At 43.5% G+C, this 144,179-nt stretch overlaps 2 protein-coding genes and 1 long non-coding RNA gene across 6 annotated transcripts; all 3 read left to right on the top strand.

Moving 5' to 3' along the window:
- Positions 1-44,921: 44,921 nt before the first annotated feature.
- FMR1 (fragile X messenger ribonucleoprotein 1) lies at positions 44,922-70,205 on the top strand. 4 transcript variants are annotated; one of them, XM_083596721.1, is made up of 16 exons: positions 44,922-45,776; positions 48,788-48,840; positions 51,674-51,767; positions 53,768-53,839; positions 54,489-54,637; positions 55,258-55,351; positions 55,446-55,562; positions 56,393-56,563; positions 56,677-56,755; positions 58,675-58,784; positions 61,358-61,420; positions 64,290-64,376; positions 65,112-65,307; positions 66,174-66,353; positions 67,246-67,328; positions 68,252-70,205. In XM_083596721.1, the coding sequence occupies exons 1-16, from the start codon at positions 45,726-45,728 to the stop codon at positions 68,411-68,413; spliced, it is 1,761 nt and encodes a 586-aa protein (XP_083452847.1). In that variant the 5' UTR covers positions 44,922-45,725; the 3' UTR covers positions 68,414-70,205. The 4 variants fall into 4 exon arrangements, with proteins under 4 accessions (XP_083452847.1, XP_083452849.1, XP_083452848.1 ...); XM_083596723.1 differs by having other exon boundaries at positions 44,959-45,776; positions 68,257-70,205; XM_083596722.1 differs by lacking the exon at positions 61,358-61,420 and having other exon boundaries at positions 45,052-45,776.
- A 7,684-nt stretch (positions 70,206-77,889) lies between these two features.
- Positions 77,890-95,561, top strand: FMR1NB (FMR1 neighbor). Its single transcript, XM_083595282.1, has 7 exons — positions 77,890-77,917; positions 78,397-78,445; positions 79,863-79,940; positions 82,724-82,837; positions 86,410-86,550; positions 92,292-92,385; positions 95,389-95,561. The coding sequence occupies exons 3-7, from the start codon at positions 79,874-79,876 to the stop codon at positions 95,540-95,542; spliced, it is 570 nt and encodes a 189-aa protein (XP_083451408.1). The 5' UTR covers positions 77,890-77,917; positions 78,397-78,445; positions 79,863-79,873; the 3' UTR covers positions 95,543-95,561.
- A 20,688-nt stretch (positions 95,562-116,249) lies between these two features.
- LOC310754648 lies at positions 116,250-119,918 on the top strand. Its single transcript, XR_014543937.1, has 3 exons — positions 116,250-116,716; positions 117,436-117,541; positions 118,789-119,918. It is a non-coding gene; the product is annotated as an uncharacterized lncRNA (long non-coding RNA).
- The last annotated feature ends 24,261 nt before the right edge of the window (positions 119,919-144,179 follow it).

A 144,179-nucleotide genomic window follows, 5' to 3' on the forward strand; every position in this document is an offset into this window, starting at 1 on the left:
TTAGAGCAGGGTGGGGGTCTTCTTCAATCTGAGGGCTTTGCCTCATTGCTTCATGTGCAACCTTCCAGCAGTGGGCATGGCCAGAGGCAAAACTGGACCAAGCAACAGGTATGCATCTTTTCTTTGTACAATGAGCTACAAATGAGCCATGCCAGTATTAGAAGTTTCTATGCACATGGAAGGCACACCTTCACCCTCCATCCAGGCAAGCAAGAGGTGTTAGCACAGTGCACGGAAGCATTCCAGCCAGGCAAAAGCCCTTAAGGAAGGCACAGAGCAAAGCCGGTGAGAGGAGAGTCCTGATGGCCAGTTAACAGAGGCCCAGAGCTCAGCATTTGGTGCCCTAAACCAGAGTTTCAGCACCTCTGCTCTAGAGCTTTGTATTGTTACATGCATTGTGGAGCATCGTGCATTGTTGGGTAACAAGAAGGGAGTGCCAAAGGACTCTGTGGACTACATAACCTCAGTTCTAAGATGCTACAACTGCAATTACAATTATAACTGGCCTTGACCTCACTGGGTAAATTCTGCTAGTACTCCCCCCCCACCCAACTCTAGTTTCAAAATTGTGATATAAAAAACCCCAAAAACATAGCAGTTATACCATGTAGTTTCTGTTGTACCTTAATTCACTCTGGAGATCCGTTCTTAACCTGAAACTGTTCTTAACCTGAGGTACCTCTTTAGCTAAAGGGGCCTCGCGCTGCTGCTGCGCCGCCACCGCACAATTTCTGTTCTCATCCTGAAGCAAAGTTCTTAACCCGAGGTACTATTTCTGGGTTAGCGGAGTCTGTAACCTGAAGTGTTTGTAACCTGAGGAGACAGTGGAGCAGATGTTATTCAGACTGGCTGGGGGCAACCCAGCCAGATGGGCAGGATATAAATAATAAATGCTGCTGCTGCTTCTTCTTCTTCTTCTTCTTCTTCTTCTTCTTCTTCTTCTTCTTCTTCTTCTTCTTCTTCTTCTTCGTTGTTGTCATTTTATTGGCCATGCTGCTTTGGGCAGCCAGGGTGAAGCTGTGGTTAGAGTGTTGGACTAGGACCAGGGAGACCAAGACTCTAATCCTCATGCATCCATGCAGAAATCTCAATTAAAGCATCCATGACAGATGGCCTTCCAACCTCTGCTTAAAAACCTCCAATGATGGAGAGTCCACCGCAGCCCCAAGGACTCTGTTCTACTGTTGAACTCTTCTACTACTGAACAACACTTACTGTCAGAAAGGTTTTCCTGTTCATCGGAATCTCCTTTCCTGTAACTTAAATCTGTTGGTTCGAGTCCTACCCTCCAGAGCAGGAGAAAACAAGCTTGCTCCATCTTCCAGGACTGGACACAGGAAATTAGGATATTGCTGAACATTTTTCAGGAGGACTTCTTTATAAAAATCAAAGTGATATGGACATGTGGAGAACTGAACTTAAGACTGGAAAAATGAGAAACTGAGAAACTGTCAGAAACTGAAACTGACAGGTTCACTTGTCCCTACCTTTGCCCCAGTGACATTCCGCCTCTTCAATCCTGTTTAAGCATCCTCCAAGATGCTCTAGATATTTCTGAATTCCAGATGCATTGTGCTGGGAATCCTCCTACCAGTACACTACATGCTTCTGATTTCCCCTGCTCCAGTAGTGAACCCACAGAACAATATCTGGAGGTGGGGGGGGGGAGGCGGCAGAATATTTTTGGAGCAGCATTCGAAGAGCCCTGTGTATTTGTCAGCTACAAGGTGAACTCTTAACTGTAAAAGACAGGTGAGCAGCTCTTGCAAGAGGAAGAAGAAAAGGAACTGAATAGTGATACACAAGGAAATGTAAAAAATAAACTGTTGTAAACGAAATCTGCCTTTTTTACCTTATAGGGTATCCAAGAACCTGTATGGAGTCCTTAAGTGGGTTCCCTATCAGTAGGAGAAAATAACAGAGGCCAACCAGAGAATACTGAGAAGCAAAGCAGCTAGTAAGCCTGCTCTTTATTAAAGTGTTGCAACAGGGTTCTCACTCACCACATGCAGGAGGGAGGAACCCAGAACAAAGGTGTGCAAGCCCTTATACAGTCATACCCTGGGTTAAATATGCTTCGAGTTGAGCACGTTCGAGTTGCACTCCTCAGCAACCTGGATGTAACGGAGCACGTTACTTCCAGGTTTCGCCACTTGCGCATGCGGAGACGCTCAAAATGACATCATGCGCATGCGCAGAAGCGGCAAAAAGCGACACGCGCATGCGCAGACGCGCCATCGCTAGTTACGTTTACCTCTAGATGCGAACAGGGCTCCAGAATGAATCCTGTTCGTATCTAGAGGTACCACTGTATATACTTTTGAAATTCCCACTCTGTAGCTCAAGACAACTCTCCAATAAATCATACATACATCAAAGAAGGGGCAGTCTACAGCAGAATCCTGTCTGGCAGGAAACCTGTTAATGGTCACTGACTGGATTACCTGGGCAGCCTGACCATTCTTTTGTGATGGTTAATACTTTAGTTTCTGAGTCCAGGTCACAGGCTTACCCTATTCAGACTCAAATGTGCCCTTAAGGCAGGATTTGTGAGCACAGAGACAATTGGGAGGCTTTTCCCATTTCCTTCCTCCTTGCAGAGAAGCATTTGAGGTCAATTTGGGAGAGTCAAAATGGTTTCAGGACTGCTCTCCTGTGGCCTATATATTTATGTATGTGTTTATGTGTTTATTTATGTATGTGTTTATTTATGAACATTTATTTTATAACTTAGACCTTATAATTCTTATAACAAAACTATGAACAAACGTTTAGAAGAGCCTAAAGAAACAGCTTTCCTGACAGAGATGTATAGTTAAAAGACTTCTGACAAAGTAAGAGGTTCTAGGCGAATAGGAAAATAATCGGATGCACTCTGCGTGTGAGTAAATCTGTATCACGCTGGCTTCAGATCATATCTATCTAACTCTATCTATCTATGTTTCTTTCTATTAGTTGGCACTGATACTGAAATTGGTCTGAATATGTGCAGGGGCAGCAGGAATGAACAACTCAATTGTCCCTGGAAAGCAGAGGGAAATGTTGGGTTCCGTTAGTGTACCTGGAGCATTGATGGAATTCATTGCTGCTCCAATCGGCAGCAGTGGGTTCATTGGGGTGAGGTCACCACCAACGCACGCACACTGTTAACATTAATAAAAAAATATACTAGAGTGGCAAATAGCATAAAAGCAGCAATAAAATTGTGTTCATAAAACATGTACAAAAGAGGTCACAAATCAGTAGATCAGATTTAATATGCCAGCAGCCCCACTTTCCAAAACAATACGTGAACCAAAGCACAGCCAGACTTCAAAATTCACACTTCCCCGAATCTTAAAATGCAGTTGCCCAGCCAAGAAATAGATACAATAAATGGATGCATTAGGATAAAGTGTGGATAGACATGCATATATTAGTGAAAACAACATGGGGAGAAATGCATAATATCATGGGAAATTGATTTGCAAAAGTTTGTTTGTTAGCCAAAATTTTCTACGAACATGTGTGTATTAGGAGATATTTGCACTAAAAGCTTATGAATTTTCGTGAGTGCTTTTTTAAATAAATAAATAAATAAATAAATAAATAAATGCAAACCACTGTGAAGATGTGAAGGATTTAAGATTGGAAAAACATAAAAATGAGAGCAACAGAATTTGAAAATTAGCCCATGGGCACAGTGGCGTAGCGTGGGGGGTGCAGGGGGGGCGGACCGCACCGGGCGCAACATCTGGGGTTAGGGCAAATCAATGGGTTAGGGGGCGCAAATCCACGGGTTAGGGGGCGTAAATTACTTGCCTTGCCCCGGGTGCTGACAACCCACGCTACGCCACTGCATGGGCATGTGCTTATTTATATGAAACATTTAAAACTCCCTTTCTCCAGTCGAGTCAGTCTTCCTCTGCTCGATGGACTCCTGTTGGAGGAAGGAAAACTTCTGACCCAATTTTGTACATTTCCAAACACATGTGTTGCTTTAGATGGGGGCGGGAGGAACTAGGGCACATGGTCGCCCAAATAAAGCACCTTTAAGTCTCATCAATCTCACTGAGAGAACGAAGCATGAATTTAACTCTCATTAAAATCTGCTAGACTAAACTACAAGAAGCTAGCATGACTTCCATTGTGCTGGTATAATGCATTAAGTATAACTGTGTAATGTACATTGACATGGAAAATAAATATATAATATGACTATATTGTGAATCATGGCTGGAAATTTCCATTGAAGCTGAAGAAGAGCCTAGCAGGTTAACCATTAGTGGGGCTGTATCATGGGACTGTATCTCTGGTGGTTTGGTCACATGAAAGAGATAGTATTACAGGTCTAAGGTAAAGGTAAAGGGACCCCTGACCATTAGGTCCTGTCATGGCCGACTCTGGGGTTGCGGCACTCATCTCGCTTTATTGGCGGAGGGAGCTGGCATACAGCTTCCGGGTCATGTGGCCAGCATGACTAAGCCGCTTCTGGCGAACCAGAGCAGCGCACAGAAACACCATTTACCTTCCCGCCAGAGTGGTACCTATTTATCTACTTGCACTTTGACGTGCTTTCAAACTGCTAGGTTGGCAGGAGCTGGGACCGAGCAACGGGAGCTCACCCCGTCGCAGGGATTGGAACCGCCGACCTTCTGATCAGCAAGTCCTAGGCTCTGTGGTTTAACCCAGAGCACCACCTGCGTCCCCATTACAGGTCTATACAGATGCTAATCTGTAGGCATCTACCTTGGGTGGGGTGCTCTTTTTGTTCCAAGCAGGGATTTGAACCGCTGACCTTCTGATCAGCAAGTCCTAGGCTCTGTGGTTTAACGCACAGCACCACCTGCATCCCCATTACAGGTCTATACAGATGCTAATCTGTAGGCATCTACCTTGGGTGGGGTGCTCTTTTTGTTCCAAGCTATTGAAGAGAATGCGAATCTCTGTCTCCAGCAAACAGCCTGAGGCTATTGGAGGCTGCAATGGAGAAGAGGTGGAGGTTTGATTTTTAGCTGCAATATATTTGTAATCAAAGTTATTAAACCTTATGCTGGTGTATGTTCCACTGGGTTGCTAGGCTAGGTGACTGAGCTGAACAGAATTTGGAATACCCCATTCCACCCATACCACAAATCTGGAACAACCCTTTTTCATGACTTATCCCAATCTCAGCTAAAATGGCCTTGTCTGAGTCAGGTTGAGGGACTTTAGCTGGTGTTCCAAACTTTCTCATCCCAGTAGCTGTTAAGTTTGGATTGTGCTGTAATTCTGCCTCGATTGTGTGGCCTGGACCCAATGTTGAATCTGCCTTCACTTTTCAATTATTTAAAACTTTAAACACAAGGACATCATTTAACTATTTCTCCTAATTGCTGAGTGTTTAAAATAATTGTTAACAGTACTTCATACATACTCCTGGGACAAGATGAGGGTTTTGTTGCCATTTTCTCAATGACATTCCAAAAGCAATTAAGAATTTATGCTGTCACTGTTTAAAATGATGTGGTTTTCATTAAAGATTCATGTCACAGGCAGAAAAGGGCAGAAAGACCAGCTCCCCAGTTCCTTCCCCAATACTGCGTACTGCCTTTATTACTGCTGACAACTTTTGAAGTGTTGGGATTAAATCTTACCCCGGCATACGACTTTCACAAACACACTTTAATACAAAGAGTTGTCAAAACTGTGCGCTTCCACTTGCAATTTGCTAGTGAAGAAAACATTAGGTGAATTGGGCCTTCAGATATTTTGGGTGACTATATCTTTGAACTGTTTTCTCATAGCATGAAAGTTAGGTCCTTGGTGAATCTCCTGGCTATAATATATACCGTTTCTTTCTGATACTTTCTCTGCGTTTGTGTGTGTTTTGTGAGAAGCAGTATGCCACTGAATTCCAGTGCTGAGAATCGCAAGTTGGGAGAGTTCTGTTGCACTCAGGTCCTACTTTTGGCCTTCACATAGGTTTCTGGCTGACCACTGTAAGAACATCAGAACATAAGAAGAGCCTGCTGGATCAGAACAATGGCCTATGTGATCTGGCATCCTGTTCTCACAGTGGCCAGCCAGATGCCCCAGTGGAAAACCTGCAAGCAGGATCTGAGCACAACAACACCCTCCCCACATTCTGTAGTTTCCAAGCAACTGATATTCCTAATAAACACATTTTATGTCCAGTTTTGCAAATGTCCACATTTTTGAAAGCCGTTTCTCCTCATACAATGCATATTTGTATGCTGTTTTCAATAATATCTTCATTTTTAAGCGGACTTTCCCCTGAAATGTGCATTTTTTTGTAAACATTGTTTGGATGGAGAACTGCATCACAAAATTCGGATAAGTGTGAATTTCGAAGGCTGTGCTTCAGTTTGTTTCTGAGGTTCAGAAAGTGCAAATTTGATCATTTGGCTTTAAGTCCATACTGAATAGAATTTCTCCTCCATCCCTAACAACTTAGTATTCTATCCAAGCAGTAAACTGAGATTGGTCTTAATTGTGGTTTGCTGAAAACACACCAACTTTGTAAACTGTGGCTTGAAGGTGACTTCTTGTTGCTTTCTTAAAAAACCCAAACTTAAATTCAATCACCATTTTGTCAGTTTTGGACAGCACAGAAAGCTATGATTAATCAAAAACAGAGCTGAGAGCTTCCAAACTTCGCTCACACCTGCCCTTAAGCGGGAGGAACAGTACATGAAGCTAGGTTCAGTAGGTTCATTTCCACAATTCCATGACATTAGATTATAAACTATGTTTTATACAACAAAAATATTATTTATAATTTTTTTGACTCCATTACGTTTGTATAGAAAGGGGCTATCTATGACAACATGCTCCTGGAGATTTAATAAAGAAAATTCTTCTTTGAAACATGTTTATGCAATATCCTACACTTAATTTTTTTTTTGGAGGAAAGTCCTAGGATGCGTAAATACCAATATGGCTGGAAAAATTAAAATTGTCGGATGATATTATTATTTTAATCTATATACCAACTATAAGGGGTTTGACAACGTGTCAACATAGATGGAATCTCCACACCATTCTTTCAAAAGACTTATATTGATTAAGATAATACCATGGCCCCCTTTGAATAATGGACAGAATGTTAGTATTTTCATTCTCCATTGCTGTCGGATCTCGTGATCCACTGTTTACATTCCTTTGTGACAGGAGTGTGGGAACGAAACTAGACCCTGTACTTCCGTCCTATGTGCTTTTGAATTTTTTTTCTCTTTGTTCATTGCTTTTGGACAGAGCAGACGTGTGAAGCTGCTGCTCACACTAGCCATGTTTGTTGTTTTGATTTGTAAATAAAGGAAGCTTTCGCGATGCCAATGCCTCCACAGCCTCGCTTCTTGCTGTTACTCTGCTGATGCATAGCGTGCACACAGCTCCACCGGAGGTGGGTTGCTGGACACCTGTGTGCGCTCCTGGACCATGCCGTGGCCAAGAGGGCTGTCACGTACACAGAAGACATGACCACTCTTGCAGCATACAAACGAATATGTAGTGATATTTGGAATCCACTTATAAAAAGTATGATGATTTGCTAATAATATTACATTTGTTGGAATATTTGTATTACTTACACACCCATATATCGTTTCACAATTTCAAGTATTTTATGTTTGTTTTTGTTTTCTTTCACATTGTTTCCTCACTGGAAACTTTCAATAAAATATACTTTTTTAAAAAAAAAAGACATCTGAAGGCAGCCAAAGTGGTCCTTTGTCGTTTTGTTTTTTTAAAAGAAGAATCTGCAATGAGTTCCAAATATTTTGTTGATATCTTGTGAAATTGCATTGTTGTGAATAAATCTTTGCTGACTGCTCCTTCAAAACAAAACAAAAACAGGACAGATACTTTCCTCTGTCAAATAACATTATAGTAAAGCAAGCACATTCTTCCACTCCATATTTAAACTATCATTCTCTGTGAAGATGAAGCACTGGAGTTGGGCCGTTCTCAGATCTGGGCCAGGCACTAAATTTTGTGAAAGGGTCATTTACAGTCACCTCAAAAAAGAATAAATTAGAGGCCGGAGTAAAATGAGACCTTAAAGAACCCAATACAGCATCTTAAAATAATGTAATATTCAAAAATATTTCTTTTTCTGCAATCTCTACTTGTGCTCAATAATCCAGAAAAGGCAATATAAAAAGAAACAAATGAAAGGCAATTTTAAAGCTAATTGTGCCAGGTACATCCAGCCCTTTGTCACCAGTATCTCCTAATTCTATATTTAACACGTAAAAGGTCTGGTGGTATTAAAAATGAACAATCTGACATCAACGTTTCCTCCCCATTTTTAACTTGGTTCTGCACGGAATAGCAGTTCCCAGAAAGCATTTATGGTTGAATTATGTCTCAGAACATTGGCAAAGAAAACTAGCTGGTGCCCCTGTAATCCAAAGATGGAGGGGGAAGATATCTAGAGCAGTAATGGAGCTGAGTAAGCTTTTTGAACTAAGATGGCAATCCTATGGCAAATTCCACCAGGGTGAACACTTTAGGATACGGTGGCTCCAGTGGCTAGTGGGGGGGGATCCTAGCCCCAGGGGCACAATTTTCAGGGGGCACAAATGAGGCGCCCCTATGCAGGGATCCCCTTTGTGCCTTGCCTGCCCCGCTCACTGAATGGCTGCATGGTCAGCGCCAGGGAGGTTCACCCACCAAGGGCTGCATTAGCTGGCCAGGCTCCCCTCTGCACAGGCAGGCAAGCAGCACAACATGGCCCTATGAACCCTCCATGCCCCATGCCTGCCCGGCATCAATGGAGATGCTGTGCTGGCATGGCAGGTTTCATCCTCCACGCCATGCCCCCGCCTCCACCCTGGATGTATGTGCCCTGGGTGCTAACAGACAACACAAGCATGCCATAGGAACATAACATGAAGTTGATAGGTTAGGCCAACTTCCCATCTAGTCCAGCTCCCTGTTCTCACAGTGGCTAATAATAATAATAATAATAAATTTTATTTATATCCCGCCCTCCCCAGCCGAAGCCGGGCTCAGGGCGGCTAACAACAATCAAATAATCAAACAATCAAATAAACCAACATTCTAAAAATATTTCATTATAAAAATTAATTAAAATCAAGTTGATGGCAACCATTAAGCAAAACTCTGTGCAGGTTGCCAGAGGAGGGAGTCAGGCTGCGCCCTGACCAAAGGCCTGGTGGAACAACTCTGTCTTGCAGGCCCTGCGGAAAGATGTCAGGTCCCGCAGGGCCCTAGTCTCTTGTGACAGAGCGTTCCACCAGATTGGAGCCGCAGCCGAGAAGGCCCTGGCTCTAGTTGAGGCCAGCCTAACCTCTCTGAGGCCTGGGACCTTCAGGATGTTTTTATTTGCAGACCGTAGGTTTCTTTGTGGGGCATACCAGGAGAGGCGGTCCCGTAGGTACGAGGGTCCTAGGCCGTATAGGGCTTTAAAGGTTAAAACCAGCACCTTAAACCTGATCCTGTACTCCACCGGGAGCCAGTGCAGCTGATATAGTACCGGATGAATGTGGTCTCGCAGCGAAGACCCCATAAGGAGTCTCGCCGCGGCATTCTGCACCCGCTGGAGTTTCTGGGTCAGTCTCAAGGGCAGCCCCACGTAGAGCGAGTTACAATAATCCAGTCTGAAGGTGACCGTCGCATGGATCACAGTGGCTAGGTCAGGGCGAGAGAGATGCCTGCAGAAAACTTGCCAGCAGGATTCAAGCACAAGAGCGCTTTGCCCTCCTATGAGTTCCAGCAACTGGTGTTCAAAGCATTGCTGCCTCCCACTGTGGAGGCAGAGAATAGCCAGCACAGCTAGTAGCCATTGACAGCACTTTCCTCCAAGACTTTGTCTAATCCTCTTCTAAAACCATTTAGCTTGGTGGCCATCACTGTAGGAAAGAGTTCCATAGTTTATCTATGCGCTGCATGAATAATTTTTTTTTTATTATCCGTCCTGAATCTTCCAGCATTCAGCTTCACTGGATGTCTATGTGTTCTATCCACTTTTTGCAGTGCACCAGCCAAGCAATGTGTTCAAATTCATGCAGCATACCGCATTTTTTGCTCTATTGGACGCACCGGACCACAGGACGCACCTAGTTTTTAGAGGGGGAAATCAAGGAAAAAAATATTACCCCCCCACAGCCCCAAACAGCAACGGACAGGCTGCGCACAGCCTGTCCGCTTCTCCCAGAGCTTCTCAGGGCTGCGGGGGAAGCCCGGGTTCCCCCCCCCCCAGCCCCAAGGAGCAAAGAAGCCAAGACAGCGAGTGGGATCCATAGCTGCGCAACCTCTCCAGCCAGGAGCTAAACCTCTCCAGCGCGGCTAAAGAAGACAAGGCAGTGAGCGCGATCCATCCCACTCGCTGCCCTGGCTTCCTCTTTAGCCTTGCGCAGATTGTGCCCACTGTCCACCGGGGCTGGACTAGATGACTCCTGGGGTTCCCTTCCAACCCTGCAATTCTATGACCTCGGAAGGTGTTGGGGGTCTCCACCACTGGAGGCTTTTAAGCAGCGGTTGGGGGACCATCTGCCTGGCGTTCTTTAGCTGTGATTCCTACATTGTGAGGGGGCTGGGCTAGATGACCCTCGGGTCGCCCTCCCAACTCTGTACAGTCCTACAGTTCTGCGGCAGGAGATCCAAGCCACTTCACACAATGCCCACTCCCAATTTTCATCGGAGAGACATGTGGCTTCAGTGTCTAGGTAGGTACCCCCCTACCTGCCACACTTCCCCCACCCCACTTAAGCTGAGGGAATTCCTGCCCAGAGAAGCTCCCAGGTGAGGCAAGGGTCTACCTCTGGTGGATCGCGCTGGCTGCCCTGGCTTCCTCTTTAGCCTTGTGCAGCCTCCCCCGCCCGGCTGGAGAGGTTGCGCAAGGTTTTTCTAGAGGAGGGAGAAGGGACTGACCGGCGGTGTCAGTCCCTTCTCCCTCCTGGGGAAAAGCCCGCAAGAGCCACGCGAAGCTTGTGTGGGGCTCTTGGGGGCTTTTCCTGCCTGCCTCCCCCCTGCATTCGCTCCATAGGATGCACAGACTTTTCCCCTTAGTTTTTAAGACGGAAAAAGTGCATCCTATGGTCCAAAAAGTACAGTATATTAGGGGAAAATGTGCATGAAACTACATATATGAGAGAAAATAATATATTAAAATGCATTATATTTGGGAAATTTTCTTCGGGGGGAAAAAAGGGAGCATACAAAAATATGAATATTAAGAAAAATTTGCATTTAAAAATGCTCATGAATATTCATGAGTGCTTTAAGAAAGAAATCCGCAAACTGACGTGGGACGGCATTAAGACTTCAAAAGAGAGAGAGAGAGAAACAGGAAGAAATGAAATTATCAAGTGGACCTGTCCCAATGCAATACCCATAATTACCAGTATTGTTCTTTCTTATTAGATCCAGATTTTATCACAAACCTCCTGACATTCTGCACATGTAGGGATGATTGCGGAGTGGGGAGTGGGGTCCGGAGGGAGCACACTCCCCACCCGCAGGCAGCCACAGTTGCCTGCACGTGTGACCTTGGGGTGCGGGGCACACACCCTCACAGACAAAGCCACAGCTGTCTGAACATCGTACTCTCTGTCTAACCTTTTGCGGTCTCAGTAGTCTGTGGTGCCCTGTCTGTAACCTTTGTCTCTGAGACCTTTTGTCTCCTTTGTCATACACTGTGCAAGGGGAAAATGACACGGTGGAAACAGGTGCCAAAATAACTTTGTACCACCCCACTATCTCGGGACCGGAAGATGTGTAAAGGTCACAGCCCAAAATGTATCTGCCTGGTTTGCATATTTGTGTCAATAAAAGGAGGCTCCACAGGGCTGGCCGGCAGCTTGCATGCAGCTCACCTGTGCGTAGCTCGCCTGCATTATCAACTCCTGCCTCATGTCCATCACTTCATGCACACTCAGTAAAATAAACATAAAATCCCAGAGCAGATCCAGAGCACCCCTGAAGTTGGTTTCCAACTTTTGTTTTACACGAGGACACAGAGGAAAAGAATACTGGAGCGCTCTCTCTCTCTCTCTATATATATATATATACACCGTATCTCAACAGCCGATTAATAATTCAAATAGATGCTGACCTATTCTGCCCCCACATCCCATCATTTATTTGTTTTCTTTGGGTTTATCAAAAGTGCCCATCAAGCATCTCTTGATGCACCTGTAAAAAAGATATGACTGCGTGGCAACATAAATCCACCTGACATAATGTCAAACCTGAAAAGTCCCCTTTGGGAAAATCCACCTTTTGAACTTGCTCCAGAAATAGAGCATGTGTGCCTTCTAGCAAGTACAACACAAAAAGAAAACCTAAAAAACCACAGACATTCATTATATTCTGGAACGGTCACTGCATTACAGCAAGCAAGCCAGGCCTGAAGAATCCCCCCCACCAAGTTAAAATGCCCACCAGTGGCTACATTATAGATTGTCACTTCAGTCACTGAAAGAGCCATAGCTCAGTGGTGGAGCAACTGCCCTGCATGCAGAAGATTCCCAGAGGTGGAATCTACACACATACAGTAGTACCTCGGGTTACATACCCTTCAGGTTACATACGCTTCAGGTTACAGACTCCGCTAACCCAGAAATATTACCTCGGGTTAAGAACTTTGCTTCAGGATGAGAACAGAAATCGTGCTCCGGCGGTGCGGCAGCAGCAGGAGGCCCCATTAGCTAAAGTGGTGCTTCAGGTTAAGAACAGTTTCAGGTTAAGAACAGACCTCCAGAACGAATTAAGTTCTTAATCTGAGGTACCACTGTATTAAAAAAAACACTATGAAAATGCTTTTTAAAAAAAAAGTTTTGAAAATTACAGTGGTACCTTGGGTTATAAACTTAATTCATTCTGGAGGTCCATTCTTAACCCAAAACCGCTCTTAACCTGAGGCGTGCTTTCACCAATGGGGCCTCCTGCTGCCTCCGCGCCACCAGTGCACAATTTCCATTCTCATCCTGTGGCAAAGTTCTCAGCCTGAGGTATTACTTCCAGGTTAGCGTAGTCTATAACCCGAAGTGTTTGTTACCTGAGGTACCACTGAATTTGGCATAGCTTACTGTCGCCATCCAGTGTCACATTTACATATTGCACTTTACAACGCATTTAAAAAGTTTTATTTGCAGCTGCATAGCTGAGTCCTGAGTTAGGCAGACCAATGGTCTGACTCAGTATAGAGCAGCTTTCTACGTTCCTGGCACCCTGAAATATACTCAGAGTCGCAAGTGATTTCATGCTCTTTATTCAGCTCATAGTGGTGAGGAGGAATGAATGAATGTCCCCTCAAAGTATCTGCTTTATATACATTATTTACACAATGGGCTGCACATGATTGGCTAATTCCGGAATTCTACTGTAAGCCAATCAGGTTGTGGATTCACTTCTATCTGGAGCATGATTGGGTGGTTCCTGCCAACCAATCATACTGCTGCATTGTTCTAGGACCAATCAGACTGCTGCATTCTGAATCCTATTGTTCTAGGACCAATCAGACTGCTGCCTTTTGGATCCTATTGTTCTAGGACCAATCAGACTGCTGCAGTTTGGATCCTATTCAACTCAGTACATAACACACCCTGAATTCAAGAGCTGAGGCAAAGCTCCATAGATGGAAGCAACTGTAGTCTGTCTTTTTGCAGCACCTCTAGAGGGTGCTGGAATGCAGCTAAGACTTCTTTCCTTTAAAAAACAACATGCCTTACCTACCTCATCAAAATGTAAGTCCACCCCCTACCTGAACATGCTGCGATCTTCACTGCAATCCTGTTGGTATTATTTATGTATTTATTTATTATTTAATTGCAGCATTTATTTGCTGCTTTTCAAGCTGACCTTGCAAAGCAGTTTACTTAAGATGGTTACAGCCATAAAAAAAATAAATTTAAATGTTACAATAGAACGGAAGAGACAACTTGTTTGTTTAAGAAACACTTGCTACTGTCTCTTCTCCCTTCCCCTCTTGGGGCTAGATGGTTCTGCAGAACCCCCTGTAGTGGCTACTGGATGAGAGAAGAGCCACTTCTGTGTGTGTGTGTGTGTGTGTGTGTGTGTGTGTGAACGCACACATGTATGCTATTTTCCACTAGCATGGTGATGGATGAATCATCCCCCCCAAAATCACGTGTTTATGGAGATTTCCCTCATTCCTTATGGAGACCTTCTCTAAAGCAGACTAGAGGTATACAACTGTGTTCCGAAACCCTCTGTAAGGTAATACCTTTATTAGGAACAAAGCATATGCCACAAAATAGTGAACAAGCTTTTAAATGCTCCAGAACATTTCAACAGGCTGGATGTTAAGCAAAGTGTGTGTGAGAGAAACTCCCCACCCCCACCCCCGTCTCTCCTATCAGACCCACTCAATTTCAGCATTGTCAACAACAATAAGTGCAGGATCTTACAGTTTCTAAGAAGCCTCTGAAGACTACCCAAGTGGACAGGTTCCTTACCCTCCAGGATTGTTCAGATCTTCCAAAGCTGCCTTGAATTTCACTCCAGGCAAAACCTGGTGAAAGCTCTAGCCCACTACCATCCACAGCTATTCTAAATTATGTATCTCTCTCTTCCTGGCCAGCTGTCTCAATACACTGCAAGAGTGCTTCATTTTTGGCTTGCTCATCTAACTGGTGATCTGCAAACAGATGTTCCGAGTGAAATGGGAAACCCGCTGCCTTTGACATGTATTATTCCCATGCCAGATGGCGGGCAAAGAATGACACTATCTGCTGAGAGAAGGGAATTGTGTTTGACATGTCCTTCATTTCGATGAGCAACATGGCACTGCTGGTCAAACTTATCATCCAGTCCATCAAATGCTACTTGACAGGCCTAGGCATCTGCTAGGATGGTGAGTGCCTGGGTATGTTTACATGACATAATAAGAAGTATGGCTATGTGGAGCAAGCATTATTTCAATTATTTGCCAGGTTACTGAAGAACTGAAGAAGGTCCCACTGGACCAGGCCAATGCCCTGTCTGGTACAGCATCCTGTCTCTGGGAATCCTGCAAGCAAGACCTTAGGGCAACAGTACACTCTCCACCTGCATTTTCCAGCAACTAGCATCCAGACATGATGGTGGAGGTGGAACATTGCCTCCATGGTCTGTGGAAGCAGAACATAGCCTCCATCATGATTAGCGGCCATTAATAGATTTATCTCCATGAATTTGTCAAACCCTCTTTTACAGCTGTCCTAGCTGGTGGTCATCATTGCCTCCTGTGGAAGAGAGTTCCCTGGTTTAAGGAGTACTTCTCTCTGTCCTGAATCTCTCAACATCAGGTTCGTTGGGTGTCCTACTGTTCTAAGAGATGGAGAAAACCTTTGCTCTATCCATGCTGTTCATAATTTTATAAACCACTATCTTACTTGCCTTTTCTCTAAACTAAAAGGGGGGGGGGGACTACACTTTGACTTGAAAAGGTCTAACTGAACAAAAGGAAACTTTGGGAATTGTCTCCATTTGGGGGAAAAAACAAAATTCCAACAAAATTCCTGGGAGAACTGCTTCTGCAGTAAATGTCAGTTTCTGAAAAAAGGGCCTGTATCCGCTGAGATACTCTGGCATGCAACATACTAAAAAAAGGGTGGTTGGGTGGGAATATTTATACATTTTGGAACTGCATGCAAAAGGACATCTGAAGCACAAGCCAGTTTTGAGGCTGGGGCAAGAGTGTTTCTGTTTGTTTGCATCAGGACACCTCCCCACTTTCAACCTCCCCATTTCTGAAGCATAATAGAGGGGAGAGAAAGGAGGAAATGGTGGGGCAAGGTTGCAGTTCTCTGCTGATCAGGTTTTACAATGTACTGCTCCATTTCTTTGCTTTCCACAGCATCCCTAAAAAAAAAAAGCAAGTAGAAAGATCATATCATAATGACAGACAGGGGCAATAATGGAAGGTGACCATCTCTCCAGGTAAAACCCACCAGCAGCCCTTCTCTACACCTTCCTTGAGAGTAGGGATGTCAGAGTATTCCAACAAATGCAGAAATGACCATGCTCACTTATTTGTCCCACTGGAACAGAGCAAGCTACCTTATACTGAGTCAGACTTTTGACCTATCTGAGTGTTGTTTATTCTGACTGGTAGCCATTCTCCAAAGTTTCAGACTATGAGTCTCTCCCAGCCAAGGGTTGAATCCCAGGGCTGTCAACACGCAAGGCAGATGCTCTACCACTAAGTTACGGCATACAGCTCCAGGTCTGGACTCTGGAATGGGAATCAGCAGATATGGTTGGTATTTGCTGTTGTTATATGTTGAATACATTCCACACATCCACACCCATTTGATTGTGTTTCCTTCGCATTTAAATGAATGGAGTGGAATAAGTACGTTATGTAATATTGCCACAGCAAACAGCAAGAAAAATAATGTAGTGTTTTGGGGGCAGAGGGTGAACTGCAGCGGAAGGGAGACATGCTGCATGTGACGACCACAGGGAGGAAAGGAAAGCGATGTCTTCTTATACCCCTACATAATATGGCTGAAATGTGCCCCTGGAACCCGAAAACTTGCATTTGTTGCTACACCCACTTTTGCCCTGATCTCCTTTTTGGAGGAAGAGTGATTAATAAATATTCTAAAAAAATTCCCCAGCAATTCCCGCCCCCCATGGTTAATTCCTCTGTTCCCCTCTCATCCTAGAAGAAACCTGGTGCTGTCAGTTAGCTAGCAAGTCAGAAAGCAGTCGCTGCAGGGCTGTAGTATTGTGAGAGACAGGCTGCAAGTCACCAGGGAGATTCCGGGCACATTGCATCTGGTTCACAAGTTGCTTTGTGAACAAACCACAGAAGTTTGCCTTTTTGTGAAAGAGAAGAGCCGGGGAAGGGAAGAGAAATAAGTTTTTCAACCAGAGTCCCCCCCCCCCTTTTTTTTTTTTGCTGGCATCACCTCTTAGGTGCTGACCAAGGGCAGTTGCCATAGGCTGGGCAGAAGCAAGCACAGTTTCAGAAATAACCTCCAGGAACTGGAGATTTGATTCACAATGTGCATTCGTTATTCCCCAAACTGCAAACTCAGGCACCTTCTGTTATCGTCCCAGAGCTATTGCTTTCTCTCACAGGAGAGCTCCACAAAAAGTTGAAGCGTTGGCATTTCTTAGCTTTGGGTCCTTATGTAAAAGAGTTGACGGGGATGCTCCAAGCATTTGGGGAAATGAAAGGTGGAGCTACAATCTGAGTATCTAGACACAGGAATGTAGGAGTTTGCCCTAAGAACTTAAAAAGAGCCCTGCTGGAGCAACCAATGGACCCTGTATTCCAGAATCCTGTTCTCAAAGTGGCCGCCCAGATCCCTCTGGGAAACCCACAAGCGGGACTTGAGCACAAAGGCACTGTTCTTTCTACAGTTTCCAGCAACTCGTATTCAAAAGCACTGCTGCCTCCAGCCATAGCTAGTAGCTTTTTCCGGTTCAGCATTGTATACCGTTGTCATAGCAATCTTCAGGTGTCTGTCTCAAACACAGTTTCCATGTGTGGGCAGTATAAGGTTTGCTTGCTTGAAATTAAACACAAAGAGAATGTTTTGTTTCAGAAAAAGAAGCGTGTGAGAAGGAAAGCGGAATGGACACAGCAGCTCCTATAGGAAATAAGGGAAAGGAGATTATCTGTCCTTGTTGTAAGCCTCTTTGATGAAGAAAATAATCACAAGGCTTAATATAAAGTGAGACAGCACCCCCTTATGGCTCAGTGAAGAAATGATAACAGATATTGCTGGGGGGGGGGGGCGGGTGGACCCAGTAGCAAGATATTGGATATGAGGATAATTATTTAGGTCTGATAATTTTAACATTCGATCTCTTTATGCACTTTCTTTTTGCAACAGCTAGAACTCTGAAAGTGCCTGAGTGAAATTGAATTGTTAGTGGTGGGGGTATTTTATAGTTTTAATTGATTTTTAAACATATTTGCAATTGTTCTTAAATGTTTAAAATTTTGGTTTTGATGCCCTAGGTTCCTTAGAGAGGAAGGGCAGGGTATAAATTTAATAAATGATGCAATAAATGAATGACTGAATAAAATAATGAAATAAACAATATGTAACAAAATAACAACAACAACACTACTTTCATTGTTTATACCGTGCCCATCTAACTGTGTTGCCCCACCCACTCAGGGCAGCTTATTAGATTTATTGTGCAAGCAAAGTTGTTTTGGGAACGGTGCTGTACTAAACTATTAAAAACACAGAACATTAATTTAGGCAAAGTTCAGATACCCAGCTAGTTCTCCACCTTATTGATTCCCTTATTGCAAACGTTAGTGCTGCAGTGAAAACATTGTGAAGTTTCAGTGCTGATTCATTCATTTATATACAAATGGCCTTGCATAGCCATTTTCAAACCCAGTGTTAAGCACCTAAGCTATGAATGAAGCAGACATATGTGAGTTCACAGTGCATGTGTTTCTTGATTATTGGAGGATGATGGGAAGAGCCATAATTCATAGGTAGAGATGCATCATGGGCCAGGAATCAGCTTCACCTGCTGACCTTGCTGTTTCTTGCTTCTTGTGATCTTGGACCCTTGGTTTTCTTGACCCCTGGGCCATCTGACTACGTGACCTGAGACACTCCTGACCTTAGGACTAAACCTTGTGTACGGACTCTGCTCCAGGCAGGTATCCCTTTGAGACTTGGTTGGTTGGCTGGCCTCTCCTGCTACTGAACTCTGCCGTGGCTGGGCAGCAAGAGACTATGGCAGGATGGGGGAGAAATTATTTTTAGTTTGTATTTAAAGGTGAGCCTGTTTAATTCAAATTTTCCAAAACAGCACCAAAACCATAGCACAACCATACTTCAAAGTCTGCATGTCTCCAAATTTCACAAAGCATTTCTCCAACCAAGTAACAGCTACAAAAATGCATGTATTAAAGTGTGCCTAAAGATGGTTATTTCTGTGAAAACATACAAAACTGTATTGCATTGTGGTAAAATTACTTGCAATGACATGTACATTATACAAAGTTGCATGCCATTTTCGGCTTCTGCATGCAATATTTGTGTTCTACAAACAGGAATGGGTTATTCTTTGGATATCTCTGTTTCTTATTTCTCTGGTCTTAAGTTCATTTATCCACATTTCCACATCAGCTTGGGATTTGGTTTTTGTTTGTTTGTTTAAACTCCTTGTGAAAATTCATCAGCATTTTAGTGTTTACTAAAATATACACATTTTTGCATTTGACATTGCTCATACAAAATAGGGACATTGTATTCTATTATTATTATTATTAGTTATATTTTTATCCCACCCATCTGACTGGGTTGCCCACTCTGGGCAGCTTCTAACATATATAAAAACATAATTAAACATTAAACATTAAGCTTCCCTATACAGGGCTGCCTTCAGATGTCTTTTAAAGGTTGTATAGTTACTTATCTCCTTGGCTCGGGGTTGCCTAACTCCATCCCCTCCAACATTTCTCTGATGAAAGTAGGGGTGTCCTAAGGAATAGCAGGGCATTCTGGAATCAAATCAGAAACTGGCTTCTGTAGATCCAGGGCTGTCCCTGTAAAAGACACTTGGAGAGTCTGATATGAGCCATGCATGCGATCCATGAGTGACCACTAACAGAGACTCCCCCAAAGACCCTAGTGATCTGGGAGGCCTATAAGGGATTAGGTGGTTCTTGGGGTATCCTGGCACCATGTTATGGAGAGCCTTGTGAATTAATACAAGAACCTTGAACCTGGCCGAGTAGCCTATGGCAGCCAGTGCCGGTTTTCGAGCACTGGAGTTATGAGCTGGCAATGCATGGATAGCTCAGTTGGTTACAGCATAGTGCTGATAATGTCAAGGTTGCAGGTTTGATCCTCTTGTGGGGCAGCTGCATATTCCTGCCTTGCAGAGGGTTGGACTAGAATCCTCTACAATTCCATGATTCTAATTGTCTGTCCCTATCAGCAGTCTAGCTGCAGCATTTTGCACAAAGCTGTAGCCTCTGGACCAGATCCAAGTGTAGCCCCACACACACGTCTGGCATACACTGCTTCAAGCCAAGCCAATAATCCAATAAATATCAGTTCAGTAAAGTACGGGGGGTGGGGGGCATTGGAACTGAGACTCTTATTGAGAAAAATGAGCATGAGCTTCAGCTCTAAAGAGAAATTCATGCTGATTTTGTTTCTTTTTACAAGTTTCTACCTTGGCAATAAAGACAGATGTCTACCATAATGCCATTAATGTTACTGCCATCTTTATTAGTATATTTTTACCACGGGAGACAAGATGTTATTCTTTCTAATCTCAAATATGATGTTTAATACGATCATTCCAGACACATCTCCTCTGGTAGTTATTTTATTACATTTGCTGCAGATGATGCAATACTCAATTATCTGCCTTGTTATTGCTACTACAGCCTTTGGTTTAGAAGCCAAAACCACCATTTACTGGAATAAGCTGATTTTATGAGTCATATAATCTGCAGCATGGCTTAAGAGATATTCATGACCATATCCCTTACTACCACAGCTCACTGGTGTAGCATGGAAAAAAGAGTCTTCCGGCCCTTTAAAAAAACGTGGCAGCATGGCATGTAAATAGTTCAGAAATGCATGAGTACCTTCCATGATTCAAAACCTACACATCTGTTTGCAGGCATGGTTGTTGTAGGTGGTGATCGGCATTCTAAATCACCATAATTCCCTTATCAGCTGCAGGTAACCTATATAGATCAGTATGTGATGCACAGCTACTGCTATGCTAAAAACAGCAATGGTAGCTTACAAATCTTGAACTGGTAAATGCATTTAAAGTACTTCCTGTTGTTCTTGAACTAGACCACTATTATTGCTTACATAGAAATCTGGAGGTTTGCACTGGATTTTCCAGTGTCCATAATGATTGGGGCTCTGTGGAGAGATTGAGCAACAGCAGCATGATGGCAGGAAGTTTCAGAATGCAAATCAACATTGGTAGAATCATGTCAACCATGATGTCAGGGATGGCCAGCAAGACCAGTTTACAAATGTATGCTTGCATCAATGGTTTGTTGTTGTTTGTTTACTGCTTTGTGTTCCAAATGGAAGCTTTGGAATAATCAGGCTCTATGGACGCGGGTGGCGCTGTGGTCTAAACCACAGAGCCTAGGGCTTGCCAATCAGAAGGTCGGCGGTTCAAATCCCTGCGACGGGGTGAGCTCCCGTTGCTCGGTCCCAGCTCCTGCCCACCTAGCAGTTCGAAAGCACATCAAAGTGCAAGTTGATAAATAGGTACTGCTCCGGCGGGAAGGTAAACGGCATTTCCGTGTGCTGCTCTGGTTCACCAGAAGTGGCTTAGTCATGCTGGCCACATGACCCAGAAGCTGTACGCTGGCTCCCTCGGCCAGTAAAGCGAGATGAGAGCCGCAACCCCAGAGTCGGCCATGACTGGACCTAAAGGTCAGGGGTCCCTTTACCTTTACCTTTACTATGGACCACCTGGGATGCGGGTGGCGCTGTGGGTTAAACCACAGAGCCTAGGACTTGCTGATCAGAAGGTCGGCGGTTCAAATCCCCGCGACAGGGTGAGCTCCCGTTGCTCGGTCCCTGCTCCTGCCAACCTAGCAGTTCGAAAGCACATCAAAGTGCAAGTAGATAAATAGGTACCGCTCTGGCGGGAAGGTAAATGGCGTTTCCGTGCGGTGCTCTGTTTTGCCAGAAGCGGCTTTGTCATGCTGGCCACATGACCCAGAAGCTGTCTGCCGACAAATGCTGGCTCCCTCGGCCTATAGAGTGAGAACAGCGCACAACCCCAGAGTCGGTCACGACTGGACCTAATGGTCAGGGGTACCTTTACCTTTACCTAAGGACCACCTAGCCCTTGACTTTTTATGTACACAGCTTAGAAACCACTTTGCTTTCAAGCCATGCTCAGTACATGTGCACTGCCTAGAGAACATAGGCTATGGGCCAATTTTAAAAGTACACTAAATAAATAGATGTAAGTTAGGGGGTGTGAAGGGACTGGAAGGGCTCTGACAGAGGAAAAGGGGCTGGAGACTGGCCCAAGAAAGGGGGTAGCAATTTATGGGGTTTTGCACCACCCGAGAAGCAGGAGCAAAGGCAGGGGGAAAAGGAAAGCTCAGAGCAGTCAGAGATGGAGGTGGGGGCACAGGACCTATTGGAAGCAAAAGAAGAGGCTTTCAGGCAAGGCGTGAGGCAGTCAAATCCATGCCATCCCTGCCGACTGTCTCCTAAAACCAGGAGGGGTTTGAAGAGGGAAAGGTAGTGGTAACTTCCATGCAGGAGAAGTCTCAGGTTGTGTTTGTGATTAGTCTGCTGGCAGGGGAGGCAAGCCACTGGGTGGTCCCCGTTCTCATTGCTCAGCATGCCCACCTGCTAAATTATTATGCTTTCATCACAGACATAAACAAGATGTTCCAAGAATCCCAGAGTCCAGCATACACTGGCTGCAGAGACTGAGACAAGGGAGAGATCCAGTAGTGATCTGCCACACCAACTTCTGTTTGTTGGCCCAAGACATGGGGTGGAATGATGTAGCGCTGATGGCTCAGTACCACTCAGACTGAAAAAGGAGATAATGGATGAGCTGATCTGGACCAGGCTGCCCAGCACCTTAGCATTTGATTCAATTGTGTGTGCAAATCGATGGGTGACGGGAGAGTTGCTGCCTGACTTGAAGGTCAGCTCCTAACAAGCCTGGTCCTCTGCACCTGACCTCCCCACTATAAGCCCAAGCCAGGTGGTGGTTTCGCATTTCCTAGAGGGTGGCACTCCAGGAACTCATCAAGAAACTCCCTGGACTTCATTGACAAGGCCCAAATTCAGCACTTCCTTTGCAGTATTAGATATATCTGCAAGTTGCCCTGACAGTACTTTACATTTAGTCTCCAAAGGATGCGATGCTGCTGACAAGTCTGATGCCAAGGCTGTTTGGATTTTATCCACGTATTCATCAGTTTCCCCCATCTCATCAGCTAGAGTACTAGAACCTCCTTGTGCCATGTCAGTGTCAGAGGCCTCTTCTGATAGCTCAGAGAAGCCCATGTCAATTTCAGCCCTCAGATCGTACTTTCCAATTCTGTTATTAGGTCCCCTCAAACATCACAGCATTATCCTTCTGAAGACAGCTTTAAGCACTGGAGAGCATTTATTAGCAGGAGACTTAATTTCAAGCCTCCATTAGGATTTCCAGCAAGCCACACCCCACCTTCTAATGAATTTTCATTAGCAAATCTGTGGAGGGCATGTGATTTGGACCCAGGGCTTCCAGCCTCCCATGTCACTATTGTTGACATGGCAGTTAAATTGAGCTGTCTCTTTACTAGAAGTCTTACACCACAGTTTCTTGCCTTCAGTGGTAAGTGATTTCATTTCCCTTAAGTGCTTCTTGTTCACTCTTCTGTTTTCCTCACCCACACTCTGTCAATACCTTTCACCATGTTTGATGTCAGCAAGACCTCCTGACCTTGCTAATGCTCTTCCTATTTCCAGGTGATGTGGTTCCTAATCAAGTGATGCTCTGCGATTGATTCTCAAGCCATTCCAACTCTGCCTGTGTGCTACAGATTCAATAAAGGATGGCTGCCTACAATCTTCCTGCTGCAGGACGGGCCCTCTTAAGTTTAAATGAAAAACTGTGTAAGGACTTCCTTTTTGATCCCTTAGACAGAGGAGAGCACCTGAAGATGCAGCTATGCTGAGTACAGCCAAAGATGACATGCAGTCACACTCTGGGACAGAGCTCTGGTAGCAACAGCTGCGCTCAGGTGGGAGCCCTTAAAGAGATGCTTTGGAGGACTGTAGGTGGAGTATATGGAGTGTTAGAGGATAGGTAGTACCTCTGTCGTGGAGCATGTTGCATGATAGGTTGTCCACCTTTGGTCCCCACCCTTCACTCAGCTCTCCCCTGTGGCTCCTAGAAGCTGTCAGCATGTGACAGCTGCCACATGCCGGGAATGGCTTCGACTGACTGGCTAAAGCAGGTGAGGATAGTTGATGAGTCTCAAACCCTTGGTGAGTTAGGGACTTCCCCTGTATGGAAAGACAGGCTATGGCGGATTGGTGTATTGTCAAACCAAATAAATGGCAGCCAACATTCCCACAAATATATCTGGAAGCTGTAGTTTGTTACAGGTGCAGAGAATTATTAGGAGACCATTACTCCCGTAATGAGTTACAATTCCTAGAGTGGTTAAGGAATTGATCTGTCTTTGAAGAAAATTCTAGGAATCGTACCCAATGGGGAGAACAGGGGTCTCATGACCACTCGAAAAGCCCTTAACAGACAACAGCTCCCATAATTACTTGGGAAAAGCTATGAATGTTGGAAGTGGTATCGTAATGCTCTAATGATGTGAATGTGGTCTGTGACTGAGAGCCATGGAACACTGACGGTGTTGGCTTGGGAGGTGGGAATGGAAGATCTGGTGAGAGGGAATGTATTATAGTACACTGAAGGTTAGCATTAGTGTTGAGGGATGTGTACCATGAGTTTAAGGAACTCCTCTCCACATAGTCACTTCTTCCACATCCCAGCTCTTAACAATAAAAAACTCAGCTTTAGAGGTTGGCAGACAACCTCAAACTTGTGCCCTTTAGCACCGTAAGAGGTCAGAAGGAAGTTGTCAGTTGGGAGGGGAAGGTCCTTCCCCACCCCACCCAATTTCCTCTCCCTGAAACCTTCCTTTCCATCTGCAAATGCCAAATACCACATGGATAGGCTCAACTGGTTAGAGCATGGTGCTGACAATACCAAGGTCACAGGTTTGATCCCGATCTGAGACAGCAGCATATTTCTGTATTGCAGGGGGTTGGACTAGATGATCCTCAGGGTCTCTTCCAACTCTACAGTTCTATGATTCTAAATACACCTGCTCTAGGCTGGCTGCAGCTCAGAACAGGTGTATTCAGTTCTCCTTCTTAGGCTCTGGGTTCCACTTTTCTTATTAGGAGCTGAAGTGTAGCTTATAAAAGCCCCGAGACACAGTTGATTTGCATGTGTTACTCAGGGAGAACCCCAGAGATGTTATGGGGTGGGGGGTAGAATTAGAGATCCATTCAATTATTTTCTCTCAACTATAATCAGCAGCTATTCGTTATGGAGATCATTCTAAATTACTGAAAATTGCGTTAGCTATTTTAGACTATAATAAAAGGATGTGGAGAAATATTAGCATTCTGAAGCCAAATTTATATTGACTCATCTTTCCGTTTTTCATTTTAATAATGTTCGTACCAACGAGAAAGTGTTAAAGAGACAGCTTGTCATGTGGTGCCATCTTGTGGCCAATCTCAGCTAATGCTGCAGCATGGCACAGAGGTGGTCCCATTTTTTATGTTCAAGCATGAGTGCTGGTGGTTTTGCAGACCAAATGGCACTACCCATGCACAAGAGGTATTGCAGAAGTGCCAAAAAATCTAGTTAAAACATACTGAGCTCCCAGCCCCTCCCAAATAGCCCAATGATGGAAGTTCATGCTCAGTGGCAACAGAGTGCTGGGTGGAAGAAGAAGAACAGAAAACTAGGTGTGAGAGGAATATTCTGTACTTCATGCCTGCCAGCACAATAGGTGTGCGCCACATGGAGAAGATTTGTTGCTGACCCCACTTGCCTTTTTGATTCCTGTTAGAAAGAGGGAAAGTCCACCAATGTGTGAGGCAAGAGCATAACATCGACATGGAAGGATGTCACTCTACAGCCTGCACAATACAGAAGGGTTACAAACATGATGCCCTCTACATGTTCTTGGACTACAACTCCCATCAGCTCCAACCAGCATGTTTAATGGTCAGGAACGATGGGAGTTGTAGCTGAACAATATCTAGAAGGAACCACTTTGGCTGTCCCTGCTGTAAGGATAATAATAATAATAACAACAACAACAACAACAACAACAACAACAACAACAACAACAACAACTTCTTATTTATACCCTGCCCATCTGGCTGGGCTTCCCCAGCCACTCTGGGCGGCTTCCAAAAAAATATTAAAATACTGTAATCAAGGTCAACACCAACACTTTGAATTGTGCTCAGAAACGTACTGGGAGCCAATGAAGATCTTTCAAGACCGGTGTTATATGGTCTCGGCGGCCGCTCCCAGTCACCAGTCTAGCTGCCGCATTCTGGATTAGTTGTAGTTTTTGGGTCACCTTCAAAGGTAGTCCCACGTAGAGCGCATTGCAGTAATCCAAGCGGGAGATAACCAGAGCATGCACCACTCTGGCGAGGCAGTCCGCAGGCAGATAGGGTCTCAGCCTACGTACCAGATGGAGCTGGTAAACAGCTGCCCTGGACACATCATTTTCTTCTGCTACACAGATCAATCCATCACAACACATATGCTTTGGAAGCCTCTGTTCTATACCCTATGGTTCTCAGTTTATTACTAGCTATTGACATCCATTTGTATAATGCTCCCAGGAATCTTGAATAATTCTGTTGGACATGAAAACAGGAGTGGAAATTCCTGCATGTTTGTTAGATGTTAAGAGGTACAATCATGCCAGCAAATACAAGTGGTGTTTGCTTATCATTGTTTAGTCCACAAACATTCTGTAAATACTGATGTCATTTACTGCATCATTTTTTGACATTTTCTTTCCACTGAAGTTACCTATTTAAATACCGAGGATTGGGAACAGCACCAGCTGTTATGAACCCAGATTGGGAAAGAAATTGCTGCCTTTCGGAATTTAGATAAGTCCCAGTAAGGGCATGACAAAACACAAAATGGCTGCCATATCCAAGACTGAACCACATTATGGTGTGGGATATCCCTCTTCAGCGATGTGCAAGGAGAAAACCTCTTTGCACCTTTTCTGTATTCGGAATAGAGAAGAGCATGGGTGGTAAATTCTGGAATCCAATGCAACGTGGGCCTGCTTAAGAGGGGTGCCCGGTGAAAGGGAAACTGAGCTGGTATAAATAGGAGTTGCCCAGTGTTATGGGTGGAGGGGGGCTGCCTTAATTTTGTGCTCACAGATAGCAGCAGCCTGACCTGAGTGCGGGTCCACACAGCCTGACAGGGCCATGGCACTCAGCAAGGGCTACGCTGCACAGTTTAAACAAGAATACATGCCATACATACATTTTCCCTGCCATAAAACAGCCAGAATTGGGACTTCAGCACCATTTCAGGCAAGGGATCTCACTTGACCCCATTTTACTTCATTAGAACTCAACTGCCTTATCAGGAACATCTTCATTTCATAGCTAGCCAATCACAGAGGAGATCCACCTTACACAACAGTGGAGTCTACAGAGGAAAATTATTATTAACAGGCTCTGCAAAGCATGGCATCTGCAAAATCTGAGCTAAAATCTCTGCACACCTCAGCTATTTGACTCCCTGTGGAAGTGGTAATGGAGGCCACAAGCCTTAAGTAAACTAAGGGAAAGTATCAATCAACAATATTGTCCAATATTGCCACAATATTAGCCTATGGGGAAACTTAGCAAATTCACTAAAAATCAGCCATTTAATCAATTCTCTTTCCTTCAGTGGTGCTTTGCTCCTCTTGGGAAGGGGAAGGGGAGGGAACAGGAACTATGATGTGGGTGGCTGTCAGTCCACCATGGTCCATATATGTGTGTGTGTAATTATTAAATGTTTTGTTTTACAATTTTGAATACTCATTTAAACATCCTTAAAGTATCAATGACTTCCCATCTTCTCTTTCCATGGTTCATTTTGCATACCATAAATCTCTGCATATTTTACATAAACTAAACCATTCAGTATTCCATTATTACATCCGGCAAACTTATTTACACTGTTGAATTTATCTTAATGCTGCCAGCGTTTTCAAGTGTACACAATTTCCCCCATATATTCAATAAACATCTTCCAATCTTCTTTAAACGTATGTTCTTCTTGTTCTCTTATTCTATGTGTTTTTTAAAAATATAATTTTTATTAGTTTTTGCACATATTTTCCAACATAACAACTCAATTTTTTGTGAGGGGGGGAAATTATTGCCTCACATTCATGGACACATATTCTCCTTCACCCACATGACACATGGGTATAACCTCAGGTAGTGTATGGGCAGTTTGCAAGGGTGCAAGAATGGGAGTGCTGTGAGTGGGTGTGCGGAGGACTGTCATAAGGGTTGGGAAACATTGTGTACAGCAGCACAAGAAGATAAAGAAGACGATTAGGGAAACGAATATAAATAGAATGCCTCTTGCTAATTTGTGGAGCCAAGAGGTTTGAGGCAGCCATGACCAAGGATCCCAGTCAGAAAGACCTTCTTGAGGGATCTTTCGAAGGGAATCAGCTAGGGTGTCTATGGAATCGAGGTGTCCGGTAATGTTGAGGGTCTGATCTGATACAAAAGAACAACACTAGGTCCCTATTAATTTTCATACGCCTCCTTGAGACGATAATAAATAGTCTAGAGAAAGATGATTTTGAATCATCATCTGACGCACCTTTGTGAGCTCAGTTAGGACGGAATATGTGGTATTCCGATTCCTTCATAAATTGTAAAAGGACATCGGTGAGTCTGAGGAGGTCTAAATGATTTAAGAAAGCTCCGTAAGCCAGGAGGAGGGCTCAAAACCACGTCTCCCCATTTGGTTTAGGTCGTGGGTGTGTCGTGGGTGTGGGGGATTGCCTGTTTCCCAAGCGGCCATCTGGTGGTGATAGGGTTACTCGAAACCTTGGATGAATGTGACTGAGGAAACAGGACCCCTGCATGTCAATTCTAATCCACGTATAGCCTCTCTGCCCACAGACCCAAAACAAGCCTCCCAGGGGTTTTTCTATGCCTCCTGTGCGGAAGGCGTTTATGAGATCTGGCAAGGGTGGCTCTTGTGTGAAGGGAGTCAGTACTGCAGTCAAGGTGGAGGTGAGGGAATGAGCGGGTGTGAAAGTGGTTGCGAACCAGTGTGGTTGAGTCCCTCAGGGTCGGTGCGAATGGTGACAGTACAGGTGCTGGATCCTATGTGGTCTCCAGTTCCCGAGAACTCCTTGCACACAGGTCCAATAGTCTGACCACTCAGGTAGATGTATTGGGCACTGGGTTTCAGGAAAGTAAGATTGAGCTGTAAAAGGTAAGTGGATCTGTATTGATCTAACGTGAAGGGTGTGCTTATGAAAGGCACCCCTTCTTCAATATGTGACAGAGTGTGGGCACAAATCCAGCACTGGGAAAGGTTGGTGGTTTGCACAACCTTCTGTAGAAGTTGTACTTATGCATTTCCTTGCCATGCTGATAGTCTGCGAGACTGGGGCGGAGGGGTTATCTCTGGGAGTTTGACATGTCTCGGGGCTGTTTCTATGGGGTGGAGAGGATCCTGAGATTTGAGGAGTTTTAAATCATTTGCTATACCTCCACACTGCTGCAGCCCCTCTGGATCCCACTCCAAAACCTTCCCTCCACCCACGGGATGTAACCAGCCCTCGAGGTATGCCTTTCCCACCCAGTCAGGGTTTGTGCACAAATCCCATACACAACAGAATCTCCGGACGCAGATACCTTGAATAATGGAGGTAGTTGTCAGGTCACTGCAATAAAATGTCCAGTGTTCATGGTACATGGAATCTGTGTAGCTTTCCCAGAGTCCCTTTCCGATTTTGGATGGTTCATATTGTCTGATAACTTTTCCCAATTGGGTTTGGATGTAAGTTCCATTACGACAGATCAGGGCATAAGATGGCATAAGAGGCGGTTCTGACAGTTAGTTCCCAGGCTTGGGTGTTCTTCAGTTGTGGTTGGAAAGCATGGGGGAGTAGAGTCTTGGTGCCTGGCAGACAGAAGTGGAAATCTCCGAGGGTGTTGAGGTCCTTGGTGTCAGCAAGGTAGAAGTGTTCAATAGGAGTGTCCCCACACTGGAGCCCTGGTGGAATACGGGTGGCAACTGGAACTAGGATAGAGATTAGATGCAGGGATGCCAGGCAGGCAGCTCTCAAGGAATGCATAGTGATTTACCTGAAAAAGAAAAAGACAGACAACACAAAAGGGAGGGGCGACAAGAGGGGGAGAGAGGGGGGTTTATCCTGAGTTGGAGTGGGGTTTTTTCTCCTTCCGGAACTGCATTCTGGTGGGAGGGTGGTAGGGGTCTTCTGGGTAGGATCGAGAAGTATCCTCGAGAGCCACTTTTCTTCAGGACTCTTCCCAGGTCCCTCTCCAGTTGCTAGGGGACTACGATTACCCTCTGCTGTCATCATTAGGGATGTTTTCATTGTCGGTTGCAGTCGTATCCGATGGTGGGTCAGGGTTTGTATCAAGGGAAGTTGGAGGATTGGACGTCTTGCAGAAAATGTAATGGATCCACGCATTCCTTTCTGACACCTTAATTGCAATGGGTATCGTAAGAAGAACCTGAAAGGGACCCTCCCATGGGGGTTCAAGAGTGTCCTTCCTGAAGGACTTGACAAGGACCCGATTGAAAAGCATAGGCATCTACATCCAGAGGAGCATTTTGACCTGCCTCAGCATACTGGTGCAGTTCTTTAAAATGCCTCTGCAGCTGTGTGACATAAGTAGTTAGCTCATTCTCTCCCACATCAAGTTCAGAAATTGGGAGTTGGGTAGTGTGAGTAGGGGATGGGCGCCCAAACAAAAGTTCATAAGGGGAAAGTATCAAGGATCCCCTTGGCTGACTCCTGATGTTGTGTAGCATAAGGGGAAGGACATTAATACACTTGAGTCCCGTTGCTGCACACATTTTCCCCAACTGATTTTTTATGAGTCCATTCATACATTCAGTTTGTCCTGAGGATGGGGAATGATATGGCGTGTGCAGTTGCCATTTGATACCGAATGCCCTAGCCACAGCCTGTATTACTTCTGCAGTAAAATGAGAATCATGATCGCTATCCAAGTGTCTAGGCACCCCATAGGTAAAGGACACATTAGGTCCAGTCGTGACCGACTCTGGGGTTGTGGCGCTCATCTCGCTCTATAGGCCAAGGGAGCCGGCGTACAGTTTCCGGGTCATGTGGCCAGCATGACTAAGCCGCTTCTGGCGAACCAAAGCAGCGCACGGAAACGCCGTTTACCTTCCCGCCGGAGCGGTACCTATTTATCTACTTGCACTTTGACGTGCTTTCGAACTGCTAGGTTGGCAGGAGCAGGGACCGAGCAAGGGGAGCTCACCCCGTCGTGGGGATTCGAACCGCCGACCTTCTGATCGGCAAGTCCTAGGCTCTGTGGTTTAATCCACAGCGCCACCCGCGTCCCAGGCACCCCATACCTTGGGATAATTTATTGCATTAGGATGCGTGTCACAGTTTGTGCAGTTGCATGTTTATAAGGGTACGCCTCCGGCCAAAAAGTCAGCTGATCTGTGATGACAAGTACATGTTTGTAACCCAAACATTTAGGCAGATCTGCAAAGTCCAGCTGTAGGCTCTCAAAGGGAAAGAAAGCCCATGGTCTGGAGCCAGGGGGTTTTCAGGGTTCCCTTTTTGGGTTGCAGCTGGCGCAAATAGTACAGTTCTTTGAAACAGCCTTGGCATATTGGTGAGCGCCTGGGGCATACCAGTGTCTGAGAAGGCTATCAGCCAGCCTATTTGCCCCCCAATGTGTGCATTGGTGTAGAACACATAAATGTTTGGGAACCCATGCCTTTGGCATTATGAGGCGGCCGTCGGGAAGGGTCCTAACCTGGCCATTTTTGTACCCCCCTAAGTCTTGCCATTTTTTAATTTCTTCAGCCTGGGCAGTGTTATACATTCGTGTGAAATCAATGTCTGAAGGGGCTACGATGGCTTGAAATTCATTCTGGGCTGCAGGGAGACTGCGGCTTGTTGAGCCGCTGAGTCGGCAAGGCAGTTTCTAACAGAAATAAAATCAGTTCCATTAGTGTGAGTGTTATGTACTGAGCTTAATAGGATCCAAACTGCAGCAGTCTGATTGGTCCTAGAACAATAGGATCCAAAATGCAGCAGTCTGATTGGTCCTAGAACAATAGGATTCAGAATGCAGCAGTCTGATTGGTTGGCAGGAACCACCCAATCATTCTCCAGATAGAATCCACAACCTGATTGGCTTACAGTAGAATTCCGGAATTAGCCAATCATGTGCAGCCTATTGTGTAAATAATGTATATAAAGCAGATACTTTGAGGGGACTCGCATTCATTTCTCCTCACCACTATGAGCTGAATAAAGAGCATGAAATCACTTTGCGACTCTGAGTATATTTCACTGGACGGCGGCCTACATGTGCGTTGTGGCCTGGGGTGTTCCCTGGTCCGGGGTTCAGGTTCTGGCTCATGTTCCAAGGATGCTGGCTGTGATGGGTCTGTTTGGTCTGGTGCAACCAGCTCGCTCAGTCATGGTTCTGGTTCCGGTGTCCTTTCGGCCTCACGGGTCCTCTCTGTATTTACTGATTCTGCCTCTCCTGCTGGCCCCTCCTGCTCTATGGGCCTCACTGCCCCAATGTTCCCTTGGGACTCCTCTGACCTGTCCTCCTCCTGGTTTTCTCCCGGGAATCGTCACCGTATCTGGTCGCAGTGGCGGCGCGAGCATTGCCCCCCATCCGTTAGCACCTCGTACGACACGGGACCAGTGACCCTGGTGACTGTGGCGGGTACCCATGCTGGGCCTGCCCCAAAATTCTTTGCGTACACTGGGTCCTGGGCCTCGAAGGTCCGGGGGTTCCTGCCTTCGCCCCCCCACTACCTCATCCTGAGCTCTATCAGGGTGAAGGCGGTCCAATCTGATTGCAAGGCGCCGACCCATTAGTAGTTCAGCGGGGCTCCAGCCAGTCGTTGAGCTGGGGGTGCTGTGCTGTGCTAGAAGGAATGTGGCAAGGCGGTACTCCCAATCCCCTTGCGTCATGCGGCGAAAGGTGTCCTTGGTGGTCTGCGCCATGCGTTCTGCTTGGCCATTGGTGGCAGGGTGGAATGGCGCCGAACGGATGTGACGGATGGCGTTCATCGCTGTGAAGGTTTGGAATTCTCCTGACGTAAATGCAGTCCCGTTGTCTGAGACGAGAGTGTCAGGGAGCCCGTGGGTTGCAAACAGTCTGCGTAGTACCCGGATGGCTGCGGACGTAGAAGTGGATGGTACCAGTGCGACTTCCAGCCATTTGGTGTAGGAGTCCACCACTATGAAGAATGTTTTCCCCTGAAAGGGGCCAGCGAAGTCCACATGCAGGCGTGACCATGGTGCTCGGGCGGACTCCCAGGACTGGACTGGTGCCCTTGGGGGATCTGGGCGGGATTCTTGGCAGGCCTGGCAGTGTTTGACCCAGGCCTCTATCTCTCCGTCGATCCCCGGCCACCACACATAACTCCTGGCCAGGGCCTTCATTCTTACTACCCCTGGGTGTGTCTTGTGTAGGGCTGTGAGGACCCTTTTGCGGAGGGGCTGGGGAACAACGACCCTGCTTCCCCATAACAGGCACCCCTTGTGGGCTGACAGTTCATGTTTGCGGGTTGTGTAGCCGGCAAATTCTGGCCCGGGGCTGCTGCTGGGCCATCCCCTCCACACCCAGTCCAGGACCCGGGAGATGACCCTATCTTTCTTGGAATGGTGTGCAACTTCTTGTGCCTGAATGGGGTGGTCGGGAAGCAGCTCCAGGCTCATAACCTCTTGTGCAGGTGCTGGGTCAGGGCCTATTTCCGGTAGTGGTAGCCTGCTGAGGGCGTCCACATGGCCCATTGCCTTCCCAGGGTGGTGAATCAGTGCATGCTGGTAGCTGGCAAGGAAAATTGACCACCTGAGGATGCGAGACAACACTTGGGGGGTCTGCTTTTCGGGGGCAAACAAGCCAAGCAATGGCTTGTGGTCAGTCACCATGGTGAAGGGCCGCCCGTAAAAGAAATCATGGAATTTTTTTACTCCCTTCACGATTGCCAGACCCTCCTTGTCGATTTGTGAGTAGTTCCGCTCGGTTGCGTTGAGTGTCTGGGAAAAGTATGCTACCGGTACCTCTCTTCCATCCGGAAGTTGGTGTCCCAGGACAGCGCCAATGCCATAGGGCGAGGCGTCGCATGCTAGCACCACCGGCAGCCTCTCGTCGAAGTGTGCCAAGACCGAGTTTGAGACAAGCAAGTCCTTGACTGTCTGGAATGCGGCCTTCTGGCTTCCGGAGGCGGCGCCAACGGCAATGGCGGTCTCCTTCTAGCTCGGAGGGAGAAGCTCCGCGGAAATCGGGTCTGTCCGCTACGGTGAAGCGGAGACCCTTGTGAAAATCACATGCAGGAGAAGCCTGTGACCGTGGGACTCGGCGGGCACCTGTGGCGCCCCACGGATTAGCGAAGGGACCCCGTAAGGGGCTCTGGAGCGCAACGGGAGCTTGGCGCAGTGCTGAGAGTCGATCGCTTTTTCCGTGGGGTGAAGCTGCACAGCTGTTGCCGGAGAGCGCTGACCTTTTTCCTGTGACAATTCGGCTGCTAAACAACTACCCGTGAGTAGGTGAAGTTTAAGAATTGGGACTTAAAGGAGAAAAAAAGGATTAATTCGGCACTGAAGCGGGAAGGTGTAAACAGGAAGTCCGCCTTTCCATTTTCAGTACACAGTTCAAAGCAAAGACTCTTTAAGCTAAAGACCTAGAGAGCGGTGTTATAAAAGCTCCAAATCCGAACATCAAAGTGAAAAAACTCCCCCCCCCAGGCTAGTGGAGGGGGGGGAGAGGGAAAAGTGACTTTTTTACTTCTGGAAAAATAGAGACAATTATCTAACTCCTGGGAACAGACTGCCAGGTCCACTAGAATTGTTGCACTGAGAGTCGCACTATTTATAGACAATGTAACTTTTTAATGGTTAACTCTGCAAAGGAGATACTTGTTGAAGGTCTTCTCTGGACTTGAAACTGTTGCTTGTTTTCTTGAGGGGGACTTAGGAAAGTTGGAAAAGATTTTTTATTGTAACTTTAATGACTGCTACAGTGTCCCCCTAGAGAAACATTGAAGCTGCACACCCAGCTGGGGGATTTTTCCATTCTGGACTTTGGGGATTTTCTACGGTAAGACTTGACCATGGGATCGACCTTGATTCATAGACAAAAGTGTGATGACTGATAGGACAACAAGATCGGGCAAGGCTAGAGTGCAGCAGCCCAGGACAGTTTCCCAGCAACGTAGATCATCTGTTCCCGGCCCTCCTGTGACACAGGGGGAAGATTTTGCACAAGCTGGGTCAAAAGGAATGGCTTCAGAAGGGGATTTTACTTCTGTGTTAAATAAAATTTATGAAAAATTGGAAGGCCTAAGCAAACAAGTTACGGAACAATCAACTAAAATAGACAGGAATACTGCCAGCATTAATAATCTGGGACAGAAGGTGAATTCCAATACAGTATGTATTGAAAAATTGCTGGAAGAATCTGCGTCTAATCGAAAAATAGCTGAGGAAGCAAAAGAAAAAGCAGTGGCTGTAGAGGAAGAAATAAAACCTATGCGCAAACAGATTGGGGACCATCAGTCACTTCTGTCTATGATTGAACTGAGGGAGAAACAGACCAATCTGAGGATCAGGGCAGTACCGGAATTTGAAAAAGATGAAATCTTGGAAAAAATAAAAGGAGAGAAGAAATTAAGAGCGAAACCAAAGTCGCAAGAGATTCTGAGAGAAATAAAGTTATATCAAGTACAATATATGAAAATATATGAAATATATGAAAATGATAAATCAGGAAGCAGATGAGACAAAAGACATTTGAATCGGCTAATAAATGCGGGAAACTGCTAGCTTGGCAGATGAAAAAAAGACAAAAATTAAACACTATCACAAATCTGGATGTGGAAGGAAAGAACATACAGAATCCATTGGAGATTAGAAAGTGCTTCCAGAGATATTTTAAACAACTATATACACAAGGGCCACAGAAAGAGACTGATTTAGACCAATTTTTAAGAACAAATGGATTACAAAAAATCTCTCAAGAAAATAAGATAATGTTGAATCACAAAATTACAGAACAGTAGGTAGAAGGTGCCATTCAGAACATGGAGTTGGGTAAATCTCCAGGGCCGGATGGTCTAACCTTCAGATACTATAGATCTTTGAAAGACTGGTTAATTCAGCCACTAAAGGAGATCTGTAATGAAATTTTGGAGGGGGAAAAGGTGCCAGAGTCGTGGAAGGAAGCTTATACTACACTTATACCGAAAACTGAGTCTGAAAAGACACAACTCAAGAACTACCGCCCCATATCCCTGCTTAATGTGGATTACAAAATTTTTGCTGATATCTTGGCTAATAGATTAAAAAAGGTATTAGTTGAAGAGATACATAAAGATCAAGCCGGCTTTCTCCCAGGTAGACATCTGTCTGACAATACGAGGAATATAATTAACATTTTGGAGAAGCTGCAAGTGAACATCAATACCAAAGCAGTTTTAATTTTTATAGATGCGGAAAAAGCTTTTGATAATATTTCTTGGAACTTTATGAAGAAAAATCTTCAGGGAATGGGGGTGGGCCAAGGGTTTGAAAATGGTATAAGTGCAATTTACTCAGAACAAAAGGCTAAGTTAATAGTCAATAATGTGATGACAGAGGAATTTAAGATAGAGAAAGGGACACGACAAGGCTGCCCAATTTCCCCATTGCTTTTTATTTCGGTTCTGGAGGTTTTGCTGAATATGATTAGAAGGGACCGTCTGATTAAAGGTATTCAGGTCGGAGCCAAACAATACAAATTGAAAGCTTTTGCAGATGACCTAGTTTTGACGTTACAGGAGCCAGAATCTAGTACGAAAAGAGTATTAGAATTGATTCAAGAATTTGGTCATGTGGCAGGATTTAAGCTGAACAAGTCAAAAACTAAAGTGCTTGAGAAAAATTTTACACCAATTGAGAAAGAGAGGTTTCAGAAGGAGACAGGTTTAACATTAGTTAAGAAAGTAAAATATTTGGGGGTTAATATGACTGCTAAGAATTTAAATTTATTTAAAGATAACTATGAGAAATGTTGGATAGAAGTGAAAAAAGATTTGGAAATATGGTCAAATTTGAAGCTTTCCTTGTTGGGTCGAATTGCAGCTATAAAGATGAATGTATTGCCAAAAATGTTATTTCTGTTTCAATCATTGCAAATTTTGGACAAGATGGACTGTTTCAAGAAGTGGCAGAGAGACATTTCCAGATTTGTCTGGCAGGGCAAGAAGCCTGGAATAAAATTTAAAATATTAACTGACGCAAAGGAAAGAGGTGGATTTGCCCTGCCAGACCTTAAACTTTACTATGAATCAGCAGCATTCTGCTGGTTGAAAGACTGGCTGCTTCTTGAGAACACAGACATTTTGGACCTAGAAGGTTTTAACAACGTTTTTGGATGGCATGCCTATTTGTGGTGCGACAAGGTTAAAGCACATAAAGCATTTAAAAACCATATTGTCAGGAAAGCATTGTTAAATGTCTGGATAAGATACAAAGATTTACTGGAAAATAAAACCCCAAGGTGGTTGTCACCAATGGAAGCGAAGGCTCAGAAAAAGCTCAATATGAGGCCAAATGGCCGAAATATTGGGAAATATTGGAACAAGAAGGAGACAAATTGAAATTGCAGAGTTTTGAGAAATTAAAAGATAAAGTGCGAGACTGGCTTCATTATTATCAAATAAGAGAGGCCTATAATTTGGATAAACAAAATTGGCTTCCAGGTGGAAAAATCAAAATTGGAAACAGAACTGTTAGATCCCAAAACTAAGATACTTTCAAGAATGTATAACTTGCTGTTAAAATGGAATACACAGGATGAAACGGTTAAATCTGCTATGATCAAATGGGCACAAGATATTGGTCATTATGTTTGCTGACTGGGAACAGTTGTGGACCACCGGTATGAAATTTACGGCATGTAATGCCTTAAGAGAGAATATTATGAAAATGATATACAGGTGGTACATGACACCAGTCAAGCTTGCAAAAATATATCATTTGCCCGATAATAAATGTTGGAAACGTAAAGAAAATGAAGGTACATTCTTTCACCGTTGGTGGACGTGCCCAAAGACTAAGGCTTTCTGGGAGATGATATATAATGAAATGAAAAAGGTATTTAAATATACCTTCCTGAAGAAACCAGAGGCCTTTCTCCTGGGCATAGTCGGCCAATTGGTGCCAAAGAAGGATAGAACTTTCTTTATGTATGCAACAACAGCAGCAAGAATACTTACTGCAAAGTATTGGAAGACACAAGAGTTACCCACCCTGGAAGAGTGGCAGATGAAGGTGATGGACTATATGGAATTGGCGGAAATGACTGGCAGAATTCGAGACCTGGGAGAAGAGTTGGTGGAAGAAGACTGGAAGAAATTTAAAGACTATCTGCAGAAACACTGTAAAATTAATGAATGTTAAAATGATGTTGGATTGAAAATAAGTTGCATTAGCAACAAAGTTAATAAGAATATGCAAAAATGAATTGATAATGGATGAAAATATAGAGTTATAATATGTTAAGATATAGAGTTAAGATAAATGAAAGAGGGTACGGATTTGCTGATTTGATTATTTAAATGGGAATACAAAAAGGGGAGGTGTGAGGAGGCCAAGGAAACAAGCTAATGAGTTTAAAGTTACAAAAAACGGATTTGTTTTTAATTCTTTTTTATCTATTTGTTTTTTGTATTTTGTATTTTTATTCTTCTTTTTTCTTTTTTATGTATTTTTGTATGTTCTCTTTTTCTTTCTATATGACTTTTTTCTATTTTGTAAACTTATGTTTTTGTAAAATCTCAATAAATATCTTATAAAAAAAAGGAATGCGGCCTCCTGGTGCTGGCCCCACACCCAAGGGGCCCGCTTGTCCAGGAGTCTGTGTAGGGGCTCCACTACCGCCGCCTTGTGGGGAAGGAAGGAATGGTAAAAGTTCAATAGTCCCAAGAAGGCCTGAAGTTCAGTCTTGCTCTTGGGCGCTGGGGCATCACAAATGGCCCGTACCTTGTCCCCAGTCGGGTGGACCCCTTCTGCGTCCACCATAAATCCCAGAAAGTCCACCTGAGGCACTCCTAGTAGACATTTTTCCCGCTTCACCTTGAGACCTGCCGTCTGGAAACGGTGCAGAACGGTGCGGAGGCGGTCCTCAAACTCCTCTGGTGTGGGCCCGGCAATCAACACATCATCGAAGAAGGGGGTGACGCCAGGAATCCCTTTAAGTAGAGAGTCCATTAGATTCTGGAATATGCCTGGTGCCACGCTGACACCGAATTGCAGCCGCTTTACCCTGAACGCTCCTCTGTGTGTCACAATCGTCTGTGCCTCTGCTGTGCCTCATCTACTGGCAGCTGTTGATATGCTTGGGCCAGATCCAGCTTGCCAAAAATTTTCGACCCAGCCAGGGTAGCAAGGACATGGCTGACCACTGGCACTGGGTATGCATGGGCCGTGAGGGCCTTGTTTATGGTACATTTGTAGTCTGCGCAGATGCGGACCGAACCATTAGGCTTTATGGGTGTAACGATTAGGGTTTCCCAGGGGGCATTAGGCACCGGCTCCAGCACTCCTTGCTCCACGAGCCGGTCCAATTCCTCGTCTATACGGGGTTTCAGGGTGAACGGGACCCGGCGGGCCTTGAGCCTGACCGGTCGTACTGCGGGGTCAAGCTGTAGAGCAATGGGGGGCCCGTATACTGTCCCAATTTCCCATCGAAAACCCCCGGAAATTCCTTGCATATGGCGTCCACGTCCACTTGTAAGCTAGTGTGGTTCACCCCGGTGACGGCTAGCCCCAGTGGTCCAAACCATGCCAATCCCAGTAAGCTAATGTAGGGGCCCTTGACCACAAGCAAGTCCAGTTGCCGCGTCCGCCCTCGGTATTGCACCCTGAAGGTCCCCACCCCCATTGTGGGGACCTTACATTTCTGGAAGTCCCGGAGGGTGAATGGGGCCGGCCTGAGTTTGGGACCGCCAGTAGGACACAGTTTCCTTAAGGTCCTTGCCGAGATTATGGATAGAGTTGAACCTGTGTCAAGCTCCATGCGGCATGGGGCCCCCTCTATCTGTACCTCTACATAAATTTTCTTTACGTTGGGGTGGGGCAACTGGTATACCTGGAAGTCCGTGAGCTCCATCGAGTTGCCTTGGTGCGTTGGGCCCCGGGACCTGGGGCTCTTGGATTGGTCATCTGATGCCTGGCGTCGGGTGGGCCGAGCTCGGCACACCCGGGTGATGTGTCCCCATTTTCTGCACTGCCTGAACTCTGCGTTGCGGAAACGGCAGATCCTCCTCTCGTGACTTTCCCCGCAGCTTGCGCAGTTCTCTCCTTCTTGTCAAAGCAGCTGTGGTCTGTGCGCTGCTTGGGTGCGCTGCTGTACTCAGTGCACCTCCTCCCTCTCAGATCCTGAGTCGTCGGTGAGGTCTTCATAGTGGACCCTCGGTTGGGACGGCAGGCTCAGCCGTGCCTCTTGCGTCGACCTCTTGGCAGCTTCCGTTGCCAGGGCCTCCTCCAGAGTGACCTGGAACGTTAGGTCCTTCTTAGTGTAGAGGCGTCGTTGCAGCTTCTCATCCTTCAGGCCACCGACGAGGCGGTCACGAAGCATGTTCTCCAGCTCTTAGAAGTTGCAGAACCAGGCGGCTTGGCAGAGAGAGGTCACAAACCCAGTTATGGTTTCCCCAGGGGCTTGCCGCTTTGCGTAGAAGGCATTTCGACGAGCCATCACTGAGGGCTGCAGCGAAAAGTGCCCCTTCAGCTGTTCCATTATTGTTTTGTATGGAACAGTAGCGACGTCTTCAGGCGCAAGGAGAGCCCGGGCGATTTCAAATGTCTCCTCTCCGCAGACGCTGAAGAATATTGCCCTCTTCTTGGTGTCTTCTTCATCGGTGACCCCTTTGGCTTCTAGGAGGAAGGTGAAATAGGAGGCGTACGCTTCCCAGTCTCCAGATGCTGGGTTGAACGGCGAGAAGCTGCTGTCGGTTGCCATTCTGAGTTCCTTGTGTCCCGGAGCTGAAGCCTGGATACACGATGCGAGGCAGCGGTGCGGCAGGTGGCGGTGCTGTGGTGCTGTGTGTGGCAGTCAGCTCAGCGGGATCCCACCTTCGTCGCCAGTGAAATATACTCAGAGTCGCAAAGTGATTTCATGCTCTTTATTCAGCTCATAGTGGTGAGGAGGAATGAATGCGAGTCCCCTCAAAGTATCTGCTTTATATACATTACTTACACAATGGGCTGCACATGATTGGCTAATTCCGGAATTCTACTGTAAGCCAATCAGGTTGTGGATTCGCTTCTATCTGGAGAATGATTGGGTGGTTCCTGCCAACCAATCATACTGCTGCATTGTTCTAGGACCAATCAGACTGCTGCATTCTGAATCCTATTGTTCTAGGACCAATCAGACTGCTGCATTTTGGATCCTATTGTTCTAGGTCCAATCAGACTGCTGCAGTTTGGATCCTATTCAACTCAGTACATAACACCGAGTCTTGAAATGAATCATGGAAATGGCTTTAGGGTGGTGTATTGCATCCATGAGTCGTTTCACAAGAGGGACCTGAGAGTTCTGGGTTCCTGCGGCTGTCAGAAATCCCCTTTGTTTCCATAATATCCCAGTGGCATGGACCAAACCAAAACAGTATTTGGAGTCTTTATATATATTAATGTGTTTCCCCTCACTCAGTTCACATGCTCTTATTAGGGCAATTAATTCAGCTGCTTGTGCACTGTACCTGGGATTTATGGGTGCTGCTTCCAACACATGCTTGTGGGTGACTACAGAATATCCTGTTTTGCGTACTCCTAAATTTGTTTTTGAATTCCCACCTGTGAATATGGTAGTCTAAGTCCTCCCAGGGTTTTTCATCCAATCTGACGGCTTGGGTACAGTAGTGATGGGGGCTGCCGTCTTCAGGAAGTGGAAGAAGGGTAGCGGGATTGAGGGTATTAACCCTTTTGATACGGACATTTGAGGGGGGCAGCAGGGCAGCTTCGTATTGGCTGAGTCTAACATTGCTGAACTGTTGGCAGCCGCGTACATTTAGCAAGGTGGCTACCGCATGAGGGACATTTAGGATGAGTTTTTGGTTCTGTACGATTTCTAGAGCTCTCTCCACCAATTCGGCTGCTGCTGCTATTGCTCTCAGACAGCCTACTGTCCCTTTTGCAACACTGTCTAGCTGGATACTATTATAGTAGAAACTGGTCTCTCCCATCCCTAGAAGGCTTGGGTTAGAACACCTGAAGCTACCCCTCTCTGTTCATGGACAAACAGGGAAAAGGAGAGGAGGTAGTCAGGGAGTCCCAGAGCGGGCACTGATCTCAGTTCACGTTTTATGGTCTCAAAGTTTGTGAGGCACTCTTTATTCCATCTAAGGTGTTCTGGTTCATCTTTATTTGTCATTTGTACTAGCGGTTTTGTTAGTTCACCATACATAGTGCTGGCTTTTACTTTTATACTGCAGTTGGGGTTTTATCCCCACTTTTCCAGGAAACACAATAAATAACCCACAGTAGACTCAATGTGGACAACTCCGAGGATTAGTACTGTGACACACCGCCGTTTGTCTGGCCTTGACTTACTAGGCTGGTACAGCTGTTGGCCTTCCTGGCTACTAAGCTAACAGTGCAGCCAGCGATCTCAAATCCCCCCTAGGTCATTAAATCATCCAGGAAGCCCACAGCAGCCTCCTGCCTCTTACAATCTAAACTCAGAGTTCCCTACTGGACACTTGCACAGTGCAGTGCACTCAGGAACAACAGAAAGGAAAGGAATCAGATGCCCTTGTGTTCTCTGGCTCATAGGTCATCTCTAACAAAGATCGCAATGGCAGAGGTGCATCTGCGCCTGAGCGTTATAGTTTGGAATTATAGTTTGGTTCAGAAGTAAGTGCACGACCTTTTCTGGACGCCCTCTGAGAGACTAGGTCGGCAAATAGAATTAAAGGGGAAGAGACACACAAACCCTCCTCTGGGCAACTCCGATGGATTCAGGTCTGTGATGAAAATTAGGTGATGGAAAAGGGAGGAAGTTTAGATTTTGAAGGAAAGGAAGAGTTAAAGAATTTTGGTTGCTGTGGTTTAGAGAATGCACCCCACTACCTGTGTTTCCTACTTCTACTCACTTCACAAGCGCACTGTCCCTCTTCCCTCAGAGAGCTTCTGATTTTGAAGACAGGAATGCCGAGGAGAGAAAAACCAGAAAGAAACCCCCCAAAAAACAGCTGGCTAGATCACCATTGCTTTTTCCTGGTTGGTCCCGCTGAGGATCCCAGTTAGAGCCGGGATTCAAGGTCTGCTGGGGAAAGAGGCTGTGTGCGCTTGGGCTCTTAGTCCTCGACACCCCAAAATCCCAGTAAAACCGATTCTCCTGGCTGGCTTGCCAAAAATGAAATAAATATTATTGCTTCCCCAAGGGGATCCTAGCCTCGTGAGGACCGGACCCTCGGAAGGGGCACAGTTGTGGAGGCTCTGTACCAGTCGGGAAATGACAGAGACCACACCAGGATTGGTGAAAAAGCAAAGTCTGATCTTTATTTTCAAAGAACAGAAGACTGTTGCAACAGGGTTCCCGCTCACATAACAAAAGGACGGAGTGAGAACCCTGAACAAAGAAACTGCCTTTACTTAAATACCTTTTCATTTCCATACAGATCAATGATACAGAAAATGACATAAATGGCGCAAAAAGAGGATTAACATAAGGTAAGTGGGGTGTTGTAAGATCTTGGGTGGTGTTAATGGAGATGTTGTCCACTTTGAGGTTGGGAACAAAAGGTGTTGGAGTGGTTTTTCCTCTTCAGCGGATCTTGACTAACAGTTCTGTTTTTGCTTCATTTTCAAGAAGGAAATCCAGAGTTTTGGGGTGATCGGTATGCAGATTAAATGGCTGGATATTTGGGAAACAGTTATCAGTGTTGGTGTGAAGTCCTGTTTCTGCATGATTATCAGTGCTGGTGTGAAGTTCCGCTCTGCATACTTTTATTAATTAAACTGATTTTATGTTGCATTTTGTGTGTATTCACTATGTCATTTGTAGATCCAGTAGGTGGCGCTGTGGTCCTTGAAGGTATTTTGACAGTTTGTGAACAGCAGAAAATTGTCAGATCAAGTATACTGCAATGGAAAGTCAGGCAAAATATAAAATATTTTGGCTACATTCTCCCAGTTACATTTTGCCATTCTAGTTACATCTGGTGTAAGAAAACACTTTTTTAGAAAGAAGCAAAAAGGTGATACATTTTATAAGTCAACAGTTGCATTCCTCAGCTACATTCTTTAGTGGCATTACAGCGATACATCCATACAGATGTGCAAGATACAAGCAAAAAGATACATTATTTTGTTAGCATAGAAATACGTAACACTGAGAGGTTCATTTATTAACTCCCCTCTCTGATCATGGCTTCTCTTATGACACATTGGAAGACTCAGGAGAGGCCCAATGGAAGTCCTTCTTTCCACAGCACACAGTTAACCTGTGGCGGTGATGGCCACCAACTAGGATGGCTTTCAAAGAGGATCCGTCAAATTCACGGAGGGTTAACATTGGCATAAGACTGCCAACGGCTACTAGCCACAATGGCAACCGGTGCTGGAAGCCAGGGCTCTTGCGCCTGAGTCCTGCTTTGTGGTAGGTCCCTGTGGGGATAGGATGGGGGACTAGATGGGCTATAGGCTCTTTTTGTGTATTTGTGAATGTCACACTTGGAAACAACACACACACACACACACACACACACACACAGTACAAAACCAAAGCCACATATATGGTTTTGACTGCGTGCTTATTTCAGTTATATATTCTGGTACTTTTCTTCCTCTGAAAACAAAATGCATTCCCTTCCTTCTATTATCCCACTGTTAAAAGAAACAGTCCAACAACAAAAACCCTCGCCTCACATTTCCTCCCTCAGCCCGCCATTAACGTTTCCACGCGCTTTTTGAAACCTAGGAGCGCCCTCCCGTTCGGCGCCGACTTCCACGATTTGAGGGGGCAGCTTTCTCTCCCTAACATTTCATTGGGCGGCGCTGCCGTCACTCTTTATAGAGTATATTATGAAAAGGCGGGATTGGCGGAGGAGGCGTCGGCGTCGCTAAGCAGCCGTTCCGCGCTCACGACACGCGCGCGCGCGCGCGCGCCCCCCTGCTTGGCCTCAGCCTCTCTTGACCCGCCATGTTCTTCTCGCTTTGTTGCGCGAGATCGCGCTCCATCCGCCCACCCGCCCCGCTGCCGTTGGCCGGCGCGTGAGGGAGCTCAGCCTCTCGGCGTTCGGAGGAGGTCTCGCGAGAGGGCGCGCGAGGTTAGCCCCGTACTCGCGAGCGCGAGAGCGCGCGCTCTGCCTCCGCGCAGGCGCAGTCGCGAGGCCTTTTAAACCCCTCTCCCCTGCTGCCGCCGCCCCCTACCCCCCCTCCGCCTCCGCCGCACGCACTAACTACTGCTGCCTCTCCCGCCGCCGCCTACTTGGGGCCCCGCCGCGTCACGTGACGGCGCCAGGTTTTTAATGTTTACATTCGAAGCGGGCGGCCCGCGGCGGCGCCCCTCCCCCGCTCCCCGCCTCATTCTCCTCAGTCGCCTCAGCAGCAGCAGCAGCTCCGGCTTCAGTCTCCTCGGAGGCGTCCTCCCCTCAGCGACCGTTTCGCTTTCATTTCCGGGCAGCAGCAGCGGCGGCGGCGGCGACTCTCGGCAGCCCCAGCCCCCAGCACCACGACAACGGCGGCGGCGGCGGCGACGGTGGTGGTGGCGAGCCGCGTCGAGGAGGAGGCGAAGGAGGAGGAGCAGCAGCAGCAGCAGCCGCTCGCCGGCCTAAGCCGCCGCCGCCTCTTGCTCCACGCGCCCGCCAGGGACACGGAGCCCGGAGGCCACAAGAAAGGAGGAGCAGGCGGCCGCGGCGCCGCCGGCTGCCTCAGCCGAGGAGGGCCTTCCAGCGCCGCCAGCCCAGCCTCCTGCCTGGCAGCAGACATGGAGGAGCTGGTGGTGGAGGTGCGCGGCTCCAACGGGGCCTTCTACAAGGTAACGGGCGGCGGAGGGACGGCCTGGCGGGGAAGCGGAGGTTTAATGGGGGGGGGCAGGCGCCCGCCTCGCGAAAGGGGCTCCGGGGTTGCAGGTAGGGACCTCCGGCGACCTGGTCACCTGCGCCCTCGCCCCACGGTCGCCCTTTGGCGATGGGCAACAGCCCCCTGTGGCTGAAGGGCTGCGGGGTTTTTTTTTGGGGGGGGAGCCCTGGCCCCTCTCAGTTTGGCGGCGGGGGTACGAGTTGAATAGGTTGAGTTGGGGTGGGTCCACCTTGCGCGTTCCTCTTGCCTTGGGCTGACCGGTGTCCTGTTGCCTTGGTGGGGGGGGGCGAGTTAATGGTTTGCTTTGTGTCTGTGCTTTAGTTATTATTATTATTACGCGTTTTGTGTTTCCACCTTGCATTACCATTCCTTAAGTTTGTACGCCGCCTTTTTGCGCTGCGAGCCGCCCCGCGGTCTGCAAAGGGAAGGTGGGCGTACGAATTTAAAGCATGATTTAAAAACGTGCATCGGACTCAACCGCTCCTTCTCCCGCAGCTCGGTCCTGCCGCGAGCCGGGCAGAGGCGCCCCAAATGGGAAGCGGCAAAGACCCCGAGCAAGAGAACGGGGCTCCCTCCTTGGGGCTTCCAGCAACTGGAATCTTTTACCGCCTCGCAGGCAGCGGGGAGGGTGTGTGCGCGCACTTTGTCCGTGGTTTTTGTCGTCGTCAATTGTACTTTTTAGTTGCTTTATTCAGCGCACGGCAACCCAAAACTGCAGACAGACAGACGACACACCCACCTGCCTGACATAGATAGGATAACTAATATGGAAAAAAGAAATGCATGAAAAACATCCCACCTGCTTCCAAATGGCCAATATTGGTGGTATATGCAGTTCATTTTGGGTGTCTGTATATTATATGCGTATGCTCATGGGGTCGTTTTGGTAAAGGGTAGGTGTCTGAGTTGGGCAGTAGTTAACCCAGCTGAGTTGGGGATACCTAGTTTTGATGAAGGGGGTTAAGGAGTTGAGAGGGTAGGAGGCTAGTGATGCCGTGGTTTCTTTCCCTGGGTGATTGAGGCATGCATCCCAGAAGCCTTAAAGGTGTATTTGGGGACCAGGTGGGGGAAAGTGTAGGTTTTGAGGAAGAGTTGCAGGAGACATTTAACTTGGATGAGGGGATTCTAGTAGGTGAAGTTGAAAGAGTGTGGCCATACATGATGAGATGCCCAGTCTTCGTTGCTCCAAGTGCACCAAAAATTTGTAAAAGTTCTTTAAAATTGAATCCTCATGAGCGCCTTTTTGCATAGTGTTAGCTAACACTATTCCTTGCTTCAGGTAGGTAGCCATGTTGGTCTGACACAGTTAAAATATATTAAAAAATTGTCCAATAGCACCTTAGAAACCAACTAAGTTTGTTCTTGGTTTAAGCTTTTGTGTATATTTCGACTAATTCTTGCACCTGTGGTTCAAACTTGCATTGGTCTTAGGTTGGCTTCTGCAACAAATTAATAGTTAACTTCAAACTGTTAATACATTTGTATCAGTTGGCTGAAGGTTCTTTTTATTTTTCCTTTCACAGAATATTCTCAACCAAATTATTCAGGCATCCTCTGCCCTGTTTCAGCCCTATTGAAATCAAAATCACAATTATTGTGATTCATCTGCTAGCATATTAGAGTATTAGACATATTCCATTTGATAGTGGAGAAATTGGCTTAATGGCAACATTCAGAACATGAAGTATCATTTATTGTGGATTTAATTCAAGTATCTGTAATTTCCAGAGGATTCAGTGGTATCAACTTCTGAACCTTAGTTTTCCTAAGAACAATACCTAGGGCATACCTAGTCCTCTAGGCATTGCAGTTGGTACAGAAATTGAACTAAAAATCCTAACTTGAGCAGCTAGGATCTGCCTAGATTCTTAGAAGACATTTGTGCTTAAAATAGTTCATCACTGTTAACTTTCACTTTTTATATAAACACTAGAAGGTAGCTCTTAATGCTTAACACTAGTAGATATTTGGGCATTGTTTCTTCCCTCTGTTCTTTTTGCAGCAACTTTGACCAAAAGACTTAATACTTAGCCTCTTAAATGACCACATGGTTTAAGGCTATAAAACCGATCAAACGGGCCAGACCTAACCAGTAGTTCAGGTGGAATTTTCTGTCTAAATGATGCAAAAGAAGCAAGAATGAACTTGGGAATTTGTTTCTGCAAAAGTTACCTGCTTGTTATTTCCAAACAAGACAGTTAATTTCAATGTATCAAGATAGTTGTGTCCAAACAAGACCAGTGGTAGTTATTAGTGGGGGTTTCTGATACTATTTCTTTCATTCCATTGAAATAGGTGTGTTTTTACTTTCTAAATGTACAGGTTTATTAATGCTGCTCTTCAGCTGCAATATGTACAGTTAAATTAATTTGAATCCAGCTACAATCAGCAAGTTACTTAAATAGAACTAAATAAAAGCATCTGCCTATAATACTATGGAAGCATGCAGTGGTTCTTAAAAGTTTTCTATTTCAGGACCGCTGTGGAGGGTTGCTTTTTCTGAATCGGTGGACTTGTGAAAAGATTCCAGATTAAAATTCAGAAGTTACATTTGTCCCCTCTGAGCCTAATCTTGCAATGCTAGTGCTCAAATAGTGGCAACTACTTATTCACTGTGTGTGTGATACCATACTTTCTAAACATTTGAGTAAAAATGTTCTGGGGTGACTGGATAGTAATTCTGCAACTTTAAATACTAACTTTAAACAAATTTTTTGCTGTAACATATTAATAATAACATTATGCATGCCATACATATATTTTGGTACCCTTTTGCATTTGTCATTTTTCTCTTCCATGCATGTAACGTCCATAAATTCTTAGCATAGCCAACCAACTGCTATATTGTGCCAGTTTGTTGCATTTAGAATAAGGATTCAGAGTTTCCATATTATACCATTAAGAATAATTTGTATTTAAATGATATCTTAATAGTAATACCTGTAAATTCTCACTTCTCTTTTGCAGGCTTTTGTGAAGGATGTGCATGAAGATTCAATAACAGTTGCATTTGAAAATAAGTACGTATGGTCCTGGTACTGACTTGAATAGTTTTAGGAGATGCACTTATCAATTTTATATAATCCAGAAATGTAGTGGCATTGAGGTAGTGGATAAACTTAAATAAGTTAATATTTTGATATTTCTCTTGCAGCCTTGCAACCAGTTTTCAAAACTCCCATTGTTCTAGGTGCATTGTTCGACAGGGAATTTCATTAGCATGAGCAGTTTCTGAGCTCTGGGCCAAATATTTCCGATTAAAACTGCAGAGTGGAAGGAAAGGAGGACCTTTTTCTGCCTCCTCACTTCCAGCTACTCTCTGAAGACTGGAGAAGAAACCTTCTTAAGTATATTAGGGGTGGGTGGTCAGGGGAAGGACTAGACCATGTGAAAAATGAAAATAATATTTCAGCTGCAATTCATTCATTTTCAGCTTTGTATTCTTGTTATTAAAAAGCACGCCTAGACATTCTATTCTTGCACCCATAACCTAGGTTTAAGGTGCCATTTAGCTCCTAGCTTTTATATCTCAGTTTCTAACACTGCTTGCAACTACTTCCAGAAGCGGTTGCCTGCCATTGCTGGCATTTTCTTTGGAACTCGAAGGCACTTGGTCAAATGTTTGGGGCAAATGCATGCTATTATTTCTCACAAGTATATCCTCACCATTAAACACATGGGAAAAAATGAGTTGCTGTACACTTAAATAGCTCCTCCCCTTTATACCCATAGCTGAAGAGTTCTGTGCATAGAGATGACTATGTAGGTTGGCACTGGGATATTTTTTCCATGTGGGGGAGCCGTTTCCCTAATGCTGTAGAATAGTTTATAACCTGAAGAATTGTTGAGAAGTTTTATATAAGGAGATGAATTAAAACAAACAGCATGTCTGATAAAGATTAATCCATTTCAGTATTTAACATTATTGAACACTAAAATTTGTTTTCTTGAATGATTAACACACTAATCCAGTTGTCTTTGGTGAACGAATTACATGTATAAATATTATTGTTTACACTGCTTAGATAGTTTTATGATTAAGTAGTCTTAATCTTAAGAAAATAATATCAATTGCAGGTTCAGTTGCTCCTTTGAAAGCTACCTTCAAATGCTAACCTTCTGCATTTCTTTCTTGCTCCAAGATACGAAACTGCATACCTGAACTCAGGAGTCATAGTTTATGGTTTTTCATGAACATTCCTTTCTTGGCTGATTGTCTCTTCCCTGCCAGGCTATGTAGGAAACAAGTCACAATCCATGGTTCAGACCTTAATGTTAAGCCAGGGATTGTGTTTTCCTTTCTCCATGCACTTGCATGTAGGGGACAAATATGCCAGAAAGAAGCAGTCAGGGTAAACCGTTAATTCTGGTTTACTGTGACTTACAAATGAGACCTGTGAAAATGTTCTGTCTTGACCTCTTGTATGACAAAGTGATAAACCCTAACCCAAGTGTGCTTTATTGAAATCAGTGAAATGTTCATGTGATGCATTTCACTCATGGCACTCATCTTTTGCTGCCAACTCACATTACTTTTGGTGATATGCTGCAATGCTTCTCTGTGATATCTCTTAAAAAGAGAGGTTAACTGTTTAACAGTCTAACACTTTGTTTCGTGTAACAATGCAAACCTGAAAGTCTTATGAGCACCTAAATCAGGACTTTTTTTTTTGGGCTAAGGGTTAAGTTACTGTGATTAATAATTGAAAATATAAATATTATGAAACCTGTCTTTTTCCCCCCTTTTTGATGTCTTGTTAGGGTTTGTGATTTTGTGTTGACTTAAAATAGTGCTTCAACTGTCAATATACTGTTCTAAGGTTGATTCTTCCTCCTTTGGAGTTAGTTCAAGAAGCTGTTGTGCTATGACTATTACTCCTATACAATGAAAGTGAGGATTGGAGAGAGCATTTATACAGTTTGGGGCATTTTAAATTGGAGGTGCACAACTCAAATTAATAATAATAATTGAGTTGTGCACCTCCAATATACACATTTGTGCACGAGCCTTCAAAACATTCTATAACATTAGGCATAATGCAAATAGAAAAGCATGTGTCTAGAAGTTCTTCCTCTGCCTCGGTTTCAAATGTTTTTCCAGCTCTTATCAGAGACTGATGAGAAATAAACTTCCTGATATCTTTGCCTGCCAATCTGCACCATGTAGGATCCCTCATTAAACTTTTTTCAGACATGTTTTTTGTTCCACCACTGTAACGACTTTTCAACAACCTTATTACAGTACTTCACTGTAACGACTTTTCAACAACCTTATTACAGTACTTCACTTTTTTTCTCAGCAACCCATAGCATGATATTTTCACTAATCTCAAAATTTAGATGAAGGAGAAGCTGTGCAGTCAAAATGATGCAACCATTATTCTATTTTTGATATTACTGAGTGCTTTAAACAAAGATTAGAAAATTAGTGTTTTACATTCTTGGTGGGGGACTACAAGCTGTCAGGAAATAAGTTACAGTTAGTCCATAGGCCTTCCTTCATGCTGGTTTGCCTTAAACTTTGTCAAATAAGTCAAAAGAAATTCATCTGTGGCAATGAGTAAAACAGCTTTTGGTTACACTTTTAAAAGGCTATTTTTTAATATTTCAGAATTACAAAGATAAAAATCCATCTCTTTCCCTCATTTAACACTCTTTCCAAGTTAGTTAGCTTATATAATCAGCTCATTGCAGACTCCTAATAATTTTGAATTTGTTCAGATTATTCCAGCTCACAGGGTTAGGGTCCAGGTAAGTAATCACTGGCCACTGTTCTTTATTGATGTTGTGTACTTTCTGCTTCACCTGTTTCAGTTACTATTTAATAGCCTTTGCTTTTATTTTGTATTTCAGTTGGCAGCCAGAGAGACAGATTCCTTTCCATGATGTCAGGTTTCCTCCACCTGTGGGTTACAATAAAGATATAAGTGAGAGTGATGAAGTTGAGGTAATAACTGTTTTAATTGAAGTTTTTAGGTCAGGGGAGAACATAGATAAAGTTGTAGGTTTTTTTAGAGGAGCATAATTGCAGTCTGTGTTAAAACTTCTTTAGGCTACTTTTTCAAGCAGTGTGCATCAGAAGCAATTCACACGCATTAAAAATCCATTTGAAAGAAACAATCACACAAAAGATCTAAACCAAAACAAACCGTACAGGCATAAGAAATCCAGGAAAACAGTAGATGTTAGTGTGTGGACACAAAGGTACATGCAATCAAAAATAGAACATTTTTCTGTTTACACTTAGATTTTCACATTGAGAATCTTACATTATTACTAGTTGAGAGCTGATGGTGTATGCAGGATGAATAATATTACATGCAGACTCCAGAAGTGTCAAAGAGATCATTTTTAGCAAAAAATGCAATTCTGCTGGCTAGGTCTTCAAAAGAACCCCAAAGTGCCATACTTTCATCATTCTGGGTTTAATTTTTAAATCACTTTTTTTAAAGAAAGATAGCTTGCCAGTTTGAGGTAATCTAGAAATAAGACTAAGTAGAAAAAGAAATATTAACAGAATAAATCTGATTATTTTCCACAACTTCACTAATTCAGTGGAAACAGGACTATAAACTATCTTTTCTATACCCATCAGAGATAATTTACTGTTGCATGTCTCTCCTTAATTGTAGCCTCAATCCCACATGCTACATGCATCGAGAGCTTCTCATAGAGATCTGTCTTAATCCAGCCTGATGCTGACTTGCACTTCAGCACAAACCCTGTGTTGGGCAATTAGTTCATGTCCAGCAGAGATTCTTTTGCATCTCAACTTGGAACATACAGCAACCTGTTACTCAGTCTCTAGCCCTTGGCTCTAATCGTCAAGCAGCTTGCAGGCATAGGATTTGAAGCAATGCTGCGGGTTTTCCAGAAAAATTTGAGGATTGAAAATTTTTCATTGACCCCAATTGATATAGTTCTAACTGATAGTGTGCTTATTTGCCTGGTTTTTATTAAACTAAAAGCATGCACTGTTTTACTTGATCTACAAATATTTCAGACCTTTTCCAATAACCCAAAATCATTTGAACTGCAGTGTTTGTTTAAAAGCTTTACTTGGAAATTCCTAACTGCACAATCCTCTACATGTCTCCTTAGGAGTTAGTTCAGCTGAGTAACAACAGGCTTACTTCTGGGTACTTGGTTACAGACTTTCAGCAATTACATATTTTCCCCATATGTTTAATGAATTTGTTGAGGGTAAGATTGTGCCCACTGGTGCTGTCCCATAATTTGCACGCATTCAGCTGTTTACACCATGCACAACTGGATTGCCTGGTACAAAATGTATATGCATATAGTTGTACAGAACCTGCTCAGAGCCATTCTCAACTTTCTCACACTGGCTGAGGCAAAGCCTGATGCTACAATCCAGTTCCACTTCCATGCATTCATTGAACATGTATGAAGAACCAAAGTATAACTGTGAAACTGCCCAAACTGACTCTTAATGCATTCAGTTTTGTTTTTTTGAAACACTGTATTTTTTAGAAATAGAAAACTTGCTATTGAAAGAGAGTAGAAAATATCCATTACAGATTCTTTCCCCACCACACTCGCCTTGGAAAAACTAGCTTCCAGATCACGCCCAGGTGAGGTGCAGGATGGCTTTGAATATGGCTAGACCATGTACATTTAATACAGCAGAATGGTTATGGTGCTGCAACTCAGTGGTATGTAGGGGGATATGAATAATAATCTTTTTTCAACTACTAATTTCCAGTATAGTGGGGAGCATTATTAGTGTGGTGTCCTGTTTTTCCCCTAGATCATAGAATTGTAGAGTTGGAAGGGTCCAAGAGGGTCATCTAGTTCAACCGCTGCAATGCAGGAATCATTTGCTCAATGTGAGACTTGAACCCATGACCCTGAGATTAGGAGTCATATTCTGTGACTGTGTCTACTGCATAATAATATGATATTCTACACTGTGATTTTGTTTAGGTTTATTCCAGGGCTAATGAAAAGGAACCATGTTGCTGGTGGCTGGCTAAAGTGAGAATGATAAAGGGTGAGGTAGGAATATATATATTTTAATATTCTGGCATTGACATGTTAAGTGTAGCTTTTGGATTTCAAGTTCTTGTGGGTCTCTTTTCAAGTACTTCCAGTTTATTGGAAATTTCCTCCTAGAACCCAAGTTTAAATATGTGTTGAAGGAACGCAGATGGCGCTGTGGTCTAAACCACCAAGCCTCTTGGACTTGCCAATCATAAGGTTGGCAATTCAAATCTGTGTGACAGAGTGAGCTCCCATTGCTTTTTCCCAGCTCCTGCCAACCTTGCAGTTTGAAAGCATACCATTGTGAGTAGATAAATGGGTACCACTGCGGCGGGAAGGTAAATGGTGTGTCTGTACGCTCTGGCACTCATCACGGTGTTGCGTTGCTCCAGAAGCAGTTTAGTCATGCTGGCCACGCGACCCAGGAAAGCTGTCTGTGGAAAAACGCAGACTCTCAGCCTGAAAGTGGAGATGAGTGCTGTACCCCGAAGTCAAATTTGACAGGACTTAACCATCCAGGGGTCCTTTACCTTTTACCTTAAATATATGTTAAAGCAAAAAAAGTAGTTTCTCTCAGACGTAGTGAGACCCCTTCGAAGTAGTTGTAGCACACATCACTTCTCAGTTAAACATTCTCTTAGACAATTTTGTTCTTTTGAATTAGTTTTATGTAATAGAATATGCAGCCTGTGATGCTACCTACAATGAAATTGTCACAATTGAGCGTCTACGATCTGTGAATCCCAACAAACCTGCAACAAAGGATACGTTTCATAAAATCAGACTTGATGTACCAGAAGATTTAAGGCAAATGTGAGTATAAAGATCTTTTATAAAGAGTTTTAATTCATTTTTTAAAGTTTGTAATACCATCTCATTATAGTTTTTGTTCTACTCCAATAACAACAAATGCTTGACTTTTACAAAGATGTTTACAAATACATTGCAGTTTAGATAGTTCTGAAAGGCATTGTGTACAGCAACATAACATTTAATTAAAATATTGTATTTATTGCAATATATACATGAATATGAATGATTAGGATCCCAAATCTCACCTGTCACTATTTAATTGCCTGTACATGTATGGGGCAGATAACCTAACTAATTGAAACTAAATGAAAATGTGTAAGTATAAATTTAACTACCGTTGGAGGCTTGTGAATTATTTCACTTTTAGTCACTTAAATATCATACATGACTCAGGTCTTTTTCCTAGGCTGTGGCATTTCATTGTTATATTGGCATTGTTGTGATAAGGGCAGGTCAGCTGAGAAACACAGTGGAGCTCTTGGGCAGCTCTTCTCTTACCTCACACTATGGTGCAGAGCATACTAGGTTATACTGTTCTTCATGCAATCCTGTGATTGCTTTACGATATGATGGTTCCATTAAATGAACATTCTGAATTTTTTAAGTACTTTGTGTTTTAGGTGTGCTAAGGAATCCGCACACAAGGACTTCAAGAAGGCAGTTGGGGCATTCTCAGTCACATATGATTCTGAAGCCCATCAGCTTATAATTTTGGTATGTGTTTCTGCTTTTGATGTATTCAAACTGTTTTACATTGGATGTGATACTGATCAAAGATCTCTTTTCCTCCTGTCCCCAAATTCTTTAGTCTATTGATGAGGTAACAACAAAACGCGCAAATATGCTCATTGATATGCACTTCCGAAGTCTTCGCACCAAGTTATCACTGATTATGAGAAACGAAGAAGCAAGCAAACAATTAGAGGTACTGTATCTGTTTGTATTTGAAAAAAACTGCACTGAAACTCCACTAAAGTTGTATATGCTCTACTGATACCTCTGTGGAGAGTTTCAGGTGGTATACACTTCCGGGTTTGCTGTGTTCGCAACCTGAAGTTTACATATCCAGAGGGATATGTAAGCAGAAGTATGACTGTGTTGGCCCACTGTCCCAAAGAGGTAGATAACACTTCAATATTTAATTCATTGCCAGCAGTAGCCCTTGAAATAGTCCACTGTAGTTTCCATTTTACAGGCTTGCCTACCAGTAACTATTGAGACCATATAATTTGAACCTAGCTGAACTTTTGGAATGGTGAATACCGTAGATTCCAGTGTATTAGGCGCCAATTTGAGGGGGTTGTTTTATACGCTTCGGCAGCTTCGCTGGGCAGCGGCAGTGGGTGGCGGGCTCCGTGCCGAAAGGAAGACACCCAGCAATGCTAAGCCGGCTTTGCTGAGCGGCTTCCTCCTGGCAAGGAGCCCACTGCTGTTTTGGAAGCTGCCGTCGCAGCAGCAGTGGGCGGTGCGCTCCGCTCCGCACCGGAGTGGAGCCCGCCACCCACGGCAGCCATACCCGGCGTATAAGACGACCCCCAACTTTTAAACCTCTTTTCCGGGGTTAAAAAGTCGTCTTATATGCCGGAATCTACGGTACTTTAAAATGCTAACAGATTTTCCACACGTAATTGCTTTGCTAGCTTAACTGATTGTATTTGGTACTTTTTAAGGCGTCTCAAAGAGAGCATGAGGAACTTTGCTGATTTTGCACTCCTCTAAAGTTTCATTTCTAACCAAGAATGCATCTTTTCACAGAGTTCAAGGCAGCTTGCTTCACGATTTCATGAACAATTCATTGTACGTGAAGATCTAATGGGTCTGGCCATTGGCACTCATGGTGCTAATATTCAACAAGCCAGGAAAGTACCAGGTGTGACAGCTATAGATCTTGATGAAGACACTTGTACATTTCATATTTATGGAGAGGTGAGTTGCATCTGTTTCTCTTTCTCTCTCACTCTCACTTACACATACAAACACAGCTCTGATTCTAAGACACTGCAGCTCTTTAACATCCATTTTATTTGTATTTCCTATAGGATCAAGATGCAGTAAAGAGGGCAAGAAGTTACCTTGAATTTGCTGAAGATGTCATCCAAGTCCCCAGAAACTTAGTAGGTATGTTGATTTGAACTATGATTTTGAAGCTGTTCGGAATCTAAGGCTCAAAGCAGGGAGTAGTTGAGTGCTGCTATACCAAAGAAGGATGTCAAAAATGCATTAACGTTTTCAAAAATGCCAAAGTTCTAGTGCTTTATTAAAGAAAAGTGCATGCTTATGAGCTTGTCAGGTTTCCTAGACTTTACAGAAACCGCAGCAAGGAGATGGCTTGTTCATATCCAAGCAAACATTCACACACTCTAGATACAAAGCAACATACACCACTTTGACCTGATTTCCCATCACTTCACCTGACCGAATGAGGGCATAGATGGCAAATACCCAAATCTCACAGATAGCTTCCCATTTCCGTTCTCAGAGCCCAGCAGCCAAACCTCACAGATAAGGATAACATCAAAGCTAGCCAATTAGTCGATTTCAAAGCAAGTGAATGTGAACATATATGAGCTCATGATTACATCAACTACCAATTAATTGTGGCATTTTCAGAAAAAGAAAAAGTTCATGAAAAGTTCACTGTTGGTTCAAAAGCTAAGTCAGTGCTCTTTTCCTTGGAAAGATCAGAAGACTATTTGAAACATGGCTATGCTATTCTTTAAGCTTCAGTTGTGATACATGTGTTGTGGTTTAACATCCTAACAATACACACCATAAAAAGTCCACACATAGCTTCTCAAAACCATGCATTAGACAGCTTTGAGTTAAAAGATGCTTTTCTGTATTAACACTGAGGGCATTTACCTGGCTTTTGGAATAGGCATTTCAAGTAATAGAACAAGTGATATATTTTATCTATTAATTGTGTCTCTTACTGGATCCAGCGTCTAGCAATTGATCACATGCACTAGAGCCAGGAGATGCCATCCTGCATATTACAAATATCTAGGAAGCCCATATGGATAACTTTTTGCTCCTCTTTTGTGCCTTTCCACTATCTGAGCATTCAAGTTCTCAAATTATGAATACTTGACTTGCTAACTAAAAAGCATAATATTTACTTTTCCTCATTGAGAGACATTATTTTGTCCACTGAATCAGCACTTGCTTGCTTAACATTCTGCACCCCAAAAGCTGGAAGAACCACTTTGTTTAATTGAAATAAGTGTTAACATATTTCAATTTGATTTCAGTTTCATAATTAATTAGTTTATTTATAAATGTTATAAGTTTATTTTGTTTATAAAAAATATATCATAGAAATAATAAAGCAGTTTACAATAATGACCATATCTAATAAAACACACCCAAAAATCCAAGACCCTCTGCCAACTGTTATGGAGAGATGTAGTCTTAATTATCCTATTTTTATATTCTTATAAGTTTAGAGTCAAACAGAAATCTGCCTCTTGCATTTAAGTAGGTATAATCCTGCAATGCATGAGGATCAAATAACTGCAAGTTATAGGGTTGTATGAAGACTAGTTACAGTAACCAGGTAGCATACTTGAATTTTAAGGAGATAAACTGATTAAAAATGGGGATATGCGATTGAAGTTACTGTTTTTAAAATTGTGGTTTTTTAAATTTTTCATTATGCTAATCATGATCTATAACATCTAGAGCACCTGATTTGGATTAGGATGAATGTACATTGCTGTTTTGTGATAATGTGGGGTTTTTTTGTTGAATTAGTCCAATTTTTTAAGCCATAGGCTAGGAGAAAAGCGTAAATACGATAATCAGTGGAGATGGAGCATGTGTGCGTGCATGGTTCTCAATCTCACAGGGAAGCTTCTATGTGCACTCAACCAAATTCACTTACAAGCCCCATGGAAGGGAGTGGTTGGTATGCAAACTTACTGTAGCAACACATGGTTGAAACTTTCAGATAGTTGCTGAAATATCTTTTGTGCTAATATTTCTATTTGTCTGATCAAAACCCTAAATTCTCCCTGTTGTGTATGTTTTTATAATAGGAAAAGTTATAGGGAAAAATGGAAAACTCATTCAAGAGATCGTGGATAAATCAGGTGTTGTAAGAGTGAGAATTGAGGCTGAAAATGATAAAAATATTCCACAGGAAGAGGTATGTGAAGTGAAATAAAGTGGACTTGGTTTATATGCTGTTTCATATTTAGCGAGGGTGGGGGGACAGATGCAATTTCCTAAGCACTGTCCATTTCTATTATAAAACTTATGCATATAGGTTCTAAGTTAACAACCCTGCCTAATTATGATTGATCTGTTTAAATAAACCTGTTTTAAGAATAATATTTCATTGTACAGTGGTACCTCTGGATGCGAACGGGATCCGTTCCAGAGCCCTGTTCACATCCTGAAGCAAATGCAAGCTGTGCATGCACGGGTCGCAATTCGCCGCTTCCACGCATGCACGTGACATCATTTTGAGTGTCTGCGCATGCACAAACGGCGAAACCCGGAAGTAACGCGCTCCGCTACTTCCGGGTCGCCACAGAGCGCAACCCGAAAATGCTTAACCTGAAGCTACTTCAACCCGAGGTATGACTGTACTTAAAAGTGCCATTAAAGGTAAAGGTAAAAGTACCCCTGCCCATACGGGCCAGTCGTGTCTGACTCTGGGGTTGCGCGCCCATCTCGCTTAAGAGGCCGGGGGCCAGCGATGTCTGAAGACACTTCCGGGTCACGTGGCCAGCGTGACAAGCTGCATCTGGCGAGCCAGTGCAGCACACGGAAACGCTGTTTACCTTCCCGCTAGTAAGCAGTCCCTATTTATCTACTTGCACCCGGGGGTGCTTTCAAACTGCTAGGTTGGCAGGCGCTGGGACCGAGCAACGGGAGCGCACCCCGCTGTGGGGATTCGAACCGCCGACCTGACGATCAGCAAGTCCTAGGCGCTGAAGTTTTACCCACAGCGCCACCCGCGTCCCTAAAAGTGCCATTAGTTATCCTTATTTTTAGCCTGGTGAAATAGGTCGCTATTTCCATTTTAGAAATTAAGACCTTGAATTAGGAGAGAGGGGAACTTTCCCCATGAATACACAGCAGGTCCATGGCAGAGGTGAAATTTAAACCAGGATGCAAGTCGCCGGAGTAGCTTATCTGATAACATTAGCTTGATATTGTTGAAAACTGAAGGTTTTCCTTTATTATGTTTGGATAATTCGTACCAGGGTGGATTTGATTTAAATCAAATTGATTTAATCAAATTGATTTAAATCATTTTTAATTATTTTATACAGAAAGACTCATTCTTGCTGGTATAATCTTAATATTTACAACCAGAGGAAGGTTTCATTTTTGGAATAATAAATTTTCAGAGTAGTTTTTACAGTTATATCAAAAATTACTGATTTGGTTATACTATTAGAAATACATAAGCAGATAATTATGAAATTGTTGTGAGGTTTAATAAGTAAACTGTTTATATTTGGACAACTTTTCTGCTGTACTTTATTGGAAGGAGAAAAATTATCATTTCCTTAATAACAATTTAAGCAATTTATTTAACTAAAGCAATAACATTGTAGCATATGTATCCATGTTTGTTAACTGGTGTGGTTAAATGTTTTTGTTTAAAAAACAACAACTTAGCTTTAGCACAGATGAAAAACTTAAAACAAATCCTCATTTCCTGATGCATAGCCTTTGGACTATAATGTAATTTAAACAGAAGACTATACTTAGAAAGATTTTTACTCCAGAAGCATTTTATATTTAAAAATCTGATTTAAATCAAAGAAATCCTATTTAAATACAAAAAATACAATTTTTTTAAAAATTAAAAAATCATTTATTTTTATCCACTGTGTCCTGTAGATTAATAACAAACCATTTCCCATGTATAAATTCTTGTGTAGTAAAATGTCACTATGCACATATAAGTCAGTATCATTAGACTTGTGTGAATCCCAAGGTTTTCAAAGGTATAATGAGGATTGCTCAATGGACATAAAAAATTAGTTGACTGAGGGGGGAGGGTATGAAATGGAGAACTGTGAAAGAGACTGGCTTAGAACCCAGGCATCTTAAAGGGTCATAATACAGACTTCCTTTTTTTAGGTTCTGAAAGAGCAACAGATTCATGTATGGGAACATCGAGAGTTGTATTTCCATTTCAGAATTTAAGTATATCTCACAGCTTAGGTTTTGGTGATGGTCTTTATATCCTGCTGTATCTTATGGGCTCAGAACTTTAATAGATTGAGTCCAAAGTTTGGTGGTGGTATTTAGCCAAAAAAATTGTATTGTAATTTTTTTGTACAGTTTTGTACAATTGTACAGTTATGTACAATTGTAAATTTTTTATTGTACAGTTAGTTCCAGTAGTATATTTGTCACTTGCCTTTGGTTTTTTTTATCAAACATATGTATTAATAAATATTTAAAACACAAATCTGTTGCATTGGCCCGTTGCATAATTTCTCTGGAACTATAAAGTGCTTGTATGGTGACCATGTCTCAAAAAGCAGAAAGTAACTACTGCAGAGAGATACTTGCACACTTAAGGTTCTACCAATGTATACTGTAAATTAGGCATATACCTATTTGCAGTTTTCAAATGCTTCTTTAAAAGGTGGGTTGCAGTGTTTATATCCTGTCAAGTTTTGAGTTGAAGGTTCTGTGTTAACTCCTATGTATTTAATGACATCACTAATACTTGCATTCCTTACACTGCAGGCGTTAGTTGTGTCATCAACTGTGGCAGGGAGAAAGCAAAAACCTGAACTCAAAACTTGGCAGGTAAGTAACATTGAACCTCCCCTCCCCTCATTTTTTCCCTCTTCTTTTGCAAGTTGATTTAACACTTAACATAAGTGATAACTGAAGGATCATCTTTTAACAGATAAATGTACATTTAACATGTAACAATGGAAGGGGAAGACATGGTTTGCTGGGGAGAGGATACTGTTGGAGAGGTGGGGGACCCAGATTTCTACTGGCAATCTGCTCCCAATCTCTTGCCCATTCTCTATTTTTAACACTCGATTGAGAGCCACCCAGAGTGGCTGGGGAAACTCAGTGAGATGGGCGGGGTATAAATAATAAATTATTATTATTATTATTATTATTATTATTATTATTATTATTATTATTATGTTCATGCCTATACCCTTGGAGGCGTAGGGGAATTAGAGGTGTCACTGAACTGTCTTTTTCCTCTTGGGAAGGCTGCAAATCCTTCTGGACTTTGCTCCCTAACTTTACAAAATGTAATGTGTCATTTAAGTGGGGCAACCACTCCCCTAGGACTATTGTGCCCTCTGATAGGCTGGTCCTGTTGATGAACACCAGGCCAGTACTTAACAAAATCTCAGCTCTGATTCTGGATAAGGGAACAGACCTGCCACATATTACCAGGACCTGAATGAATCAGCTGGTTAAAATCTAACTGACCCAGCTTTGCCCACCTAGGTACTCAGTGCATCACCAATCCAAATTAGATGGTCTGAAGGGGAGTCATTGTCCACAAGTGTAATTATGTTCAACATAATATTAATATAATAATTTATTATTTATGCCCCAGCCATTTGGCTGGGTTTCCCCAGCCACTCTGGGGCAGCACCCATCAGAATATTGAAAACCTGATAAAACATAAAATATTAAAAACTCCACTAAACAGGGTTGCCTTCAGATGTCTTCTAAAAGTAAAATAGTTGTTTATTTCCTTGACATCTGATGGGAGGATGTTCCACATGGAGGGCACCACTACTGAGAAGGCCCTCTGCCTGGTTCCCTGTAACTTCACATCTTGCAGTGAGGGAATCAACAGAACATGAAACCCCCTCTCTTCTTTCCTGGCCGATGTTGTACCTGGTGTTTGGTCAGAGAAATTGATTGGGGCTGCTATGGGTGTCCTGTCAACCTCAGAAGCCCACTGTTGAAATTCTGCAAGGCAATCTGAGGAGATAATTGCCTGCCTCCATGTGAAGCTAAGTGTTGCCATTGATAAAGTTTCTGAAGTGTTCAGCGTATCATCCTGTCCATTTTTATGGAATCTGTTGCAGTTACTCATGCCTGAAGATGTACACAAGATGTATGCAGCTTGCTATATGCTCTCTGCCCATGCTCATCTCATCTGGTTTGCATCTAAGAGTTGGGAACACTGTTTTTGGATTGTTTCATTCCTGTACAGGTTCTCTCCCACCTTGTGCTGGACGACTCTGCCTGGGTCCCTTTCATCATTCCCATTGCTATTTAATACCTATATGAAACTGTTGGGTGCATTCATTTGGAGGTTTGGGTCAAGGTGTCACCAGTATGCTGAAGATACCCAAACAGCTACTAAATTCTTACAACGTGTAGACACTGTGGATGGGCAGTTTCCAGGCCGAGCAATTGAGTTGTATACCTGCTCTGGATGGAGTTTTACTCTCTAAAGGAGCTGGTGCATAGTTTGACTCTGCTGCTCAACCAATTGCTACCTCTAGAAACCCAGCTGGCCTCATTGTCTTGGAGCGTTTATTACCAATTTCAGTTGGTGTGCTAACTTTGACGGTTCCTGGACAGGGATACCCTTGCCATGATGGTCCACGCAATGATAAACTCATGATTAGACACTTTCAGTGCTCTGCACATGGGGCTACTCTTATGCCTGGTTCAGAAGTTGCAACTTCAGATGCGTTCATGGCACACTCAGCATTGAGATCAGCATCTGCTGCCTACTTACTTGTGAGCCAAATTCAATGTTTTGTTGATTTTATCCTGGGATGAGGATATCTAGCAGACCACCTCCCACAGTACAGATCAAGCTAATTTGTAAGATCTTCTGAGGAAACACCACTGGTCAGTTCAGGACCAGCATGTTGTCACTTTAGGACAATTCAAAAGTGGGCCTTTTCAGTGATAGCACCCACTTTCTGGAATCCCCTTCCTCAAGTAATTCATGAGGAAGAGATAGTACTGACTGCCAAAGAATTATTTAAACCTTTGTTGGCTTACACCTTCCTCAACTGACTTGTTTTTTTCTTTTTCTTTTGTACACTGCTTGGCTTTAATTGAGATATACAGGTAGCTCACAACTGCTTGCATGTGAGATTTCAACTTTGCACAGTAGAAATAACACAGATTAAATACACGAAAGGCAGAGTGTTTTTTTTGTGCAGTTCCCCCACTCAGAAAGAGCTTTTAAGCTCTTCCTCGCTTGCGGGTTGGAGGGTAGGCCTATTCAATGCAACAGCTCCAGAAGTTCTAAAGCGTGGTTTTTTGTACATATGCACCATCTCCAGAATGTAACCCTCATGTAAGTTGTGAGTTATCTTTATTATGAATAAATATAATTTTATAGAATTGTATCCAAAGTTCTACTCAGAGAAGACCCATTGAAATTAATGGACATGACTAACCTAGGTCCATTAATTTCAGTGAATCTACTCTGAGTAGAACTTAGTTGGAAAGAACCCACAGTCTTTATGTAAACCACCTGGAGACTGATACTTTATTATTTGCTTGTAGTATTTTATGTTGCTTAACAAAATTCACATAGATTTTAAATGCCATCTGGAAAGTTATGAGTATCGATAGAGCTAGGAATGTTCATTCTTTTCCTAAAGAAATTGCAATTGCTATGGCTTTGCACCTGAAGATCTCTGATTCACCAATTTCTTTCTAGGGAATGGTTCCTTTTGTCTTTGTGGGAACCAAGGACAGCATTACGAATGCCACAGTTCTTTTGGATTATCACCTCAACTATTTAAAGGTAAGGAAAATGAACATACTTCGTGGGGAGTGGAAAAGTTAGCTTAGAACAGCAATGTCCAACAGGTCGATCGTGATCTACTGGTAGATCCCTGTGAGGTTTTGATAGATCGCGGTCGATCTCTGGCTCCCTTTCTTTAGTGCCCCCAAACTGACTCCTGTCCCCCTCGCCCCCCCTCCATAGCTGTATGATCTCTGGGAGGGAAGATGGAGCTCTCTGGAGCTTTCTCTGCTGCTGTTTTGATCCATAGTGATCTTTTTGTGAGTGACTTTACCCCTTTGTCCCTAGCCTTTCCCCCCAAAAAAGCTTTTTTTTAACCCCTAATAAAAGCTCAACAGATTCGAGCTGACCACCACCCCCCCAAAAAAAACCGGGGCTTTCCTCCTCCCCCAAAAAAGCTCCACAACTTTGAGCTGAACCCCAGAAAAACAGGGGTATATCATTGCCAGTTTTTAATTCTGAAAGTAGATCTCTGTCTCTTGAGAGTTGGCCACCCTCTGGCTTAGAACAATGGTTTGTGATATTTTTCTGAGTTTCTAAGCTGATTCAAATTCTGATGTTAAATAGCTATGTAGGAAACAGAATTCTTAACAATGCTGAGTAACTGGTTTAAATCCTGACATTATAATATATTTCTTAAGCCAGTTGTGGAAGAAGCCAAACCTCTGACCAAGACATTTAATAAGATTGGTTAAAATGGCAGCAACTTCCTGTAACTTATTTCTCTATTTATAGGAAGTGGATCAACTGCGTCTAGAGAGATTGCAAATAGATGAACAGCTTCGACAGATTGGGGCCACTTCCAGACCACCACCAAACCGCACAGATAAAGAAAAAGGATACATGACTGATGATGGCCCAGGCCTTGGAAGAGGTAGCCGACCCTACAGAAACAGAGGGCATGGGAGACGTGGACCAGGCTATGCTTCAGGTAGGTAACTTGGATTGTTCAGACTTGTACCCTCTGATTTGTTATGTGCCTTTATTTGTTATGTGGTTGAGTATGTCTAAAAATGTGAATGAGTTGCAGATATGGAAATAAATGTGACTTCTACATAATAGTTGTGACACCTACTATGTTCATTGTCAGGTTCATTTGGTTATGTCTTAATGTCCATTCTGAAATACTATACAGATTGAACATCTATAAATTTAGCTTTATTAACGTACTAATGTACCTTAAGTTGAAAGTAATGTATTGAGTTCAAAGATCCTAATTTCTTACCCAGAAGGAAAAATTACCTCTTCCATTATCCATAATTGGATAGTGAGGTTCTCATTTGTTTCTGGGTGCTGTATAACAAATTACAAAAACACCATGAAAAGCTTTTATTTTTACTGAAATTTTGACATTGTCATGTGAACTGTATTGGTCAGTGTCTACAAACTGTTGTGAATATAAGTCAGTCTACACATTGTTCTTGTCACTACTTGCAGTAGTCTTAACAAGCCGTTCTGTACAATTTCTTCACACATGCTACATGTAATCAGGACTCTTATTGCAGCTATGTCAAAGCAGATTTTAAACAGCATCTCATATAATAAATTCCTCTTCATTCTTAGCACTAGTGAATTGAGCTGAGATCCCTTTTCTGAAACAGATAAGCTGCTTAAATTAATCTAGACTAGAACTTTACTTTTACATTGCCCTTGCTGAGAAATATTACAGAAACTATATGAAACTAATATTTTAGAAAGAGGCTAGTTTTAACCGGTGGGTCATTCAGTTGGTTGGATTTTTCTAAAATATTGTGAAAATAGACTGTGGTATGTCTTGGTTTTTTTAAACTTTGATAGGAGCTAATTCTGAAGCATCAAATGCTTCTGAAACAGAGTCTGATCACAGAGATGAGCTTATTGACTGGTCATTAGCCCCAGCAGAAGAAGAGCGTGACAGCTACCTTCGTAGAGGAGATGGGCGAAGACGTGGTGGAGGTGCACGTGGTCAAGGAGGAAGGGGTCGGGGAGGTTTCAAAGGTGAGTAAATGATTATGATACTACATGGCAGATGAGCTATTAGAGCTCTTGATCATGTCCTGTACAGCTGGTGTGTGTCTGAAATGAAGAAATGAAGCTAGTAGATTTGCTGAACAACATTGTAGCGGTAACAAAACAAAACAAAAACCCCGTTTAAAACTGAATCGGGCCAAACCATATTCCATGCGAACTGAGGAATGGTAGAGGCAAAATAGCAACTGGAATTTCCAGAAAGCAAGGAGTGAGAGAATACAGAGGAGAAATACATATCATTAAATACTGTTGTCCACTCACAAGAAGGACACCAAATCTGCCCAATTAACAAGCTGTTTTGTTCCTACACAATATATGTCCCTAAAGTTGCACAGCTTGGGGCTTATCAAGGCAGGTTTGCTATAGGTCCCACCCCAAGCTACTGATTAGAGGTTTTTCTGTGACTCATTTCCCTAAAATGTTTTATGATTTTTATCTATCTTAATCTGTGAACATCTAATTTCCACCAGAAATGTAAAGCATTCCTTTTTTTTACATTTATATATCACTTTCCTACCGGTATATTTTCCCCTGCATAAGACACCCCCCCCCATGTATCAAGACGACTCTTTTTTTTAATCAAAGCGCCGGTATATTTAGTACCATATATTTAAACAGCAGCGATCAGGTTGGACAAAGTTGTTGAGCTTTTCTTCAGCAATCACAAGCTTGCCCAGTCCACCACTAAGCCTGCACTGAACACAAACCCCTGTGCATTCACCATCTGTGTATAAAACAACCCCCAATTTATGACTAATTTTTTAAAGCAAAATATTGTCTTATACTTAGAAAATACGATAAGATCCAAAGAACAACAATAACAGGGAAGACTTTTCTAAAATCCATTTTTGATGTGCAGGAAATGATGAACAGTTGCGAACAGATAACCGTCAACGTAATTCAAGAGATACTAAAGGGAGAACAGCAGATGGGTCACTTCAGGTAAAAAAATCATTTGTTTGTTTATTTTTTTATTACCTATGCACTCATCAGCATCTGCATAAATGGAGTTGCTCTTGATAGTCATGGAGTGATGTATCCATGCACACCTATCCCTGTCTGCATAAGAGTCCCCACCCCCCCCACCCCCCTGGCAATTCTGCAACTTTACATTTGGTCATTGGAAGTTGCCTCAGGAATGGTATATTGCTACCAATGACTGAAGATGTTCATTAGCCCAAGGGGGAGGGCTAATTTTTAGCAATTCCTCCTTCATTCCCTTGTGTGCCCCTAAACCTGACTGGGTAAAATGAACACTTTGAGCTGGTGCAGGAGGGGTGGGAATTACCTAAAACTGTCGTCGCCTCCCCCAATTCCGCTGGTGGTTACCGTCCATCAGTGAACAGACACCATTTGGTACCACCCAAAATAATTTTATTTAGGTTTTTAATCTCCATCATTCCCAAAGTATCAAGTAGAGTAATACTTTTGAACAGTTGACTTAATAAAAGCTCTGAAATGCATTTTTAGAAATTAGAAATCCTGTTTCTAAAAATATACAAAAATAAACCACTGCTTAGCTTTAACTACTAAATGCTTATCTGTAGAAGATCAACTTCCATCTTATTTGGAAGGTAAATTCCAGGTTTTGTTGGGTTTGCCTAGGAAACCAGTCCTGCAAAATTACTAATAGCTATGATACATACAGTCAAGTGTTGCAGAAAGTTCTGACCTTTGTACAAGCCTAAATGCCTGAACAGTATTAAAAATAAATTTTATTCCTTTTAACGGCACACTTCTAGAATATATTTTATTTGAAGAAGGGGGAGAACTTCTTAGAAAAAGTGCTCTCCAACGAGTCTTGATAAATGTTCCTTTTTAAATTATCAAAGGGGTATGCTTTATATAACTCTAATTTGTTTCAGATCAGAATTGACTGCAATAATGAAAGGAGTGTCCACACTAAAACATCACAGAATACCTCCAATGAAGGTAGCCGGTTGCGCACGGGTAAAGATCGTAACCAGAAGAAAGAGAAGTCGGACAGCGGGGATGGTCAGCAACCGTTGGTGAATGGAGTACCCTAAACTGCATAGTTTGAGAAGTTATATTTCCTAAACTGTTTCAGTAAAACTTATTCCACATTAGATAAACCTATTAGGCCAAAGACAAATAGTAGGCAAGATGGCGCAGGGCATGAAATGAATATAAAAAGTTCTTTTCGCCTTTTCTAAACATCAGTATGCAGTTTTTTCAAAATAAGATGTTTTACTTGCATTAAAAATACCTTGAACTTCTGGAAAAATTGCTTTTGAGTACATATTGCACTTCAAACGATGAAATAATCCATTTGTTTGTTTATAAAATAATGAAACTGTGCATAGGTATTTCTGTTCAGTTGTACCATTTCAATGAATTGGTCAAAATCACTGCTAAATTTCAATTTTTAGAATAAATAGTGTTTGCAGTAATCAGATTGGGCTTCTGTTTTTAATCTTTTAGGAGTTACTCACCTTAAACATTAAAAGGTTCTGTTTTATGTCCTGTGTCAGTTCACATTTTGGTTCACTTTTTCAGTATTTTAGTGAACCTCTCGATATATGTGTAATGTAACTAAATTGTCATTTTCATTAGCAAAAAGTTGTATGATCTGTGCCTTTTTTATATCTTGGCAGGTAGGAATACTATATTTGGATGCAGAAATCAGGGAAGCTGAGTTGGAAACACTAAATGTACAATATATGTAGCAAAACTTCTCCAACAATTAGTACTTTATTAGAAGAATGCATGCTTTCCATATTTTTTTCCTTGCATAAACATCCAGTTAGGCAATTTTAAGAATAGAAAATTTATTTTGCACTGAAATAATGGCAGATTGTGTTACTGAGATGGTGTGTTTTGTTTTTGTTTCCTTTTCAGACAGGACAAGAGAAGTTTTTTGTTTTGTTTTTGTTTGTTTTTTTAAACCTATTTCCATTTGTGATAAACTAAAACAATTCATGGTTACTGAGGGAACAAATTGTAACTTGTTCATAAGCTAGTAGTTTGTGCCTGCTGTTGGCCAGAGGACCAATTTTGAAGAATAGCTTTCTTTTTAGTTCCCCTACATTTTTGTTTGAAATTTGGAATCTGTCTCAGATGAGAAAGGAAGTTGATTTCTATATGTGAAACTTAGAAAAATTCAGGGATAGTGTAGTTCAACAGCCTTGGAAACAGAACAGTCTTACAAGGTCTCGTGTACAAGTAGATTCAAAACATGTTACTGAAGTTGGCATTAAGTTTAGTTGCCCATAATAGGGGTGGGGGATGCTTTTTATTTCTGATCATGAATGAAATTGTACTTGCAAAAAAAAAAAAGTGTAATAGGACTTCCATTTTAAGCTATTCTGTTTTTCTTAAATTACTCCAGTAGGAGTTTGGGTGATTATGTACAGAATTGTACAAACCTGGCCCTTGTATCTGCATGTTGTGCATTTTTGTTTCTCTGCTGCTTTTTCTCCGCCCATCCACCCCCTTGCATACAAGCAAGCATATAAAAATGGCAACAAACTGCACACAACTTAACAAATATTAAAAAGTCTTAAATATTGCCAAACTTTAAATGTTGATTGATTTCTAGTTATTTATTTTGGGGGAATGTATAGTATTTGAAAAAACTGAAATTGGTACCTTGCACACATCATCTGTAAGCTGTTTGGTTTAAAATACTGTAGATGATTAACCAAGGTAGAATGACCTTGTAATGTAACTGCTCTTGGGCAATATTCTCTGTACATATTAGCTACAACAGATTGGATTTTATGTTGACATTTGTTTGGTTATAGTGCAATATATTTTGTATGCAAGCAGTTTCAATAAAGTTGGATCTTCCTCTGCTAATGGATGTTGATGCAATCTTTATAAATGATTGCTTTTCAAAAAATCAACTTAAAAAGAAGCAAGAACCTATTTTATTTCTGTGTTAAATTGGAAACATTGTTTACTCCAGATGTGTGAAAGCTGAAACATTTTCAGTTTCAAGGATTTGGCTGGTAATGTGCCATTACTGGTTGAACAGTACATATTTAGCAATTATATGCACTAATTTTACACTCAAGGCTGACTTCAGTAAGGTGCTAACTAGATTTGACTTACTAAAACTGTAATAGGTTAATCACATTTTCAAATGACATTTTTGCAGTATTTTTGTGCTTTAGATGTGTATCCCTTTCCAAGTCAAAAAATCCACTGTTTATAAGTATTCGTACAATTTAAAAAATTGTAAAATCAAAATGTAAAACTCATTTTGAAAATCATGCGTGTTACAAAAGGTTGAAAGTGTAGCAAATGTCTGATGTTTGGGTTCACTTCCTTATTGGTAACTTCACATACAGTCTAATGAATTACAATTATTTTGAAAAATAAAGTTTTTTTAAAGAGTGAAAGGTATCTGTGAATGACCACAAAATTCAAGTACAATATAAGATAGCCCTCCCCAAGAACTTGAAACACAAAACCAAATTTGTTCACTCTCACACTATTGTATCAAGGATGAAGAGAAAATGTTGACTTGTTTCCATAAACAAGGTTGTTTCTGATACTAGTAAATGTCTTCCACAAAATGATCCAGTTCCATGCCTTGGACCAAATTATTTATTTTATTTAAACAATATATACTGCAACCTATAAAATCAACCTTAATTTGAAATGCCTGCTGGTATTACAAAGTCTTCTTGGAAGTTAAGTAGGGAGGGGCCTGTCTTTGGCATTGCCCTTGACAAAAAAATAACTCAGGCATTTTTAGGGGTAGGTTATTTCTATTGACCCATGACACTAGCTTTTTCAAATGTGGCCCATTGCTGGCTGGAGCTTATGGGAGTTGTAGTTCAGCAACATCTGGGAGGCCAAATATTCCCCACACTAGCTCATTTGTTGTAGAATAGAGAGGACTTTATTCCTAAAAACACTTGTCTTGGGCATGGGAGAGAGACTAAGATACAAAATGCTCAGGCTCCTTGTGATTTTCATCTAGAACACAACAAGGTATCGACCTAAGCTTTCTGACAGTTCACCTGAATTCAGTATGGATGCTCCTGCATTTCATTAATACTGTTTCTCTGAAAGGGGTGATTTATTATAAAGTTTTTTGTTTAAATAATCATCACTGTAGATGATATAGGCTATAACAAGCTCCAAACTTGCTTTCTCCCTAACCTTGTCTTCATTATGTTGACCAATTGAAGAGTGCTAAGTATTACCTCCATCATTTATAGGCCCATTTGGAGAGGGCTGTTGCATGTTCCACTTCCCAAAAATGGGAATCTCAGATGGTTTTGTAAAAACCAGAATGTAAACTAGGAAGAGCTGGGGAAGCACAATTCACTCTGCAGATAGCAGCTATGAAGGAGAGATCATTTTAAGTCCATGGTCACTGTTGTTTTTTTAAAAAACTTTGTATTTATATGAAGTCTAGGCACTCTACCTTTTCTAGCTGGGTATGCGTTTTGCAAAAAAAAAAAAAAGATTAGAGGACAACTGGAAAGCAGGCCAAGGGTTCCTGTCCTGGCACATTGTGACCTCTTATATTACCAGCACCACTACAACAGCAACAATTTATTATATGCAGAGCATGTTTATGTGAACTGGCAAAAAGTTTCATTACAAAAGGGTTAATATTCTTGATGCAAAATTGCTTTCCCACAAAATCATGGCTTAGAAGCTGGTAAGTCTTTAGGTTCCTTAAAAAAAAAAAAGATTTAATGAGATAAATTGAGACAACAGGCCCCATCCATGCCATATTTGAAACTTCTTGAAAATTATTCAAAACGGCATCCACCACAACATGGAAGGTGACTTCAAATGAACTTGAAAACCAATTTGTCATAAGGCTTTGGTGGGTAGAAGGCTGCTCAGAGTTGGGTCGCTTTTGTTAATAAGCACATTCTGATGAAGCAACAGTTGTATCTTTTTGGCCTCTAAACTTGCCAGGAGTAGGAGATAAAACAGCTGACTGGAGAAGTAGGAGAGCATTTTATATTTGCTAGTTGTAGACCTTTCTGTAGTTGGCCTGCACAGTTGCCATGCAGAAAGCCAATCAATAAACAGGTATGTGTAGACCTGTTTTTTATTCTTATAACGAAATTGCTGAATGGGTTAAAAGTATGCAAAAGGCCCAACAACATAAGTTGCACCAAGGATTCTGTAGATTTGTTTCTATTTCCTATGTTTTGTGTCTATTCACAAGAATTCCAGTTAATTATTATTATTATTATTATTATTATTATTATTATTAATTTATACCCCATCTATCTGGCTGGGTTTCCCCAGCTACTCTGGACGGCTTCCAACAAAGTATTAAAATACAGTGGTCTGTTAAACATTAAAAGCTTCCCTAAAAGCTTCAGATGACTTCTAAAAGTCTGGTGGTGGTTCTTCTCATTGACATCTGGTGGGAGGGTGTTGCACAGGGCGGGTTCCACTACTGAGAAGGCCCTCTGCCTGGTTCCCTGTAACTTGGCTTCTCGCAGCAAGGGAACTGCCAGAAGGCCCTTGGCGCTGGACCTCAGTGTACAGGCTGAACGATGGAGGTGGAGACGCTCCTTCAGGTATACTGGACCGAGGCCGTTTAGGGCTTTAAAGGTCACCACCAACACTTTTAACTGTGCTCGGAAATATACTGGGAGCCAATGTAGATCTTTCAAGACCAGTGTTATATGGTCTCGGTGGCCGCCCCCAGTCACCAGTCTAGCTGCCGCATTCTGGATTAGTTGTAGTTTCTGGGTCACCTTCAAAGGTAGCCCCACATAGAGCGCATTGCAGTAATCCAAGCGAGATAACTAGAGCATGTACCCTATCCGCGGGCAGATAGGGTCTCAGCCTGCGTACCAGATGGAGCTGGTAAACAGCTGCCCTGGACACAGAATTGACCTGCACCTCCATGGACAGCTGTGAGCCCAAAATGACTCCCAGGCTGCGCACCTGGTCCTTCAGGGGCACAGTTACCCCATTCAGGACCAGTGAGTCTTCCACACCTGCCCGCCTCCTGTCCCCATAAAACAGTACTTCTGTCTTGTCAGGATTCAACCTCAATCCGTTAGCCGCCATTCATCCTCCAACCGCCTTCAGACACCCACACAGGACCTTCACCACCTTCACTGGTTCTGATTTGAAAGAGAGGTAGAGCTGGGTATCATCCGCATATTTATGAACACCCACCCCAAACCCCCTGATGATCTCTCCCAGCGGCTGCATGTAAATGTTGAAAAGCATGGGGGAGAGGACAGAACCCTGAGGCACCCCACAAGTGAGAGCCCAGGGGTCTGAACACTCATCCTCTACCACCACTTTCTGAACATGGCCCAGGAGGAAGAAGCGGAACCACTGTATAACAGTGCCCCCAGCCCCCAGCCCCTCTAGATGGCCCAGAAGGATGTTATGGTCAATGGTATCAAAAGCCGCTTGAGAGATCCAGCAGAACTAGGAAACAGCTCTCACCTTTGTCCCTAGCCCGCCGGAGATCATCGACCAGTGCGACCAAGGCAGTTTCAGTCCCATGATGAGGCCTGAATCCCGAATGGATAGGATCCAAATGGTCTGCTTCTTCCAGGCATGCCTGGAGTTGTTCAGCAACCACTCGCTCAATCACCTTGCCCAAGAATGGAAGATTTGAGACTGGGTGATAGTTGGCCATATTGGCCAGGTCTAGAGGTGTTTTTTTGAAAAGTGGTTTAATGACTGCCTCTTTCAGCAGGTCTAGGAATGCTCCCTCACAGAGAGAAGCATTCACCACCCTGCAAAGCCCATCGCCTAGCCCTTTCTGGCTAGCTTTTATAAGCCAGGATGGGCAAGGATCAAGGAGACAGGTGGTTGGTTTCACGCGTCCAAGCAGCCTGTCCACATCCTCGGAGGTAACAGATTGGAATTGATCCCATTCAACTTGACTAGACAGGACTCTAGCACTCTCCCGCCTCGGCCCTGCTCTCACGGTGGAGTCTACCTCTTTCTGAATCTGAGCGACTTTATCTGCAAAAAACTTTGCAAAATCATTGCAGGAGATCATGTGGCCCATACTGGGCCCCGATGGAGCAGGTGGTTCTGCTAAAATTGTGCACCATCCGAAAGAGTCTCTTGCTGCTGTTTTCTGCAGATGCAATAGAGGCAGTGAAGAAAGTCTTCTTCGCCGTCGCTATTGCCACTTGGTAGGCTTGACATTGAGCTCTAACCCGTGTCCGGTCAGATTCAGAATGAGTTACCGTATTTTTCGCTCGATAGGATGCACTTTTTCCCTCCTAAAAAGTAAGGGAAAATGTCTGTGCGTCTTATGGAGCGAATGTGTGGTCCCTGGAGCCAAATCATTGTTGCCTTGCGCTCCTGGTGTGCTCTTTTTTGGGGGGGGAGCCACGGTGCTCTGCCGGCAGCCTCCGCTTTCCCCTGAAGCCCTGGCAACGTTGCAAGCAGAGGAAAGGCTGGGGTGCTCTTTGGGGGTGGAGGGGGAGGAGCCACACTGCTCTGCCTACAGCCTTTGCTTTCCCCTGAAGCCCCGACAAGGTTTGCAAGCAGAGGGAAGGCTGTGTGCTCCTGGGGTGCTTGGTGGGGGTGGGGAGCAGCAAATTGCCATCTCTCACTGCCTCCTAATTCAACTGCAAAGGATTGCCTAACTGGATTCTGAGCTCCATTTGAAGTTTAAAAACATTAAGTTTGGGGATTTCTTCAAGTAGCAGTTTTGCGGAAATAGTCATAAATACATGCAAAGCATCTCCACAAACCAGTAATAGTGAGCTCAGCTAAAACGGAGCAGGCATCTGGCTCAGGAACAGTTTAAACTGCACAACTATAACCAGACATCCTGTGTGTTTGTGTGTGGACCATGTTCCTAGCAGCTAATCTTTATTGCTGAAAAGAGGCACTGATATTCCACTCCAAATCTATAATTTATTATACAAATTCTTACAAGTACAGTCCACCTATACCAACTCAAAAACATTGTGTTCTCTTGTTATTGAATGGAAGCTATTTATCTGCCCTCTTTTCCTCCTCTGTTCTTTGCTCAGTCACTCCATTTTGAATCTTCCTTTCAAAACAACCATGCCTGTTTTGAGAAAACTTCAGAGATTTAGGAACTGGAGCGCAATCATTTGATCTCTTTGCTGTTCCTCCATACTCCAAGCACTTCTCATTTGCACAGCCCTGGTTTCTCTCCCTGACTATTAATATTCTTGATTAATAACAGTAAAATGCTCAAATTTTAGTTTTCGTGACTGCTGCCAATACTGACTTCCCAGTGATAATGAAAACAGCTACATTATAATGGAATGTCTGTCCTTTTTCCATTCTCTTCATTATATACCTTGGCTTGCTTTAAAGCAGCAAAGTGGACAGGAGTACAACATTTGAGTCAGATTTTTTCTCTCCTTGTTTTCCTTCTCTAAAAACTTGGTGCGTCTTTTGGTCAGGTGCGTCCTATGGAGCGAAAAATACGGTGTCCGGAACCGGCGCTCTAGCTGTCTCAGCAATTGTTTCATTGCCCTCAGATCCGTGGAAAACCATGGGGCTGTTCGGGCTCCATGCAATCAGAGAGGGCGCTTTGGAGCCAAACAATTAATAGCCCTGCTTAATCCCCAGGATGCAGTTTTTCATCTTGTCTCTTTCCCTACCATTCCTTATGTTGTGATGAAAAGAAACCACTTTTTATCCTTTAAATTAACTTCATAATTGCTTTAAGTGGTGTGGCCTGTCCCAAAATGAGAGGCTGCAAAACAAGAAAGGAATGAAGTCTTGTGGCCAATAGTGCTTCTGAAACTCAAGGTGTCTGTCTTTTATCTGCGCAAAGATCACACCTATACTAGTGTCACTAGCAGAGTAACACAGCAGAGCTTCAGAATCTTTGCCCTTTTCTGTTTTCAGATGTTTTAGAGTTGACAGTGGAAAAATCTTTTTGCTCACACAGTTCAAAGTAAATTGTTTTATTGCCTTAAGTCAACCTGACAATTATTCACACTATACGCATGTAGTTAAGAGATCCTGGTACATCATAAAGAGGTTGTAGTCAAATTAGTAAAGAGACTCAAAACTGGAGAAAGCTCCTCACTTCTGAAATCCAAGGCCACAATTTGCTGGCTACTGAATGCAGCCTTGGCCTTATACCCGCCAACGCATGTACGCATTATCTGGAGGATTTAGGGTTGGATTAGTTGTGCCAGAAGCCTATAGCCTTGAGCTGTTTCAAGAGGCCTATCACACAGCTGGTATCCTAATCTTGAACAGAAATCAGATACGGAAGAATGGTAAATTGAGACACAACCCAAGGACATATCCCCAAATTACACATAAGCAAAAGTGCCACGTTAATATTCCTGATTCTGAGCTTCGGATGTCCGGGGGGGGGGGGGGAGGTGGCGGCAGAAGAGAAGCTTCAGCCACTTAACACCTTGAGTTCTTCTCAACCTCTTGGTTGTAAGAGGTTCTTCCACCTTTTCCCAGTGAAAGTAACACAACCTTAGGCACTTTTTGCCCCTTCCTAGCTAGCGATCACTAGGAGCTTGTTCTGTTTCATTTCTCTCATATCCCTGGCTATGTAATGTTACATTTTCTTGATCCCAAGTCACGGTGGTACATGACAAATGCCTAAGATATGGTTACCAGATGTCCTCGTTTCTCGGGCACAGTCCCTAGATTTACAAATCTGTCCCCAACAAAATCCGTCCCCAGATTTCATTTAATGTCCCCGGATTTATATTTTAAGTGTTGTAGATTTATTAGTAGGGAATGAATGTTGTGTGATTGGTTCAACGACACAAGACACATCATATGGGGACTTCTGGTGATGCAAAATGGCAGGTGCCACGGCAGCGAGCAGCTCCTGAAGCCAGCCAGAGCCAACTGCACTACCAGGCAGGTTCTGGGCTGCTGAAACTGCTGCTGCTCCACCACTGCTGAGGTGGAACCAGAGACGCTTGGCACGTCAACTGGGGGAACCGTTGAAACCCCCCCCCCGACCCAAATTGAGCCAGGAGCAAGAGCACCCAGCCACCCAGCTGACTGCCCAGCGGTGCTCTGGGGCCACAGAAACCCTGGAGCCGACGCAGGGAGAAGGAGGAGAGGAGAAGGGAGAGAAAGAGGAAGGAGAAAAAAGGGGAGAGCCCTGACCTGGCTGCGCCGCTGCTGCTGCTAAGGAGGAGAGCCCTGGGAGGGCAAGGACATGTGGCCGAGCCCAGGCCTGACCCGAGCCTACTCCATGGCGGCTAGTGCTCCAAGAGAGCAGGCCAGGGCCCAGAGGAAGGCCACGTGACAGAGGAGATCACAGAAGAGATTACTTCTTTTTTTAAAAAAAACAAACAACTTTTTTTAATAACTTTTTTTCTCTTTTTGGATTCTTTGAAAAAATCTGGTAACCTTTTAAGAGTCATTTGAGACCTTAAAGACTTGTGGCATCATTTCATTCAACAACAAATCATGATCTTTAAAATATCCAAACTGGTTAAAATAGCCACCTCTCTGGAAGTCATTACCAAGCGTGTAAGTCATAATAGAGATCCCCATAGCTACAGCACTGAACCATTTCCTTAAAGAGTCTGCAAGTTGACAAGTGTGCAGTGACCTCAAAATACAGAAATGTATGTAACTTCAGTTGAGCCATAGGACAATTGATTCTTTTCTAAAAGCTAGAAAGGGTGGCTGGAGATCTCTCAGTAGCTAAGGTTAAATGAATCTACTTTAACCTTACTGTGAGTTTTATTTATCCGTTTTATCATAACCCTGTATTAGGTTAGGTGATTTGTTTCTTCTCCATCCATGTCTCTGCAGTTAGTATGAATTAGGATGCCCTTAGTTTGCTTAGTAATATTAAGGTCCTGCACCCCAGTTTAAAGTAAGCAAGATTTGCACTGTTCTCTGGAAAGTTAAGATCTGCACTAAAGGTTTCTACCATTGGGAATGTCCCATTTCTGGCTAAAGGTCAATCAGGGTTTGCTGGTTAAACCCAGAGCTGATCTGATGCATCAATTTAATTTGATTAAAATATTACTAACATTGAAGTGAGGGGCTACTAGGGCAGCAGATTAAACATTTAAAAAATATATATATAAACTTTCAGAAACTACAGGTGGTGAGCATTATCAGACCTACCTCCCTAACACCTGGAGGTAGTGGGCACCACCCTGACACATGAGGTAATGAATTTTGGGTATCTGCTGGGACGTGTTATTTATTTAAAGACAAAATTATGGGGAGAGTCTGCTTGTTTTACCTAGGTGAGAATCTATGCAAATTCAATCTAGCTGCTTGAGTAAAGTTCAATCAGCTAAGGTTTCTTCAATCAGGTGGCAGCATGATTTTTGTTATTCACCTTTGTTGCCTATTTTATTCCATTGAGCTCAGACCACTGTACTTAGATGCACCCCGATACATTCTCAAAACCCCCCTGTTAAGTGCAATGCCTGAGAGAGGAAGACTGGGCCAAGGCCACCCACTATAAACTTGGTTATCTTCCCCAGCTAAGTCTAAACTAAAGATGTGTAGCCTGGGGCCCTCCAGGTGTTGTTGGGCTCCAGTTGTTGCATTGCAGAGGGTTGGACTAGATGACTCTTGTGGTCCCTTCCAACTCTACAATTCTAAGTTCCCACCAGCCCCAAGCCACCATGGCAAATGGCCATGAATGATGGGAGTTCAAGAGCAACTGGAGGGCCACAGGTTCCTCAAACCTGGTCTTAACTCATAACTACCACACTAACTCACCCTCATCCAACCTTCATCCAATGAACTGAGTTGGCAAGTGCCTGGAGTGAGTCAGCAGTAAAGCACACGAAGCAAGTGGAGTTAACTCTTTATCAGCAAAAACACAATCTGCAAAGGAGTGCCGGGCCTAATGAGCACAGCAACTCCTTTTCAGTACAGCTTGCCCCCATGAAGCAGTTGCAGAGACTGAAGGTCCCCACCTTCCCACAGCTGCCTAAGTCCCCACCTCTCCAGGATTTCCCCCAAGGAATCCAAGACTGAAACTGTGTGATGCTAACCTTGTCCACACTCCACATGCCTCTCTTGGTTCTGCGGTACAAGGAGGGAGGGGAGCTTGTTGCAGCAGGAAGGGGAAACACCTGTGACTCTTCACCAGCCAGACTCATCTCTGCTTCTTGGTCTCCCTCCTCTCCTACTCCAACTTCTGGTTCTGATTCTGGACTTCTCTCTGCCACAGACTCTCCCTGCTTACAATACCTTATTATCTCTTCAGCTTCCAATACCTCCTCTTCCCAGTCTTCTCCCCCTTCTCCCTCTGACCACTCCATCGTCCCACCACCAATCCCTGAGCTCTCAGCCTTCTTCCCTTGGGGGTTCCCCAGCTAGTTCCTCCCACCAATCCTCTGCACCCAACCAGTCCCTGACATCAAGTGTGATTCTACAAAGTGTTTTTTTTACATGTGGAATTGATCTGGGGTTCCCATGCAAAATGATTGTGTTGCCCCATGCAAAAGTAATTCAAGTAAGACAAGACTTTTGAGTCTTCTTCCCTCAATAAGCAGGTGAAGGCTTGCTGGAGTTTACATTATTTGTTTTTCATTGCAGAAGTAATACTGATGATGATCTCTGTGACCCAGATTTTAGCAAAATGCTTGTATGTATTGTATCATGCTGTTGGCCCAAGTGAGTATTATAAAGAATAGTTCTTAAACATAAGGTAGCTTGCAATGTTTGACAATAGAGGAATTGCTTGGGGAAACTTATAAGGCTTTTAAAATTCAAGGTGTTGTGTGTGGGTTTTTTTTTTAACAGAATGGCTAGGCACTAGTTGACCATATCCAATCTGTACTCTAGTAGTGTGTATCTGTTGATCTAAATGGCATGTGGGCAAATTGGTAGCCTGGATTAGTTCTTATCCCCCAATCAATTTCTTCCTCTCCCTCTCCCTACTACTCCCATCACTGCTTTGAAAAGTGTCATAACTCAGTGGTGAAGTATACATGCTTTGAATACAGTAGGTATCAATTCAATCCATAGCGCAGGGAACTTATTGCCTATATGCTTAAATAGGACCACTAGACTCCAAAGGTTGGCCTACTGGGTCATTTTCAGCTAACAATACCCAACTTTCCTAAGCTGAGAAATGAATTGAGAGTGCCCTAGCACTTGTCTGAAGCTGTAGACAGCTGCTGCAAGTCCTGAGCTAGCTCAAAAGTAGCCAGCATGTTTCATTCTGGCAGTTGTTGGATTCCAGCTTCCATTAGTCCAATGCAATTTTGCAAATAGTCATGATTATTTGCTGTCATCCAGCTCACAAATGCATCCAGGCACCAGTTTAGGACCTCCTGATTTGAGATGTTACAGAGAAATGGAACTGAGTGACACCTTGCCAGAAACCTTCTAATGACCTCCACAGCAGCTTCATGTAGATATTAAATAGTGTTGGAAACAAAATTGTGGTACCCAACAACTCCTAGGGGTCCAAGGCACCATCAGTCAATACTTTTCAATGGAACAGACCCTGTAAGCAGTAGTGAAGCCACCGCAAAACAAACTACGAACTCACTGAGAGCAGACATACACTGTGGTCTGTGGTATCTCAACCCACTGAGTCATCTAGGGGAATCAACAGGTTCATGGTGCTTCTGTCTTTCACCCGAATGTCACCCATCAGAGTGATCAAGGCTGATTCTATGCCCAAACTGGCCCTGAACCTGAACTGGAGTATATCAAGATAACCAGTTTCAACCAAGAGCGGAAGCACCACCTCCTGGGTCCAGGCCCCAGGGTGGTTCCCCCCCCCCCAGGGCTGGCTACATCACTGAAGACACACCACTTTACCCTCAACAGCCAGCAAGAGCAGCACTCTAGTCCATATGAAGCAGATAATTTTGTCCTTGCAGATTTTCCTTTATGGCCTAGGACCATCGTACCTACGGGACCGCCTCTCCCGGTATGCCCCATGGAGGACCTTAAGGTCCATAAATAGCAACACCCTAGAGGTCCCAGGCCCTAAGGAAGTTAGATTAGCAGCAGCCAGAGCCAGGGTCTTTTCAACACTGGCTCTAGCCTGGTGGAATGCTCTGTCTCATGAGACCAGGGCCCTGCGGGATCTGATTTCTTTCTGCAGGGCCTGTAAGACAGAGTTGTTCCACCTGGCCTTTGGCTTGGAATCAATTTGATTCCCTCCCCCTCTTTCTTTTTTCCTTTCTCCTCCTGTGATGAGGCTGCATTTTAATGTTTTAATGTTATATTTTAATCTTGTTTTTTAAGTTGTATTTCAATCAACTTGTTTTTATTATTGGTTGTTAGCTGCCCTGAGCCCAGTCTTGTCTGGGGAGGGTGGGGTATAAATAATAATAATAATAATAATAATAATAATAATAATAATAATTTTCCACTGTAGCCATCTGATGGCTCCAAGACTGGGTTAATGAGGGTAAATGATTGCCACTTCCATTGCATAATAGCTTTTCTAAGTGGTACATGGGCTGTTTTCTCCACGTTAACCACCACACAGGCACGATTATGTGCTCTTCCATGTGTACAGTCTCCTTCAGAGCAAAACTTACACACCTTGTACTGCAATTGTCTCCAGCTGCCTGGAACTCCTCAGTAAATCGGGTGGTTGCCTAACCTCCGCAGCACCAGAGAGGACATTTGGGTGCAGTTGTGTCTATGGCCTGCCATGTCTCACTATTCCACAGGGAGACTAGGACCTTGGCAGAATTGCCTTCTGAGGCTTCTGGAAAATCTCTTGCAGCATTCAGGAATCCATCAGCTTCCACACATCTCTGGAAGTGCACCAGATGGTCTCTGATCCTGGTGAGATAGCAGCAATTACCATCCCAAAACCAGTGCTACCTTTGTGGAGCACTGAGTATCTGGGAAGACATAGGTGGGTCAGGTTGATTGTTCCCATCTAACCTATTCAGGACATGACAATACAGTGGTACCTTGGTTGTCAAACTGCTTGGCTCCCGAACAAATCGGCTCCTGAACGCCACAAACCCAGAAGTAGTGTTCTGGTTTGCAGACGTTTCTTGGAAGCTGAACATTTGATGTGGCTTCTGCTTGAGTGCAGGAAGCTCCTACAGCCAATCAAAAGCCACACCTTGGTTTTCGAACAGTTCTGGGAGTCGAACGGACTCCCGGAATGGATTAAGTTTGACAACCAAGGTACCACTGTATGCGCCAGATTGGCTCCTTCATATACTTACAAAGCATGGGTGAGTGAGATTTTATTTTGAACTGACCTAATATTCTCCAACCACCACTAAGACAGAGGGCATAGTACTTAGTCCATCAGTTACCTGAAGAACAGGGGATCAGAGGCTGAGAGGGGGAAAGTGTTTTGATTGGGGAGGGGGGGAGAGAGTTTAAGTGGGAAAACTGTATTATGGTACTTAAATGCGTTTTCCCCTTGAGTTGCCGTGCAGGAGTTTGAATCGTTCTGTGTTTTTCAGGTTCTGCATTTCCGACCTTGGATGATTTAAATGAAACTGAAGTTGCTCCCCCTGAGCCAAGGACGAAAGTACAGATCGTATCTGAACAGCTGGTGACCTTTTTCAACCCAGTGAGTAAGTGCTTTTGTAGCATCATTTTTCATTGCCCCCTCTTCAAGTCCTTGAGAGGATTAGAAATGTTTGTTACTGTGGTCCTTCAATGAAAGGTCTCTTTGTTGAGCTATATTGAGGGGTGTTATTCTATGTAGAGTGCCACGTTTCATGTTTGGAAAAGGAAATAAAAAGGGGTTGTCTGAAGAAATGAACCCTCCATTTTCTCTCATGTTGCAGCTGCACATGGATCACCCATACTGGTTTGTAAGCATCTTAGAATAATAGAATTGTAGAGTTGGAAGGGACCATGAGGGTCGTCTTATTTGAGAAGCCCTCAAAGCCCTCCTGATGCATAGGACTAGTTTGAGCAGTTCTTTGGATGGGTTGAGATGCTCCCAATGCAGAATTAATGGTAGGTATAAAATGTTTGCATAGTGCTGTATCTAGTAACCCAACAATGCATTGACAGCAAAAGAAAAAAGTCAAGGCAGCAGTAGCTGCTGTTGTTGTTTGTTACCCACCCTTCACCCTAAGATCCCAGAGAATGTTACAACAATTGAAAACACAGCATAAAAACAGTTTGTTTTCAACTTGCAAAGAGAGAAGAGGGGACCATCTTAAAAATAGACATCTCAAGTGTCAAATGTCAGGGTAAAAAGGGGCATCTTTAGCATTCACTAAAAGCTTCAAAGTGAAGAATCCAGACACACTTCTGGCGGGAGGGGATTCCACAACTTAAGGGCTGCCACAGAGAATAAGCTTTCCTAGACTGCTGCCACCAGAGGGTAGTGGAACAACCAAAAGGGCTTAGAGATACGTGTGGATATTCACGGACATGTACATAATTATCCAACGGTTGTCCTGCTCAGAGTATACCCATTGAAATTAAAGGACTTAGTCTCTTTGCGTTTGATGGTTTTACACTGAGTAGGACTTGTATACAATCCATAAATCCAGTGCTGGGCAGGCCAATAAAGCAGGGTTTTCCTTTCTCTCCCATTCTTGCTGTTATATATTGAGTTGAATAGGATCCAAACTGCAGCAGTCTGATTGGTCCTAGAACAATAGGATTCAGAATGCAGCAGTCTGATTGGTCCTAGAACAATGCAGCAGTATGCTTGGTTGGCAGGAACCACCCAATCATGCTCCAGATAGAAGTGAATCCACAACCTGATTGGCTTACAGTAGAATTCCGGAATTATCCAATCATGTGCAGCCCATTGTGTAAGTAATGTATATAAAGCAGATACTTTGAGGGGACTTTCATTCATTCCTCCTCACCACTATGAGCTGAATAAAGAGCATGAAATCACTTTGCGACTCTGAGTATATTTCACTTGCCATACTCCAAGAGCATAGGGATTGGGCCAAACAGGCCAATGGAGCACAAGGCAAGCCTTGCTCCTCCTCCTGCTGAGCTGTGGTGCATGGGTCCCCAGCATGCTGCACATGTGCTCGCAGGTGTTCACAGCAGACGTCCCTGGTGCCCGCAGGCCCTCATCCCCCCTCTAAAATGAATCTTGCAACAATCCTCCTTTAGCCAATGGAATGCTTTTCACCCACCCCAGTTCGATTGTGGCAAGGAGGCAATTTTAAGTGAGTAACAGCTGGGGGCTGGGTAGGGGAGCAGCTGCACGTGTGTCGTGCCCATGACCATTTCTCTTTGCTTACAAATGTGCCCACAGACTCCCGAAAGGTCAGCAACACTTGCTGCAGTGGCTGGATGCTGAAGAAGTTGAAGGAGAAGAAGGGTGACCCTGCTTTCGGTTCCCTCTTTTTCTTCCACTAGTGGATTTCAGAATCAGTTTGCTGTGCATTGTAGGGGCTGCTTTTTACAAACGAAGCAATTGCAAAGCCCCATTAAGTACTTTTGCAAACCGCTTAGAGACTATTGTAGTTAAGTGGTATATAAATTGTTTAAATAAATGAAAGAAGGGCCTTGCACGGATCTTGCTGCATGGCTCTTTTGCTTTTTGGCAGTAGTGTTGCTGTTTCCACCAAAAGGAGAAGCAGACTTCAAAGTGGCACTTGGAAATAATCAGCTCATTAGTGTGTGGAGATTGCCCAGTTCGTTCCAACCTTCAAAGGAAAAAGGCCCTCCTGAATCTTATTCAGATACTCCAAAGCAAGGGGCTCAATCAAAAACATACTTTCAAAACCACCACGTTGATGCCTGACCCCTACGTGTGTTTTTCTGTGCTTTTTTTCTCTGCTACTGTTCCTTTTCTCCCTTGCATGGAGTTGATGCATAAGTGAAAAGGAACTCTCAGCAAATTTCCAATAAAACATGTTGTTGTTTAGTCGTTTAGTCGTGTCCGACTCTTCGTGACCCCATGGACCAGAGCACGTCAGGCACTCCTGTCTTCCACTGCCTCCCGCAGTTTGGTCAGACTCATGTTTGTAGCTTCGAGAACACTGTCCAAAACATAAAACATAGTATCACCCATTTGCATATCCCCCCCGGAAAAAGGAAACGTCTCATAGAAAGAGGACACTGAGCTAATTTGTATGCATAGATCAGGGCTGGGAAACCTCTAGTCCTCTGGACATTGCTAAACTACATATCCCATTAGTCCCGCCCAGCATAGTCTAGGCTGCTCAGAGTTCTGGTCCAGCAACATCTGGGGTGTGTGTGTGAAAGGTTCTTCACTCCTTATATAGATACAAAAATGGATTCAGAACCATATTTCCCATAGGGCTTAGTGGTGCGTCACGCCAGGGCGCCAGCCTCTCAGGGGCACTCTAGCAAGTGGGGGAGCTGTGTGGCTTTGCCGATGACCTCCCCTTTCCCTGCATGCCCGCCAGCTGTGCCCCGCCAACCATAAGGCCGGCGGGTGTGCAGCTTCCCTCCCAAGTCTCCTCGGGAGGAGAGCAATCCCCACAGAGGCTTAGGATGGAAGCTGTGCCCCACCAATCATATGGCTGGCGGGTGCACAGCTAGCCTCCCAAGCCTCTGCGGGGGTTGCTCTCCTCCCGAGGAGGCTTGTGAGGGGTGCAACTTCACTCCCAAGCCTCTGTGGGGTTCGCTCTTCTACAGCAGCATGGGGGAGAGTTGTGCTCCCCCCCCAATGGCTGGCAGTGAGCAGCTATGGCCACCCCAACACTATCCGTGGTAATTTGGCGGTGCTGGGCAGATATTTGCACCCCGGTGTCCCATCTGCTAAAGACGGCCCTGCATGGATTCAAGCCATAGTAATTCTAATGTTGGACCTACTGAAATGAATGGACATGACTAATTTAGGTCCACTCATTTCAATAGGTCTGCTCTGTATAGAATGCTCTTGGATACCCTGTAATTGGGGAAGATGGTGACCAGGTGAAACTTCATGCCTGCTCAGTCACCTGCCCAGATGTTGTCACTCACTGTTGATGGGAGACTCTAAGAACCCTCTTGCTCTCTCTTCTTAGGGTCTTTTCTCTTTAAACCAGACTTGGACTGAAGAGACTTAAAGGACTGTTCTCTTTAAAGTGGAACACATGGCCACCCTAAATGGAAGCAGCAGTCTGGAATAACTTTGCCTCGTGCCTCAGTGTGTACATGTTTAAACTGGGCTTGGAACTGAAATCTTGCATTTCTGCTTCATTTCCCAAAGCGTGTCGACCCAAAACAAATCAGGCAGTGGTGCCTTGCCAAGCTGGGGAAAACAGCAACAAGTCGTTGTGTCTGGAACACAAGTGCTGCTTCTCGTCTAAAAAGCATGTTCAGTTGGACTGCTATACTCCACTCAAAGACCGTAAGTGGCATTCTGCCTCCAGGGCTCTTTCACTTGTTCTGCAAAGCTGGACACACATAGTTTCTTATGCCTACACTGCCACCTTCAGCCAAGACCTTGTTGCTGCTTTTCCCAGGTGGCACAGCAGAGTAGTATAGATACAGGGTCAGGTTTGTAAGCAGTAGTGGCTGCTGGTGACCCTTGGGATTAGTTGGGGCAGAAGCCAGCAGTAGATGAAGGCAGAGCCAATGACAGGCAGAGCCAACTCGCTCTGATTCCCCCACCCCACCTTCCTCCATTCAAGGGATAACACTGAAATTAGTGGGGAGGAAGATGACAATGCATTGCCAGCCCCTGGATTGGTTGTAATCAAGGAGGCAGGCAGGTGGGGGATGGCTGAGAGCAGCCCAGCTTCATGGGGTGGTTCCCCACTTGCCCTACTTAATGGACTAGCCTCCACTGTTTGCAGGTCTGTGTTGAGGACTTACGTAATGCACCAGGAAGCTCTCAAATGAGCATGAGGGGCCATAGCTTGGATCACAGGATTTTCACACAGTAGGTCCCAGGTTATATCTCTCTCCTTGCCAGTTAAGTAAAAATCTCAGTTAGCCGATCTGGGAAGTATTTCTGTCTGAGAAGTCATACCAGTCAGAGCAAACAGTGTTGGACTAGACCAGGTTATGTGTTGTGCTGTACCACTTCAGTTGTTGCTGGGCTTACAATTCTCTCATTCCATCATCCCTAACAACATCTAGAAGGCGACAGGTCCTGCACCCTTTGACTTCACAGAGTAGTGATCTGTTTCATTTTACATCAGTGCACACAGATATTGTGGCTCCCATTGTGTTTTGGAGTGCATCTTAAAATGTTTCTTCAAAATTCAATGTGCTTCTCCTGTAGAGTTTATTTTCCATCCAGTTTGTCTGTTTGTAGAGCGATTTTGGTACTTGAATGCTTCAGGGTGTGCAGCATATGTCAATAAACAACACGTGCTTATAGTCCACAAAGCACACGCTGTGTGCATTCTAACAATCTGTTGACAAAACAGAAACCCTTCACAGGCCTCTTAGACTCCAGCATCTCACAAATTATTGGGTTACCTCCTGCAATGGGTAATTGGCAATTTTATTGCCCTGTTCAATCGTCTGATTCTTCACTTCGCTGAACATGTTTGCTATTTTCCCCTGCCAGTTTTGAGAACAGTGGGAGGCAAGGCCTGTTGCTTTCATGTGGTCTTCCTGGAGGCTTCTGGGTGGCCTCTTGGAAAGAAGGCTGCCAGGCTAGGTGGACCTTAGGGCTGATCCAGCAGGATTTCCATCACAGTTATATTTACAACAAATGTAGATCAGGAGCCAACAAAAACCCCTCTGCAGCTAGTTTCACATGTTTGGAGTCTTTGAGTTTGTTTGTTTTCTCAGACAGGCAGCCTCTCTTCTTCTGATGCCACATGACAAACTGCTTTTGTAACTTAAAAGGGAGGAATTTTTATTTTACTAATTTGGAATGTTTATATGCCAGCAACATTATAGGGAAAAAATATTATGGCAGTGAACTGCATAAAATCAACAATACAGCCATTCCTGTACCATAGCTGTCACCTTTCAGATTTGAAAATAAGGGATCAGCAGTCTCACTTGTCCCGGGGACAGTCTACGGGATATCTAACAATCCAGGATAGCAGCGGGAAGCAGCGGGAAACAGTGCTGGAATAAGGGAATTTCCCACAAAAAAAGGGAAGGTTGACAGCTATGTCCTGTACAGGGATAGCCTTACCATTGTAGTCCAGGCATTGGTAACCTCAAGGCTGGATTACTGCAGTGCACACTATGTGGGGCTGCCTTTGGGCCTGATTAGGGAGCTACAGTCAGTGCAGAATGTGACAGCCAGACTGCTGATGGGAGAATGTGGCCAACATGTGAGACCATTGTTAAAGCATCTGCACTGGCTGCCCATCTGCTTCCAAAATAGATTCAAGTATATACAGTTTTACCATATATACTCAAGTGTAAGCTGACTTTTTCAGCACATTTTTTATGCTGAAAAAGCCCCCCTCGGCTTATACTCAAGCGAGGGTCCTTTCAGGCTGCTCCTTCCTCCTCCTCCGCCTTTGGTGCTGTTGGCGGTGGCGGAGGAGGAACAAGTAGCCCGAAAGCAGCCCTTTTGGGCTGCTTGTTCTTCCTTTGCCACTGCCGCCACCACCAGGTTTGTGGTGTGGTGAACTTATTGACTCAAGTTTTCCCAGTTTTTTGTGGTAAAATTGGGTGCCTCGGCTTACATTCGGGTTGGCTTATACTCGAGTATATATGGTAATTCACAAAGCGCTGAAAATTTTAGAGACCTTAGGGAACACCTGAACCTTTCTATCCCAGGACAATCACTGAGATCATCTGCAGGCATGTTGGTGGTGCTTCTCCAAGTTGGCAAGGCTTATTTGTCAACAACAAGATCAAAGCCCTGAGTGTCATTGGTCCAGCATTATGGAATAGTCTGCCAACAGAGATTCGGCAGGCACCTTTTGCTTCCAGTTTTAAATGCCTGCTGAAAACTTTCCTATTCTAATAGGCTTATGCAGGCAATTAAGGCTGCATCTCTCCATAATAGCTAGCTGATTTCTGATTTCAGAATTTTAATGTGGTTTTTATTGTACGGTTTTACGTATAACTGTTGCAAACCACTCTGATACTTTGTATGAAATAAAATTGCATTCATAAAGCAAGTCCCAAACTCGTTGCAAATCAGTAGAGCAGATTAATGCATCAACATAGCTTGATCGCCCAAGGGAAGCCTGAATAAACAGGTGCATGTTAAGCAGGTGTCTAAACAGTGGGCGCTTATTGGAATTGCATTCCAAAGAGAAGGCACTTGCTTTATTCTATTTAATTTATTTTTACTCAGACAAATTATATACCACTTAAGCACAATTGTCTCTAAGTAGCATACGTCAAACTCAACAGTGCAATAAATATATAAAACCAGCTTAAAACTATAAAATCAGATCTGACTGTTAAAAGGCCTGCTGGAATAAAAAGTGATCATAAGATGAACCTCAGGAGCATATGGCAATGCTAACAGCATTGAAATATCTCAGCAGAGGTGCAGAATGTAAAGCATTCCCAGAGATACCCTGGTCTTCAAGTTGTTCCATAGAAAGACCTTAAACTTGGCCCGGTATCATATTTGCAGCCTCTGCAACTTCCTTCAGCACAGATGTTTTGCCCTGTGAAAGAGGTACCTCCTTCAACAACCTGGCAGCAGCCTTCTCCAGCTCAACTTTAATGGATGCCCCACAAATAATGCAATGCTGTGATACATTCTGGAGGTTACAGATGCCTGGACTTCTGCAGTTAAACAAGCCCAATCCAGAGCTGCCAGGAAGGGCTGCAGCTCAGTGCAGGACATCTACTTTGCATGCAGCATGTCCCTGGTTTGATATCCATGTAAGGCTGGGAAAGATTCCCTGGAGTGCCTCTGCCAGTCAGTGCAGACAATACTGAGCTAGATGGACCAATTCAGTACAAAGGCAGCTTCCTATACTCCTTAACAGCCATACGCAGTCGTAGCCAATGTAGTCACTTGTGTGTCCAATGACAAAGATTCAGCCAGGAGTGCACCCCAAAATGTTCAAATTCATATTGTGATAAGGCAACCTTCCCCAACTGGGTGGCCTCAAAGTGTTGCTAGGCTCTAAACCTATCCCTAAACCCTAACCCTAACCCTAACCCTAACCCTGACCCTAACCCTAACCCTAAACCCTAAACCCTAACCCTGACCCTGACCCTAAACCCTAAACCCTGACCCTAAACCCTAACCCTAACCCTAACCCTAACCCTAACCCCTGACCCTGACCCCTGACCCCTGACCCCTGACCCCTGACCCCTGACCCTAAACCCTAACCCTAACCCTACTACCCTAACATACCTCACAGGGTAGTTATGAGGGCCAACTGGGTGTTTATGCCACCTTGCAGGGCTGCCAACTTGAATAAAATATTGTGGGGGCCCAGGTAAGCACCACCCTGCATAATCGATCACATGACACGGTGCACACACACCATTTGAATGGCAATGCCCATCAACTTTGCAGGAGACCAGCCCAGGGGCGGAGCTTCATGCTCCAGCACCAGGGGGTGGAGAGCAGGCAGGGGCGGGGCTGGCATGCGTCACGGGGTGGGGCGCGTCACCTGCAGGGGCGGGCTGCACATCCTGGGGACATGGCGCGCCATCCACAGAGGCATGGCATGCGTCCTGGGGGCGTGGCACACTGCCCGAAGGGGCGTGGTGCGCATCCTGGGGGTGGGGCACACTGCCTGCAGGGGCATGGTACCCAGTGCAGGGGGGTGGGCAGCTGCGATGGCTCCCTACTGGGATCATGCTGCCGGGGGCAGTGCACTCCCCCCACACTCCTCTTCCTTTGCCAGTGGACCAGCCCCTGAAATATTTTATTGCGGGGGCTGGAGCACCCACAGCCCCTAGAAGTTGGCTCCTATGCTACCTTGACCACCTCTGAAAAAATGTAATAATGAAAAATACTGGCATGAAACGACATATTAATAATAAAAAAAGACCTACCCACATGATGCTGACACGATACCCTGCATGAATGCTGTGCAATAGAATGTACTTTCACCCAATTATTTGTTTGCTTGTGTTGCAACACAAAAAAATCTCTAATAAAACTAATTTTTTAAAGGGATATTAACTGTAAAGTAATTGTTCATTCCCCTCCTATAGGGAATACTCCCCCCAAGACACTTCCCTATCTAACACTCAATTTAAAGTGAATGCCTTATCACAGCTTCCCCTGGCCTGCTGCCCTCCAATAGCTCTAACTCCCATCAGTTTTGACCCCAGGCCAGGCATTTGGGGGCTGATAGGAATGAGAGCACTTTAGCTGTTACACCACAATGGTTCTCCCATGTTTCTGTGATAGCACAGGAGTGTTGGTTTACATCAGAGCAGTTTGAACTCAGGGTTGCATCCCAGAAATAAACTTTCCCCACTAACTATGTAACTGCGGTACAAAACTTAACATCCTCTATACAGGTGCAGCAGAATGAAGTGGTAGAAGTCCAGAGGCAGGAGTGTGGACATTACCATGTCAGACTGCCTGTGAAGGAACATATATTTGTTTTAAATCTAACCCACATTAAAAACAAAACAAAACTGAGAGGTAGAGCTTCTATCTTACTCCTGTGCTAGCTTTCTAGCTGCAGAGACTTGACTGCAACAAGAAAGGAGTTGGGAAAGATCATGGCACCCAAAACATCACCATTCTGTAGTGATTTAAAAAAAGGGTGTGTGTGTGTCCCAGGACACTTGCAGGATATGCTTCATAACTTCAGTAGAAGGTGATCAAAGTGTGTAGTAGTTGCAGAATGTAGGAGGAGGAGATGCAAGATGTTACCATGGAGTGGTTTATGTGCAAGAGGGGTTGCACAAAAGGAGGGGAAAGGAGGCATGGGAGTGAAGGCATGTACAAAGGGGTATAAAGCAGAGCTACAGAGTAGAAAAGGGAAGTGGCTTCAGAAATCAGGTTGAGCTTAAGTAGCTGCATGGGGTGGGAAGTGGAAGCTCCAGGGGGTTAATGTGGGGAAAATGGCAGGGGTGGTGGTGGAGCAAACAGGAGCACAGCTCCTAGTGTACTATAGACATCCACGTGCTTTGGAGATTATTTATTGCAGATGCGGCCATGAAGCAAAGCTGACTCATTACTAGGTTGTAGGACAGTTACAAGCCAAGCTGATGTTGATTGAACTGTAACAGGTCCTCAACAGATCCTGCGGATGCTTGGTGCCGGGATAGGAGGACTGATCCTTCTTGCGTGTCTTCCATGTTGCTGTTTTATTCTGGAGAGGAGGTAAGAGATACTTCATCCTGTGTAAAAGCACAGCTGCGTTATGGGGCACTTCAGCACTCTCACAGTAAAATGCAGTGGAGTGGAGGGAGCAGAGGCGCCGACTCCTAGGGGCTAAACCCTTTTGGATCCCCTCAACATTTGCTTGTGAGGGACACCCCCCCCATGTTAAAAAAAAAGGTCATGTCAGTTTGGAGGAGCCAGGAACACAATGGCAATATGGCCTTAGTGACTGGATCATCCTCCTTCTTCTCCTGGTGGCAGTAGCAGCAGCAGCAGCAGCCACCAACCATTGCAGCCACCACATTCCTGGCTCCTCCAAGCTGGCGTGATGTCCTGACATGATGTTGTCACACGTGGGGTGTTGGGCCCCCCACCACACTTGCAAGTTGGTGTCTCTAAGATGGAGGGACTCTAACTCAGCGGCAGAGCACATCCAAAAGTCCAGTCTCTGACATCTCCTTTAAAAGGACCAGGAAGTAGGAGATGAAAGGACACATTTCCACCCCATATCTAGAAGATCCACCTTGATCACTGTGACCTCCTGATGGGGCATTTCTGGAGGTTCCCCATGCCCCTGAGATTAGATTGGCCTTCACTTTAGTGTGGCAGGCCCTGCCCTGTGGAATTTCCTCACAGAGCTACAATTCCTAGCAACCTGAACGAAATACAATTTCCAGATTTTTTGGGGGGGGAGTGGGCAACCATTTGCTTTATATGATTGCTGAATGTGCTTTAAACATATGGTATGGGTGTGGCCACTGCCCAGGGCAGACAATCCTGAACTAGGCAGGCCGACAGTCTGATCTGGGGTAACGTAGCTTCCCTATGTTCCCACACAAACTTTTAGCACAAAGTTGCTCAGCTATCAAATTATTTACCATGAAAAATAAATTGCCCTGCCTGTGCATATGGAACCACACACACTCAGGCATTATTCCTCTCCCCTCGCCAGATGGTTATTTGTTGTAAGTTTCCACACATGGACCTCCTGCATAGAATCTTTGCATTTACAATTTCCTCTGCTCTCAGCACCCAATGCTGAAACTGTGGATAGCCAAGCAGAGCCACTGGCACATCTCCAAACAAGAGACTAGAATTAACAAAGAATGGTCTGCTAAGATAAGCCCTGGGAAATGAATGTGTGAGAGATGGGATTCATATCAATGCTGAAGTGATTTGCCCAGGAAGGGCTGTGTGGAGTGGATGGACTGTTGCTATTGCTAGGAATATTATTGGATGTTGCTTAAAAAGGCCTTTTTTAAAAAGAAGAAGAAAGCAAGCAAAAAAGGCCATAATTAACTAGATGTTGAACCATTTTAATTTCTAGCACACCCTCATTGAAATGTTTGAATACATCAAAAGAAGCAAAACTGTAAGGAAGAATTATCTTTTCTAGTTTCAAGATGGCACCTCTTTTGGCATAGGGTTCCAGTGAGTTCTTTCAACACATCTGCAAGAGTGTAACATATACTGGGAAATTACCAAAGCTGTATGTGGGTCTTTCATCTGCAGGTGCATTGCACAAGTAAAGAATTTCTCACCTGTTGCTGCTGCATTTGGCTTTTGAAAGCTAAATTGGACATGACGGATTGGCGTGCCTTCCTTGTTCGTATATAAAGGAGAGGATTTAGGGGGATAGGGCTTACTGCAGCGTTCGGGGACTTGTAGCCTTCCAGAGGCTGTTGGACTCCAGCATCCCTGACCATTGGCCATGCTAACTGGGGCTGATGGGGGGGGGTTGATGTACAACATCTGGAAGTCCACATGCTACCCACTCCTGGTTTACTGGAACTGAGCTGGGGGTGGAGAAAAATGGACAGAGCAAATAGACTAGAGTGGAAGGAAGCAGCAAAACCCCTCTCTCACACCTTCCTATAACTGTTGCAACCATCTGAATTTCTCTTGCTTTGAGTGAGATTAAAAAGGTAAACGGACCCCTGACCATTAGGTCCAGTCGTGGCTGACTCTGGGGTTGTGGCACTCATCTCACTTTACTGGCCGAGGGAGCCGGCATACAGCTTCTGGGTCATGTGGCCAGCATGACTAAGCCGCTTCTGGTGAACCAAAGCAGCACACGGAAACACCGTTTACCTTCGTGCTGGAGCGGTACCTATTTATCTACTTACACTTTGACGTGCTTTCGAACTGCTAGGTGGGCAGGAGCTGGGACCGAGCAAAGGGAGCTCACCCCGTTGCGGGGATTCGAGCCACCGACCTTCTGATCGGCAAGTCCTAGGCTCAGTGGTTTAACCCACAGCGCCACCCGCGTCCCTTTTGAGTGAGATTACTGGTTCTTAAATTCAGTGCTTCTACTCTGACCTACAGTAGCTCAGGTCTCAGGCAGGGATCCTTCCCTTCACTTGCTACCATGAATGCATAACGTCCCAGGTTTGATCCCTGATATCACCCTGTTAAAAGATCAGATAGGAAGGGAAGGGAAAGATGCCTGCCTGAGCCCTGTCCAGTTATCGCCAGTCAGTGCTAAAACTGGAAAATAGTCTTACCTGGTATCAGACCAGGGGCAGATCTATACTCATGGTTTTTAATGTTAAGGAAGAGTTAAGGAATGGTTTTGATAACATAAATGGACACATGACTTCCTACTTTTTACGTTAATAATGCGTTATTACCTTGTCTTTTTATAGCTTAATTTTTAATCGTTTTATGCTGCTACATTGGTGAAACACTGCTCACATGTCCCCCCAGAGGGAGTAGCAGCAACCAGTGACCAGCACAATGGAAAGAAAGAGCATTTTGGAAAATGGTGTGGCTGGGTATTACTTACATTTGACCGGGCGGGAGGGGAGCATGATAAAAATGTTAAATAGCAAGTGACATTTTAGAACGACATATCTAATATCGTTCTGATATGGGGAAATAACATTGAACAGGTCAGTATAGCTGCAGCCCTGGTTTACTACCCTTCCCACCATTAAGTGTATCCGGAATCTGCCAGGAAATGCACAATATTCTCATTGAAGGTTTTTTCTGGTGGCATTTCAGCCCATGTTTTAATGCATTACGAAGAGGCCCCAAAGGAGATGATCTTGAAGAAGACAGTGATGATGAGAGTGATGAAAGCAGTGATAGCCATTCTTCATCATCTGTCCAAGATGATGTTGAGAAACAAACGAGCAAGAAGGAAAAGGGCAAATAAACCACTCACCACTATTTGACCAACTTTTGTATGTGTGTTTTGTATTCATATCCTCAACCTTTCCATTTTTTCAGTGCTCACGACAGCTTATATAAAATCACAACACACACACACACACACACACATAACGCAAAGAATAAAAAAAGATTATAACACAATCCAGCACCAAAAGTAAAGAAAAAAGCAAAACAATAATTAGGCAGGCTCCCTCAAGGAGGACAAGTGCAAGAGAAAATATAAGTTTGAGTCTTGAAAACTAAAAGGAAACAGGAGTAAAGTTAACCAAATTCTGGGGGCCAGAGTGGGTCATGGTTAAAAAGGCCCTGCTCATGTAACTTAATGTTACCAGACGTCCCTGTTTCCCAGGGACAGTCCCCGGATTTACAAATCAGTCCCTGGACAAAATCCATTGAAGTTGAAAAGTGTCCCCGGATTCATGGGAAAAAATCTGGTAAGCTTAATGTAACTACCAGCCTCCCACCTATAGGAGAGGATATATGGAGCCAAGCCTGTAATGATGGACTCAGTGAATGGGCAAGTTCATATGAGAGAAGACAGTCCTTTGGATAAACTGGTCCCACACCATTTTAGGGCAGCTCCCTCTAAACAGACCTCCCCTAAAACAGCTCCCATCAGCCCCAGCCAAGGGCCACAGTCAAATTAACCAAATGCTTGTTGTCAAGCCGTGTATTAGTTGAGCAAAGCAGGGGCCATGGGAGCATGGACTCTGCATGCCGAAGGGTCCCAAGTTCAAGCCAGTTCAAAAGGATCTCAGTGGAGATGGGAAAAGATGATTACTAAAGATTCCAGAGAGATTACTGCCAGTCAGAGAAGGCAGTATTGGATTGGATGGGAGGCATAGTCTGACTCAGTTGAAGGCAGCTTCCTATGATCAACAGCAGACATTGAGGTGTCCCAGGAGCAAGAACGTAAGAAGAGCCTTAGTGGACGAGGCCTCCAACATCTTGATCCCACACTGGTCACCCAGGTGCATGTGTTTCTAATGGTGTTTTGTACTTTAATCAGAGATGAGGACCTTTTACAAGAATGCCTTAGACAGTCATTTAAACAAGCAGCCACAAGATGGTGGTATAAGCAAACAATTTTCCATTGCTTTTCCTTTTCCTCTGGAAGTTGCTATGCATGTGATGATCCCGTTTAAAATGAAGAAGCTTCTTAGAAACATGAACTGGTTTTTGTTTCATTCTTTTAAAATTAGCATGGTTTATCACTTCCTAAGAAGGCAGATACTAGGATGCAAAGCCACTCAAACCACTCAGTAATAAAGGCTCTGTATAAGATGAGGGTATGGTGGCAAGGCTTGCAAGGGCACATGTTTCTGGACTCAAACTCCCATCAATCCCAGCCAGGATGGCCAAGGGTCCAGCATTTTTGGAGCCGTAGTCGAACAACACCTGGGAGCAGAGCCGGATTTAGGTTTGATGAGGCCCTAAGCTACTGAAGGTAATGGGGCCCTTTATATGTCCAGCTGTCCTTTGTCAAGAACAAATTGTTGTGGTTTTTTGTGTTGCATGTATGCTATATGGTAATTTATGGACCTAATAGGTATCGAAAGCCATTTGCACATAACAAATAGGAGCCTACACAACACAAAACACTGTTGCTGTATGTAGGTTTTTTTATTTGTTTTTTTTAAACTTATATTTTGGAAATGTACATCCAGTTTCCCCCCCTTTAATTTTTTTTGAGGACCCCAAAAGAGTGGGCCCCAAAGCTATAGCTTGTTTAGCTTATACATAAATCTGGCACTGCCTGGGAGGCTCCATGTTCATTGCCTCTACTATATAGCATTATTCCTTGGATAGCTTAGTTGGCTAGAGCATGGTGATGATTATGCCAAGGTTCCAGGTTTGATCCTTGTATGGGACAGCTGCATATTCCTGCACTGCAGGGGGTTGGAATAGATGACCCTCAGGGGTCCCTTTGAACTCTACAATTCTAAGAAACTATGGAAGTATAGACCTGGATTTGTGGCTTAGGTAGGACATATTTTATTGGTTGATTTTATTGGAGAATTTCTATACTGCCTGTCTGCTAAAGTGGTCCCTAGGCTGCATTATAATATGTGCACTACTAAGTGAAGATGATGTAAAGTCCCTAAAAATAAGGGGGCATCATCCCACCAATGTTGAGCATAATGGAGTCCAGTTTAACACAGCAGAAAACTTAAAACATGTCCTTAAAGCTACCCTGTTGAATTCCAAGAGGCATTTCTTGAATCTCTGGAGAGTGCTCAGTCAATGCTGGTTATGTAGTTAACTAGCTAACCGAGTGTGAGCTTCATCTTTCTGACCTCTTTACAGTGCCATAGTGAGAACATACCACTCAACTGTCCCGAACTGAGCGGGACATCATGGATTCACAGAAACCGCAAATGCTTCTGTTTGAATTCCGGAGTGTCCTGTTTCTGCCGCCTTGCCTCTGCCTCCGCCATGGCCTCCACCACTGCTGCCACGGCCTCTGCGGCAGCACACCAAGAAGTGGGTGCAGCACATCCAGAAGCACACTTCCAGAAGCGGACACACCACTGCACCTAGGAAGAAAAGGCCATGAGAAGGCCATGGGCAAGGCCTAGCCACAGCGGCAGAGGAGGAGAGACAGCCGGCAAAGGCAAGGTAGCTGCAGCATGAAGATCGGGTGGGTGGAGACAAGAAATAGTGTGACTATGAATGGAGTGGGATGGTGGGAGAAAGAGTGAGGAGTTCAGGGGTGGGGTGTGTTTGTGTGCAGGGTGTGTTTGTCCTGCTTTCCCATCCAGAAAGGTTGGATGATAGATGAGAATGGTTGGTGTGATTTAAAACTATATGAGGTTTCAGGTTTGAGAACAAAGGAACACAGGAAGTTGCCTTATACTGTGTTAGGGCATCGGACCATCTAGTTCAGTACTGCCTACACTGACTGGCAGTGGCTCTCCAGGGTTTTGGGCAGGCTTTGCTCCCAGCTCTACTTGGAGATGCAAGGAAGTAAGCTTGGGAACCTCTGCATGCAAGGTAGATGGTCTGCCACTGAGCTATGGCATTTCCCCAAGACATACACTCAATGGTGAAGGGCAAGGCCATGATGTCCTGGTTTAATGGAACATTTCCTGGAATGCTCTTATCTTTTGGGAACCCACTTCATTTCAAGACCCCTCCCTATGAGGTCAGAGAAGGTCCTTGTTTTCTCAACCAAGCTCCCAAATTAAAACAGTCAAGGAATAACGGGAAGATTTTGAATTTTTCAAAACAGTATTTCATGATATGTAAATATCAGCAGCAAATGCAGAGAACCATAAAAGACTATGGCAGTAGAGGGTGGTCCATTAGGGCAAATGGGACACTGGTCCTCATCCAGTTCAGGTGCTGGCACCGGCTACCTGCTCTCCCCTCTTTAATCGTAATGTCTTCTGTAGAACTCAACAGGGAGGGTAATGGGGCAAAATCAGAATTGGTTAGATCTGCCTATCATTGTTTCTGGCTCTCCCAACAGTTGCTTCTTCTGCCTTCCGCCCTAGCAGGCACCAGCTATCACTGTACTAGGGGTTATAAACAATGTTAGTAATACCTAGATTGGGCCCATTGGAATTAATGGACATCACCAAGTTAGATCAGTTTCAGTGCAACTACTCTGAGTTGAAAGTAGTCGCATATAACCACTTATGGTTTGCACATACATAAGAAAGAGTCTAAATAGATCAATTGGTAGATAGGGTTGGAGCCATACATTCTCTTCTTCTTGAAGTTTTCCATGATAGTTCCTGAGATCAATGAGCAGGCTTTTGGTTTGTTGTTGTCTTCTGTGTTATTGTGATTGCAGCTGTATTTAGCAAGACAGCTCTTTGCTATTTAAGTATGTTTCTCAAGTTCATAAATTTGAGGCCTACAACCACAATGAATACTGTTAATTTTAGCATGTAAGACCCACGATTACTAGTACAGCAGCATCTTCAAGAATAACTCTTTGACTTAATAACTGTGTAGTATTCTTGTCTTATGTCTGGTTTCTTGTATCTGTGTCTCTCTCTCTCCATAGGAGAGCTTTCAGCAAGCTGTGTTTTAGGTCAAGAGTTCATTTTGTAATGAACTGAGGAAATGTTATACATGCATTTCACTTTTTTTTGTATGCATTTTGGGGGGAGGGGGAATACACAGGAAACTGCCTTATATTAGGGCATAGTATTTGACCACCTCACACAGTATTTCCTACTCTGACAGACAGCAGCTCTTTCTAGCAAAAGTCCCCTCACCATCATCTGCTACCTGTTCCCCTTTTTTTGTTTCAGTTGAGGAGGCATTTGCTGTGAAGCAAAAATCAATCCCCATTAAACCTGTCTAGTTTACAGCGGCAGGAGGGTTAGATGTTGTAACATTTGGGACTTTTTAGTTTTGGGGGAGGAAAGGTGAGTAAGAAGTGACAGAAGTTTATAACGTTAGGGAGAAAGTGGGTGGCTAAAAGTTTGTCTCCCTCTCTCATAACACTAGAACCCACAGATAATCCAATGAAGCTGAATGTTGGAAGATTCAGGATGGATTAAAGGACAGACTTCTATTCGCGCACCACAGAGTTAAACTATGAACCTCACTCTCAAAGGAAGCAGTGATGGCCACCAACTTGGATGGCTTGAAAAGAGCTCTGGCTACAATGGCTATGTTCTGCCTTCTACAGTCAGGGGCAGTAATACTTCTGAATACCTGCTGGTATTCTACCTGCTGGTGGAAACCACAGGAGGGGACAGCGCTCTTGCACTCAGGTCCTGCTGGAAGGCTTTCCACAGGCACCTGGGTAGCCACTTTGAGCACAGGATGCAGAACTAAGTTCATAAAGTGCAGAAATATTTTGTTTAAGGTGTGCAGGTGCAGGTGTGCAAAACACAATAATGCCCCATATCCACGTTCTTGTTGCGCTGTCCATTGCTGGCTCAAGCAATCTCTTTGCTTATGCAGGGACTGGGGAACGATAGCTCACTGGCAGAGTGAAGGGGTTGTTGTATTCAATGTTCACCGTAGTTAAGAGTTGACCCATTGCAGTCGTTAAGAGTCGTCAACAGGCTCATCACAGCTATCTGCCAATCACCCATTCCCACCACCCTTCTGAGTAATACCCCTCCCCACCTTCTCACTATATAGAAGGATCTGGCAACTTCTGTTTCAGTGTATCTGAAGAAGTGTGCATGCACACGAAAGCTCATACCAAGAACTAACTTAGTTGGTCTTTAAGGTGCTACTGGAAGGAAAATTTTTTGTTTTGTTTTGACTATGGCAGACCAACACGGCTACCTATCTGTAACTGGACCCATTGAAATTGATGGACATAACTAACCTGGGCACCTTGTCTTCAATAGGTTTGCCTGCAGAAGATCCCGGGTTCAATCCCCAGCAATTGCCAGTCAGTGTGGACAATATTGAACTTGATGGACCAGTGGTCTGATTCTGTATAAGGCAGCCTTCTATATTCTAATGAAAATAAAACTTATTGCTCACTAACAGCGGGGGGTGGGGGGTTTGCTCACTAATAGAGATGGAAGAATATATCATTTTCAGTTGGGGAAAATGCAGCCAGTTGCTGTTGTTGTCTCAGTTTCTCATTTTTCCAATCTAAAGTTTAGTTCTCCACATTTATGCAGTAATTAGCAAATTTTCTTTTTTAAAAATCATCACGACATTTTGTAAGCATTTGAGTGGGAATTCCTCCTAATAAAAACATTTTTGTATGCAGTTTTGAATAATGTATATATTTTTGCTAGTAACTTTCCCTGATATAATGGCATTTTTGTATGCCATTTTCACTAATATGTTCATTTTTATGCACACTTTCCCCTAATATACAAATTTTAGTTGGTTGAACCACTGCATTACAAAATTCAAATAAGTGCGAATTTTGACAGATGGCTAGGGTTTGGTTTTCAAATTGTTTAAGAAGGTGCAAATTTAATTAAATTTGGCTTTAGATGTGAACGGGGTCCAAATTCTCCCTTGCCTTTATTCACTATGACTTGGTAAGAGGGCTTTAACAAACCTTTAACTTATTCCTCCCCAGGTGGAGAGCTGAAAGTTCGTAAGGATGGCACTGTGACCTCTTGAAGAATCTGAAAAGGGAGAATTCTTAAGCTGTTCCGTAACTGCAGTATGAAAGTTAATTGAGCATTTTGAACTAGCTTGGTGCTTTCATGAAATTGAGGAAGTAGGAATGATTCCAACTTATGTGCCTTACAATCTAAAGCAAACATGATAAATGAAGGATGGGGCCTAGTACCCAATTAGCAGCAGCTAAAAAAAGAGCTATGTAAGTCATAAGTCATAGGTGGACATAGTGTTTGCCTGTCATCTGGCTGTTCGCCTTTCACAACTCCATTCAGAGGAATTGTATCACAATTAGTCAGCGAGGTCTCTTTTTGCAGAATGATCACTATGTCCTTGCTTTTAAATACCTGCAGCAGCATTCTTTCTTATCATAGCAATAACGTATTGTAAAATGCAAGCTATGAAATATGTTGTACTCATTGCTATTTTTCTAGGAAAAGACATGACAGAATGCACAATGAATGCCTCCCTTGTTCTCTTGTAATGGCAATGGCGCCCACCTTAGAGGTGCCGGAATTCAGTTCCATTGAGTTCTAGCTGGAAAAAAGTCCTGGTTGTAGTGATATGTGTTTGTGGTTGGGAGGGAGAACAGCCACAGGGCAGACACAGCTTTGGCACAAAAGGCAATCTAAATTGTTCATTTAAAACACACCAATATAACCAAGTTATACCCTTCAAAAAACAAAAACCCTCTTTAAAATATAAAATAAAACCAGTGATTTCAATATCGTTGTACTTATTAAATCATAGGTGGCTTGCCTGGGTAGGCTTGCTGAGACAAAGAAAAGGTGCGTGCCTAATATAAATAGGGAGCTCCAAAGAGTGCGTGCTGCCCAGGGCCGGCCCAACCAGGAGGCGAGGTGTGGCAATCGCCTCAGGTGGCAGGATATGCAGGGGCAGCAGATCCAGCCTCCAAAAAATGCTTTACCCTTGGAGCTCTCCTGGCCCCAAGCTGTCACTTGGCTCTGCTCAATGACCCACCCTTGCATCGTGGTGTTCACCTTCTGTTGTCGGATATATCTGTTTTTATGTCCCTGTGTTTTTATGTTTGTACATATTTTATGGGCTAATAGCTGTAAATAAATAAATAAATAAATAAATAAAATAAATTTACCCACTACTGCCACAGCCACAGCTGCAACATGGTCCTTGGAGGCTGGTTTCTACAGTGGCTTCTTGGCAAATAGGAGGCGCTGCTGATCTCCTTCCACCCTTGTTCCCATTGCAGATCTTTACTCACCCCTTCCCTGGCAAGGGGTACACTTTCTTGTTCACTTCAGGTGCCAAAACGTGTGGGGTTGGCCCTGGTGCTGCCACACCAAGGGATTGATTTCTTGCAAGTTGCGGAATGAACTTCCATTCATTTGCAAGGTGCCAGAAGGTGTGAACTGTTGGAAATCTGCCACTGTCGTCGTGCTGGAGGGCAAGCAGCCAAAGTCTGGGGAAAGCCCTTAAACAACTACAGATGATCCTCTTCCAATTTTATTGGCTGACAATCCCACAGAGATAGTGCATGAGAGAGAAGCAGCTGAGCTGGAGAGAGGGGAGGGTGCAGCTGAGGCGACAAGGATTCCAGTTACCTCCTGGGAGTTGGGAGGTGAGGGGGGGGGCTTCGCAGTGGCTGTGGAGACACAGTGGTATGATCCTTGCATCCAACAGGCTAGAGGCCAAGGAGGATTGCCCTCTACTCTCTTGGCTACCCAGAGAGACTAAGGACAAGTATGAATGGCATAGCTTCAGTGGTGACTACGTCCCAGTATCTGTTGCCTAAGGTCACTTTACCTAATGGTAGGGCCAGCCCTGAGAAGAGAAGAGGAAGCTTCATAAGTGCTTAATGAAATTTGCAGGTCATTGCTCAGGAATTCTAAAACAACCGCAAAAGCCAGCACAGTTTTAAAATTGGGTTAAAATCACAGTTCTGTGATTCTAAGTCTAAAAGATTCTGTTTGCCATCTTGATTCAAAATGGCCTCCAATTGTGTCCAAACATAGACCAAAAACTGCTTCTTTATTTCATGAACCCTCAAGCAAATATGGCTACCTCTCTAAAAGGAACATGGGCAGATCCACACCATATATTTATAGCACATTCAGCACACATTAGTTCTGTGAAGGGGAAACTACAGTTCCCAAGTTTCTTTTGGGGGAAGTCATTTGCTTTAAATATGCATGGGATGTCTTATAAATGCATGGTGTAGATCTGCCCTAAATGTGAAGAGGTTTATTAACCCCTCCAACACTTATAAATTCAACATTTGTGCAGTTCACTGTAGATTAATCATTACATACACCCACCCACCCACACACACACACACAATTAAGCAAAAGAATAAGGACCAAACGGAAAAGTATCAAAGAAGTAATGACATTTAAAGCAAGCATTTTTCTCTCCAACTGAAGCAAAATAAAATCCTAGCCCAGGAGGCGAGTTTCTGAAATGGCAGCTTTCTCTATGCAAGTCGAGTGTCATCCAGATTCGATCCTGCTGCAGCGTTCATTCTTTGCCAACAACTGCTAGCGTCCAATTGCCCACCTTCCCCGCTGTTGAGCTACATCAAGATTAGATGCAGGGAGATGAGCAGGCTTACAGCTTCATCTGTTGGCACCGCAGGAATGTAGAAGGAAAACAGCATGGCAAGCGGGTTGGGGAGAGGAAAGAACTTTGGAAGAACTCATAATCTGTGGATTGCTGTTTTTCAAGGCCTTACCTTGAAATAGCTAGCATATGGAGCAAAGAAAATGAGAGGGAGACGAGGAAAAGGATTTTCCCACTGAGAACAGGGAGAAGATGAAGGAAAAACCTCCCTCCAGACAAAAACACCATCAAAGGAATTTATGTCCTCTCATTTTTCTGCCGCCCAAACATGAGAGGATGAAACAAAACCATTTCACAACTCTTATTACAGATCGCATCAGCGGTGGCTGGTCCAGTCGGGAAAATGGGGCACTGCCCCACAAAACACTGCCAGCCTCCCGCACTTGCCTGGCTTCTTATTTACAACTGGCTCAGGAGGCCACACTGCCTGTCAGCTTCCTCTTCCTTAGGCCACATTCACTCCATACATTTAAAGCACTACAATGCCACTTTGGATTCCCCCAAGGAATTATGGGAGTTGTTGTTTGTTAAGGGTGCTGAGAGTTGTTAGGAGGCCCCCATTCCCCTCCAAGAGCTACAATTCCCAGAGGTCCCTGGGAAGAGAGATATTCAGGGCTATTTTTCAGGAGGAACTCACAGGAACTCAGTTCCAGCACCTCTCAGGTGGGCTCCCTTGCTTATTTAAAGAGAGCAAGGGAGGTGTTCATGGTAAGTTCTGGCACCTCTTTTTCTTGAGAAATAGCACGAGAGACATTGGTTGTTAAATTGCTCTGTAAATCGCAGCTCTGTGAGGGGAATAACAACTCCAGGTCCTCTTAACAAACTACAGCTCCCACAATTCTTTGGGGGAAGCTATGGCTATTTAAAGTGGCATCATTAAAGTGTTTTAAATTTATGGTGTGAATGTGACCTTAGTCTTGCCCTTGCAGAACTCAGCAGGGAAGAGAATTAGTTGGCTCTGCTTCCACATACTTTTGGGCTCTCTGCTGTCTGCCCCACCAGTCCCAGTAGGCTCCAGCCAGCAGAGGATCCTACACATTCTTCTGTAGCCAGAATGACATCACCATATGCAAGAGAGGGGTATCAGCTGGGGTGGGGGAACCTGAGTTTTGCAGATTTATGTATTTTTTAATAGGAGCCACAGAACATGGGGACATTGTGATGGGGAACAAAATGCACTATCTTCTAAGAATACACATCCAGTGTTTTGTTGTGGCATTCTCATTAACAACTAGTTGCTTTGCGTGTGGGTTTTTATGGTATTAGTAGTCTGTTAAAGACATTTTAATTAATTGTGGGCCTGGTAGCCAATTTATTGATTTATCAGCTGATGAAATTTGCACAGAAGTAAAACAGTATTTCCAAAGCAAGCGGCATGATTTGCCTGTTAGATTATGCATACATTTATTCTACCTGGCATCATCTTGGAGTTATTCCCTTAAATGAGAGAGAGAAAGAGAAAGAGAGAGAGAGAAGGAAGAATGCCTCTTTCAAGGTAGCACCTAGAATCTTTACAAGCACGTCAATTAGAATAAAATTTTCTTCATACAAAAGAAATACGATGCTCCATTCATCATGCCCCTCTTTTTAGTCAATAAAAATGCTTAATGATTAATTGATTAGACATTGGAACCCCAATTAAGACAGGTATTTAGCTCCTGTGATGTGTTTTGCAAGCCAAGACATGCTTCAGGCAATGTACTACAGCGATTCAGACAGGGTAAAGTTGTGAACTACTGTTGTGCCCTCTGCACACTGATTAACATTCACCTAGAACCACGTGTCAGTGTACAGCAAAAAGGGATGTGGAAGGGGTGTATAAAAATGTTGGAATTGGAAGAAATTTAATCCCATGAAAATTAGTTCAGACAGACCACAGAATACTTTATTTCTGCCTCTATAACAAAACCTGACTGAACAAGGGACCTCCACTCATTCTGGAAGCCACTATAGACTCCCCCCTTTTTTTTTGTTTAACCCTGAACAGCTCCTGTCCATGCATGTTGCTGCCCCTCTTAGCATATGTGCAGAGACCTCCACATGGAAATGTTCTGGAGTGACTTGTCATATCAAGAAGAAAAGTGGGAGGAACTCAAGGAGCTGGAGTCAGGAAATCCCAGGGAGGGACCTAGCAGGTTTGGACAAGTTTCATGTGGTTCATAGGAGGTCTTGGAATTGTATGGGGAGAAGATCATGGATGTGGAGCTGCACCCTGGAGTAGATTCCAGCAGGTTGTCAGAAAAGAAGCCCACCAGACACTCCCAAGCAGCCCCCTTCTCCACAAAAATTTCCTTGGCCATCATCTCCTGTCAGTGGTGCTCCAACTGCAGGGGAGCTGCTAGAGTGCAAGTCTACCTGTGAGCTAAGGACATGGAGACACCAGAGTCAGTGCAAACAGACAGCTTGGGCTCAGCTCACTCAACGGAGTATGTATTTGGCTGCCCAGCCCACAGATGCTTCTTGCTTCCTCTGCTAAAGCTGTGGCTGCCCTGCTCTTTAAACCTGGGAGGTGTGTCAATGGATGGATCAGCATCTTACCTTGCTGAACCATGTGTATCACCTGCTGTGCTTTAACCCTTGCGTTATCTGTGCACCATACTGATTTGAGCATTAAAGATTTTGGCAGAAATAGTAATCTGAATTTGAATTCTTCATCCAGTAAGAGCAAGGCTGCCTGCTGTTCCTGCCAACTGTATACCTGCCTCCAAATCTAACTATTGTTGCTTAACTTAATGAAATTTATCATACCTTATTCAGGCCCTACATAACCCTCATCCCAGATACATAAGCAGTACATGATTTCGACTCTCCAGAATTAGCATAATAAGCATCATTCCATTCACTCAGGTTTGTAAAATGTCCTCTTTTTCCAGGACAAGGCCCCTTTCCATGGGTAATCATAGCAATCCATAATTAAAAGTAGAAGTCAACAAATGCGTCCTCTTTTTTGCTCTTCAAAATATGGCAATCCATCCAAACAAATCCAGAACAGCAATTCTTAATTTTATTGCCAATAATGCACATAAAGAACCACCTAACCATATATTTGCCTAATGAGCCTCATAGCTTAAAACCAGAGGTCATGGTCTATTGGTTAAACAATAGGCATTGTTAGGCTCTTCTGGAGAGAACAACCCCAGATGCATATAGGAAGCCCACAAGAAGGAGCCACTGCAGAAAAGAACCGTTCTGATGTGGCCACCCTCCAGACCTCTCATGGAGGAGGCACATGAAGAAGGGCCTCACATGATGATCACAGGGTCCGGGTAGGTTCACATGTAGAGAGGTGGTTCTTGAGGTATTATGCTCCTGATACATCTAGGTCAGCTTTGTCCTCTCTGCAGCAATGAATAGTGGGGTATAGCACACTGAACTCCCCGCTGCCTTGCCCCTCCCCTTCTTGGTAACCCACAACTATTAATTGTCTTGGGAAGCCAACAGCACAGTCTCACCTGCGTAGCCCTGCTGGACACTGTTGTCTGCTGAGCCATGGGCTTTCCACCCCTGCAATGAATACATATGCCTTGAGAATTAGCTGCTGGTGCTAATTGCCAACTGACAAGATTACAGTCATACCTCGGGTTGAATATGCTTCATGTTGAGCGCGTTCGAGTTGCGCTCCGCGGGAACCCAGAAGTAACAGAGCTCGTTACTTCTGGGTTTCGCCGCTCACATGTGCAGATGCTCAAAATGATGTCACGCGCATGCGCAGAAGCGTCAAAAAGTGACGTGTGCATGCGCAGACATGCCGTCGCTAGTTACATTTGCTTCTGGATGCGAACAGGGCTTTGGAATGGATCCCATTCGCATCCCAAGGTACCACTGTATTGGAACATAGGCAGCTGCCTTTAACAGAGTCATACCATTGGTCTATCTAGGTCAGTATTGTCTTCACGAACTGTCAGAGGCTCTGGGGGACAGCCGTACCAGGAAGTGCAAGCAGTTGAACCTGAGACCTTCTGTGAGACCCTCTGCCGCTGGGCTGCAATATGGATACTTGCTTCTAGTAACCATTTGATTTAACTGTCAGATAATACCTGGTGGTGGTTGTTTTAAAGGCAAACTGCCCATGTGGCTATAAAAGCTACAGGCAGCTACAGTCTACACCCTCCAGAAAATACAGAGTTAAGTGTACGACTTACACTCCAACCATGAAGTGCAAAAGCATTTACAACACAGAGGATACCAGAGATTTCTTCCCCTCCTACCATCTGCTGTAATTTAAAACTATAGTTAAAGGGTATACAGGTAGTTTCATCCATAACTCTTTGAATCTCCCTTATTTTATGGGCTTCTGCCAGGACTCTTACTGTTACTTTAATGGAGTCTTTTGTAGTTTAATTTTATCTCTATATGAACTAGGCACTCACTCACAGGTAGACTTGCTGGTAATATTGCTTCCTTGTGAGTCATTAGTTGTTTCATATGAGCTGGATATACGATTTACTCGTTTTTACTCAACTATAAAAGACACTGGAAAATTCCAAGCCAGACGGGTTATCGGGCTTCCTGAAGGCATGGCTGCACGATTTCAGGAAATAAATAGAATGCACAGATCATACAAACTCTTTGCCCTTCATAGTTTCTAAAAGCTTCATAAACATTCTCTTAAAAATTGGATTCCACAGCACGGAGAGTTATTTTTTTGCAATCAAGTTCTTCCATTTCCTAAACACTTTCACCGTGCCTTGCTATAAAATGACAAGCTTCTATTATTATTATTATTATTATTATTATTATTAAGAGTGGTCTGTGGGACAGATTCATAGGAAAACCTCAGCATAGAGGAAAATCTTGATGCAGGAAGGTATGTGAGGGGGTGAGATTTCAACCAAGTTTTGCTTCAAGGTTCTAGTTATCTTGATCACAGCATCTTTGGATAGCAGGCAGTGTGCTGGCAGAGCGAACTGGTTTTATTGCCTGCCCACTGGATCTACCTGGCAGTAGCAGACAACCCTTTTTACTTCCCATAAACATAAGAACACGAGCCTGCTCGATCAGGCCAATGACCCACCTAGTCAAGCATCCTGTTCTCACAGTGGCCAAACAGATACTTGTGGGAAACCAGCAGGGTTCCCCTGACAGCAGGCAGGACCCGAACACAAGAATGTTCTCTACTCCTGCTGGACAAAGATCCAGAATGTCCCTTGTAAAATCTCTTCAGCACGTTGTGGGAAATGTAAAGAGCATTTGCCAGTAGTGTGTTATGCTTCCATGGTCTTGCATGGGTCTCACTGCTTCCACTCAGATCAGTTGGATCCCAATTCATGCAATCCTTTGCACACTTTTCTGGGAGCAGGCTCCTTTGAACTCAGTGGTGCTTGCTTCCGCCTGCATACATCCAACCTGTGAAACAAACTGAGCTTTAACAAAAGATATTCACCCAGCTGAAATACCACATTTAGCTTTTAACTGGCCATGCAAACAATCTTACCAAAAATTGGTACCATTTAACAATGGTTCCAACTTGGCCCCAGGTGCCTGGGGTCATGGGTGCCATGCAGTGTGCATGGCCCTGGCACCAAAATTTGTGGGTGCCCGTCCCCTTCATGGGGAATTCTGTGGGTCTCCATAAGGCAGCTTCTTCTGGTCATTCACCTGGAAATATGAGGGGCTGAACATGTGCTAAGCTGTGGCCCTTCCTGCAAATGCCATGTAGAAATTCCCTCCTGTGTAAAGTACGTATGGGACAATGTACCCAGAAATTCATAACTGGAGTTCCACAGGCATCTTTTGGCAATGTTCTGTCAAGTACCGAGTTAGCATAGACTAAGAACATAAAGTCAGGAAGGCTCTTTGCAACAGCCTAAAGGTTGAGCCATGGAAATAAACCTTCCAAAATTGTGCATCACTGTAGCTGCCAAATATAGGGAATAAAGACTGAGGTCTGGATCTCTTCCATATCCTGCTGAATGTAATAACCCCTTAATTTATTTGTAATGGTTTCCTGGGCACATCTTAAATCCATCTTGATTAGGTTTTGCAGATCCCAGCCCCCGCCCCAGCTATGTTTTATGGTTGCATTTAGAGAGTTATATGTTGACATAACTGTCTTTTGGCTGCTCCAAGAAGCATTTCTTGGTAATCTACTAGTGTCCATCTGTTCTAATTTAACTCAATACATGATGAAAGCCAGGTAGATACGCATTCCAAATGGCAAGAATCCACACTCTTTTCTAACCTAAACTATTGGTAGACCTGATGGAAGATGCTAAAGGGGCCTTAAAAATTAATTTGGGGTGGGGATAACACTCATTTTGTATTGGTTAACCCCTCGTGTTTTGGTGCCAGAAACATGATCCCAGGGTTGGTAGCAATAATTACAAATGCTATTAACCAAAGAACTGTGGTATGACCTTCCCTATGTTGGGAACAGTCATAGCTCAGAGGTAGAACATCTGCTTTGCACACAGAAGGTCTCAAGTTCCATCTACAGTATCTCCAGTAGGGCTGGAGAGGCTTCTGCTATAAACCCTGGAGAACGACTGCTGGTCGGTGTAGACAATACTAAATTAGATGACCAATGCTTTGATTAAGGCAGTTTCCTGTGCTTCTGTGTACACATCTATTTATTTATTTTTTCATTAATTTGTTGCTTAAATTTATATCCCTCCCTTCATCACTGCCACAATCCCAGGGTGTTTCATTTCCATACCATTTTACTTTCTTAAGGGGAAAAAATCTCAAAGCAGTTTATAGCCTACTTGAAAACATCGAATGAAACCACCCAAAATAAAACATTACAGAAGAAAGTCAAATATAAAGTATAAAGCAACATACATAACAGGAAACTAAAACATTATCTTAAAGATTTCAAAAACAAAACATTGCAGTGGAGGTCAACAACAGAATGCACATTTAACGCAGCAAAGTTAACAAAAAAATAAAGCCCACCTTATATATTTCAAAATAAAACCTTACTAAAGGAACTCAAATATAAAATGTGCATTTAAGATAGCATAATTAGCAAGACAAAAAAAAAATATGATCATAAGCACAGAATGTATCTGCTGCTGTGGCTGCCAATTCTGGCAATGGTGGTTCATGGTGGGTGTTGGCTGTGGAAGCTCAGGCTCAATGACCTGGGTCTGCACTAAGAGACAGCCAAGATGGTCTCCCATTAGTCCCCAAGGAAAGCCTGGGAGAATAAAATTGTTTTTATTTGTCATCAAAATAGACAGAGACAACAATGCCAGCTGTATTTCAGAAGTTAGAGATCTCAATTACTGAGGTTAGGTCCTCTCGGGGGGGGGGTCACCATGCAATGTGCCCCACTCATTAGTGCAACCAGAAGAAGTGGTTCTCTTAAGATCTTAATATTGGACAGGAGAATATAGGAATCTGTTAAGTACCTAGGACCCAAGTCATTCAGTGTTTTTAAATGATAAGACCAACAGTTTAAACTGGCCTGGTAATGTATATACATAGCCAATGCAATATATCCTAAATTGGAGTACAGCCATCCCACTCAGTGGTGATGGTATTTGGACCAGCAGTAGTTTCTGTACTGTCTTTAAGAGAAGTCCCACATACAGTGCATTGCAGTAATCTATCCTGGAGTTTGAGCACTGGGGAGACCACATTTCTACTCTAGAGAAGCCCCATATTTTAACATAGCTTAAAATAACCAGATATACAGAACAACAGTAATTCAGCAAGCCAACAGATACCTAGGTATTTATAAAGTTTGAGGAGGTGGGCTGATTCCAACTCTCATGGCCGACTCAATCTCCCCAAGTAATTTATGACACTTCTTATTTTATTTTTTTTACATTAAAAAAAAAAGTTTGTGTGGTATACAACAAACCTAATTTAGAAAGCATTTCATTTTATATCTGGTGGAGAGGAAGAAAAAAGGGGAGAAAACCAAACTCAAGGCCGCAAATGACAAAAGATACTATTTAGAGCCCAGATGGCAGCATAAAATAAATAGCCATTTCCTCCATAGAAGCACAAGCAATTTGGCTGCGCGGAACTGCGTTTCCAGCCGAGTTCCTTGAAACAGATGTCGAGATTGCTTGTGCCTGGAAACTTTTTAGGGAAAAGCAAGATGTTCAGGTAGAAAGTATAATAACAGGCACCCTCAGCTCTTTGGTGTCTATGCAGGGGAGATGAGTATTTACAATAAAAAAAAAATGTGAGCTTTCTGATGCTCGGCACGTAAACAATTCTCTTTGGACATGGGAGGGAAGATCGATACAGCTCTGGAAGCTTTCATGATGCTCCTCTTTTTATCTATTTTTTTTCTGCCTGTTGAGGAAGAAGGATGGGTTTTCTCGAAGAGAAACCTAAGGAAAAATCTCAATAATACGTCAAATATGGAGGCGTATAGATACCATCAATTGGGTTTTATGGACTGGTCGTTTGTGTTATTTATAGGGGAATGGGGACACCATCAGTTTGATTGTATGAATTGGTCACTTCAGATACTGTTGGTGCTCTCTCTCTCTGCTCATCCATACTGTCGTTTAATGTAGACACGAAGAAACCTGTGCCTCTATTAATTCTCCATTGTTCATATCACGTTGTCCTCTAAATCACTGCCTCCCTTTCCCCTCCTTTCCCCTCCGTCAGTCTGGATTTTCTCTTACCAGGGATACTCCGAAAAGGGGAAGGAAGGAGTAAATGTAGACTGAGGGAGGAGAAAGTTTGGGCAGTGATTTATAGGAGAACATTATATGGACAACTGAGAATTAATCAAGGAACAGGAAGCTTACAATCCACATTAAACAGTATGCGTGAGCCTTCTCTCTTCTTTTAAGTCCAAATTGTCCTCAAAGCACGTATAACTATGGCTCTATTGCCTTTAGCATCTGCCTCTGGAATCTGGACTTCCCATTGGCACACCTGCTTGGCCAGCGTATGCTGAACTAGGTTGGATGGTCATCTGTCATGAATGCTTTAGTTGAGATTCTTGCATTGCAAGGGATTGAAATAATGACCCTTCCAACTCTAAGATTCTGTAATTCTATGATTAGATGGGCCATTGGCCTGATCCAGTAGGGCTCATCTTTTGTTCTAATGCTATAAAGGCATGGGTTGGTGATGATCTGGCATGGGAGAGAAGAGGATGTGCGTTTGTGTGTGTGCGCGCGCGTGTGTGTGTCTACAGTCATTGTTTTTCTTGAAATAACCTGCTTGCACATTTTTTTAATTAAAGCCCATTGCTGAAACTCCATAAAAGCCACAGTCGGTACTCTAATGACTGCAGAGAGATGCACAGCCCTGTTCTTCATACTCACAGAAAGACGTTTCACCAACACTGCTTCTTAAAGCCTAGTGGAATTCTGGCGAGTCGGTGCTGTCGGTTGTTGGAGAGTGGGGAAGACTCCTGCTGGAAGGAGGAACCATTGCTCAGTGGTTCGATTGCATATTGTGTATGTATACGGTTCCAGATTAGCCCATGGCATAAGAAAGATTCAGATAGAAGTGATAGGAAAGGCCTCTACTTGAGACCCCGGAAGGGTCACAATTGAACTAGGTGGACAAAGTCCCCTCCTAACAACCTTGAAAAGCTACAGCTTGCAGGTTTCTTTGGTGGAGGCCATGGATGTTTAAAGTGAATGTGGCTATATCTCATTTACGGGAAGGCAAAAGTCCATAAAGTTTTTACAAATCATTTACTCAGGAATGCATTATATAAAGTCTGGAACAAATATAAATTGCAACTGGAACCACAAACCCCCTGGTGGCTTTCGATGCTGGAGGTGCATGCCATGAAAAAACTTAATAAGAGAACAAACTGGGCACAATATAGACAACTACTGGAGAAAGATCAAGGAAAACTCAGAAAAAAACCCTATGAGAAGGTACGACAATATGTGTCTGATAGATGGCAATACCTGCAACTAAGAAGTGTATTTAATTCAGATCTTAAAAAAAGGTTTTGCAAAAGAGGATTCTAAACTGAGCACCACAATATTACAAAATAATAAGAAAATACTGTCTTAAACATATAATCTTTTACTTGATTGGGAATTGATGGATGAAGAAATGAAAGAAACTACGATCCAATGGGCTCAAGATGTTGGACATACGATGTACTTAGAGCAATGGGAGAAATCCTGGTGAGAGGATAAAAGATTTACCACCTCTTACAGGATTAAAGAAAATTTTGTTAAAATGTCTACAGGTGGTATTTAACACCATTTAAGCTGGCCAAAATCTATAAATTGAAATCCAGCCTCTGTTGGAAATATGGCAAAGAAGCAGGAACAACAATACACATGTGGTGGGGCTGTGAGGAGATTAAGAAATTTTGGGGAGTAATACATGAGGAAATGCTGAAAATCCCAATTGTTAAAAAACCAGAGGCATATCTCCTAGGCTTGATAGGGAAAGATATACCACAAGTGGAAAAAAGAATTTTTCTGTATGCAACTACGGCAGCCAGGGCAGTGATTGCTTCTAAATGGAAATCTCAAATCTTGCCCTCAAAAGAGGAGTGGATTTGCAAATTAAATGAATATTTAGAACTGGCAAAGCTAACCTCAATCATAAGATATCAGTCAAATCAAAAATTAAAACAGGAATGGAAATGTTTCAAAGATTATATGTTAAAATACTGTTCTAAGAAAGATATGCTAATATTCCTAGAATAAAAATGTAAAGTACATCTATGATTTGGAAAAGAGAAGAGATAAAAGAAATACAAAGAATGATACATTTGGAGAATGCAAAGATAAAGGTGGAAATAGAGATTCAAAGAAGTCAAATTGTAGCGGAGGGAAGCTGCGGGTGGCGGGGAGAGTATTATATGATATGTAATATTTACTTTCAGTGTTTCTGGATTGTTTTCAATCTATTTTTCTCTCTTTGTTGTTATTTTGTTTTTTCTATACTACTTACTTAAACAAGATAAATAATTAAAATTGGGGGAGAGGGGAATAAAAATAAAGTGAATATGGCTAAAAATGTGATCTAACATAAAGTAAGTTCCTATATGCTTAGCAGGCTAGGTTCTATGGCTTCTCCTCCTCCCCCTCCTCCCCCTCCTTATTTCATAAATCACCTTCTTTATATGCCTCAAGGTGATTTACAGGCACCGTATGGAAACAGCTTAAAACAATTTTGAAAACAGTGCAAACCTCCCCTGAAGATAAGTTTTAAAACAATGCAAAATGAACACCTTGAAACAGGGACCTATTTATCTGGCTGAGAAAGCCTGTCGAAACAAAAATGTCTTCAGTTGTTTCTGTAAAGTACAGAGAGTGGGCGACTGTCATATCTCAACAGGGAACATCTTCCACTAAGCAGGTGCTGTCATGCTGAAAGCCCTGCTCTGAGCTACTGCAGAGAGGGCTTCTGATACCTGAGGGACTTCAATGAAAGACATTCCTGTAGAATGCAGTGGGCGCAGGTGCATAAGGTGGTCTCCAGTTGGCATACCTGTCTAATGATGAGGGATTCCCTTCCATAGATGCTCAGCATGAATCAAGCAAGCAGGGCAAAATGATCTTGTGAAATCAGTGTATACAACTGTGCATACATCTGGTTGTATTGGATTTTGCTCAACGGATGCTTCAGAATTCCCATTTGGGTTAGAGTTAGGGTTAGCTGATTCTTGGGCATACATTTGACAAAATAGGCACTTTGGCTGTATACATAATATGCCTTCAAAACATATTAAAAGAACATTCTCCCTGTCATCAGGGGCGCTGTAGTTTGTTAAGGGTGATGGGATGTAATGCTATGCAGGGGTGAACTACAGCGCCCAGAATTCTTTGAGGGAGGAAATGTGCCTTGAATGTGCTTTAAATGTATAATGTGTATGCAGCCATGCATGATGATGATGATGATGATGACCTTATTAAATTTCTATCCTGCCCTTCCTCCTCAAAGGGACGAGGCCAGAAAACAATCAAGCAGGAAAATAATGTGATTAAAACAAAATTGTAATATATTTAAAACATCTGAAAGGAATTAAGAACATCAAAAAAATAAAAATGGTCATATACCCTCATATGTAATAGTGGATGGATCTAAACACAGGAAAATAAACGCTATAAATAAGTCAGAAATGAGAGGGGGAAATATCTATAGAAAATTGTGTTTTAAAATTTCCTGCTCTCTGTCATCTTCTGATGTTGCGTGTTTATAGCTCATTCAAATCACTGTTGCTTTCCTAATGTAGCTGAGTCCAAGTTTCAATGAGGCCAGGATCAATAATATTTCAGCCACCAAATGCCTGCGTGAACAAGAATGCGCTGCTGATTTGCGTCCCCCTGTGTTTCCTGTTGCACTGCTGATTTGTGTCCCCCCCCCATTATAATTCAAGCCTTCCATTTCCAACTGCAGTGTTCTGAGGTGATATTTGGAGCTTACATTTGGTGAAGTTGTTTTTGTTATTTATTTTGCGTTTTTTGTTTTGATACTTTTTCAGTTAATTTGTTTTTGTGACTGTGTGGATCCCAGTTCAGCTACTGATTGATTGATTGATTGATTGATTGTGTGACTGTGGAAATGAATAAATTCCAAACAATGACTATCATCAGTATAGGTAAGATTTTTTTAAAATTTCTATTTTATCATCTACAATACTGTTTTATTTATTTTATAGTACAGTACATTGTTTATTGCTTTCATTTTCTGGATCAATGGACTCATAAAATAGTAAAATTCATGTTTAAATTGCTGTTTTAGGGGTTGTTTTTAAAAGTTTAGAACGGGTTAATCTGTTTTGCATTACTGACTATGGGAAAGGGCATCTTGGTTTTGGAACAGACTTCCAGAACTGATTAAGTTTGAGAACCAAGGTAATGAGGGAGATACATACACAACACCTGGGAGGACCAACCAACCTACCCCATTTTACGTGGCAATTACCTGCAAGTTGGATAATACAATGTGCATCATCTTTATGTATGGCGCTTGGATAAAGCAGTTCTTCCCATCATGGATGGCTGCATATTCACCAACATATTACTTCCCCTAAAGAATCCAGGGAACTGTAGTTTATTATGGGTGCTGGGAATTGTAGTTCTATGAGAGGTAAACTACAGTTCTTGGGATTCTTTGTGGGGAAGTGTTTTGCTTCAAGTGTATGCATAGCCCATAATTTCAACTGATGGTGGCTGCTTGCTCAGCCAAATGCGCCTTTCCTGCGTCATGCAGTTTGCTTAGGGTAGTTGCTTTGTATAAATCAATTATTCCGTCAAAGCTACTGCTAGTACTGCAAACTAGCTTGCATTAACTTGGATGCCTTTTGTGTCTTTAAAGGAACACCCTGCATTTGATGTATAGCCAGGAAATCTAAAGGAACATCTACAATGAGAGGGAAGCACAACTGCATGAAGGCTGCAATTGTAACCCTGTCTACTTAGAGGTAAGTCACATTGAATTCAATGAATGGGAAACAAACATATTCAGTAAAAAGTAAGCTGATAAAAAGACTAGCAAATAAAGTCAGGAGACAAGCAAATTCTCTACGGTGTTCACAGCTGTTAGTTTCATAGAATTGCCCTTCCAAACAGATGGCAAAAAATGGGGGGTTGATGCCTCCATGTCCTCTAGGCATAACAATTACAAAAATGCAATAGAGGATGCAAGTACAACATCCCTGAAAGATGTGACTACAGATGCTGAAATACCTCCAGTGAAGGATAACTTCCCCCTGCCCCCCTGAGGCACCTTGCTCCACTGTTGAACAGCTCTTACCATTAGGGAGTTCATGGAGGGTAAGGCTATTGGTGGCTACTAACCTTGATGTCTTTATGTTCTACCTCCACTGTTGGAGGCAGTAATGCTTCTGAATACCATTTGGCGGAAACTGCAGGAGGGGAGAGGCCTCTTGTGCTCAGGTCCTGCCTGCAAGTTCCCAGAAGCATCTGGCTGGCCACTAGGGGAGTGGAGTGCATACACAGTAACCCATTTGTAGCACAATAGTTTAATTTTTCTCAATCTGGACTCATTAATGCTCTTCCTCAACATGCTGCTTTCCATCTAGATTGATGGGTGTGGTTGTTGGATATCCATTTCATTAGGTTATCCATGCCTTTACGCCCCCTGCACATGCCCAGGTGAATAAAGATGGAAGTGGTCATTGCAATCTTGGTGTACATCCACCCACGATGTCATTGGGCAGAACTGCCTGCATCTGCTTTCAAATGGACACACTAAGGGGCAATGCAGAATTAATTTGAAATGAGCTTTCATTCTCAGAATAAAAACAGCTTCTCAGGAAGTGCTTCTTAGGGGCAAAAATATGCAGCGAAACTAGCTTGGCCAGAGCTGTTTGGCAGTGGAACACACTCCCACAAGAGGTGATGGACTCTTCTCCCATGGAGGATTGTATGCTGAGGTTGGATGCTTTAACTGCTATTCCTGCATTGCAAGGGGTTGGACTAGAGGACCCTTGAGGTCCCTTCCAACTCTAAGATTCTATGATTCTATGGGTGTGATCTATATAAGAAGTGAAGTGCTGCATCTCAATGGATTCTAAAATAAAATGTCATGTGTGCCCAGTCTAGGATACATCAGGGTTCTTCTTATGTTTTAAATATTCACTTTTTGTTAGGAAGTTACTCCTAATAAAGTTGGTAAAAATATCTTTCCTTCTATTTCCACACATAGGTTCTAGACCTGCCCTCTGGAACAACAGAGAACAAGCCGGCTACATCTTCTATATGACAGCAGCCCTTCAGATATTTGAAGGTTGCTATCTTGTCTCCCCTTAATTTTCTCTTCTCCTGTCATAGATTTTATGTTGGGGTTACATTCCAGGCATAAGTGTGCATAAGTGAAATGCACGTAAGTGGGGAGCTCCCTGCAGTACATATAGCTTCCTGTCCAACAGCTGTTGTGCAGGGTAGCATGGCAGCAGCAAGAACTCCTGCATGCCATTTTGTAGCTGTTGGAGTCTCTTTTTTCTGGATGTTTGGCTCACTGATGTCCTCTTTAGGCTCTTCAGAAGGGTCTCCTTACGAGCCACAATGTACTTTCCAACTCTCTCCCACCATTTCTGGTTAGAATTTTTTCCATTTTTAATTATGTCCAAGCACCGCATATACGTGGTCACATGCAAGCTGATGACATGTAAATGTGGGGATGCCTGTACTCTCATTTTAAAATGCACAATTTGTGTTCATGTAGGCTGTGTATTTTTCCTTTTCTCTCTGCTGTGCCTGTCTTTAGAATCCTGTGCTGCATATAAAATTGTGTACATTACCCCCAAAACAGCACCAATTTCAATAGGACTTAAAAAATAACAATTGGCAAACTGATAAGAAAATGTGAGGAACCAAGATAAAGATTGGAAAAATGAGAAAGTGGGAGAAACCAGAATTAACTGATTTGCCAATCTCTGTCCAAGGGGAAGGCCTGAGCTCAACAGCCAAGCATCAGTTTCCCACGCAGAAGGTCCCAGGTTCAGTTCTTGGCATCTCCAGGTGAGACTGTGAATGTCCCCCATCTGAACCCCTGGAGAGCTGCTGCCTGTCAGTGGGACAATGCTGAGCTAGAGGAATTGATTGTCAGACTTAAATATAAGGCAGCTCCCTATGTTTCCAAAGCAGCACCTTGTCAGCCTGCCAGCACTCTCTGACTTATCCAGATCCAAGGCTTTGCAGCTGGCGCATATTTTAATGCCAAATGACTGGCACCATTGATGTTGGAACACATAGTCTCTTGGTGCCCACACTGCTTGCACATTCATTTCAGTATGTCGCACTGTGTAACTACTTTTTGCTGTTGTTGCAACTTAAGTTTATATCTCCCCAGAGGTATTTACCCCACTCCCAGAATTCACACAGAGGAGAATGTGGGTCCCCTTTGCCAAGCAGCCGTCCGCCTGATAAAATTAAGAAGAAAAACAACAGAAAGAGAAGCAGGGAGACCTCCTGTTAATTTACTGCCCTGAAACAGTCAATTAGAGACTTGCCAAACTGTCTGGCATTCGTTCCAAGTCCTTTGAAATGCCAACCCCCAAATGAAAGATGGAGGAGAGGATATTGCCTGGCTCTTTCCAAGAATTGGCCCAAACAGCAACCACAATGTGTCAACTTGCGAGCTGGGGCTAGTTTTGCTGATAGCAGAAATAAACGCCTGTTGTTTGTCAGAAATTGGGTTCAATTTTCCCAACAATAGTGTTGCTTCCCATGCTACACTAGTCTCACATGCTACTTCCAGAAGTGTCTGGAATTTAGTAATGCTCTGTGTTCTCTCTCTCTCTCTCTCTCTCTCTCACACACACACACACACACACACAGAGCCTGAATTGAATTGAATTGAATTGAAAGGACATGCGTTTACATCTAAGAAGTCTTGAGGGAATATTTGGATAGCTCAGTCTCCATTGGATAGCTTAGCTGGTGGAGCATGAGACTCTTGATCCCAGGATTATGGGATTGAGTCCCACATTGGGCAAAATGACCCTTGTGGTCCCTTCTAACTCTACAATTCTATAAGATTCTATGAATCCACAGCTAGAGTGAAATAGCCCAATCACACTGACATCTGCCAAGGACAGTAAAAGAGGTGGAGAATGGTAATAACTTAGTGGAAGAACATCTGCTTTGTATTCAGAAGGTCACAGGTTCAACCCCAAACATCTCCAGGTGGGGCTAGGAGTGTCCCCTGCCTGGAACCCCGGAGAGCTGCTGCCAGTCAGTGTAGATGACATTGGGACCATTGGACCAATTGTCTGACTTAATAAAAAGAACCTTCCTATGTTAATTTGTGAGTCTCAGAGCTGAGGGTAAGGGAAAAAGTTGACCAGGTGGTTCAGCAAGCCGAAAAAGGACAGACAGCTGTTGGGTCAGCAATCTCAATCAAATAGACTAGTCAAAAAATTAAGCAGCTGCAAAGGCCTGTCACATAAAAAGGCATTCAAGAGATGCATGGAAGTCAAAAGTGATGGTTCTTACTGAATCTCTGCAGGAAGAGTCCTCCAGGGCATGAGACCAGTGGCACCAAATGCTGGACTTCTGGTTGAGGCCAGTCTTCTTTCTGTAACATGGGATACAACTAACACTGTTCCTCCAGATGATTTCAGCCATTGGGCTGGGATATAAGAGATCAGGCAGTCAACAGCAACAACAAATTTTTTATTATTTGTACCCCACCCATATGGCTGGGTTTCCCCAGCCACTCTGGGCAGCTCCCAACAGAGGACTAAAAACAGAATAAAACATCAAACATTAAAAACTTCCCGATACAGGGCTGCCTTCAGATGTCTTCTAAAAGTTGTCTAGTTCCTTATCTCCTTGACACCTGCCGGGAGCGTGTTCCAGAGGGTGGTCAGCACTACCGAGAAGGCCGTCTGTCTGGTTCCTTGTAACCTCACTTGTCGCAGGGAGGGAACCACCAGAAGGCCCTCGGAGCTCTCAGTGTCTGGGCTGAGCAATGGGGGTGGAGACGCTCCTTCAGGTATACAGGACGGAGGCCATTTAGGGCTTTAAAGGTCAGCACCAACACTTTGAACCGGTGCTCTATGGTCTCAGCCACAGCTCCCAGTTACCTTAAGACTCTTCTAAAAACACAAGTAGAGAAAAAACAGACCTTGTAAGAGTCAGGGAGCGATTGGAATATTTCCGGTACCCTGCAGAAGTGTAGATATTCAATTACTTTAATATGAGTGGCGATTATTCTAAGATTAAAAGTAATCATGAGCATTGGCATAGGGGAGCAGATGATGCCTGTACCATGGAATCTGTTACACACTTGGGCTTCAGAGTGATTGATTTTATTCAGCCATGATATGCACTTGTAAAAGTAGGCTTTTTCTGTCCATTGATCCCATGGGGAGCAAGCGTTTAATGTCAACGCTGAATGTTAATGTACAATTAAAACCAAAACAAAATCGATATTCCTAGCGGGGAGGGAGAGAATGGGTTGCCATTCATAGGCTGCCTTGCTCATGAGATTCCCGCCCTGGTCCATGAAACTGCTCCAGTCTGAATGGTCTGTGAACTGCAGCTGTCATTTTTAAAAGGTTTTGGACACACTGATGTTTATTGTAGTTTAAACCCCCTTTCTTTCTTTTAGTGGTGGGCTTTAAAACATTTACTGCCAATAATTTGGAGAATGGTGTGGGTTCTTTATATGTTAAGATTTATTACAGTCAGGAAACAAGTGTGTGTTAAACAGTCTCTAACCTTTCTTTAATAGCAATCCTTAAGCCAGGCCTGTACATCTTGGGTGACTCATAAGCCATTTGTTTCTATTGTAGGATACTTCAACATAGCCCTCTTTATTGTATGATGCAGGCACTGGCCTCAGGCCAGGCCAGTCCGTATGTAGGGCTCAGGCTTTTCCATAAGGGGACAGAGCTTTGATGTTGCTTCAGCAACAGTGAGCTTAGGTCCTATATGCATTATACATTGAAAGCACAATGATGCCACAGTCATGGCTTCCCCCAAGGAATCCTGGGAACTGAAGTTTGTTAAGGGTGCTGAGAGTGGTTAAGAAACCCTCTCAGAGCTACACTTCCCAGGCTGGTTTAATGGTCCATCCCTCATAATAATAATAATAATAATAATAATAATAATAATAATAATACCTTTATTGTCATTGTACAACCTTCTTCCCAGGAAACTCTGGGAATTGTAACTCTGTGGTGGAAAGAGAGGCCTGTTCATCTGTTGTCAGGAATGGAAATTAGTGCAGTATTCATTTTCATCGTGGGGTTGTTGTTGTTTTTGAGTCTCCAAACAACATGTAATTAATTACCCACCCCCATTGTTTTGAAGTTTCCTTTACACCGCAATGAATGTAGACTACATACATTGCACAAGTAGTTATGCAACTCATGCTAAACAGCAGAGAGCAAGATGAATAACATAGTATTTGATGGAAAGCGAACTGCAGCAGAACAGAAACAGGCGATTGTGGCAAATACAAGTTAGAATGGAAATTGCTGCCCTCTTACATTCTTCATTGTCACTGAGCACTCTGTAACCTTGCTCCTGCCAACCTCATTTTGCTTAAGTTCTTTTCAGGCTGGTGCTCACCCAACTTAAAGAAAACACCTTAAGCAGAATGAATGAATGAATGAATGACTCAACCACTTTAAGCAGAAGTCATATTGCATCATCAATAAATTGAAACATCATAGTTCAAGACTCCATTCATTCTCCGGTGCATTCTCCTATTTAGGAGAAGTCTTGAAATGTAAGAGCTTTTGCCATCACTCTTTTTTTCTTCACTTGATTCATCTTTTGTCTCCTCTGTGCCAATTATTTCTAACCAAGAACTGACAACCTCTTGTCATTCATTGTTCCTTCCCTCCCACATCTGCTCTCAGCATTGACAAAATGTTGAGGGGTTTTTTTCAAATCTGCATTGATAATTTGACTGACAATAGTTTATAATCTTGTAATAATCTCACTGCAGGATCTGTCAAATGAATGATCCTAGTTGAGAGCAGGGGGGAGGGATTGAAATTTAATTATAAGATACATGTTTGATATTAGGAAAGGATAAAAGTGATTCTTAGTTTTTATTTGCAGAAGAAGAAGGTGCCTTAATTTCCTCCTTTCTGCTGCGGAGTGAAACTGAAAAAAATGTAAAAGGAGAGAACTATAGTCCAGTGTTCTAGCCCAGTGGTTCCCAATGGTTTACTTGAAAATTGCTGAGAGTCTTGGTGGTAGGGTTGCCATATTTTGAAGAGCAAAAAAGAAGACGCTATGATGGCCATTCAAAGCAAATAAATGCAACATGTCTCAAATTTCCCCCTGATAAAGAGGACGTGTCCTGGAAAAAAAAGAGGACTTATGGCAACCCTACTTGGTGGACTACTTAATGATTTTTCTGCCTGTTGTAGCAACTGTAATTCCATAGAACTCAAATTTTAATACAAGAAATAAATGCAATTAAAATGTGATTAGAAATCAATATGAATATTCAGTGTGATGGAAGTGCTGTTTCTCATCTTCATGCCATGGATCACCTGAATTAAATCCATGGACCACTGGTGGAACCCACAGATTGTCTATATAAATGAAGAGAGCTCCCTTATACTGAGGCTATTGGTACCTCTAGCTCAATATTGTCTTCTAGATGAGTGAGGGAAAGAATATGGTGTTCACATGTGGCTCCATAAAATGAAATATGTGTCATTTTCTGTTGAGTGCACTTCTCTGAAGTTGTTTGGCTTTGTGGGTCCTTGCTGATAAAACTACTTTTTGACCGTCAATCACAGAGAGTTCTCTTTAGCCCCTGACCCAATGAAATCCTAGAGGCATAAACCACAACTGGGATAAAGCAAAGGGAACCACACAAGAATATAGTTAGGGATTGGTGTGTGTGCAAATATGGCTGCCTTCCTCTGGCATTGGTATGACCCTAGTGCCTGCATCATGGTTTGCTCTAACCCTAACATCCAATATATACATGATATACATGATCCATATACATGCATAGTTTCACATCCAACACAATATTTTGGACTCCCATCAGTTCTGGCCAACAGGGGTCAGTGTCAGGGATGCTAGGATTTGTAGTCCACAACATCGGGAGTGCACCAAACAATGGAAGTCACTAAGAAGTGTTAGAGAAAGTCAAAGTGCAGTGGCAGAAATAAGGAATCTGTAGCTCTCCAAATATTGTTGTACTATAGCTTCCATCAGCCCCATCCAGGATGGCCAGTGGTCAGAGATGATGAGAGACATGGTCCAGCAACATCTCAGCATCCATGGTTCCCCATACCTGGACTATGAAAAGGAGTTGCAGTTGTAGTGGGCAGAAAGACTTGTTGAATAAGCTTCCACCATTGGGCTTATGCCTCCAATCAAGACAATAACGAAAAGTTACCTTGTGGTACCTTTTCCATGTCAATATGGAGAGATGAACTGTCTTGTCAAATACCATATGGGAAATCTGAAGCATGAAAATGTAAAATTCTCCGCACCACTAGGTGGCATTATAAACAAGCAGCTTAAGAACACAGGAACTGGACTTACACTGAATTGTGTGGGATATTCAGTCCTATATAACCAACATGCTTAACTCTAATTAATGTATGAAGGGGTTAAGACCAGTGGCGGATCTTCGGGTCTCAAATATTAGCAGTGTCCTGTTCAGTGCCCAAATTTGGTGCCCCCGCCTCTTGCCTTCAATTCTACATAATAGTTGTGGAACCCCCTCTGGCGCTCCTAAGTCTCCACACGTGTGACTGAACTGGTCACGCTCCCCTCAGTCCATCTGTTAGGACAATAGAGTATGTGGTCCTGTCAGGTTTAGCAAGCCCACACACCCTCATCTTGGGAGAAAGGGTTACTCTCTCTTCCACCCTACTGATAAGGAGGTCTAAGCTGGATGCTCCAAGCTTAGACCATGTGGCTTAATCAGGCCATCTTTGTGTCTCTACACTAATAATTTTAAAACATTTACCACTTTTGGAACCTAAGTTATACTGCCTGTCTTTTCTAGCTGCTGTATGAGAAAGCACTTGAATCTAACCTTTGAAGTGTTTTAAGTAAACTATTTTTAACTTACCAAACGTGTGGCTTCTTTCTATGTTAAGAGAAGAGGGGAACTTTGGAAGCAACTTAGAAGGGAATATTTTGAAGGTCTTACTGCTTATATTTCCACACTTTACTTTGCTGCATATTTTGTGATTTTAAATCTCTGCTTGTGTTCTCTCACCAAAGAGTACTTGCTACAAACCTAGATCTTGGCATCCAGGAATTGTCCTTTTTATACCTAGAACAGTGGTACCTTGGTTCTCGAACTTAATCCATTCCGGGAGTCTGTTTGACTCCCAAAGCCATTCAAAAACCAAGGCATGGCTTCTGATTGGCTGCAGGAGCTTCCTGCACTCAAGTGAAAGCCACATCAGACGTTCAGCTTCCGAAAAACGTTTGCAAACCAGGACAAACTGTTCGATTTGTTCAACAACTAAGCCATTCAAGAACCAAGGTATCACTGTGTGTGTGTGTGTGTGTGTGTGTGTATACACGTCTTTTAAACAAAATGCAAAAAATTAACAAATTGCTCTCCATGGAAGTATCTCCCCCAGTCCTTCCTGGAGATGTTGGGGATGGCACCTCAAATCTTAGAGCACATGCTTTGCATGGAGAAGATTTGAGGTGCCATCCCCAACATCTCCAGGAAGGACTGGGGGAGATACTTCCATGGATTGATTGCATTGCAATGGATTGCATCTATTGATTGCATTGATATCTGACCTTTTACTGTTATTATTTTGGCCAACAGCTTAGATTGCTTTAAAAGAGAATTGGACAAATTCATGGAGGACAAATCTATCAACGGCTACTAGTCATGATGGCTGTGCTCTGCTTCTGAGGTCAAAGGCAGTAATGCTTCTTAATATCCGTTGCTGGATCTCTTAGGATGGGGGAGCACTCTTGTGCTCGGTTCCTGCTTCAGGGTTTTCTACAGATACCTTGTTAGCCACAAGATGCTGGACTAAATGAGTCATGGCCCTGATCCGGAAGGCTCTTCTTATGCTGCTATGCATTGTACTGTTCTTTATTATTCTGTGGTTTACTGTTAGCTTCTTTGAGCATCATTTGGGGGGAAGGCAGGGTACAAATGGAACAAAACCATTGATGGCTTAAGGCAACCTTCCCCAGTCTGATGCCCTCCAGATGTTTTGGATGACAGCTCCCATCATCCCTGGCCATTAGTCATGCTGTGTGTGACTGATGGGCATCAGAGTCCAACAACATCTAGAGTACACAAGATTCTGGAAGTTTGGCCTAAGGCTAGCATCACCAGCCTTCCACAACCATTAGATGCACACTACTTACATTTGTCCCCTTCATGGATCACTGCCTTGCTGTGGCGAAGGGGCTTGAATAACTCGGAGAAGCTATGAGCTATGCCGTGCAGGGCCACCCAAGATGGACAGGTCATAGTGGAGAGTTTTGACCAAACGTGATCCACCCAGAGCAGGAACCGGCAAGCCACTCCAGTATCCTTGCCAAGAAAACTCCATGGACAAAGACAAAAGGCATATAAAAGTTATGACGCTGGAAGATGAGCCCCTCAGGTCGGAAGGCGTCCAACATGCTACTGAGAAAGAGCAGAGGACCAAGTACAAGTAGATTCAGAGCTGATGAAGCGGCTGGGGCAAAGCCGAAAGGACGCTCAGTTGCGGATATGCCTGGAAGTGAAAGGAAAGTCCAATGCTGTAAAGAAAAATATTGCATAGGAACCTGGAATGTAAGAACCATGAACCTTGGTAAGTTGGATGTGGTAAAAAATGAGATGGCAAGAATAAATATTGACATCCTGGGCATCAGTGAACTAAAATGGACGGGAATGGGCGAATTTGGTTCGGATGACCTTCATATCTACTACTGTGGGCAAGAATCCCGTAAAAGAAATGGAGTGGCCCTCATAGTCAACAAAAGAGTGGCAAAAGCTGTATTGGGATGCAATCTCAAAAATGATAGAATGATCTCGATACGAATCCAAGGCAGACCTTTTAACATCACAGTAATCCAAGTTTATGTACCAACCACTGGTGCTGAAGAAACTGAAATTGACCAATTCTATGAAGACTTACAACACCTTATAGAATTGACACCAAAGAAGGATGTTCTTCTCATTATAGGGGATTGGAATGCTAAAGTAGGGAGTCAAGAGATAAAAGGAACAACTGGCAAGTTTGGCCTTGGAGTTCAAAACGAAGAAGGGCAAAGGCTAATAGAGTTCTGCCAAGAGACCAAGCTGGTCATCACAAACACTCTTTTCCAACAACACAAGAGACGACTCTACACATGGACATCACCAGATGGGCAGCATCGAAATCAGATTGATTATATTCTCTGCAGCCAAAGATGGAGAAGCTCTATACAGTCAGCAAAAACAAGACCTGGAGCTGACTGTGGCTCAGATCATCAGCTTCTTATAGCAAAATTCAAGCTTAAACTGAAGAAAGTAGGAAAAACCACTGGGCCGGTAAGATACAATCTAAATCAAATCCCTTATGAATACACAGTGGAAGTGAGGAACAGGTTTAAGGATTTAGATTTGGTGGACAGAGTGCCTGAAGAACTATGGATGGAGGCTTGCAACATTATACAGGAGGCAGCAACGAAAACCATCCCAATTAAAAGGAAATGCAAGAAAGCAAAGTGGCTTTCCAACGAGGCCTTACAAATAGCAGAGGAGAGAAGGCAAGCAAAATGCGATGGAGATAGTGAAAGATACAGGAAACTGAATGCAGATTTCCAAAAAATAGCAAGGAGAGACAAGAAGGCCTTCTTAAACGAGCAATGCAAAGAGATAGAGGAAAACAACAGAATGGGAAGAACCAGAGATCTGTTCAAGAAAATTAGAGATATGAAAGGGACAAGAGTACACAGAGGAATTATACCAGAAAGAAATGGATGGCTCGTACACCCCAGGTAGTGTGGTTGCTGACCTTGAGCCAGACATCCTGGAGAGTGAAGTCAAATGGGCCTTAGAAAGCACTGCAAATAACAAGGCCAGTGGAAGTGATGGTATTCCAGCTGAACTACTTAAAATTTTAAAAGATGATGCTGTTAAGGTGCTACACTCAATATGCCAGCAAGTTTGGAAAACTCAGCAGTGGCCAGAGGATTGGAGAAGATCAGTCTACCTCCCAATCCCAAAGAAGGGCAGTGCCAAAGAATGCTCCAACTACCGCACAATTGCACTCATTTCACACGCTAGCAAGGTTATGCTTAAAATTCTACAAGGAAGGCTCAAGCAGTATATGGACCGAGAACTCCCAGAAGTGCAAGCTGGATTTAGAAGAGGCAGAGGAACCAGAGACCAAATTGCAAACATGCGCTGGATTATGGAGAAAGCTAGAGAGTTCCAGAAAGACATCTACTTCTGCTTCATTGACTATGCAAAAGCCTTTGACTGTGTCGACCACAGCAAACTATGGCAAGTTCTTAAAGAAATGGGAGTGCCTGATCACCTCATCTGTCTCCTGAGAAATCTCTATGTGGGACAAGAAGCTATAGTTAGAACTGGATATGGAACAACTGATTGGTTCAAAATTGGGAAAGGAGTATGACAAGGCTGCATATTGTCTCCCTGCTTATTTAACTTATATGCAGAATTCATCATGCGAAAGGCTGGGCTGGATGAATCCCAAGCCGGAATTAAGATTGCCGGAAGAAATATCAACAACCTCAGATATGCAGATGATACAACCTTGATGGCAGAAAGTGAGGAGGAATTAAAGAACCTTTTAATGAGGGTGAAAGAGGAGAGCGCAAAATATGGTCTGAAGCTGAACATCAAAAAAACGAAGATCATGGCCACTGGGCCCATCACCTCCTGGCAAATAGAAGGGGAAGAAATGGAGGCAGTGAGAGATTTTACTTTCTTGGGCTCCATGATCACTGCAGATGGTGACAGCAGTCACGAAATTAAAAGACGCCTGCTCCTTGGGAGAAAGGCGATGGCAAACCTAGACAGCGTCTTAGAAAGCAGAGACATCACCTTGCCAACAAAGGTCCGTATAGTTAAAGCCATGGTTTTCCCAGTAGTGATGTATGGAAGTGAGAGCTGGTCATAAAGAAGGCTGATCGCCAAAGAATTGATGCTTTTGAATTATGGTGCTGGAGGAGACTCTTGAGAGTCCCATGGACTGCAAGAAGATCAAACCTCTCCATTCTGAAGGAAATCAGCCCTGAGTGCTCACTGGAAGGACAGATCCTGAAGCTGAGACTCCAATACTTTGGCCACCTCATGAGAAGAGAAGACTCCCTGGAAAAGACCCTGATGTTGGGAAAGATGGAGGGCACAAGGAGAAGGGACGACAGAGGACGAGATGGTTAGACAGTGTTCTAGAAGCCACAAACATGAGTCTGACCAAACTGTGGGAGACAGTGGAAGACAGAAGTGCCTGGCGTGGTCTGGTCCATGGGGTCATGAAGAGTCGGACACGACTAAACGACTAAACAACAACAACACTTACGTTTGTACACATGTAGTCTCTCGCTCTCACTCACATCTGGAATGGTAGTGTGAAATTGCAGCTGTTTATTAACTAAGGACACTGGTCTGTACACCAGCATGTCCTGAAAGTCTGAAATAAATCCAGTGAAGCCGGAATATTATTTTTGCCCCCTTCTCTGAAATTTGGTCCACTCCTTCCTTTCTTGAGTTTCTCCGCCACACAGCACCTCTAGGTATGAAAGAATAGGAGGGCAGTGAGTTGTGACTCTTCTCTTGAACCCAGAGATGAAGTGGGCCGTCCCTGAGTCTGTTCCAAGTAAGAGAAGTTTATCTGAATCAGATAAATAGGCTCCTTTTGAAATGTGAGGTGCCTTTATGTTGGTGATGAAGCAGCCTCTTCTTTTCCCTCTTCAGACGAAACTTGCTCTCTGAGCACTCTATGCAGAAACCTTGGGAGAACAATTATTTGCTATCTTAAGATATCATGACACACATCCTGGATACAATAACCAGGAAGCTCATACAAAAACATGAAGAAACAGGCATAAATGCCTCCTACATCCTCCTTTTCAATCTCTCCAGCCCTGAGCTGGATGTCTTCAGAGTTTTCTTCATGGTTCTTGCACATGCAGAGTTCTGAACTGATTTCCCCTATCTCAGGAATAGTGAACATGCTCTGTATGGAAGGAGGCCCCAGGTTCAATTTTGGGTATCCCCAGATAAGACTGAGAAATAATGATAAAGTGGGTTTCCTGCATAAGCAGGGGGTTGGAGTAGATGACCTCAGAGGTCCCTTTCAACTCTCCGATACCTGTTTAAAACACTGGACAGCTACTGCCAGTCAGAGTGGACAGTACTGAGCTGGATGGATGAATGGTCAAACTCTGTGCACGGCAGTTTCCTCTGCTTCTTTGTCTTAAAAGCTGAGTGGTGAGAGCATCTGCTTTGCATGCAGAAAGTACCAGGTTCAATCCCTGGTATCTCCAAGTAGGGCTGGAAATAACTCCCATCTATAACCCTGGAGAGCCTCTGCCAATTAGAATAGGAATTGCTGAGTTAGTTGGACTGATGATCTGATTTAATTTAAAGCAACTTCTGGTGTTCCTCACAGTAACTCTCCCTGTCATGGGCAGGCCATTTAGCTGCCATCCCTATTTATTTCTAAAACAGCAGGGAGGGACCTCCAGCTTGAAGACCAAATTAGGTCTGGCAGGGGTCCTAATTTGACCCAAGAGGCCGTTTTCCCCAAACCATGTCCATTTGATATCATATGTGTTGCTATGTTTGATATAAGAATATAATAAGAGCCTGGTGGATCAGGCCAAGGGTGCATCTACTCTAGCATCTGGTTGACTAGATGCCCCAGGAAGCTCGCTCATAATGATGCAGCTTCAAAGGAAGTGATGGCAGCTTAAAGAGTGCTCCCAATTGTTTATTGGCAAGTATGGCTTGCTGACAGCACCAATCAGCTGATTGGCTCTGACAGCAAGCTCTTCTGAAGTTGTCTATTTGTAGATGTGGTTTCGATTCAAAGCACATCTGTAGTTGGGCATTTTCTCTCTTTGTAGACAGCTTTCGCAGTCTGCAGAAAGAAAAGTGTCCATTTGCAGGTGTAATTTGAATTTAAATGCCCTCAAATGGACAAAGCAGGGCTCATTGTCAGTGCCAATCAGTTGATCACCACCTACTGCAGGCCTCGTTGAAGTTATCACCTAACATCATAGTGACTTCAGGTGACTGGCAGGTGGGCAGCCCTACTCAGATATCAAAGTGGCCCAGAGGGGGTGGGAGACGGGAGGATCTGACTTGCAGAGACTGAAAAGGTTGCCCGATCCCTGTTCTAGGACTGCATCTCACCACATGATCCTTCTCACACACTGACGTATGCACAGGAAGCCTTGCTTTGTTCCAAGAGAATTTGTGGGCTGGTGAGACACGATGTTCTGTTGTATCACCCAGTTTATGGAAATCCTTCACCTGGAAGCCTTATCTAATTCCTTCTTGGCCTCTCTACATCTGGTGGCCACCTTGTTCCGATATGCTTTTGGTACGTATTAGTTGTTAGCTTTTAGCTACATGCTGTCTAGTTTACAGTTTGTAAGGAATAGCATGGTCTTCACAGAAGCAAGTCCCATTTGAATTCAACAGTTGGGTGTAGAATTGCACATTAAGTCATCTCAGTTTCTTTGCTGCTCAATTTTCATAGTTCAATTGCTTTAAAAATCCCTCTAAATATTTTATTTCTTGATTCTTGAAGGGTATAATCCTTTGGCCTTTTTGTGGTCCTGGAGGTGGTAGGGATCCCAGAAGTCACAGGGCATAGCAGATTTCCTCTCCATGGGTGAAGAAGAAGACCTGCCCTCAGAGGGGGAGAGCCATCCCTCAAAGCCCCATCCCAGCCACAGTGCAAAGAATATTTGCTGGGACTTCCCTATCATTGGAACATTGTCTCCCAGATCTTATACAGAGCCCAGACCAAGCAGGGTTCCACATCATGTTGCTTGTGATTTTTCAGATATACCTTCTGTCCACCATGGAAACAAAATGGCCATACCAATATGGATGCAGGAAATGCATTTTTATGACAGAATTTCTAGATTCAGCCATTGCACAGCAATCTATCCAGCAGTGAGACTGCTGATGAAGGGGAACGTAGATGTCATTGCACTCCAATTCCCATAGCAAGGCTGGTGGGGTTCACCAGAGGCTGGGAGATAATAAATCAGATAGGTTAACTCAGATGGGTTATCAGATGGGCGAACTCAGCAGGGTGATTAGAAATCAAGTTTTAAAGAGACAAGCTTTAGAGTACTTGATTTGTGTTTCTTGCCCTTTTATCTGCCTCCTGAGGTGCAGGAGAGATTATGGAGAGATCTGCTTGGTGAATAAGCTGTAACTTCATATGGCGTTTCACTTTTGTTATGTGAATGATAATCTGTACGCCATGTTTTGTACCCTTTTCTTTTTGTTTATTGTTTACTGAAAATCAACAGAAGGCATATGGGAGTTGGAGCCCAACAGCTGTTGGAGGGCCACAGGGCCTCCCCACAATATAATAAATACATTGAATCCTACAAGGGTCCTTAATTCAAGGAGCATGAATGACCTCACTGGGCATTTGAGCTACAATGCTGTTAAACATTTTTCAGTAGCAATCCTTCATTAGAGCTGGATCTGGTCCTTGCTGTTAGCAGAGACTGAATGTTGAAAATCAGTGGTGGGCTGTGGGCGTTAGGACTAAAATAGTGGTTCTAGTCATCTCGGAAATTTGCAGCAACTAAGAAAGCCCAGTTCCCCCACTTTGCAATCTCACTTTCAAATACGTTGATCATGTATTGCTAAGAAGGCAGTGTTTGTAGTAGTTGCTTGCCACTCTTAATTAAAACAAAATGTTACTTCCATAGCACCTTTTGAGAGAGGATATCCTGGTGAATCCCATTAGATGTGCTAATGAATTTGCACTCTCTGCAACCCTGTGGGATGTGGTAGCAGTTTTATTTACTAAGACAGGCATCAGGCATTGAGATGTGATGCTCAAGGCCAGGATCACTGGTGTGAAATCAAAGTAATGCCAGGAAGATGTGGTGTGGATTAAGGCAATGGGACCCAAAGTATAAGATTTTCAAGCTCTAAGCTTTGTTCTGCAGGGGCAGTTGGGGCTTGGTAAGAACAAGGAGCAGGAATGGGGATCTGGACTGAAAAAGAGAAGAGAAATCAGGTTGCAGGAGCAAGGATGCTTCCCAGCAGCATATCCCATGTATAAATTGGTGAATCAAACAATTTTGGTTTCTCGGTTTCTCATTTTTCCAAGTTCTTCACACTTCCAGATTGATCTGCTGTTGCTTTTTGAAGTAAAAAAATGCACTGGCATCTAATGCAAAATTCTCCTAAAATATGCAGTTTTGTATGCAGTTTTTCTGACATACTTTTTTGCAAAAGAGTTTTCCTAATAGATTGCATTTCTGCAATATGCTACGTTACACATCTTAATGCACACTTCACCCTATTATATGCATTTGTATACACATTACTTCACCCAGAAACTGCATTGCAAAATTTGGAGCAATGCGAATTTCAAAGGATGGTTGTGCTTCTGTTTGGTATATTGTTTCAGAAATAGCAGATCTGGTAGGTTTGCCTTTACAGTATATGTGAATTGAATCAAAGGGATACTCTGTTTTTAATTGATTTTTTTAAAGAATAAAAATGCAACATAAAATGGTAAGTAGCAGAAGCTGGCATGAAGCAATATAAAATATATAGAGCCAGAGTGGGATTTGTAAACAGCAGTACATATTATTCACTGCTTATTTCAAAGCAGAGGCCAATAAAGGCGTTCTGACCCAATTCCTAAAGCATAACATAGCTGGCATCAGGCAAAAACCTCTGAGGAGGTTTTCTATCACTGGGGTGCCACCACCAAAAAGCCCCTGTGTGGAAACAGGGACACCTAGAGAAAGGCTTCATAGGTCAGGGGATATTTCAATATTCATGCAGCTTCATGCAGGGTCTCCCATTTTTGCACCCCTCTCCCATATAGATGCTTTGTTTTGTTTTTAAATAAAATTACCGTATTTTTTGCTCTATAAGACTCACTTTTTCCCTCCTAAAAAGTAAGGGGAAATGTGTGTGCATCTTATGGAGTGAATGCAGGCTGTGCAGCTATCCCAGAAGCCAGAACAGCAAGAGGGATCGCTGCTTTCACTGCGCAGCGATCCCTTCTTGCTGTTCTGGCTTCTGGGATTCAGAATATTTTTTTGCTTGTTTTCCTCCTCCAAAAACTAGGTGCGTCTTATGGTCTGGTGCGTCTTATAGAGCGAAAAATACGGTAATTGGTACAAGGTTGCCCATAGCTGTTTAAACAGCCTTTCCCAAACAGCCAATTTACTTCCTAAAAAAAGTTATTTAACTAACTGCCTATAAGTGATTTGAATGAAGGGTGTTTTTTATTGTTATTATTTCAATGCCTTGCGGCTGAGACAATGGAAAGCCCACCATGACTGGAAGCTTTAATCAAAGTCAGATTCTGGAATTTTCCTTCATTGTAACTGGGGATCTCTCTGGTGGATTTAACCTTTCAAATGTCTCTTGAGTTTAGCCCTACAATATGCTCTTTGCTTGGGCCTCTCTGTCTTAGATGTTCCCAATGCCAGGTAGCAGGTCTCAATGACATTATTATTTTAAAAAGTTAAAAAGGCTGTCAAACAAAGGCAGTGGTGGTGGTGGGGTGTTTAGGAGGGTGGTATTCAAATGCGTTCATTTAAAAACAAAAGAAATCCAGCAAAAGTCAACATTATTGTTTAATAATTCAACCTTTAAAGGGCCAAAAGGAAGATAAGTTATGACTAGTTATAAGATAGAGATTTGAGGGCTAGGCAGCTGTCAGACATAAAAGGGGCTCAAGATCAGGGCTCTGGGTGGATTTAAGGCTGAGTTGAAAGCTTTTGGTGGAATGTCCCGCCAGCCCCACCCCAAATTTGCAGGAAAATTTCAACTCAGTTTGGGAGCTTAGGTGAGTGGCTAACTAGGGATGAAAAGCAGGACATAGCTCTCTGTTTTGCAGAAGTACTAGGTGCCTACCATCTCCACTAATGCCCCTTGAAACAATTTTAGGATGAGAGAATATAACAATTTTGGTTCTTCTCCATTTCTCATTTTTCCAACCTTAAGTTCAGATCTCCATATTTTCCTTTCTTTTCTTCTTCTTCTTCTTCTTCTTCTTCTTCTTCTTCTTCTTCTTCTTCTTCTTCTTCTTCTTCTTCTTCTCCTCCTCCTCCTTCTTCTTCTTCTTCTTCTTCTTCTTCTTCTTCTTCTTCTTCTTCTTCTTCTTCTTCTTCTTTACATGCACATAAAACATACCAGCATTTTAGAGAAGGAAGGCTTTGTACACAATTGTATACAATTTTTTCATGACACACACGTATTTGTGTGTGTGTGTGTGCGCGCAAAAAATTGTCCAAGCTTGCTTATTTATTTATTTATTTATTTAGCACACATTCGTTTTCTAGATAACTGCATTTCAACATTTGGAAAAGTAAGCTTTTCAAAGGATAGCTGTGTTTCAGTTTGCATCTTGTTTAGGGATGTGCCGATGAGATAAGTTCCCCTTTAAATGCAAACTGAATAGAATTTCAGTTTAAGGGACAGCACTTATACAACAACCCTGCTTCAGGAATTATACAGTTGCCCCCTTTGCCGTGGCACCACCCTCTGACGTCCATCTGGAGTGCTATGTGTGTTGGCTCTCCTCCCACAATGGTTTAGAACATGATTCAGAAAAAGTTCCACACCTTCTGGATAACCCTCCATGGGCCACAAGACAAACCCAGAGACTCACTTTGATGTATGGTGATTATGATGCCCCTTCCTTCTTGACAGATTGTTTGCAGTGGGGCTTATGTGAAGGACCACCAGGGACCTCCCCACAGCCCCTCTGTGTATCTCTCCTGCATGAATGCAGGATAAAGAAATGCTGGTGGAGAATGGCAGGGGGACAGTCTTGTAGCCAGACAAAACTTGCCATGTCTCTTCCCTGCAGTGGGGCCTGATCAGACAGACCAGCTGAAGAGAAACTAATTTGTTTGCATTGGGGCTCCAGAGTTCTTTATAACTGAGGAGGATGGGAAAGGAAGGGCCGGGATGGTTTGACTGGAGTTCCAGTTGAGCCATAGCCCAGGAGGGGGGAGGTGAGAATGATAGAACCACAGAATTATAGAGTTGGAAGGGGTACCAAGGGACATTTAATCCAACCCCTCAATGCACAAATCCTGCCCACAGCCATCCTTGACTGGGCTTGGACCACCAATTTCTGGTTAACAGCCAGACACACTGACCCATTGTGCCACCTATGGAGCAGGCCTTTTTTTCCAGCCTGAACCTGACGGAACTCAGTTCTGGTACCTCTCAGGTGGGTTCCATTTCCATTATAAGAGAACAAGGGTTCGTGGTAAGTTCTGGTACCACTTTTTTGAAATAGAAAAATAGCACTGCCAAGGACTCTCTAGGATCTTGAGGGGTCAACAGGCTACAGGATGAGGTATAGGACCTGACGCTTAACCCAACCAGTGCCCACCCCCAGACAGGGAACTGCGGGAGGGTATTCGCTGGAGGAGGAACATATGATACAACACCGTTATCTCCAATTAACAACTGTTTGTGGTTGTGGCAATTTGTGATCAGGAAGACTGGCAACATGGACACCCTGGAGCTTTTGATATATCCCTGTCCATGGAAGTTCAACAGCTTGTTTTGCAAGAATGAGATTCAGCAGGATTACAGGGAATGATGGGAGGTGGTGGGGGAGGCAAGGGATGGAGAAGAAAAGGAGGGGGGAACCACTCACAAATATTACAATGATCTTGTTGAAGGGTACAAGAAAATCTCCCAGGATAAGAGGAAATAAATGCTGGATTGCAATTGTCTAAAAGCTGAATTATTCTTTGTTTCACCAGGTTATCTCCCCCGCACCCTGTTCCTTTTGGTATTTATATAGCCTAACAAATAATTCTCCTGAAAAAAGGAGAAGGTGGGGGAGATGGCCCAAGTATTTTAATGAGAGCTCCACAGTTTCCATGGAGATCAAGAGTCTGACAGCCAAGTACTATAGCATGCTCTAAAAGGCAGTCTGTGTTTCAGTGGAAAGCACAGTCTTGAGAAGAATATGTGGTTTCTTGTCTTGCTTTTTTTTATTTTCACACCCATCCAGGCAGTGCCCATTTCAAACAAAGCTCAAGTCTAACCTTCCACTTGTCCACCTCAGACTATTAATTGTCAAGACCATGATTATTATCTTCAGAGAGTATTCATCTCAGAGTCTTCTCACCTTCCAGGGACTCCAAGTATCCATTGTATTTGGATTCAACCAGTACTGTCTCCAACAGCATTCCTTTCCACATGGGCTGCTTCTGATGGAAAGGTGAGACAGAGGTTCACCTGGGGCCAGTGGTTGCCATTTGGCTACTTTCCTCCCAGAGCTTCTGCCATCAGCAGCCATTCTCACCTAACAACTGAAGGTGTGATGAGACAGTGAGGCCCCCTTCATTGGCTCAGTGGGGGCCAACGGCCATTTGGCTGCCTCCTCTTCCAGAACCGCCTCCACTAAATATATACAGTGGTACCTCGGGTTACATACGCTTCAGGTTACAGACTCTGCTAACCCAGAAATAGTGCTTCAGGTTAAGAACTTTGCTTCAGGATGAGAACAGAAATCGTGCTCCGGCGGCACAGCAGCAGCAGGAGGCCCCATTAGCTAAAGTGGTGCTTCAGCTTAAGAACAGTTTCAGGTTAAGAACAGACCTCCGGAACGTCTTAAGTACTTAACCCGAGGTACCACTGTAAAAGAGATTTGCTGACTTTACAGTCATCTTTAAGGAACGCCATAGTTCAGTGAGAGAACATTCTATGCCTGTACAAACTTCTGAACTCTTCCCGTGGCATTTCCAGTTCTAATTACCTTGCAGGACTGGGGAAAACTAGGGAGATACTGCTTGTCAAAACAAATAGTATCAGACATGAGTTATAAGATATTCCAGTCTAGTATGGATATGTTCCCAAAGCAAAGCTATGCTTTGGAAAATATCAACAATTTTAGACAAGGGCTAGATGACATGAGTTCCCAGAATATGCAGAATGGATAAGGAAGTGCTGTGGTCAAGGTGACCTTTAGGACTCTAGCCATTTAAGAAGTTTATTTATAAACTAAGGACAGCACATTTTTGTCTTGTGGACAAACTTATTTTATTTGAAAAGCATGAACTGACCACAGCCTGATACATTAGGCTGAACAGCAGCAAGCAATGAACGGGCCTGCCATTGAGTAGCCAACCTGATCATCATGCCATTTCATGAAGGACTGCTCCAGACAACCTGTTTATTGAGCATTCATCTTGAATTGCTTACACAAAGCTTATGTGGTGGTTAGATTGGCTTTACTGAGCATTCGTTCTGATTTGTTTGCCCTGGGGAGATTATACAATGAGCATTCCTCCTGAGTTGCTTGTGGGGTGTTTATGCACCTTCATGTTAATCATCTGTTTATTCCACACCTGTCAGTGCATAGGAGCCAACTCCTAGGGGCCAAGGGGTCTTTGCCCCCCCCCCATAAAATATTTGAGGGGAACACCACCACCACCACATTGATGGGCATTGCCATTGAAATAGTATGCATGTGCAGCATCATGTAGGGTGGGGCTTACCTGACCCCCATATTTTCTTCAAGTTGGCACCCCTGTTTCAATGTATTTCCCAATACTTTCCTAACCATAGAAGTACTGTTTCTTTTTTAAAGTGGATTTGCTGCACAAGAGCAACCCAGCTCCTAAATCCATGCTAATGGTGCAAACTGCTGGATGCTTGATTCCCTCTCACAAAATGCTGACAGGCTGGAGGTGCTCTAATTGTGCTTGCTTTCACCCCAAAAAGAGGACACCAGATTACATAAAAATTGCATATGTTAAAGTATACATTCCAAGATGTATACGATAATGTAAACATAAATGCAATTCTCACTATGTGAGGCAGGCTGTGATCAGGAGATCTGTGCCTGGTCCTCTTCAGTGTGCAGCTCAAGTGCTGTTGATGGGCAACCTCAAACAGACACACTCCCCTTCCCTCTCTTTCCTTTAGGTTATTTATCATTGATTGATTGATTGATTGATTGATTGATTGCATTTATATCCCCCCTTTCCTCTAAAGAATTCAAGGTGGGACACATTGTTCTCCTCCTACCCCATTCTATCTTCACAGCAACACCATGAGGTAGGGTACTCTGAAAGGTAGTGAATCTAGCCCAAGCTCAAGTTCAAGTGAGCTTCATGGCTGAATGTTGACTTTAACCCTGGTCTCCCAGGTCCCAGCCTGACTCTCTAATTACTACTGCATACTGGTGATCTATTTAGGAAGCCCTTCCATCAGAGAATACCAAGGAGAGTCCTCTGTTTGTAGGCATGTTTGCCCTGCTCCTTTTCCACCTTTGGTTAAATATTGGGAAGGGTCATACAACACCTTCCATGTCAGGGAGGCTTTGAAGTTTAGGTGTTCCCCTTGTCCTATAGCGTCTTTTGGTAGTTGCCAGGTATCATTTAAGACCTTAATTTTTCCACATTACCATATTAGTTTTGATAACCACGCAGAGACAGATGGCTGCACGTCGGCTTTCCAATGCGAAGGAATAATTTCCCCAGCTCGAGCTGGTGTAATGAGAGAGCCGCATTAAGCTGAAGATGAGGCGAAATCGAAGCATCTGTCAGTCCTCGCCTGCCAGCTCTGAGATGCTGCCGACAGACTGATATTTCACAAATAAAAGTTGAGACTATTATAGATTTGTGACACAAAAAAAATTATGGTGTTGGATAACAATGCTATGGCAGATGTCACAAAGTCCATGCTTGAAGGTTTGGGGGCATTTTCCCTCTCATTCTCTCTCCCTCCCCTTCATTTTTTATTGCTGGTCTCTGTACCTCCTTGGAATCAGTCCTTGCTCTGCACAGCTTGTGTGGAGTGGGCTCATTATACAGAGGGGGGTTTTTTTGCTTAAAAAAAAATCTGAGGAAACAATGAGGCTAGGATGAAATTGTTGCTCATCTGGTGATAGTCCTGTTGTTCTGCTTCTGAAGTTTATCTTTGATCCAGAGTTTGCCTTTTATTTTATTCCTTTAAAACAGGGGTGAGGAATGTTTTCCAGCCCAAGGGCCACATTGCCTTCAGGGCAAGCTTCTGGGCCACATGATAGTGGTGGGAGGAGCCACTTGCTTCTGTGCAGGCAAGTAAGAAGCATGGTCAGAGTTAGAAGGGAATCAAAGAATCATGGAGTTGTAGATTTGGAAGGGGCCATGAGGGTCACCTAGTCCACCCCACTGCATTGCAGGAGTCTTTCACCCAATGTGGGGCTCAAACCCATGACGCTGAGATTCAGAGTCTCGTGCTCTACTGATGGAGCTGTCACAGCTTCAGTTCAAGGGCACCTTCCAGGCAGGCAAAAACACTTGAGAAGGATGCAAAGCAGACCAGATGGGAAAAAATGGCTCCAGAGGTTTGGGTCCTAGGGAGGCTCCCTGATCCTGAAATTTCCCATCCCTTCTTAAGAAAGCCACTTGATATGGAAGCCCCAGGGATGTGACCAGCATGATTTCCCACATAGTTTCAACTCTGGAAGCATATCCAAGTGTTGTCAGGGTTGATGTGGAACTTGAGATTATGTACCTCAGCACATTTCAGCTTCTCAACGTTTATTTCTGACTGCAGGCCTGAGAACATTATTAGGGTCAAGGCTAGGCTTCTACTGCTTCCTGCCTGGATCCAGCTATCAACCACAAGCAACAGAAAGGAGGGTGAAGCTAAATTAAAGCCTCTTCTTTGCTCCTAAGAGCCAGTGGCCATATTACTAAGCTGTATAGTTAGGAAGCATGGGAAGATACTGTAGACTGACACCTTATACCAAGTCAGGTGGAGAGGCCTCAGCCCCATAGAGTTGGCGTGCCTGACTGGCTACCAATGAAAGTGCAGCTTTTGACCTTAAGGTGCCAGGTAGTAACATTCCTCTTCTCCCAGGTTTTTTGGCTAATTAAACAATCTATGGCATTTTAAACTGGGATGATATGTATATTGTATTCGTTCGTTCCTGTGATCCTTGGGTGAAGGGCACTATAGAAATTTTATAAATATAATAAATGACTTGGGAGCAGAGTAAGCAAGAGGGAATTTCCTCTGACATGAACCTGCCTAAGCAGGTCAGTTCCAACATGAGGATGCCTCTGTAAAGTGGACCTCCTACCTAATGCTCTGGAATCAGGCTGCATTGGTGCCCACCTCACCATTTGGCACTGAGACCAATAGTGTGTGTGTGTGTGTGTGTGTGTGTGTGTGTGTGCTTGTGTGTTTTTTTAAAAGGCTGACTTTTAAGGTTGACTTCTCATTTTTCTTAAGCTCAGCTCTCTGCGTTTCAGTTTGCTATTTTTAAAGAAGTTCTCATGAAAATTTGTCAGCATTCCTCCCAATTTACACCTTTGTAGGCAATTTTGCCTAATATACACATTTTTGGAAATTTATTTATATGGTGGTGGTAGATAACCAGTAGTTTGGTTATTGCTTGAGGTATTGGAAGTCCTGTACTCGGAATCCTTTAAGGCAAACAGGAACCCAAGAGGAATTGAAAGAACCTTTGCCATGCAAAAAATGAGTATAATTTAAATTTTAAGCCATGCTTTCCTTCATAATATTTTTTTAAAAAACTAAGCATAGATGCAAATTGCACTACTTTTGTTTTTGTTTTAAGTAAAAAAAAAACCAAAACACACACACCATCATGGTTACAGATAGTTAAGCTTTCTGTATACAGCTTGGGCATGCCCTTGTTTTAAAATCTGCAGTCAAATGTAAGCTGGAAAACCCTTAGAATTCAGACCTATAGATCTAGACACTTTGTTTTCCTTTTGTTTGTTTTCAGGAACTGGCTTCCTTCAGCACGTAAGCATCCTGAGCCGTTGGTATATCTCCTCTGATGCCATCTGTTAGAGTGGCTGGATGCCCGCTTGCAAGGTGCAATGCCAATTTCAGCAGGACATAGGTGCCAATGCAACATAGATTTAGCGAGATGCTCCATGGACAACCTCCTGGTGGGAAACAGCAACAAATTAGGCCCCTGTGCTTCATTATGTGAGATAACATCTGTTTCTGCCATCAGCATCCACATTTATTCCCCTTCTCTCGTCTTTGCATGCTTGCAGGTTGCAGAAAAGGCAAGTTACAAAACAATTGCAAAGCTGGTGTGCTCTTTTAACAGATGCTTATCTTTGAAGCTGGGAGTATTTACCTGTCTTTTCTGTCTTTTTCTATTAGTACTCTGTGCTTGACTCTCATGAGAGAGAGAGAGAGAGAGAGAGAGAGAGAGAGCATGGAGCATTTAACAGGATATCCTCAATGGGCTTTAAGCAATGTTTCATCTAATCATCACCTGGTGCCCAAAGGAGTACCTGTTTCTCAGGTTCAAGCTACACATTACCCATTCAGCTAATAATAATAATAATAATAATAATAATAATATATGGTGATTAGGCATGGTGGGGAATATAAACAAAAACAGAAATGGGAGGGATAATTGTCAATGTTTGATTATTCATTCTTTGTCTGGAATGGAAATCAATCTGGCAATTACAACTGGTATTCACTGTTGTTGATTTAATGATATGTAATTGATCACACACAGACACATTGTGTTTCTTTTGCATTGAAACAAATGGAATGGAATAATGCAAGGGCAATGTAACTTACATGCCTTACGTAATTAATTACATACATTACGTTATGTTACATAATTTTGCCACAGCTGACAGCGATATGAAAAACAGTTTTTCCTCCCAAAACATGAACAGCAGCAGAATGGAAACAGTACTGCATGCAATGAATACAAGGACAGGAACAATGCCTTCTGACATCAATGATGATGGTGGTGTCTTACCCACTGTTCAACCTTAAGGTTCTAAGGCAGGTTAAAACAATGCAAAAAGACAATATTAAAATCAGTTAAAACAATTCATGATCACAATAATAGGGTGGGAGATGCATGCATACACACGTGTGTGTGTGTGTGTGTGCGCACACACACACGCGCGCACACACACACACACACACACACACACTATGAAAAGCCAGGATAAAGAGGAGTGTCTTCTGTATATGAAGGTGCCGGGTGCATCTCTGTGTGCAGAGAACTCCAAAGTTTAGAGACTACCACAGAAAATGCCTCTGTCCCAGGCCACCACTCTGGGGACATCTGAGTGTGATGAGACTACCAAGAGACCCCCTCTGCCAATCTTAACACCCAAGGTGTTCTGCAGTGGTCTTTCAAACATATGCAAATTGGGCCAATTTAATACCCTTCCTTTTTCTTCCATATAACCTACCATACTTTTCCATCTATAAGACATCCCCATGTATAAGACACCCCCTATTTGGGGGGACTCAAATTTAAGAAAATGGGGGGAGACGGTACAGAGTTGTTAAGCTTTTTTTTAGGGGGGATTGCAAAAGTTCGCTCCTCACCCATACACGTCGCTAAATCCACCTCCCGTTTGTCCCATTGCCGGCCCAACTGCTGGAGCATCAGCTGATCAACACCACCC

Source organism: Podarcis filfolensis (assembly GCF_964270895.1).
Source record: "Podarcis filfolensis genome assembly, chromosome: Z".
NCBI classification, from domain to species: domain Eukaryota; kingdom Metazoa; phylum Chordata; class Lepidosauria; order Squamata; family Lacertidae; genus Podarcis; species Podarcis filfolensis.

What these genes read in the sequence shown, in the direction of transcription:
- FMR1 (XM_083596721.1), top strand. Translation starts at nt 45,726, where the DNA reads ATGGAGGAGCTGGTGGTGGAGGTGCGCGGCTCCAACGGGGCCTTCTAC. An exon ending in CTGAACTCAAAACTTGGCAG is followed by an intron (nt 61,421 to 64,289) that starts GTAAGTAACATT and finishes ATTTCTTTCTAG; the next exon opens with GGAATGGTTCCTTTTGTCTT. An exon ending in CAGCAGATGGGTCACTTCAG is followed by an intron (nt 67,329 to 68,251) that starts GTAAAAAAATCA and finishes AATTTGTTTCAG; the next exon opens with ATCAGAATTGACTGCAATAA.
- FMR1NB (XM_083595282.1), top strand. Translation starts at nt 79,874, where the DNA reads ATGATGATCTCTGTGACCCAGATTTTAGCAAAATGCTTGTATGTATTG. An exon ending in GTATCATGCTGTTGGCCCAA is followed by an intron (nt 79,941 to 82,723) that starts GTGAGTATTATA and finishes TGTGTTTTTCAG; the next exon opens with GTTCTGCATTTCCGACCTTG. An exon ending in CTATACTCCACTCAAAGACC is followed by an intron (nt 86,551 to 92,291) that starts GTAAGTGGCATT and finishes GAACTGTAACAG; the next exon opens with GTCCTCAACAGATCCTGCGG.